At 39.5% G+C, this 144,179-nt stretch overlaps 1 long non-coding RNA gene across 1 annotated transcript; it reads right to left on the bottom strand.

The window, feature by feature from the left end:
- Positions 1 to 57,591: 57,591 nt before the first annotated feature.
- Positions 57,592 to 128,922, bottom strand: LOC116449277. The gene is made up of 3 exons (XR_004242331.1): positions 128,755 to 128,922; positions 128,345 to 128,409; positions 57,592 to 57,663 (listed from the first exon to the last, which is right to left on the bottom strand). It is a non-coding gene; the product is annotated as an uncharacterized LOC116449277 (long non-coding RNA).
- Between the last annotated feature and the right edge of the window lie 15,257 nt (positions 128,923 to 144,179).

Below are 144,179 nucleotides of genomic sequence, written 5' to 3'. Positions count from 1 at the left end.
AAATATCAGTGCATAAAGTGCATTGTATTTACAGTGCCAGTGTGCTTAATTTGCTTACTAATTTAGGAGAATTTAGACTTCAGCAATAGAATTGGCATGGAACTACCCAGTTTAGGAAACTGTTTTATCTGAATAAAGTGGGGAGTTTGAGTCTTTTCTTTTCCTTTTTTCTTTTTTTCTTTTAAGTGAGGAGGAATGGGAGCAGCTGCCTAAAGCAGAAATTCTACAAAACTCATTAGCCATAGTAAAATTAAATTAGTGTTCTCCAGATAATCCCAAGTTATTATCCATGAATCTTTGTACAACAGTGCCCTGCATCTCTTTTCCTCTCACACATATCTGCCTTTGGATTGCTGTTTGGTGCCTTTTAGAAAGTCCATGGTTTAGCCATTGGATGAGTACGATCCCTGCAATAAAAAATTGGGGTGATTTTTATTCCATATCTCATCACAGCTGCATGAAATGCTTCTTCTGTAGCCCTCTGCTAAAACAGGAGACCAAATTCTCCAATATCTCCTATTCCATTTAGTTGTTTAGATCTGCATGAAAAGTCTCTAGTCCCTGCCTACAGTCAGGGAATTCAGAGCACAGCTAAAGAAAGCCCTAAGGCACCTTTTTGAGCAATGCAGTTATATTGGATGTTAATTATAGGGGTCCAAATGTCCCACAGAGCGGAAATCAAAACTACAGCTCAACAGAGCACTGGCACATCTTGTTCCTGCTCCCTTTTCCCAGCATCAGAAACTGGGTGAAATTCAAGGGTGTTTTTAGGAGGCCAGACCAATGAGATAATTCTCCTCATGCTCTCCAGTTCTCTGAGAAGTCTGGCATCTCCACTGCTCTCCATGCTGCAGAACTGAAGCTTCAAGGACTTTCCCCAGCAAATTACAGGAGGATCCTTGCATTCTCCTTGATACATGGGAGAACTGTGAGAAGGTTTTGGAGGATTTCAATAATTTCATGGTTTGACTTCATTCTTTCCTGCAACACGGGTTGACTACAACACCACATGAAGACAACATCTGAGCCCTAGCTTATAGCCAACATTGAGGCAGCTTGCTCAGTTAGAAGCTCTGCTACACTTCCAAGCTAGACACTTTGTAGGTGATTGGGAGACAATTGGAAACAACACTTGAGTTAGAGCTTGCAATTAACTCTGCGGTACAGATGCACTCCCAAATTCTTTGACTCACTTTCACTTGCAAAGGCAGCCAATAGATATTTTCTCAATCAAAGTGGTTTATTTTAATCTGAAAAGGCTTTTTGTAAAAAAAGTCCTTTGGATTCCTTTTCTACTGCTTGAATAAAAAGTTAAAGGAAAAATTTGGTTTTCAAGAAGCTGAGTTAGGAAATCCAATCCTGTTCCAGACTAGCAACAGTTGAGTGCCTAAAGGCAGTCTCACAACACACCATCTGATTAACTTAGAGCAAATCTGGACAGCTTTCAGAGAATACACAACTCACTATTCTCAGCTATGGGAACAGAAAAGTAAAAGGAGAGGATGCTTTCAAGGAAGATAATAAGTGAAAAAATTAATTGAAGAATCACCTACCAAAAAAAATTTCCCTTTGTAAAATGATGATTAATCAAAGCAAGAAACAGTCTGTGAAGGGGAGAAATGTTAATTTTGACAAATCTCAGCAATTATCACATTAAAATATGATAAAAATTTATTTATTTATTTTTATTTTAGCTGGAATCAGGTCAGGAAAAACTTCCAAAAATCTTACTTTTCATTTCCAGATCAGGGCTGTATGACACTGAGAAAAATGCAGCAAGAATAACGACATAAATATGTAAGTTTCTCTGAAAGCCAATTTTTACATCTCTTTCACTGATCTTCTCTGTGTCATTGTGAGGAGTAAAATACCCTCCTGATATCAAACATCTACATTAAATGATGGGTAGAGAACACCTGCATCCCCAAAATTGTATGAAATTAAGTAATCACCACACAAGGTTCTAGGCACCTTCTGCTCAACCATGTACCACTCACCACTGTTCCCAACCATATCACAGGTTAGACGAATGCCTCCAAGAAGCAGAGACATCAGCACAAATATCTGAGAGAAGTTTTTCCTGAAGGTATCCTTGTGGTAGCTCTTGCAGAGATGTTTTTTGAAGGCTTTCTGCAAAAATGAAGGAAGACATTGGCCCATCTCTGTTTCTTGTTGAGAACCATTACTTCCAAAGCAGTGCTAAACCATCCTGTGCTAGGTACCATCTGGAATTTACCATCATAATGCTAAAGCACATATTTTAGTCCAGACTGCACCAAACCAAGATGGCAGATTGTTTTTTTCATTACCCAGTGAAATAGCCTCTGTTTCTTTCCCACTTTCAGTCTGCAAAAGCTATGTCATAATATCAATAAAATTGGTACATCACTAGAAAGGCACAGTTCCCAATCCTTGCTTCATGTGCAGCATGTTGCCCACAAGACTTTCTGATATTGCCTCTTGATACAGTAAATTAAAAACTTAAAACCAAGGCCAACAGAGAGTAAACCTGTCCACAAAATGCAAGTTGCTCAGTATTGCTCCTCCTGGGATCACTGTTCTAGAGTAATGTGCAAATATTCTCAACAAATCACAGCTTAAATATCAGTTTGTTTGCCAAGTGATTCTCCCAACTCCCTGCTTACAGCCATGAGAAAACATTTTATTTATTAATTATTATTTGTAATTTGGGAAAACAAATGGCTGTATTCCCAGTCAGTCAACTCTCCTATCCACATATGCACATTCCAGGAGCACAAGCTTTACCTCTGGCTTAGAGAGGTATTTGTTTCCCTGGGATCCTTCATTAAAACATTAGCAGCACATTACTGCTTAGCAGGTGCACAGACCCCATAGCCAAATGTTACTTGTTAACTGTGGTGCAACATTATATGGCCATAAATGTCTAGGTATTAATCACATGTTTTGATTTGTATCCAAAATTTGATTTATGCACCGGATTTCTAAGACTGTATGCTAAACTAACATGGTAGAGTGAAGGAAATCAATTCAGTCAGGCAGCAGAATCACTCTCTGCCATGAAGTGGATGTACATGTGAGCAGGCAGGTCAGTTCTGGAAGAGCAACTGAAATCAACCACATCAGCAATGGGGGAGGGAAGGGAAACTGAAGCCATCTTTGACAAATTCAACTAACGTCTTTTCTCTGCTAAGGAAAAGAAAATAAGAACAGTTCACACCAGGGTTCAGAGGATAAGGAAAAATACAAGCAAACAACCTTCCCAAATCCAATTTCCTTTCAAATAAAAGAACAGAGCTGTTCCCACTAGAAGTGGAGGTCTCCCACTATTCAAAGCAGGATTTTACAACAATATAGTAGTCTGTTGGTACTTATATGCTAATTTATATATGATTCCGAGAGGGAACAAAGCCTTGACTGGCAGAAGGTCTGCAGACCAGTTTCACTAAGTCTCTCTGCAGTGCTATTTATTCCACTAAAAACACACTGTGCTGCCATGAGGGTCAACAGTAGAAATTCTGTTGTCACTGCTTATACCATCTGATAAAGTGGTGACCCCTTGACACTCCTGCGTTGCTTTGTTGTGTCAATGAAAACACAGTACAGATCATGCTTCAGGCACAGCACCTCACATGGGACATGGATGCATCAAGAAGAGCGCTAAGCAAAGCTGCAGTAAAGTTGAAGACAAAAGCCTATAGAAGGATGCTTCTTTCCAAGCAACTGTGGCTTGATGGTTTTCTCTAATTTTAGGAGAAAGTCCCATATGATTTGGCCTGTACCAAAGCTTAGGAATAGATGAGGATACTCAGATGGATTTTTGCAAAATCCTCCTCTCATTCTTCTTTTGAATTTCCTAATTCCTACTTTGGCCTAAGGACTGTATTGAAAAGGTCATTCATGAAAACAGGTGAAAGCAGTACTTGCATCCCACCTGCACATGCAACACGGTAAGTAACTGGCAACTGAACTCCAAATCAAGAGAGGAAAAAAGCATAAGATTCCACCCCAAAAGCAATATCTGAAACAATGTACTTCAAAACACCTGAAACAGGATAACTGTACCCAGTTTCTCACAGAGATCCAAGGACTGACTGAACTGCATCTCACTACGTAAAGACCCTTAACTTTCCAAAGGATTCACTGTCACACTGTACTCGTCATCTTTCATTCAGAATCCTATTTCCCAGCACTGATTTTACCTTCACCCACATTTTCAGTGATTTGCTGTGCTTTCTGTTATAAGGGAGGAACCCTGTTGCTGTCCTGAGACACTACCCAGGATAAGGCATAACGTACACAAGACATGGTATATCCTTCAGCCTTGACTTCCACCTTCCCCACGCTGACGTTCATTTTCTTCCATAATTTCGAAGTCCCGTTAAGCAAATCACAATAATCAATTACGTTCAATGAAAATTTTTATCTATGACCTCCCTTTTGTGTGTGTGTTGCTTCCTATTAGCTAATGCCACACAATTAATTTCTTCTTGATATTCTTTTTGTACTCAACAAGTAGTCATAGTTTTGGCCAACCCATCTTTTCAATGTAAACCTTGCTCTAACATGGGAATGAAATCACTAGAGATCTATTATTTCTCGGAACAGGATATTTCATTTGCATAAAATATTCTGCACTTGACACAGTGCCAGGAAGAAACACCTAATGTCCATTCTTCATTGTACTCTTGCTGTGGCCTTAGGAACAGAAAGAATCACCATGTTAGACTTGTGCCTATTACTCCTGAGTTCCCCACTTCTTAGTCCCATCTCTGATTTATACTCCCATGACTCTCTGAGAGCCCTGTCAAGTCAGTGACCAAGATAATGGACAAAAAGGAATTTCTTACATGATGTAATTTCACATTAAACAGGATGGTTCACAGGTTGTAATAGAAGGTCAATAGCAGATATTATAACCCCTAAATTGGCTGGAAAAAAATGGTTATTTGAATCAAAACCTAAATAAAGTTCTGTACAAGTCAAGATAGCTGAAGGGAAGTGTCTCCATGCATGTCAGTGATACGCCTGGTCTAATAACCTCAAAGGAAGGCAGTTCCCTACCTTGCTCATTTGCATAGCAGCAGGACTTACTGGCAGGGAATGGCATTAGCACTGTCTTCATATGTACAATGTCTCTTTTAACTTTTAAGTTGGATGGCTATATTCCAAAGTAAAAAAATTATCTAAATGTCATTAGTCCAATGGGAATGCAGAAAATGTACATTTTGGAGACAGATCAACTCGTTAAGCAAGAAAAGGAGACCAAGAAGAAATTAATTAATTGAATGGATTCATGAGTCCCTCATTTGTTATTAATAAAGCACTGAGGAATAAAATGTTGATGAGACACAGTCATTCACCTTGGATCAGTGTGCAAAAGGAAAATTCAGTGCACTGTAGATAGTTATCAAGGCCATATGCACAGCTTTTTGTACTGAGTTATGGATGCTATAATAAATGGTAGACTCAACATTGCATACGTATACTTTGCCTAGGGATGAATTTCACCCTAAAAAAAACCCGATGAGGCAAATTTTAGAGAAGAAGAGAGCTGATTTAATACAATGTATAGCATGTAGTCACTAATGGACTTTTAGTTATTCCCAAAGATAACTCACCCCATAAAGGGTTTTAAGTAATTCTTAACATTATTTTCATACACTTCAAAGACAATCAGTCTCTTAAAACTATTTCTATATTTCTCCATATTACAGAGCTATATGCATCTTAGAATATTACACAACTACCTATACAAACTACTTTTCTGCTTTCATGGCCAAAAGTGTCCTGTGGTAATGACAACCACAGTATTGAACTTTCCTATTTCAGAAGTCTAATGTATTTTGCCTCAGCTCTTAGGTCTTCTTTTTTGGTTACTTATGTTTTTATATATATATATCCTGTTATTTATAGCAGTCTGGCTGCTGGTTTTTGTCTCTTATCAAATACTACCAAAATGAATATGATTTTAGCCATTGTATGGTGTAGTCAAGGCCTGCTCTTACACAATGGTGTCCATCTCCAAGATCTGCTGCAGCCCATTCTCTGAAGAAAGCAGAATTTATAATTTATTGATATGCTAGAACTTACTTAAGTTACTTGAAACAGCCAAGGAGTGAAATCCACCCTTTAATACGAGGCCAGGGACAAGGCCTAAGAAGTGTTTAAGCTCATTTTGAGGATATAAAAGTGATTGGAGTGGTTATACAGGACTGGTGCAAGTGCTTCACACAGGTGAGGAGCTGACCATGTGTGAGCACTTCAGGAAATCACACCAGGTTCTGATTTTCCCCCAAATTTCAGCAACTACACTAATAATTCTACCAGGCCCTCACAGCCATGCTACAACTCAGGACTGTTTCATTTTGTCTAAGTAATCATGGAGAGATAAAACCACTCTAGGTCATGGTAGAAGCTCAAGTCATTAGAAATACCTCCTCACATCTTTAGTGCTATGATTGTTCCAAAGGAAAAAAAAGCCTCAAGGCAATTTTAGAAAGAGGAAAGAAGGGATAGATTAATCTAATCCACTTCTACTACAGATTTAAAGAGTACTCTGCTTTTTGCCTTTACTTGAAACCAGATCTCCCACATATCCCTGAAAGTATGCCATGTACTGTACCTGGTTAGGACCAAGCCTGCTAGTCTAGAAAAGTACTGGTTTTGTTCACTAAGTAAGCCCAGACAGTATTGAGTTACAAATGATAGAAGAAGAAAGGGGGAAGAGGTTTTTTTACAGCACAGAAAAAACTCAAGCTTCATTGCATCTGTTTACTGCTTTATTTCTGAATTTCTAAATCATTGGCAAATTTAAAGAAGGGCCAGCTAGTATTGGAAGAGATCCTGAATAGTCAGCAGTAGTTTAGTGAGATCAGTCAGGCCACAAAGCCTTGCCAGAGTTGCTCCTCCCTCAGAAATGTTTGAGTCTATATTTAAACATCCTTGATCTGGCCACAAGAGATGTGATAGGGCTGACAGCAAGGGAAAAGGGGCAAAGAGGAAATTAGGGTTTCCAACAGAAGGGGGGGTGGGACAGCACTTCTAGAAAATCTGGGCTCTTTGGACATAATTGTCTGGCAATATGTAGGTATTACTAAAACCCAGGACTATTTCCAGCACTACATCATCATATCCACTACTACTGTCTGCCAGTGTATTAGTAGTAAATCTGAAGAGCCAGGAAAATAACTGAAGCCTGTCTGCCTGCAATGAGGGTCTGGCCTCTGTGCTGCAGCAGTCAATGCCTTTCTCAGACTATTAAATAATCTGCTAAATATCTAAAATATTCCTGAGACAATAAATGTGCTTTGCTAAATTTCTGGGGGTGGAAGGAGGGAGAAGTCTGGGATTTGAAGACAAGAACAGCTACATGTATCAATGGAAAGTAGAGCACTCCTGGAAGTGAAAGGCCTCGTTGGCATCACTACACCAGCTTCACCAGCAGCCAGGCCCAACCTCGCAAAGGTGCACACTTTATGCTTTCCTTTGTCCTCTGGCATAATAAAACTGCTGTAAGATTTGGGAGAAACTCTCAATACTTGATTCTCTCTAAGGTTGTCACACATCAAGTCAAGACCTTAAGGGTGTGAAAACCAGTGCATCTCAGCCAACCCTAAAAAGAATTGCCTGTAGGAAGGATGCTTAAGAAGAGGATGAAGTGACAGACATCAAATCTGGTGGATTTTGGGTAAAAGAAGGAAAGCAAAGCTCAGACTAAAGGCAATCCCATAGGCTTGTGAGTTCAAACAACAGATACACCAGTTTCTGAAGTGTAGTTGTGAAGCAAAAAATTTTTTAAGTTTTAACAAGGAGCATTTTGCTATCCAATCAGACCTTTCTTGTGTAGTAGCAGCATCACTGGAAGAGAGATTGGAGCAAACCTAACCCAAAGTTAGCCTACTCTTGTCTCTGTTTAGCCTGTTCTTGTCGCAGTTTCAGAGACAGATAAGCGACAAGACACACTGGGTTCATGCACAACAGCCAACTTTTATGGAGTCCTCCTTTACTTATATAGATCTGAAGGTCCGCGCGGTCGATCCCTATGGGCTGAACCAGTTTTCACCCAGCCAACCAGCCAACAGCTGCTCGCGTCCCCACGGGCCTGGGCCTGCTCTCCAACAGTCCACACTGGTTGGATTACATAACCCACCAGTCAGGGTACTTATGTAATTTCAGTTATGTCTTCATTATTTCAGTTATAAAACAAGGAGTTCTAAAATGTGACTAATTGTTATTGTGAGGCCTTCAGGCCAGCTGCTGACCACCACAATAATTCCCCCTTTTTGTTTTCAAATAGAAAAGCAGCAGCTGTCACCCTGTCTCCAGGGCCCTTGGCTCAACAGGCCCAACAGGCCCAACATGCTGAGGCCCTTTCAGCCAGAGATGTATCCCGTTGTATCATTGGCAATGTAACAATCATATCCAAATGCTGTAAAATGGAATTACCAGTGATACAAACTCTCAAAGTGGCATGCGGCAGGCTTATTAGCTTAAAAGTTCCAACTTAACAACTTAGCTCTATGAACAGGAAACTTTAGAACCATGGGAAACTTAGAGCTCGAACACCTTTATGGAAGAAGGCGTGCGAGGCTTTTGCCTGCGCAGGTGTGTCTGCTTGTGGTGCTGTCCAGGCAGGGCTACCAGCAGTGTAGCAATGGTGATGATATCGCGGTGCTCCGAAGGGGGACGATGGCTCTGGGTCTCTCTTCTGGTCTCTCTTGCATCCTTTGTTGGTATAATCCTGGAGACAGCTCCAGCTCCAGTAATAGTGGCTTCTGCTGCTGTGGCAGCGGCGACATTAGGACTTCCTGGCCCACCGCTATTTCCAGGCATGACGCTTAAGCAGAGATTGGGTGCCTCTGATAGCATGTCTGTCTCGGGTAAATGGGGCCTTACTGTGTCATCAGTTTTAATCACAACTTTCCATCGATCTCAGTGGGAAGTTTTGGTTTAAAATAAATGTAATTCCATTGCCTTTGCACAGTGCAGTTGAAAGTGTTACAGTACTGAACTGGACACCAGCTGTCATGGCAGGAACCACCTGAAACTCTATAACATACCAGTACTAGGTGCTGGTAACTGCAGGTATCATTTCAAGTTCAATCAGGTATCATTCCAGTTCAAGTCGTTACCTTCCTGGAACCTAGATAATATGAGAGGCCTGTCTTTTGAAACCATCCATCCATAATGTACTGGTTTTTTCTGGGATAGAGATGATTTTTTTCATACTAGCTGGCATAGTGCTTCTTTTGGACTTACGATGAGAAAAAATTGCTAACACAGTAACACCAACATGCGTTAGCTATGGCTGAGAAGTGCTTACACAGTGTCAAGGCCTTTTCTGCTTTTCATGTCACCTCACCAAACAATAGGCTGCTGGGAGTGCACAAGGAGTTGAGAGCCAGCTCCCCAGCTGACCAAAGGGACACCCCATGTCTTGTGCTCAGCTGTAAAAGCTGGGGGAGAAGTTTTCCAGGCCTGCAATTTCTTGGGAACTGCCTGGGCATCAATCAGCTGGCAGAGAACAATTGTGGGTGGGTTTCCATCCCTTGTTTTTCTTGTTTTTTCAGTTTGCTGCTTCTTTTTTTTTTTCTCCTTTTTTTTTAACTTAAACTGTCAACTCAACTCACACATTTTCACACTTGTACTCTTCTGTTCCCAATCCCCCCCCCACCAGGGATGGTGGTGATGTGAATAAGCAGCTGTGTGGGGCTAAGTTGCCCACCAGGGTTAACCCACAACACGTGTCTAGGTCTGTCACTGGGCTCACTGGAGCATTCCCAAGGGAGCCCCTTAAAGCAAGGACAAGCCCCCTCATTCTAACAGGCTTACTCTAACTGTACAGCACTGTTCCCAGCACTCAGAGTAGAATGGTTTTTCACAAGCCCAGGACTTCTTCCTTTTCATCTGTTTGTACACTGATATCATCCTTCAACTGAAATAGCTTATCTTCCACATTGGTGTTTGTCCTTCTTCACTCAGGAAATAATTTAGTTTCTTGATCTCTCTGTGAATGCCAAGCAAACCAAGCTCTTCTACCTTCCTCTCATTTCACATGCTTTTCATGCTCCCAACCATCCCAGTAGCCATCCTTTGAACTCTATATTCACATTCCTTAAACATGGGACACCACAACTGCATGCAAGACTGTATGAAGTTATCTACCTGAATACTCTTATGAAAGTTAATAAAATTATATGTGCAGGGATTTTTACTGCAGTAAAAATCATAGCCATAAAAAGCAGTTCTTTCACATCTTTTCTTAGTGTGGCTGATATTTAATATGTGAATGATGGCAGACAGATGAAAAAAAAAGTAGGTGACTGAAACCTGGAACTACGAGGAAGGTTTTTAATAAGTATTTTTCTTGGTATAATTGTAGTGGATATTAACTAATAGTTATACTTCCTCACAGAAAAAAAAATTTAAATAAGCCTAAAATAGAACTTTTCACCGAGAATATGTTAGTCACAGAACAGAGCAGGGTTCTTAGTAATTTTGTATGCCATCAGTGAAGAGACTTGCAGGAAAAGTATGAGATAAATGGTTTGTGGAGAACCACAGTTCCACGCCAGTTCCATGCAATTAAAGCCTAATAAAGCCCTTTTGAGAGGCCTCTATCAACACACCGGAAGATAAGTCCCATTTTCAGGGAAAAACACTAACACATCTCATACATGTGTAAACACTTTGTTCAGTCCCTTAACACACTACATTACCACTTACTAGTAAGTAACCATAAGAACTGAATAGGAAAATTTCCACCTCATACAAAAACTCTAAAGTTTTTCTTTAAAAATACAAAAAAACATAAAAAGCAAAAACCAAACCCCACACAAACCACCAAAAAAACCTAACCACAGCACAACAAAATAAAAAAAGACCTCTTACCACCTCCATGCTCCCCAGTTGCAGCATGCAGCCAAGAAGTGGCTGTGCTCACTCCAGCCTGTAGTCTCCCTTGCCAGACAGCAGGCTCAATGCAATGCTGCCTACCTTCTCCAAGGAAGTCTCACAGCATATTCTCAGCAACCACTTCCCGCCGGAGCTGAGCATTGAAGCCTGTCAATGAGGTTTCCTATTGAGGCTATCCTCAGAGTCAGAGAAGGTGATTATACCCTGATTTCATTCTGTGAGATCAGGGGCTTAATCAATGTTTCTCACTTCACTGGTGTAGCCTATGAACAGCAATCATGGGGCTCATGGGGGCGTTGGGCTTCTCTAAAATGAAGTTCTGGAGCCAGGAAACTTTTCCTAACAAAATCTTCTTGAATTGACTATACTTTCTGTCTCCAAAGTGTGTTTTAGTGAAATGACATGTTTCAATGAAAGTATTTTTATTGAAAGGACTTGCTGGTATGCTTTGACGAGCACGTTGAACCATGGATTGTGCACCCATACAGAAGAAGCTAAAGGACCCAACATATTTTGTGCATACAAGCTGAAAGGAAGTTTCCAGCCACATCTTACCCTACTCTCAGGAACTCTCATTCCTTGCTGACATTCTCCAACAGATTTATACAAACATTGGCTTTAGCAGAAGCCAAGGAAATTTTTGGAGTTCTGCGTGAGATTTCATTACCTTAAGCTGACTGACCCTTTGCTCTAGACAAAGTCCTTTTCTTTTTACAGGGTTTTCTCCCTCTGCTACCCCTCTTCATGTAGGACAGCCCTGGATCTCCTCCAGCTGGGCAGTTTTCCTGTCTGGTTTGCGCAAGAGGAGAGACTATGGCCTTGCCTTCTCCTTTACACATCTGAAACTGCTTTCTTCACAAGAACAATTCTGCTTGGCTCCCTCATGAGCTATATAAGGTTGCAGTTGCTCTGAGAAGCCCTGGCCACCACAACTGTATTGATTTTCTGTTTATGGTATTTGTTGCAAATGTTATTCCTAAGTCCTCATTTCTTTCTGTAGCCCAGAAACTTGATGATAGCACAAGCCCTGCCATTCTTTCCAGTTAAATACATTTTCAGCCTGAACAGTTTCTCTGTAGAAAGAGAGACTCTCACAACCTTTTGAGGATGCACTTGATGCCTACTACTAATGCTTAGGGGTTAAGACTTTGTGGCAAACACCTGCCAACTCAGCTCCCAGTGCTACTTACATAAATATGCTTTTGTTCTTAGAATACGTTACACCAGGTTTCATAAAAGCACCCGTGTATGGCTATAAAAGATTTAAAAGATATAAATAATAACCTAGGAGTAATTTAAAGTTAGGATCAGCAAATTTCAAGGAAGGGATCAACCAACTTTGGTAATTTAACAACTGTTTAAAATACATTAGCAATATCTGGTTTAATCTTATGGTAATTTATAAGCTATGAGGTTTTGTAAGAAAAAAGTCACAGCAATATAGGAACATGGTAAATTAAGTACAAACCTACAAGTGAGTTTTTTGAAGAGAAAGTCTATCATTCCAAAGGATTGCTAAAGACACATGAGCATGAATATAAACAAAAAAATGAGCATACAAAAATATGTATATAAGCATTTCAAATAGCTGTTTAGGGCTGGTTTGGAAAGGAGCAGGTATATTTGATTTGTCCCTTCCATTTCTATTGAGAGCCACAGTATTAATGAAGAGCGGGTATGGAGAATTACCGCACAAGCATTTTTCATGCTTGAAAAAGAACACAGTAAGCCCACAGTACCCCCTCTCAAGGAAGACATGTAAGGAACTAGGTATGCATACCTAGTGTCTTGTTGCATATGTACCTCACTATGTTGTGTCTGGGGGTTCAGCACTTTTTTTCAGCTTTTCTTACATGCTTTATTGCCACTAAGGCAAGGAGCCGAAGTGAGAGCTGTTCACCCTCCTATCTGAACTTGGGCAGAACCAGTTGTTAAGTGAGGTCAAAACTGTTAAGCATAGAAAATACAGTATAAGGAATCTTTGAAAGCATAGCAGGGTGGGCATACACCAGGTGCTTCTCACTGAGGTTGTTTTTCAACACCCCTGTTGTTACTTTGAAGCCAAAGACCTCATCAGGAAAGCGAATCAAGACATGTCTGTCTGCACAAGGGGAGCCGATCTGGCCTTCTGCTCTAGCAAGAGCTGGACGCTGGGCTGGTACCTGAGAGGAAGCCTCAGGTAGTTGTAACAGTGCCTGCCATGCTTTCATGTGCTGCCAGGCAGCATAGGGCCAGGTGTGCCCCGCAAGACCTGGGCAAGCCCCTGTGCCCGGGGTCTGCTACACAGCACAGAATTTCTTGGCACCCTGGTGCCAGTGGCAGCCAACATGGCACAGACCAGCGAGCATGGCTTCTGCTTTAAACGGTGGTTTCATACATGGACATGCATTTTCATGGTTGCCCTTCAAAAGTTTCCACTTAAAACCATAAAACAGACACTTTTCACTGGACCCAAACTAGGACTAAGGACAATTGTCATGCTTTGGAGGGGTTTAATTAGTGACTTTGTCTTGCTTCTTCCCCTTTCCCATAAGAATAAAACTTACTGAAATCACACAAAACTTATTGAATCTTACATAAAGGGTCATGGAAGAAATCATGCTCTTCAGTTTTAAATTCTGTCTTAAAAGTCCTTTCCATTTTTGCAGGGCTTTATTTTACAAATAATGCTGAAGCTAAATTTATTCTTTCAGTATAACTGGTGTTAATGATTTAAGTAATCAAACAGGATCCTTAGCATCAGGAGCCATGAAATCTAGACCTACTTTGACCTACTTCTGTTGTGTGACATTGCCTAAACCACCAAAGGGTAAAATAGGGAAGGTTCTCAAAGAGTAAAAAAAATATATTTATTCAAAGTTCTTTGAAGCAGAGAGACTTTCTGCACCCCATTGTCCCAGTCTTGGCTACATTTGCCAAGTCCTTCCACAACACAAGAGGTTAATTTGTATTCTGTGGATAATAAAAACAGCAAGCAAGGTAATACAAAACTGGCATTATACAAACGGACTTGGGGCTGCACAAGAAGAATATCAATATTATTAAAGGAAGGACTTGCCTTGTACTATATGTTTCCCATTAAAAAAATTCCTTCATAGAATTCTGCTGAGCTCAAGTGCTCTGGCAATATAAAATATGTTTTCTTCACTTTCAAAAAAAGTCAGAGGCAACAGCAAGACTATGTTATTAACAAAGTCATATGTCAATAAGAAGACAGTAAAGAAAGTAATAATATAAGTGCAAAACTCATAGTGCACATTTCATTGCTTTTAAACACACAGATTTGCAAGGAAATATAATATTCCTGAAAAGAGGATAGTCATAAGTTTATCTTTTGTGGGACTTAGACTGCTGAGAACATCTCAGGTTTGGACCCCAGAGTTCAGGAAGACATAGAAGAAGTTGCCTGACACAGCTCTGCCAGCCGACTTCCTGACCTAGAAAAACCCCTGCAGGTTTTGTTCTGACTCTCTCTGGAGAAGAGTCTGCCAATTGTACCAGACTGCAAGGTGGTTTAATGATGTGGACAAACGGGCCTTTTATTTCTCCTGTGCTTGTCTGGGAAAATTTGGAAACCATACATTGTAGTACCTTTCAATGTTCCCGCAAACTGAATAGGGAGCTTTCAAAGGTGTACAGTAAGTTGCCAGAGGTTCAGCAACAAGACAAAACCTTGCAGCCTGTTATTGATAGTTTGCCTGCACATAAAAAAAAAAAAAGGTCCTTTATAAACACATTTGAAAATGCAGGAAAATTGTTTTTCTTGCTGATATTTAGAATATGATTATAGAAGTACAATTTTCACCAGATGTATTCATAGCCTAAAAAGACTAAAAAATGCAAGAAAGAACGTAAATTATTTCAAAGATATTAAAGTATCCCAGGCAGAATGCAGAGATGTTTTAAAAAGAGACTGATCTCCATTCTCCCTCTCCCACATCCACTGTTTTCTACATTTGCCCATGTATCACTTGTTCGCCCTTATCATCCCCAGAGACTACAAAATATCCTTTTCCAAATTTATTAGTATAAGTTAGACAAGAAACAGAGAAAGGAAGAACCCAAAGGAACTCCTGTAACTTTTATAAATATTCTTTTACAAAAGATAAAAGTTTATGAACTGAAAAGATGATACTGTCTATTTTTGAGCAGTTTTCTGGTCAATACCATTTTACATGTCATCTTCTCATAATGGATAGTCCTCCAACCACAGAATTGTTCCAAATATTGCTTTTACAGTTTGCAAATTACTTTGTGAAATTTTCTCTCTGTTGTAATGGGAGCTGTGCCTAATCCTCTTTGTAGTCGATAATCACATTTCCCATTAAAGTAATCTTCTCTCATACCCATAGGACAAGCTGGAGAGGAAGATTTCACAAGGGCATGTAGTGGTAGGACAAGGGGTAATGGCTTTAAACTGAAAGAGAGTAGGTTAAGATTAGATTTTAGGAAGAAAATCTTTACTATAAGGGTGGTAAAGCACTGGTACATGTTGCCCAGAGAGGCTGTGGATGCTCCAACTCTGAAAGTGTTCAAGGCCAGGCTGAATTGAGCTTTGAACAACCTGGTCTATTGCAGATGTCCCTGCCCATGGCAGGAGTTTGGAACTTGAGGAACTTTAAGGTCCCTTCCAACCCAAAACATTCTGTGATTCTATGATTCTAAGACAAACAAGCATGAGGTGGTTCAGGTCTATTTTCACAGCCTGTAGGATCCTTGCTGTTCAAAACAGTCAGAATTTTCTCACTGGAAGTCCTCTCATACACTCTTGCCATTCAACAGCCACTTAGACAGGACACAGGAAAGGGAACTCAGCTCATTCAAACTTCAAGTATTCTATTCCTTTAAGCCATAGTTCTTAAAGTTTAATGTTAAGTTAGTGGATTTTTATGAACGGTAACTAGGAATGACATAGCTGTCCTTGTCCTTCTATTCTCTATTCTGTCTCTCCCTCCACATGGAATTGTACTAGGGAATATACTGTCCCAGAAGGAAGATGGATCCAGAGATTCAATAACCTTTTCCAAATCATATCCTGTCCGAGTTCATAGCTCCCTGTACACATGCGCATTCTGGGTCCCTGTTTTTGCTCCATTTTCCCTCCTCTCTATACCATAGTTCCTCATCACTGGAGCACCAAAATTTTTGTTTCATTGAGAATCTTTGATTGGCCTGTACGAAAACACCTGTTTTGCAAATAAAGGGTGCAAAACTGATTTTACCATTGGTTCTGTTGCTTTCTTTGAGGCCATCACTACACAAGATAGGGATTCACATATGATAATGCTGACATTCAAATCTACAACTGAACTGTCTAAAGACAATCTCCAAACACTATTCCAGTGATTAATCAACTGTACATTCACATAGAAATATTTGATGTACTGCTCTATTCACCAGAGTCTTTTACTGTACAGTCAAAGGTTATTTGGAATTTATCCATTGCCACCAGGCTGGAGATCACTACTATTAAGCAAAATTCAACCTGGAGGGCAGTGAAACTGTAAAAGGAATATGGAGTGTTTTGATTCATAAAAAATACTGAAAAGTAGGTTTGGGACCTAGGTTTAGGGAAGATTATATCAGTCTTTTAAATTAGTCCCCCACAGTCACAAGCATCCAGTACATGTGTAGTCCAGAGGGGTCACAAGAATATTTTTTCCTACTGTCTCTATACACCACCTATCCTAATGTCTTATAAAACATCTGAGAAGGCCAGAAGTTACAGCTATAAATTACCATGGAAATGTTGCCATTATGATGGATCCCTATAATAGCACAAAATTTTCCTTTCTACTCATCTTTCTTCAGATGGACAGTTGCTTTAAAACTTGAGCATACATCTTGAGATCATGGAAAGGAAAGAAATGAAAGACAGACAAATACTAGGATTATACTGCGAAGATAGACTCAAAAAAAGCCATAAAATTCACACTAAAACTGAGAATCTCTACTCTCTCTTTTACTGTGGAAGAATCCCAATATCTTTTCCTAGTATTTGTTATATATAACAGGGAAAAAAGTTCACTCTTAATGCCTTGCAGGAAAAAAAATGCACTCAACGAAAAATGTAAATTTCCAAAATAAAATAATTAACTCCTCTTTTTGATGTGTGAAAGGAAGTTATAAATTCATCTGGTCTTATAATTATAAACTACACATCTCAAAAGATTTCTGAATTTCCATGAAGCACAAGGACAGTATACTCACTGAAGAGCAGGAGTATTTCAGAGTCCCAGCCCCCCAGTGCCCAGAGATTACACTGCACTCCAGCTCTTACCATGCTCACACATCTGTGTTTCTTTTCCAAAGTAGCTGGAAACTGCATACCTGGTACCAGAAGTGTGCTCCTGTGTTGAATGTATTGTCCTGCAGATTGCATACAGACAAGAAGTCTTACATGGAAATCAATAAAAATGTTGATTTTTGAAGACCCAGAGAGTGACTGAAGCTACTTGCATATAGCTTTTCACCTCTTTCAGCTTGCACAACTTTTCAAGCTGCAGCTGCACAAGACAAAGCATTTGATGAGACAAGAGAATGTCACTGCCATAAAATTAGAGCCTTTAAGATCACTGGTTTTCATTCTTGCCCTAAAGGAGACTAGAAATTGGTAGGAAAACAATGTTTCCACTGAGACCACCCTGGAGCCACGCTTTGACCTGATGGATCTGCCTATTACTATCAATATTATTCCTTGTTGCTGGAAGAATCAAAAAAATCACTACCTGGGCTCCTGATCCCTCTCCCAATTGTTCCAGGGCCCCAAAGTCTCTTTTGGTTAACCTCAGCCTTCTCTTTGTTATTTCTTCCCTTCCAGTTGGAACAACCAATTGCAGATAGTAATCAGACCTCATTGCAGTCTACAACTTTCTCGTGAGCGGAAGAGGAGAGGCAGACACTGATCTCTTCTCTGTGACAGGACCAGTGACAGGACCTGAGGCAATGGCCTGAAGTTGTGTCATGAGAGGTTTAGGTTGGATATTAGAAAAAGATTCTTCACCCACAGGGTGGTCAGGCACTGACCACAGGCTCCCCAGGGAAGCGGTCACAGCACAAAGCCTGACAGTTCAAGAAGCTTTTGGACAATGCTCAGACACATGGTGTGACTCTTGGGGATGGTCCTTTGCAGGGCCTGGAGCTGGACTTGATGATCCTTGTGGGTCCCTTACAACTCTTCTTAGTCTGTGATTCTGTGTTTCAGTGACTGCATAGATAACTGGTTTCCTAAATGGTGAATCTTACCCTGTCTTGAACAATCCTGCAGTGACCACCAGTCTTCTTTGGTTTCCACAACCTCAATACTGAAATCAAGTCCAAGGCAGATAATTTGGGAACTCCAAGAAATTAATCTTCGAGCCACCAGTTCAAACCATGATGGGCTGAAAAACACTATATGAAATGAGGTACTGGTCTTACTAATTTTCTTATTTGTGAAGTATTTTACATCAGAAAATCATTAGGGAAATATGTATTAAGTTACCATACTTTTATTATACTCTCAGAATAAATGCTTAAGACCTAAGGAATCTTTACTGTCTGCAAAGAACCTCTAGAAAAGGGGGAGAAAAAAATCACAGAATCACAGAATATGCTGAGTTGGAGGGGACCCACAAGGATCATTGCGTCCAACTCCTTGACCTGCACAAGACCATTTCTGTACTGAACATATTTCAAGCTTAAGAGCTAGAAAGAGTTGCTAGTGAAACACACTGTGCCTATCTGTGTCTCCTTCTGCAAAATGTACTTTTCCTGAAATGAAAGAGAAGTTTTGTTTTTACGGAATTTGAATTCATGTGGTCTAGTGATTTGCCATCAGGAAATATGTGCCTCTACCCTAACACTTAATGTGATAATTCTAAGGTGAATAGACTATTATTTTAGCAATAACAATTTTGCAATGTTTTATTTGAGTTTAAAAAATTCACTATGCTCAGTTTTGAAATGCCAGAGTTGTTTGAATAGCTTGCCTCGAAGTTCTTTCAGTCTCTCTTCCATATAGATTGCTCATCCACACATTCCCAAGCCTTAAAAAATAATTCAGAAAATATATATAGGGCTGTAGAACCAAAACAGGTCAACTCTGTTTGGTTAGCAGCCATTTCACTTTCACCACAGGGAGAACTATAGAGAACTATAGTACTAAAAACTAATAACACAGAGGTTATTTACATGGACAACTTGCTGGGACCAGGAAAATTGCACTTACATGAAATTTTATTTTTCCTAAGGTCTAACATTAAAGCTCAGTTCGTCTTTATTTTCTTTTTTTTTCCCCCCATTTCCTCAAACCTTGGTGGAAAACAGGCACTTACTGTGAAAGTAATCCAACCAGATCTTCAAAATCTTAATAGGCAAAGTGGATTGACCTCAGTTCATCTTCATGGAGCTTGGGACAAATTGATCAATTTACTTCCTAAATAATTATCATTTGAATATTGATTTTACCTTCCTAAGATTAGTACATTAAAAAGCCTGTATTCAGGAATGCTAATGTAATGCAGTTCTGCATGCACACACGGACTCACAAAAAACACAATATATTCTTTATATAGACAAGCCTCAACTGATACTGGGTAATGAGGATTTACTTATTCTTTTGTTGAAGAATGAAAAAAACCCAACAGAAATAAAAGAGAAATGGATATAGTTAGAGCTCTGGAGGGAAAGACTTTATTTAGCATTTAGATTTTTGAGGTTAGGCATTAAGATTATATGGATGCAACAACTGCAATCCAAAGTTTATCTTTTTAAAATAAGCCCATGGAAGAAAGGCAAGAAATTATTTATGTTCGAAAGGAGGGATCTAAAATGGGAAAATTAAAACACCATATAATTATTTCATAAATGTTTTAAGTTGCTAGTAAGATTCCAATGGAATACATTGATTGAACAATAGCTTTTGAAGTTTATTTGCAATAAATGGCACTTTTTTTATTCTCCAAAGGAGTCATATATTGATGCAGGGTGTACACTTGGGTGTATATCTGTCCATTTCAGTGAAGGTTGGAGTAACTTAACTGACATGGTTACAATTTCCAGGTGGATGAAGACTCATCCGTCCAGACTCTTAGCCATACCCAGGTAGGCTCCATTCCCATAATCAACCTCCCTGACAGTCATTTTCTTTGTTGAGAAAAGCTTTCTCTGGTGCAGCAGATGCTGACAGATCTCCCTCAGCTTCTTAAAAGAAGAGGAGCAGAAGAATTTACTCTGGTTTGGCATCAGCTAGAGCATCTGACCCTCTGAATGTGCAGCAAATGAAGAAAGTTAAAAAATGTGTATCTCAACGAGGAAATTCTTTTTTTTCTCTTCTGTATCCCTCTCTCAATTTCTCCCACTTCCTTTTGTATCAAAAGTTTTACATTTTTGCTTGCAACATTTTGCATTCTGATTCCTCTCTATGAAGGTTGCTAATATTTCTCCATTTGTCATCTCTTGGCATTTGTCTCTCCTGGAAATTCTCCATGACAGCTTTAGTATAAGTTGCTTTTTCTGCACTGTTTCTCATAAGAAAGTTGAAGCCTTTCTGTGCTTCTTTTTATAAGTTTTTGACTTCTGATTCCAATACCCCAGGAGCCTGTTTTTCCCATCTCTGGAACAAATATAAGCTCTGAGGGGACCCTAAAAATCCATCCAACCTGAAGATTTCTGTTTAGAGCCTGTCTCTGCAAGATGGGGTCTTGTCTTTTATCCTGTCCTTTATGTTGACTTTTTTAGAGTTCCCAGAGATAGATCACAAAGACGATGGCTGGGCTTGTTATAAAACTCATTAATTAGCTTATAACCCTGATAAGGGTCACTGAGGTTACTTACCTTCTCTGGTTTATAAAGAAAAGCTTAAAAAATATTGTTAATAATCATAATTTTTTTGTTGTTGTTAATGAGAAATGGAACTGTCTACCCTCAGGCTCTGGATCAATTCAAGCTCATAGCAGTAGTGTCTAAGTTGCCAGCAGTTTAATGGCATGAATTAAGTCAGTTTTTGGGGTCAGTCTTGGCTTTGGGAGATAAATGTCCATGTTAAAAAAGCCACCAAATACAACATTAATGGATGTTCAATCAGATTAAGGTTTGGACAGATGTGGAGTTTGAACCAGGCTGTAAAGTTATCCTGCCTGGTTAGAAAAATAAGGCCGTGGCGTGAAAAAGCTGTGGTGGTTATCAGCCTTTCTAAAGCTATTGGCTGCATTAGAGGACTTTAAAGCACTTCACACCTTGGTGCTCTTGTTATGACTGTCGCATTCTGTGCAAATGTACATATATGTTGTGTAAGTGGTTTTGGTCTTTTGTTTTCAATAGCATCTTCCTGGTCTGGATTCCCCTCTCCTTTTTATGTTTTCAGTACTGTTAGTATTTTATTATAATGCAATTAACTTTTTATTAGTTGAAAATTACCATAATGCATTAAAAGTAAAGAAATGTACACAGGTTAGTATTAAATAATTACACATACTCTGGACCTATCAGTTAAACAAAATGACTTGTACCTGGAAGAACTCATAGACAATATAGAGAAAAGTGATGAGGCAAAGTTTAAATTTTATTATTTATGTGCTTAATTAAAATATGGAAGAAGTATAATTGTAAGTTGGATTAGTACAATATATGTATTGCAACTGTAATGGCTTAAAAAAATATTTTCTTGTTGTCCATCGTGAAATTTCAAAGTTACTGTCCAAAATAGCTAAGTTTGGCACAAGATTCAGTTCAACTGGCACACTTCAGTCTAACACCTCAGGGAGTGTGATCCGGGGCTCTTAACGCCCCATCACAGAGTTACTCTCATCACCAAGTGAACCATCTACAACGTGATTACAACCTTAATCATTCTTCAACACAGGTTTCTCTGAGGATGACGAGGGAACAGAAACACTGATTCAAGTAACAGACATATTTCCACCAGTTGGTGTTTGGCAATGGTGCTGAGAACACCTCACTTTTTCTGTCTTTGGTCACTGGCATGATTGTACTTGCTAACACAGCATTGCCATTGTATAGCAGTGATACTGCCAGACACAAAATGATGCAACAAGCAGCTGAACACATCAGGTGAGTTCATTTTAATCTTGCTTCCTTTTCACTATCCCAACATCCTATCAGACCTGTTCTCATATAGCCAAACATGCCACGTGTAGAAAATGTGTGAAATTTGGAGCAGACAGGTTGGTCTTAGTCCTAAGAAGTAACACACTGAGTGAAAAATGCTGAGAGCCATTTATTTAGGCAAATAGACTCCAAAGTGACATTTGTATTTTGCTATCATTACTATAAACAGTTTTTCTGTTTTAGGGAAAGCTTTTCCTGGATGTTATTCTGAGAGGATCAGTCACAGTGCTTTTGACTGTACACTACTCCATTAACATCCTGAGGAGAAATTCTCTTTATATATGTAATTGATGCATTTTATGAGACACAAATCAAAATAGATAGTCAAAAAATAGATAGTATGGAGCTCAGGAAGAGCTGCCTGCTTGAGTACTTCGTTGGCATATTGCCTATAGTTGATAGTGTCAACTCAACATATGGCCCTTCAAATGCACTGATGAATCCTCTTATGGGAATAAAGTCAGACTTGTCTGTGAAATGTTTAAAGTTTCAAAGTCCAACAAATAAAGCAAGTTGTAACTCTAGCAAGGAGGAGACCTTACAGGCTTGTATGCAAACAGTAGCTTTCCACCACAAATATTTTTTAATAATTTCCACAGGCCAGTGTGAACAGCCTTGCACGTGACCTGAGCAATTGTTAAAATAGTTGCTACTTGAACACAGCCAAACTGTGCTACAACCTGATTTAGTTGGACGAGTACTGAACTTCAAAAAAGACAGTTGTTAAGCTTGTTCTGAAGCCATAGATGTATCCTCAAATTAGGGAGAACTTGAAACAGTACAGAAAAGAAAGGATGGCAGAATTATGCAATTATAATTCTCATCTAACCTCCTGAACAAGATCCAACAACCACAGAGTGTCTGAAATTATATATTCAGTGTTCATATGTGGCAGTGATAGAGTAAAAGAATTTGTACTAGTTTGGCTTTTCACATCGATGTGCAAAACAAACACAGTCTTCATGCCAAGAAGTACAAGGGTATATGGCAGAGGACTGGGAACAGAAAGGCAGTCCTATTGCCTGCTCATCTGAATGAGGTAAAGTGATGGGCACGTGACCCAAAGGGCATATAAATGACTGAAACAATGACCCTCTTAAATAACAAGTCTTTTTAGTGTTGCTATTGTTAAAATGAAACAAACACTGCTGCCAAAGGATATTCTTTCCAGTATTTTTTGCCACTCCTTCTAGTGGCCCTCTCAGGCAATGAATAAAACTTGAAGAAGGGCAGTCTGGTGCACAAATGCTCTCGTTATCTTAAAGGGGTCAATGGTCAAAGGTGAAAAAAATTCATAGAGTAGTTATGATTAAAGGTAGGTTTTTATCCGCATTTGATAAAGACTTGTAAAACAGCCAAAAGAGATCCTGCAATTTTAATGTTAAGTGGCTTTTGTATTGGAAAAATGCCCAAGGGCCATGTCTAGCACGGTCACTTACAAATGACTGATGGGAGATCAATACAGACAGAGTGGGGATGCAGCTTTGTCACTGGGAGATGTAGTTAGTGTGTGATTAGCCTTAAGTAGCATTGATGTGGATGTAGATGGGCAGTAAAGTGCTTAGTATCCAGTGAGCATGATAGCTGTTTGTACACAAAAGATAATGAAAGAGGAAAACCACATTATCATTAAACACTCAAAGGGGCTTCCCACACCCATTCGGGGATTTTAGGAGCAGATCAGTCTGACAATGAGCTGTTTAGAGCCGCCAGTCCCACAGCATTAACTCTGAATTTGGTTTTCTTCTATGAGGAGCAATCCCTCAGGACTTGGTAAACCACCTAGTTAAGTTCTGTGTGCAACCTGATTATAGGGGAACAAGTAAGCCCCTTTGCCTTTCTGAGGGACAGAAAATCCTGTAAAGTAAGTACAAATTGAAATTTAAGAGTGGAGAGAGGAAGCAAGAAGATACCTTGAGGAAGGTAAGATCGTCTGGCACTGATAATATATTGCACTAAATCTTCTCTGTTCCTTAGTGTGGGGATCATTATGCTTAATCATATCCAGAATTTCTCACTAGGCATTTCACTTTTGTCCCCCTTTTGTTCAGATGCATTACTGGTAAACAGGGATTTTAAAATGCATTGGATTGTATTTTTGATAAAGCATTTTTACCCAGGGATGTGGTAGAGCTCCTATGACTGGAGGTTTTCAAGATGCAATTGGAAAGGGTACTAGATGATCTCCTCAACTCTCTTTCCCATGAGAGTTTGGACCAGACAATCTTATGAGCTTCCCTCCAACCTGAGTTGTTCTATATTTCTGTGATGTTTCTAAGAAAGAAACTTCCTTAACTCACAAGCACACATACACATATTTGCACTCTATTTTCAAAACACAGATTTAGAGGAGGACCCATAGTTTTTAACTCACGCATGTTAGATTTGCCTCAATTTGTCTTTCTGGAGGGTTTCGGGTTTCTTTTTTCCTACAGGAACCTCTGTATTGTACCTCTGTTAAACAGCAAAATAACTTAAATAAGATACGAATCCCACTTGATATCAAATTTCAAACTCCCTCATTTGTTGCACAAAAGAGGAGACAATTACACTACTGAAGAAAGCGACTATGAAACAACAAAAAAGAATTTAGTAATTGCAAGTGTTCTGATTAACATTTACTCTTTTTTTTTTCTTTTTTGCTACACAGAAAAGAATTAATCACACTCTGAAAAAGCATCATCTATGCTATCTTCTCTGACCTCCTACCCCGCTACTCAAGAGTATTAAAAGGTTTGCCTCAATTTTACTCACACGGTGTAAACTGGAATTATTTTATGGCTAACCTGATATTTCCAGGGCCATGGTAAAGCCAGAAATCTGTGGCCTAGGGTCATCACACGCCTTTCTAATGGACCCTCAGTACACAGTTAATTACAGGGACAATTGGGTATCCTGCTGTCAAAAGCCACTGCAGCACAGCACCAGTCAGAAAAGTTCCTCGCTCAGCATCTCTGCTGCATTCAAACCTGGACACCCTTTCAGGATTCCCACTAGAAGTGGAGATGACCCAGAAGAGACCAGAAGGCTTAATGTTGGACAGTGCACATGTAAAATTTGGGGGCTTTATAGCAACATCCATCGAAAATCATTATACCCTTTATTAGCAAAAGATAGTGCACACATCATCAGCTAATTAAAATTGGGCCAAACTACTAATGGAGCCACAACCCAGGTCATTGATTCCCAAAGCATTTCTAAGCTAAAAGAGAAGCTCTGTAGTTCAAATAAGGCAAAATCCCTGCTATACTTAGTCCATCCTTTTTAACTGCCTGAACTCGCTGTTGACTTGAACTCTTCCGACAGCATTGAACTGAGTTAGTAGCTCAGGCTTTCCAGTCATGGTTATTTCTTGCCTGTTTGATTGCTCCTAAGTGAAATGTAAAAAACATTATTTATTAATATTTACAAGAAGGAGACATCGTTTGTTCTGTGAAGAATCTATGTAAGCATACTCAGAAGACTAAACAATCTATTTTTCAAATTACTTTGTTCAATTTATCAAAACTGAATAGTTTGCCCAGGCAAGATTTGGCCAGTTGTCAGAAGAAGCATGGTTGTCCAGTCATTTTCCAATAGAAGCAATAACATATTGGTGTCCTTTGGAGTGTTTTGTTAAATGTGCAGTCAGCTAACACTCAGGAGTAAATATACAGCCCACAGCTGAGGCCTTCAACTCCACATTTCCAGGTTCACAAGTCCCAGACCTGTCACACATTTCCTTTTTGACCCTGGACAAGATATTTAATCTCCCAGTCCTCCATCTGTATAACAGCTAATATATTACTTGCCTTTATTGCTATAGACTGCAGAACAAGAACAGTGTCCAATTACAAATATGTTCAGTGCTGGATATGGTGGAGATGTGTTGATAGTTGAGGCCTCAGAAAGCTGCTCTAACAAAAAGCAATCAGAAATTACAAATTATGATTTTGTCATGTAGTTTCCTGACTGTATTTCTGTAGTCTACTTACCCAGACTCTCCTTACATGTGAAATTTGCTAGCTCCTGCAAGGCCACAAGGGCAGGTGAAGCTCGACCCAAGGTCTGTTTTCTTCTCCAGAGATCTCCGGATGTATTGGAGAACCATGCTGAAAAGGCCGCCCAGAAATTCGTAGTCTTTGGAATAGTCCTGAATCTTTATACCTTTGACACAATGAAGGAGAATTATTAATTTGGTCCTCAACTTGCATGAAAAGTATTCAATTTGTTTGCATGGTCATATATTTACTCCACCGACTTTGTCTCCTAGAAATACAATGCTTGCCAGTGAGTTGTTTCTCATGACCTGAGAAGCTAAGCGATGTCTAATATTGATCAGTGGTTCATACATTAATGGAAATAGCTAAATTGAAAAAGATCCTTTTTATACACTGTGGCAAATTGTATCTGTTTGACTGGAGAGGGCAACCTTTTATTGAACTGCATGGTGGTTTGCTTTTAGTTGAGTTTATTCCTTTCTACAAAGGATTTTCCCCTCTCTGAATAGTTCCACAAAAGAAGAGTTTTTTTATGTTTCTGCTGAACGTATTGTGTCTGTCTTAACAGCAACTCTCAATTTACCTTCAATCATCCCTGTGACGTAGGAAAAGCCAGATTGAGTTTCCTACTGAAGTGCAGTGCAATAGGGGACTAACTTATTACTACCCACAATGGGCAGGACTTTACTACACCTTTTCCTAGCCTTTTTTCAGGAATGAGGAAACAGCAGGTTCATCTACACCTCTTTTTATCAGGTGATACCCACTTCTGAAGTAGTGCTGCCTTCCACAGGCCTGGGAGATGTTGCCTTCTGCTGTGCCATAATTATCCCTCCTCTGGAAGAGTTGTACAAATTTGAAATTTTTGCACCAGAGTCTCAGCTGTTTTTTCCCAAGTCCACATCTATTATCTGTGTCTCACTATTTTACTTCAGCATGCCTATATCACCTATGTCCTCGCTCCACCTCCTTCCACTATACTCTCGTGGTTTAACCCCACCTGTCAGCTCAGCATCACACAATCACTCAGTCACTCCCTGCAGTGTGATGAGAGAAAGAACCAGGAGGGTAAAACTGAGAAAGCTCATGGGTTGAGATAAAGACAGTTTAATAGGTAAAGCAAAAGCTACAGGCACAAGCAAAGCAAACCAAGAAATTCATTCCCATGGGCAGGCAGATGTTCAGCCATCCCCAGGAAAGCTGAGCTCCATCACATGTCCCAGTGACTTGGGAAGGCAAATGCCATCACTTCAAACATCCCCACTTCCTTCTTCTTCCCCCAGCTTCATATACTGAACGTGATGTCATATGGTACGATGTATGCCTTGAGTCAGTTTTGGTCAGCTGTCCTCGCCGTGTCCCTTCCCAATACTTTATGCACCCCCAGCCCACTCACAGGTGGGGTGGCATGAAGAGCAGAAAAGGTCTTAACACTCTGTTAGCTCAGGTCAGCAGCAATGAAAGCACCCCTGTGATTATCAATGCTGTTTCCAGCAGAAATCCAAAATATAACCCATAGTAGCTGTGAATAAAATTAACTCTATCCCAGCCAAAGCTAGCACATACACTAACCAGCATCAGTAAGCTGGTTGACAGGAAGACAAAAAGCAAGCTTCATGGGACAGGGCAAAGGATAGCCCTTTATTCAGGCTGGATGAGAAGGAGCCAGGTGAGCCTGACATTACACAATAGACATAGGAGATTTTTCAGTTTAACAGCTTTGCTTATGAAGAGACAGAACAAATGGAGTTTGTGCAAATCAAGCTTAAGGTGAGCTGATAGAGCAGTTTTGTTTCTCAGGAAATGAGTGCACTCCGCTTGGCATCAGTCATTGCCTCCTGATCCCATCTTTGAAAGATCCCAACATTTTATATTTATTTACCAACACAAATTACATTGGCAGCCAGTCACTTCAAGCAATCTGCCTGGTCTGGTACAGCCAAGCATACAGGGTTTTAACAAAGAAAAATAAAAGATCTGTTCTTCCTATTCTGAGAGAGACAAATATAACCTACCCCAACCTCTTGGTCAGCCAGCTGGCACTGAATTACACCACACTTTAAAAAAACACCCAACTTCTTCTTTAATTAATACTTTCAATGTGACTAACTATTACAGAAGACAATTATTGGCAGTGCAGTGTCTTTACTTCAGCTAGATTGAATCTCTTTCTGTCTCTAACACATTTTTTGACACAGCACTGAAATGTGATGACCTCAAATGAAGATATATCTCAGCTGTGGTCAAGCTGTGTTCTCATTTTGTTTTGATTATAAATAAAAGAAGCAGCAGAGAAAAGGTCCTATGGTGGATCTGAGCAAGAATGAAGCATCACAAGCAAGTAGAAAGATGTTCTTTGCTCTATAGGGCCTCTTATTTCCATAAATTTTTCATTTGCTGTATTTGGTGAATTCCCATCAGCATTCACTTTCTCTGTTCCACACAGAATTACTGCCTAGTCATCCTGCAGAATAAATAAGTAAGAAACAATAATCACAATTCATAACAGAGGGGTATCTAAGAAAAGGATACCCCTTTTCAAGGATTTTCAAGGAGATGTGATTTGTAAAGAAGAAAAAGTGTCCTAGGAGCAGCATGGTGCAAGAGGTGAAGTTAAGGGAAGAACACAGTAATCAAGTTATTTAAAATGTTAGTTTTCAATTTCCCTATCAGTAAAAGTGTTACTGATAAGTGTTACTAAGTGAATGCTGTGAGGGTTAGTCAAGGAGTCAGCTTCTTGCCTTTGCACTTCCTCTGTGGCCCTGTGGACATCAGGTGAATTTTTCTCTGTACCAGAGAGGTTTGACTCAACATACACATAGTGGCTCAAATCCACAGAGCACTAAGCTTCATGCAGATCAAAGTGACAGCCACTTCTTAGCATGAGATGTGAGGTTTGTTGTACGTTGTCAAGCAAGACTCATCTCACAGTCACATCTCATTACTCCCATAGCCTCTTTCTCAAAGCACTTCATCTTCTCCTGCTAGAAGGTACTGGCTCTGTTCAAAAGGTTAAACTGTTGTTTCCAAAGGATCCAGAAGTACAAGTCTTGACAAGGAAGAGAGCTGCAACTCCCTGATAAATCATGCACTGCAGTCAGTCACAGGGCTTGCAAAGTACAAAATTAAATTGTGTTCACATTGGGCTGCGCTGACTCATAGAAATGCAATATGCATTGTTTTAATCAAGTCACATGTGTTAGGTCTTTTTGTAAAATAAAAATTAGAGTGGGTTACACAGACTACGAATAAATACTAAGGAAAAGAGAGAGATCTGTGGAAATCAATCTCTCCTTTATATACTCCCAAATTATACTCATAAAGAAGAGGCCTCCAGCAGCTCTGTCAGTCACGATAAAGCTATCATTCTCAGATTTATTACAGGTTCTCTCCTCGTGTTTTCAATGGAAAACATCCTACAGGTGTGTTTGCATTACTACCAGAGCTGTATGAAGATTAATTATGTGTCTAGGAGATGAAATTCATTGACATATTTTCAAAGATCTAACTTGTAATCAAAGTCATGCCTTAAAAAGAAAAAGGGGGGAACTAGCTGAAAAAGCCAGAATGAGAAAAAAATACCTCCAAGGATCAAAGAGTAATCACCATTTAACCCTTAGACTCAGTAATGTAGTCTGAGCTTTCTCCCTGGTGCATTAAGGAAGCTCTGCTTTGTGTTTGAGCTCTTTTGAAAAAATCCAAATTCTATTTTTTTCACTATGGCTCCCACTAAAAAGACATGTATGTGTACCAAAAGCATCATTTCCTGTTTCCTAAAGTCCTTGAGGTCCTCACCTGGGACAGCTATTTTCATTCTATTCAGTCTAAACAGAGTGGCAAAATCAGGCTTTTAGGCAAAATAAGTTAATCACAGCTGTCAATCTACAGTGTTGATTAGATTATTTTCCTCTGCGAGGAAACAGTGCATGCTGCTTAATTTCCTGGAATGGGAAACATTGTTATTTTGTATGTCCTGCTCTTTCTCTCTCTCTCTGTCTCTCACTGATCCCTCAAGAGCAGGTAGAAACTGGAGTTCGCTACACTGGGCAAAGGCTAGCAGACACAAGATCTCTCTTTTTCTGCACATCTGAGTTGTTTCCAGGAACACAGAGACTGTCCCTGAATTGTGGAGTAAACTTGCTTGGAAAGGGGAAATGTTTAAGTTCCATTCTGCCATGGGGTTAGACACATAAAATAGTAATCAGATTTGCTGTAAAATAGCTGTTATGTGTTTTAAAGCCACCGTCTTGACAAACATCATCTAAATAAGTTGCAGCAGTCCAAATGTATTGGGCCTGTCATGAGAACTGAAGGTAGACCAAGAAAGTATTTTGATTTACTGCTTTTCAAGGTCTTAGATGAACAAATAGAGAGTGGTGCTTTTTATTTATATTCTTGCAATTGATGCTAAAGTAGCACTTAGGCAACGAAGTATATAGGTTGCAATTGAAATCGAAAAAACTTAATCCCTAAACATTGTATATCTTTGTCCAAGTAAGGAAATGAAAAATCTAACCAATAAAATCCAAAGTGTCTGGACCTTATTCAGCAGAAAACCAAACTTTCTGAGAGCTGATTCAGTGGTATGGTGGGGTTGACAATGCCCTGGTGAGAAAAAAAACAAGGCCCACTGCAAAAACAGACATGTACTTGTCTCACCACCTCCCTTCCCCTGCGTCATTAATCCTCCTGAATCTTCTTACCCACTAAGCCCTCTCAAAATTGCACAATTAAACACAGTCTGTCTCAATTCAATTCAAATAATCAGTAAATAATCAGTAAATAATAAGTTAGGAAAGACACAGAGTAAGTCAAGGAGACAAGAATGAAAGACTGCAAGACAAGTGGTTCATTATGAAGGATATTTTAACACTGCCCAAAAGATATAAAATATGTGTGCAACAGGAAATCTTAACAAAGTCGTTCTAGCTGAGAGCTAGCAAGTTTTCAGCTCCAATATTAATTTATTTTTTTAATCTCAATCATCTTCAAAACAGCAAGATTTCAAGATTCATTTCCAAGGATAATTGACCCTTACATGAAAAGCCAATGGTAGGTTTTTCCAGAGTATCAGCAGAAGACATTTTAAAATAGGACTACGTAAGACAGAAAAGATATGAGTGAAACTTACTGCTATTACCTCTACCTCCAGCCTTTACTAGTCTAGGAGTTATCTGTAGGCAATTGTAGTGGCAAAATTTTTATGTGGGAGACTGATGGGTCTCCTTTAATGAAGAAAGTTAGAAGTCTTTAGTAAAACTGACTAAAGGCAGCAGGTAAGCAGAAAGGCGTATTCTGCCACCAGCCAGCCCAACAGTTTTCAAATAATGTTTCCAAAGCCACATCTATTAGGACAAAAATTGAACATGAAAGTTGCTGCTCAAAACTTATTGTCATGGAACTGCTGTCAGTATTGACAAAACTCAAAACCAAAACAGGCACACAACAGCTTTGCAAGGGAAGGTGACAGTCATCTGGCAGCTAATCCATGAAGTCAGCAGGTAAATCCAACAGGCTAAATCTCATCATCCATCTGCGGGCTAAAATGATACAGGAAAAAATGTGACCTCTTACTGAATACAAGGGGTGCATTTTGATCCTTCATAATGGATTATAAAAAAATCCAAATAAATCAGCCCTCTCTGTCAGTAAATCACAAGTGCACATTTTAATATCGAAAGCTAACTTTGCAAGTGGGATACTTTCTCAACTCCAATCAGCAGGTGCAAGCTTTTCCATTAGTATTCTCTGCAATATTCCAAAAGTTACCAAAGGACTACACTGGCCACAGAACACAATGGATTCTTCTATCTCCAGTGTCTAGAGTTGCTTTCCAGCCAACTCTATAAAATTTGCTGTGCTCCTGTACAGACCTTTGGCAGGTACAGCCAACTTAAACAAAAAAGGATGATACATCCATGTCAAACATATTTATCAATTATCCTTATTTAAACAAAACCCCATAATTATATATGTAGTAACTAAAAAATTTAAAGTAAGAGAGAAAAATATTGTTTGATGTAGTGTTGCATGATTTTTGTCAGTATTGCATGCAGCTTCACTGTTTTGCCCATGTAGTGAAATGTTTTGTGGGTGTGGTTCTTTCACACAGCAGAACGGAAGAAAAATGTTTGTCATATTGAAAAATCTGATTTTAAAAACTAAACACTATCAGAGCTGCTCCAGGACAGACTGGGGATTCAGTATGGACAAACATATATGTTTATAAATCAAGACACTGGCTTAAAACCAGATTATTTTAAAAGCAATGTTGTGTTCCTTTTCTTGCTGTGTGGGATTTAAACTTTTATGTGTCATGTCATCAAGCTTTTTCACCATTATGGGATTTAGAAGCATCACATTTTGTAATGAAAACCAAGCTTTTCAGGTAATTTGGTTAAAACAATTAGGCCTTTGAGAAAAAAATAATTTATCACAAAATGGGCAATAATGTCCAAGTATGGAAAAATCTGACACCACATTAAAATAGTTCTTTAATAATTTGTACCTCAAGCTGAAATTGGAAGTTTCTTTAATATACTAAAGAGTACCTGGGTTAATAGTAATTTATTAATTTCTCTACTGGCAAGGTAAGACTACACTATATTTCTACACTTTTAAAATCTCTTTGATCAGGGCAATAAAGCATAATCTAAAAATATACAATAATGTATTACTGTCTACAGAAGATTGTAACTCAGAAAATTTGGGTCTTTTTCTAACTTTTTTTTTTAATTAAAAAATAAGCTCAGTAAAGAGAGAAGCTGGACATGAGGAATGAATTGTGAATTCTGATTAAGATCACAGGAGTTCTACCAGAGAGAGATTTGCAAGTATCCAAGAAGTCACAGCAAACTCAGTGCAACCTACTTGTTCACAAAACGAAATCATATTAACCAAAGAGATGAAAATTACTAAATTTCAAAATCATTTCAAATTTTGCAGGGGAGTCAGTTTTATTGTTGCGTGAAATGTATCTATGACTTACTTTATCTGTAATCAAAATTGTCCCTTTCTCTGAAAGTTTAAAAATATGTGATGGAAAGTTCACCTCTGGACAGTTTGGAGCACTCTCAGTAAGTTCAGAGATGACACCAAGCTGGGCAGGAGTGTTGATCTGCTGGAGGGCAGGAAGGCTCAGCAGAGGGATCTGGACAGGCTGGATCAGTGGGCTGAGGCCAACTGTGTGAGGTTCAACAAGGTCAAGTGCTGGGTCCTGTCCTTGGGTCACAACAACCCCAGGCAGCCCTACAGGCTGGGGGCAGAGTGCCTGGAAAGCTGCCAGTGGAAAAGGACCTGGGGTGCTGACTGGCAGTGGCTGAACATGAGCTGGAGAGTGCCCAGGTGGCCAAGGAGGCCAATGGCATCCTGGCCTGTAGCAGGAATAGTGTGGCCAGCAGGAGCAGGGTAGGGATTGTCCCACTGTACTTGGCACTGTGGAGGCAGCACCTTGAATCCTGTGTTCAGTGTTGGGCCCCCCAGGACAACAAGGACATTGAGGCACTGGAGTGTGTCCAGGGAAGGGCAAGGGAGCCAGTGAAGCATCTGGAGCACAAGTCTTATGGAGTTGTTTAGTCTGGAGGAAAGGATGCTCAAGAGAGACTTTATTGCTCTCTATGAGTACCTGAAAGGACATTGCAGCCAGGCGGGGGTCAGCCTTTTTTCCCAATTAATAAGTGGTAGGACAAGAAAAAATGGCCTCAAGCTTCACTGGGGGAGGTTTAGGTCATATATTAGGGACAATTTCTTTACTGAAAGGGTTGTCAGGCACTGGAACAGGCTGCCCAGGGAAGTGATGGAGTTACCATCCCTGGAGGTATTTACAAGATGTGTAGATGTGGCCCTCAGGGACGTGGTTTAATAATGAATGTGGCAGTGCTGGGTTAATGGTTGGACTTAATAATCTTTAAGGTTTTTTCCAACCTGAACAATCCTATGATTCTATGAAAAATCTCATGTTTTAGTAATTATAAAGGACATTATATCACAAACATGTCTGATAAACTAAGCAAAAAATGAGGTTAAATTCAATTTTGTTGGAAGAAGAGCAGTGGCAATAACAGAAAAAACTCTAACTCTTTGGAGGGTAATCCAAGAATTCCAGATGCACCTAACACACCATATCAAAAGACATAAAAATACTTCTGGTCAAGAGTCAAAACTTGACATTTTCTGATAACAGAATCTTACTCCCTGGCAAGGTAAAGACAGTTGTCTTTGCTTCCTAGTGATATTCAAATTAAAAACTGACTTGATCTCCCACACCTTCATCAGACAATGCTTCCTCTAAATTTTTCATTTCAGTGGAAGTTTTGCTGAATAAAAATTGCAGCATCAAACCAATAGATAGAAAACACTCATCCTGTCTATTTCTTGTAGCAAACAGTTGGCATCTTGTCTGTTACATGTTTATAAACTGCCTCCCATAGTATAATTCAGACCGTATGATGCTACCACAATAGTGACATCATTTTTAAAATATATGTATATTTTCTGTTCCAATCCAGGGAAGTGCAAACTGCAAATAAAAATCCATATCAAATTCACATTCATTTGAATTCAAAGTGGACTTTACATTCCATTTAGCCCATTTTGCATAAACGAAACACAGAAGTAAAAAAGGTAAGGGATATGTAAAGCAAATCTGAGATAATTTCTTTCCCCTAAAATTCCACTTCTTCACTTGGGAGTCGATATTGCTTGGAAGAAAAGAAACACAAACAATTGATCATCCTAATAGTTGAATTGCAATCTAGAGGTCAGGATAATATTTGGAGATATTCATTGAACAAGCATGGTCTCTTCTTAATCTCAGTTATTTCTTGACTGTATATATCAAGCACAAAGCACAAAAGCCCTAGTAGTATAGATGTTCTAGAATTATTTTGTATACATAGGGGTCTGCCTTCCTTTGTTAAAGGATTTTAGTGTAATCACAAATTACACTATGATTTTTTGGTCTTTTATATACACTGTTATTTTTTTGTTTTCCTTTCAAAAAGATTAGTATCAATTTCATAATATTTCTTCCTCTCTTGAGTCTGAGATAGTAGAAAAAATCTCCAGGGTCCATGATGTCATTTAATTAAACATATAGAAACTTTTTGCAAGGAGGCAATTGTGAAAACTTGTACACAGCAGGACATACCATGGCCGGGCTATATTATTGAGTCATTGACAATTGTTTCTTTCAAGCACTTGGAAACTGTTGTTGCATATAGCAGTATCACTGGCTTTAACATCACAGAAAGATGAAATATCAAAATAAATTTTAAATTTCTCTCCCTGAAGATATTGTATTACTAAGGCTGCATTGGTAGCTGCTGAATCAAGCATGGTGGATGATAGTTGCAGGTAGCAAAGGGTTCCTATGCCTATACTGGTGAACTGTTAGAACAATTCTTGATCACAGTGTTGCTTCTCCCAAGTAGCCAGAATCTCCCTTAGCCTTTTCCAAGTATTGTTTTCTCTCCAAGGACCTTGTGCCCTAATTCATTGCAAGTTCACTAACAGGCAGTTCACTAACAGTCACTGAGGTTGTGAGACCCCGCCTCTGTGCCAAAGTGTATTCCTAAATGTGTCAAATTTTCCAGACTAGATCTAACTAATTATTTCTAGACCAGAAGGTAATTTTGTTTCAGTAATATTTCTAATGCCAGCCTGAACCTAGCAGTTTTGGATGCGATGGGCACAAGCCCAGCCCATAATTTTTGCACACACCCATGGGCAAATCCATGTCCATGAGGACAAGGTGCAGTAGCCTCTTTGTAGAAAACTGAAAGAAAAAGTGCCATGACAGTTGTTCCTCTCTCACACTTTCTTGGTCTAGTTATTTCTGGCCATTGCAAGTATTTGGGACAGCTCAAATGTCCAATTACACAGGACCAAAGCAGATCAAAGACTGGAACATTTCACAGCATTTAGCATGTTTTGTACCTGGTTGCAGAATTACTGTAGTAACTGTGGATCAATTCCAACCTCAGAGAGACTTTCAGTTTCCAAGTCATGAATTCTGCATCAAGGTAATCTATCAAAAAAAAAAAAAAAAAAAAAAAAAAGAAAGAAGTAATAACAATAATTAAAAATTGATTGACATGAAAATGATAGTACTTCTGTGTATCTTCACACAACAGGGTTGGCACTAGTACAGCATGACTAAAACTTTGACATATATACCAACACTCTTCAAATCAGGGATGCAGGACAAACTCATGTTATCTGAGCATTTTAATATTTTCATTCAGATCTCATATGTTTTCACGTTAAGCACTGACAGTCATTTAGCTGCAAATCTAGACTTGCCCATGGAGGTCTGAAGGAGGAGGGTTTCTGAACCTTGTGTTAGTCAAGACTTCAATGGGGTGACATCACTTATATCAGGTGAGGATCTTGACTAAGAGTTTAAAAGGATGGTATAAAATAAGAAAGAGGAGAAAGCAAAATGATAGTCAAGGTTATGTGAACTCTTGCTACTATTCTTCTGTTAATGAATGTAAAGAATTCTTTTCTTAGTGATGAGGTAACTTATGACTAGCCTGGATCTTGCAGATGAAATCAGTATTACTCCTGGTAAGCAATAAAAAAACTTGCTGATAGTAGTAGTATTAAAGGAGAAGCAGCAGGAAAGCAAAAGAAATTGCGTAATTTGTGGGGATTCAAAACATACATCAGGGTTTAATATCTGAAACTGCAGAACAGATGCAGATGCAGCATTTAAAATTTAAACAAATACTTCAGAGGCTTCTAGATATGTTACAGTCTGTAGTTATTCTGCACACATTCCTACATACCTTCAAAGAGTAAAAAAAAGTTATTAAAAAAAATCAAAACTTCACATAAACAGAACCCAACTGCTTCATCACTCATCTCTGCAGCAGTGGTATATTTCCCTTGAGTGTTTCAAAGCCGTATGAACAAGCTAACTCCACAAGGCAGTATATTTTATTGGTCAGCTTTGAGGAGTTCATATCTACACATTCTGCTTCACAGAGATGCTGGCAGTGACCAGCCTCTAGCTCTGTCACAAGGAAGGAGAGAGACACTCATTTTATGCCCTCTTCTGATGCAAGGTACAAAATGGCCATGCTGTTCAACGTGATAACTATGATTAAATTTTTTTTTTTTTAAATTATTGTAACCGAGTCAGGGAATCAGAAATTGCTGTGATGGGAGTATTTAGAAGACTGATAAACCAACTTTAAAATAAAATTTTAGTAGACTGACATTCATTAATGACAGATCTGCCAATGGTTAGCTGTTACAAATTATCACCACATAGCTTTACACACACAAATCCACTAGTCCACTATATCCTGAATTAGAGGTGGGTATGTAATACTAAGGAGATGATGCACCAATGGATGCAGTGCTGGTGGTTGATAATTGAGGAGGTCAAGGTGATCAGGCTTGAGACACCTTTTATAGGTAAAGCTCCTCTGGAGGCCTGATACTTCATGCAGCTTGCCTCTCTCCTGAAAAGGGATCCCCTCTGCTCCCAATGCTGCTTATCTTTGTTTTGGCTTTGCCAGTTACCCTGATCCTTGTGCATTCAGTAGGATGCCCCGCCTGTTTGCTGTTGCTTGTGCTTATCTTGTTCTTTTGTTCTTTGTCTTGCAAATTCCATTACTTCAGTTGTTGATTATATATTTTCCCACATTTCCCACCTGCCTGCAACTACACAAGGTTCTGTTTACTCTTGGGTGGACACATTGTTCATATACTTAAATGCAATACTTGCTGCACATTGTTTTGCTGTGCAAACATGTTGAACACACACACACATATATATATATCTGTGTTGTTGGCTACACTATTTTAGTATGCTTCTAGTTGGGTTCAAGGCAAGCAAATAGGAATTCTATTCTAACTAATCCTATACTATAATGTGCATCCTGACTCTTAAGTACGGCAATAATTCATAGATGTCATAGCCTCTGGTTTGGCTGTAATGCCTAGAGTTGGCACTTGAAGTGACCTCAGGTAAAACCATTCTCTCTGGCAAAAATAAGGAAGTAAAAAGCTGTCTATTAGACAGCCAGAAGAATAGAATAATGAGCACACTTCAGTAGTGTGCTTTAAAATAGAATTACTGTACTTGTAACACCACTTTCTTTAGTCAGTACAGTGTCACTGTAGTGGTGGTCTGCACATTTACTGAAATAAAATCTATTTCAGAGCAGCAAAACAGACATTATGTGAAGACGACATCACACAAGGATTCACTATTCATAAAATGAATCTATTCTCTCTTGTGCTGCAGAAGCTGTTAAATTAAAGAACACAGTAGTTAGTATCTTTGATGTAGAAAAGAAGGCAAGCGAGAAGAGAAGGATAAGTGTTATCATCAGGCTGTCGAAGGGAGAAGCAGAAATAACGGATTCAGGAATAGACTAATTTTGACTTAAATAAACCACTTTTTTCAGCCTTAATGAAATGATTTTTTAGCCCTAATGTGCAGTGGAGCTAGCAGCAGAGGCTCTCTGCTTTGATACAGATGAACAAGTGAGAAATGACATGCAAGTATGTTTAGGAAACCTGACATGACAGCTGGTTACCTAGTCTCTCTACTCCACAGATGTACTATTGCACTGGGGAAGAAAAGGCATCAGTCATACTCTTCAGCCAGAAGGCAGAGGAGGATCATTTCAGGAGAAGTTTTCACAGCTTCTCTGAAAAAAAAATGGAAGCCGTGCCAAGAAAAACTGTATTCTGGGAAAAGCCTTTTCTGCGAACAAAGTTCACAGCCAGGGTTTGCTATGGTGCCTGGGCAGGAGCCGTGCCGGGGAGCCAGGGCTACCCCAGCCCCTGGGCTGAGTGAGCCAGGTCACCCAGAGCGCCCTTCAGCGAGGGCAGGCAATCAGCGGTGCTCAGTAATCTCATTATCATTCCTCTCTCCTCCGGTTAAACAAACTCTCCGCAATCAGCGGCACAGACCGAAGACGTATCAGTAGCAGGAAGCCAGGTGGGGTGAGGGGGTGTGCAGAGCACAGCAGGGCAGCTGGAGCCTCCCACCTGCCTCATGCACGGCCGTGGCAGCGAGTCTCTAACACCTCTGTGCCCCAAACCCTTGCTGCTGCAGGGCTTGCAGTGCCCACCACCCCATGAAGGTCCAGGGTTCCTATTACGCACAAGCAGGAAAAGGAGCAAAGGAGAATTTGTCCCCGGTACCGGCACCGGTCAAAGGATGAATGAGCACGGCATGTGTCATTGGGCTGCCTTAAAAGGCTGCCACTGACAGTGGTAGGAATTACTGACCTACCTCCAGTATAAACTTGGAGGGAGGGATGTGTAATGCATGCCTTCTGACTGCTCTTTTGGTGATCTCAGTCCTGACCCAATGGGTCTAGTCTGAAATTAGTGGGCTTCTAATTGCTTTTTAATTTAAAGCAATTACAAAAGGGGACACTACCAAACGTCATTTGTACTTGTGGGATCACACATGGCACTTAACTGGGAAAATATCATGTTAGGCAATTTTTTTCATTAGAAATCTTATTCTAACCACAGTAAATGCTGTAATACCTGAAATTCAGAATTTATATGGCAAGTTGTACAGGCATTTTTATCAACAGACATTTATATTGTTCAGAATATTGAAAGGAAAACCAGATTCAACTACTTAGACTGGCCTGAAACTTATGATTCATACTCTCAGCTTTGAGACATTGCTTTTTATTGTTTTAGCCACTTAAGAAAAGACCACTGTTAAAGGTTAACTGAGCCAAAGAGGCATCTAGGAAGAAAATAAATTCCTGGTAGTCCTTTATCTTCCTTCAGAATCTACAGCAGTGTGGAACATGACCTTGAGAAGCCACACTAACTGACACAATGATGACCACGAGCTTGCTGTCATTGCAGAAAGAGATAAGTTGTGTCCTGCAACAACTTCTGAGTCAGTTCTCACTAGAGTAAGGTATTTCTGTGATTGAGAAAACACTTTGCTCCTGCCTAGGCACAGTGTAGTCACGGTCATCATTGCATTCGTTAACATGAGTTCTCAAGGACATGTTTTAACTTGTCATGCTGTTACAGTGATGTCAAGCCCACTGAGATGGGCATCAAGAGGGTATTTGTGAAGTATGAGGCCAGCTCCATCAAAAAGGACAGATTCTTCTGCAGCAGTTCATAACAGAGAAGTGACATCTCTGGATTGCCACTTCAAGCCCACAGTGCTATCTAAAGTGACATCTTCATGTTGCAGCGTGAAGCCTGTCGCGTTATGTGGAGTGACATCTCCACAGAACTTACTGAAGCCCATGCTAATTGCAGCTCAATCTTGAGAAAAGAGTTTTGCAAAAACATTACTGGAAACCCTCTGAGGAGAGCACCAGCTAGCAGTGCTGAGCTCCAAGTACCAGAAAGCAGTTACTCCTATTAAACAAAAAATAATGTGGCATCTTCCCCCCGAATTAAAAGAACAGATTACCTTTGATCATAAGAATTCATTGTACTATTTATCTGAAAGGAGAAAAGTCACTTCATTTTTCCTCTTGCAAATATGTCAGGGAGAAAGTAAATCTCTTCCCTACACTTACAACTGCTCAGCTTTATCCAAGCAAAAGCAAACACATGGCTTTCTTCCCTGAAGAAAATGTGGAGTCTTACCTGATTTCTACCAGTTTGAGGCTGTGCCTCTATGACTGTGCATTTAAGCAAGTGACCTTAAGCTCTTGCTGGTCCCGGAATCAAGGCTCACAGATTCATGTCTATCCTTTACAGCTGAGTAGTTCTTTTTCTTTGAAGGTCTCACCAGGGCTGCCTCTCTAATTCTGGCTTTGATGTCATTATCCCAACATGCCTACCTCCTTCCCAACAAAAGAGCCCAGCAGCCTGCAAACAGCCAGAATCCAAAAAAGTGCTGGAACAGAGGTTAAGGCTTACGAGAGACATGAACCAGTGTGTGTGTGTATGTGCGTGTTTGGGGGTGGAGTAGGTGATAATGTAACAGTATGCTTCCTTCACCCTGGCTTCCAGCCTTCGGAAGAGAAAGGGTGAAGAGGAGATACTCCTTCTCAGAACTTGAATGCTGTTACTTTATATATTCATAGATCATTACGAGATGCTCAGGAATCTGGTTTTGAGCACTGGCCAGTATTCTCAGATGGCCACATTTTAAATGCTTGACTCAAATTTTACTTTAGTTAATGACCCTTATACTGAAGTCACCATTTTTTGCTGGTTTAAGGCACTTCAGAAGTAAAGAATGAATTACCTATGTAGACATTGACCAAATCAGATCTCAGCCCCTAATAATTTGTTTTCAGACACATTTTCAATCTTGAAGTGATTTGATTTTTATCACACATTGGTCCAACTAAGCCCTTTACTCACAGGTTTTGTTTTTCAGGTGTGTACTTTTAATAATTCCAAGTACAGGGAAAGGAAAGGTTTTCTCCTCTCCAAAATTCTCTTTTTGAGGATATTTTACAGACCCTTACATGCTTTCTTTGCTATACTAGTGGAAACTTTCTCTCCAACTGGGGATATTAAAAGTTGTTATATTTACCATGAACCCACGGTTTGTTTTTCATATATGGGTCTGGTTTAAATTGGCAGTGACAGAAAAGTTACCTAATATGAAGTACAGGGGAATTCAAACTTGCTGCACCAGTTACTCTCAGCATTGACCTGATGCAATTTAAGGTGCAAGGTGAATACCCATCAGTAGGAAAATGTCATTACTCACCACAAATAAACAGAATTGCCTGTTCTTAAACAGTAAGGTCATCTGTTTCACATTCTATCCACCTTGGGCTGATTGAAGCAAATTAGGTCCTGTGCTAATCAGCTCAAGACCTGTGCTGAAAATGTAGAAATCCGCTATCTGATTTTCTTCCAGTAATTATCAGAGAGTTTGTATGCCCAGTGAAGAATGCAGAAGTATTTAACCTTGGTAGGGCCTGATCCCACAAGGTTTTGGGACTTAGGCTGAGTGGTCTCAACAGGTTAAACAGGACCCCTCACACAAGTGAACACTGCATAATGGGCATGGTGGGAAGGTGGTTTTACAGCCTGCCAACAGCATCTTTTTAGCTCCTTCTACCAGTACCTTACTTACTTCTTAACAGTGCTTACTGTAACTTATCTACCCTAATTTTGCAGAATCTAAAAATTAGTAGGTTTAGCTGCATCTTTCCACTCCCATCAGGAATGAAGTGACAAGACCAACACTGGACAATTATCACTTCATATTAGAATGAGACTTCATTTAGACATGAAAGGTCAGGGGACAGTTAAGTCACTCCTTTTTTAATTTAAATTTCATTAGTTTTGCACATTACATTTGTCATGACTATACTAAAATAAGTCCTAATTCAGGTCATCAATGAAGAATATAGGAATGAGAGTCTAAGTAGATTGTTTCTATTCTTTGCTTTACTGTTTCTTCCCATATGAGCTTGGGCAAATCATATAAACTTCTTCTTTTCCAGCTGCTAAATGAAAAAAAAGGTAAAATGTCCTCTGTGAGTTTTACTTTACTCATAGAATTAAAATGCATTCAGAGTCTCACATATACTCAATGAATATATATATACCCCAAATAAATGTATTTATTAACAGTATTTTTTCATTTGTTATATCATCATTTCAATATATTTCTATGTTGCACTACCTCAGGACTTTAATGATTAATCCTCCAAGAGATGTACATCTCTGCTTCATAGGTGACTGCCTTAAAATCAATTCACATTCTAAAAAATCATATTCCTACAATCTGCTTTTTATCCAAAGTTTGTGGATATTGTAATAAGGTCCATTCAGGCCTGAAAGGCAAAGTGACAAAGCAGAGATTGAACAAGTTTGGAGGTCAGAAGTAAAAATTCTTCGTGGACACAGACATTTTAGTTTGTGTCTAGCACCATATTGGTAACATTGTCCTTATTTAAAATTTCAAATTAGCAATGTCATTCTATTACCTCTGCTTCATCTGAGGTGTGGGGAGTTCCCCCCATTACATTTATTTGCACAGTTCTGAATACAACATCTGTTGGCTGATTTGTGCAACGGTGTCTGGTCGATAGCCTGGAAATAGTAAGAGACTTTTTAGTTTAAGGTAAAGATGCTGTAGGTTTGTGCAACTGAGGATTTCCTTCATTACAGGTGAATTCAGGGCCACACTGAGGGTCAGCGCCAGGAGACCAGACACTACGTAAATTCCCAAAATGGGAATGAAAAAGAATTAGTGGCTCTATGACTTGTTACTGGATGAATTTCCCTGTAAACGGGAACTGCTTCATTAGCACATACCCTCTCCTTATCGCAGGACTAAAACCAAATAAATCAAACCCTGGCTAGACTTAACCAATATTTTTTGTCATCATAATGTCTCCTTTTCAAAAGAGTTACATGATTCAAGTTCATTTTAATAGCAAGCAATGAAGAAATTACAGTTGTTTCCATTCACACATAGCTCTAATGGGAAAAGCTTGACAGTAACTGCCGTTTCAAGAAATTCTTAACTTTTTCAGGAAAGGCACTAGTGTTCCTACATAGGTAATTACATCATGATTCTGAGGTTTTCCAGAAAAAAAATGAGACAATACCTTTTGTCCCCTAAATTGGAGAGGACTAACTGGGGAAAAAAATATCTCTTCAGGTTAAAACGTAAGTGATTGTGATGGAAAGACTCAATTGCATCATTCATTTCCATAGAAACAAAACTTGTAAAAGAAAAATTATGTTAGCAGAAGTTATTTGAAACAGCTTGCTTGTGAGTTGATACAAAACTCCAGTGAAAAGATGAGATAGATAAACAGAAAGATTTGCTCCTTCTGTTGAGGGCCAATCTGCTATTTGTACTCCTTCTAGATCTTTTCCTTTTAATATTTTGAACTTCTTTGGAACAAAGAGATACTCCTTTGACTCTTAGATAGCATAAAAGCAATTTTCTATTTTTAATTCATTCTTCCTTGGCCTCTCTACTTCCCCCCTGCTCTTCTGCTTTCCTATTTTGTTTGTTTTCAGCTACCTTAATCATTTTCCCTATCCAAAAATTATTCTTAACAGACTCAACAAAAAAAATATGTAACATTGGAATGAAAACAAGAGGGTAAATCCCAGAATAAAAATCACAAAACACCAAAATTCTGATGGCTGAGGAAATGTCACTGACAACCTGTATCAGCAAGGATTCCTTCACTTTTGCTTTTCCTCTGAAATATTACCATATTCTTCTCTAACAAAAGCTCAGTTTAAATGTTTAGGAAGACTGAGAGGAAAATGCTTATCTATTGAAATCAGAGGTTTCTTGAATCTTCTGCTGTGCCAAAGCCTCTCTTTACCCACGATAAATAGAAATATGTTCTGTAAGTAAATTCTGTAGGTTTTGCTGTGACTGCTTTCAAAGTAAATTGCTAGGCAATAGTAAAAAGGCTACTAGGTTAAAACTAGTTGGGAAGTGCTGCACTGAAATAACTCCTAGAAATGTTAAGAACTTTCCTTTACAGCCAATGACTTTTTTTGCAAGAAATGTGGAAAACATTAGCTAAAATTGTGTTGGTCTGTACAATTTTATTCTGTTAAAGACAGGTTTTATGATACATTTAGCCTTTTAAATGACACTAATAGTCTCTGGAGACACACGGTCTTTCCTGCAGTTCAACAATTAAGTCTATTTCAATGTTATTTGGATAAGTTGAAACAATTCAGTTACTGTATGTCTGCTCAGTGGCATGTACGGTAAGGCTAATGGAAACCACCTAGAGTTAACTTAATAATAAGGCTTTAGCCAGCCTTAGACATCCACCTAACTTTTGGAGGGAAAGCTGAAAAGTGAGAGGGTGGAAGGGTCATTTTATTGGCAGAGAAACTAGTGTATTTTTCATCTCTCATTCCACACATATGCACCCCTCCTCCCATCCACCACCACACACACACTTCAAAAAAAGTGCCCTAAAATTCACACAGGTCATAAGTCTGAGTTGATAATGAGCATGATTAATCACAATTGTGTTTCTGTTTCTCCTCTCTCTCCTTTTGAAATGTGTTACTTGCTAAATTGTACTAGCAAGGTTTCTAGATGTGTATGTAAATATACACACATCATGCACTCCTTGCACATATATATATTTACACACACACACACTCTCATATATATATATATATATATATATATATGGCATGTTCTGAATTGCTCACACTTTTGTGTAGTAAGTGTATGTTTATATAAATTGTCTTACGTTGCTATGGCTAAACTGCTTCCGCTACCAAACTAGCTCTTTTAGACCTATCTTAAATATCTCTACAGTGAGTTACCAAGTAGAAATTTATATAATCAGATTTTTACCACATTATTAAAAAAAAAAAAAAAAGTGAGGGGAAGTAATTAAGAGGGCTCCAGATATAAAATCCTGGCTTTATTTCAAATCTCAAGCCTTGAACTAATCAGACATAAGAAGGATAAAATGTACAGAGGGAGCTAAATTAATCACTGGTTGGTTAAACTGGCTAATAGGTCTCTATCAACCTGTACTGGGACTGGGAAGAAGTGGAAAGGTGCTGATAGAAGGCAACTTCCTACAAACCTCAATTTTCCCAAAATTTTGGGTCTTCAGAATCAAACTGAAAATCTTCTGTTAGGGTTGATTTAATGTCCGGTATGTCTTTGGGCTCAGTTACATCTGTGTTAAAACTGTGAGGCTGCTGAAGCACATAATGAACATTGGTGTGACACAGGATAAACCACAGGCCTGACCTGTACATGAACTATGTGAGGAGGCTTTTTCTGATCATGACATACCACTGGAGATACAGATGAGAGAATAATAGCAATCCCATGGATGAAAATTACACACAACATATGGCCATTCAGGACTAGAAAACCTAAGAAAAGTTTAAAAAAAAAAAAACAACGTAGGAAACAAATGTGTTTTTCAAAATTTTCTGTGCTGCCAAAAGCTTGACTTTACACACATATGCAAAACCAAGATGCTGGTGAAGACTATTCCAATATTACTGAAATTACTCAGTCAAAATACTCAACAGCTATGGGTGCAAGGTGAGGCAATCTACCCTCCAAAACTGAAGTTTGCCTAGGAAACCATCTTATTCATCAGGAACAAAGGTGGAGAATTTTTGGGGTAGCAATTTTGTCAAAGGACAGCTCCAGCAGATTCTTCAATATTAATTGTCAAGGATGGACTTAAAAGTCATTTTCTTCCAAACAAGAATCCATGCAGGTGTTTGAGTGGCTGTACTTACTGATGTCCCCACATTAATGTCAGATCCATGGCGACGTCCAGATCCACCAACAGAAACAATTGCAAATGCACCAGGCTCCAGAAGTGATGTGTCTCATACATCCAGAAAGCCAGTAGAGCCTGCCCAAAGCAGCGAAGTAGTAGCACACAGATAAAAGGGATGATTGTCATAGGTTAGCAAGCATAGTCTCGGAAGGGATGTCCTCGCTAAGGGGTGCTTACAGCTTCCTCTGGGTAGAACCTATCAACTGGCCAGTTTGAATATGGACAATTCTCTAAGCCACTTAAAGTTGTGACCGCCTCTGTGATCCACATTTAAGAATAGGCAAACTCCCCCCCCAAGCTCTCTCTCGTTTCCGGCGCTGGCACAGGTGGCTGCAGGCCCCGTGTGGGGTCAGCGGGCCCGGCCAGTCCCTGCTTGGGCCAGGCCGGGCTGGGCCACGGCCATCCTGGAGTCGATGGATCTGTTCCAGCTGTGGAACCCCCCCCACTGCCTTGCTGTGGGCAGCCGGAGCGGCTCGGCTCTCCCCCCTCTCCACTGCGATAAGAAACATTCCAGCCGCAAGGCGGAGGTGAGATTAACCCTTTTATTGCTGTGAAGAGCTGAAAACCTGAGGGAAGAGAGAGAGAGGAGATGCTTAAAGCTGAAAGTCTGTTGTGAAGCTATGATAGATATATCAGAGTATCCCGTTGTAATTTCATGAAGATATGGGGGGTGGAGTGTTCAACTCGTAAGCAAAAGCACCTGCGCTGAGATAGGCAGATGCTGACGCGGCTGTAATTTCATGAGAAGTTTGGACAGGGAGAGATGGACCAGATGAGGACTTTGGCTCCACACGAGAAAGGAGAAAACCTCAGTTCCTAGAGATGCTCCCAGAGATAGTCCTAGAGATGAAGATGAGGAGGACCCTTTGCTCCCAGGGAAGGCGGAGGGCCTCTGTTCTTAGACATGAAATGCTCCCAGAGATGGGTGAAGAGAACTCTTGCTTCTGAACAGCTCAACCTTAAAGGAAACAGCACAAACTTCAAGAGTGGACCCTCGAAAGCAGTTGCGGGAAAAGCTGCAAGTCGGGGGAAGGGACTCACACGCAGGCAGAGAGACTCCTCTTCCTAAATGGACTGAACAATATTTGGAAGTGGGCGGCTGTCTCGTTGTGATACTGTCTTCATAGCATGAGCAAGAAGAGACTTCTCTTTCTAAATGGACTGAACAAGGTTATTATGGAAGTGGTAAACAGACTGAACATCTTAAGGGTTGTCTTTTTACATTGTCAGTGGGAGAAGGGAGGAAGGTGGGGGGAGGAGGAGAGTTCTGAAGGTTGTATAATTTTTTTTCTTCTTTTAGGTCTGTTAATAAACTTCTTTATATTCATTCAAGTTTGGTGCCTGTTTTGTGTTTCTCCTAATTCTTATCTCACAGAAGATAAACAGTAATGAGTATTTTGGGCCAAATCACTACAATGATCTAACTCCAAATCCAGTAGGACCAGAAGGTCTACAGTGCCCTTCTCAAGGGGTTTCCTTTTCTGTAGTGATGACCCTCCGGTGAATTGTTGCAGCAGGAACGTTTCCTCAGAAATCTTCTGACAAAGTATTTACAGGCAAAGCCATTAACTGTACTCACTGCTGAATTTTGGTGGTATTCAACACTGAATTTGACCTGGAAATTATTAGAATACAGCATTGCAAACAATTAGCTCCTTTGTCCGAAAGGTGTCTTTTTGCTAAAGCATGGTAGGTTTTGAAGGCTGGGCTCATCCTTCTGCATTTATTTAAGAATTTTCAAGGGACAACAGGAATACAAAATAAGGTCTGTGGAAGAGCTTTTCTTTGATCTATTACAAACAGACTACTATTCTGCAAGCTGCAAAAGTACATTTTAATTACCACAGTGAAAGCAGATGTAAAATCAATAAGGTGTTTTATTTCTCTCATTGATGTGTATAAATACCTACTTTACAGCAAGGTTAAGCTGAGTTTTCTGTCATTAAATGTAAGGATTGATGCAGACCATTCAAACCAGGTTAGAGCACCAGAGAACAGAGTACCCCCCTATGTCACACCATAATCTGAAAATATTCATCCAGTGCTTTAAAAACTATTTTCTGGGATATTCAGAAATTTCTCACTTCACCCATTTGGGATTGAAGGCTATAATGGACAAAACTTTATTCCAAATAACTGGGTCAGTGATTCCAGTGTTTATACAACTGTGCTTGCTTGTCTTAATTTATGAAGTAGTTCAATTACTATAGAATTTCTTGGGGATGTCTCATTTAATCGAATCATTAATTCTATGCTCAGAGGATGTATAGAAATTGATGGTCAGTTCCTGTTCTTCATTTTAAGCAGAGATGGATCCAATTCAGAGCCTCCCACTGAAACTGTCTTAAACTTTGAGGAAAATTCAGGCTGTATTCACAGGTACCAAAGGCCTAGCTTTTTTTTTCTTTTTCTCTTTTTTTTTCTTTTGTTTATTTATTAGGTGAAAGAATCAAAGTCTCCTACTACCCTTGACTGACTTCAAGCACACTGTCTCTCACCTCATGGCTCTCATTTATCTAGGAGAAATCGGAGGACCACTTTAATCCCTAAAGTCTCTCTGTCAAAAATACCAATGATCATTGCTACAAACCATCTTTTACTTCACTTTGAATGGAACTAAGCTTTGAAAAACTCCATGGAGGAAAGGCTGGCCCAGCCAGAGCAGGACCAAAATGGTCTATGCCTCTACTACAAATGCATCTGAGACACTAGACAGAACAACAAACTCAAAATATCAGAAGGCTTAAAATATTTAAGCATGGACTACCAAAGCACTGAAATTGAATGCAAAGTTTTGCATTTTAAATCTTCATAGATTTTATACCTCAGTTTTCTTTTTTAGAAGTCATTTCCCTTCCTGACAGTGGTGCTGGGAATATGCCTTCAATTCAAGAAGCACACAAGTATATTGCTAGTAGGTACTATAGAAGCACTACTGATTCAAAGCCAATTCCACATTATTCATATAATTTTAGGTCTTCATTTAGAAGTTGGTTTAAATGAATATACCACTATTTACAAGGCTTTTCAACCACACCATTATGCACATAGTGCCCAGATGACAGTCCAATCTGCTCTACCAAAATCTGTAATTTTTCATCTGCTTTTAAAGAAGTACTTCCTGTATTTTTAAATTTCATTTTAGCTTAGTTTATGACTTGTTTTCACACATTCCTCATGTATTCCATTGTGAGGCTTCTTGGAGAAATCTACAGGAAAGAGGTACTTGCAGTGTCTGTTCAATGATGTGCAGAGGGACCCAAACTACAAAACATCTGGTTATACTGTACAGACAGGGGAACCATGGAGGCAAGTTTGCCAGTAGCAGAATTTTAGTCTTGAATAAATTAGAAGGAAGAGATCATTCACAGGCTCTTTTCTAGCAACATTATATGAATATCAGATTAACATGGGACAAGAGCCCAGTGAGAATAGAGCCCTTATGATACAAAATGCAGAAATATCAGAGGAAATATGTCACAGAAATAAGAAACAGCAAGCATAAGGATGTTATGGATCTGGGTTTTTCCCCTTTTTTACTGCAGTCACATAAGACAAAATGCCTTATCAAGGCATGTGCTTTAAGGGGCCAATTTTCCATCTAATGAAGTAAATGGAAAAAAACATTGAGTTGAATGATGCAACTTAATGTCCTTAATGAAAAAAGTAATCTCATGTTAAGATCCACTTTTGAACCCATTTAGCTTGATGGAAATCTTTCTTTTGATTTCAAAAGCATCAGATTTAAATACCAACTATTCAAGAAGGAAGACATCTAAAAGCTCTCTTTACATGGAGTGCACCTCATCTATTCAAAGTTTGAATTAAGTCATGGAGAGACCAGTTCATGATCCTACAGATATGGTCAACTACCCATGTGTTTAAAATGACCCTGGGCTCATACACTTCAGGACAATAATACCTGAATATCTTTATGTTTAACTCTTTCTGCCAATAAAATTCTCTCTGACATTTATGGACCCTGCCATTTTGACTTACTGTGTGCTTATGCTAAAATTCCAAGGAAAAGGCATAATTTTTTTTCTCTCCCCATATAGTCTACCTTAATAAGGAACAATTCATTTTACTTAGACTTTTTTAATATCACTGTAGCCCTGAGACCAGGCAGAGAAAATATCAACTGGAATGTTTTAGGCAGGAGATGCTGGTGGTGGGGGGAGGACACAGAGGGAAGAATATTATGAAAGGAAACTGCTGTGGCTGGTCCATTTTTAAGAAAGAGCAATGGCCTGGAACATGACTCTCCTCAGTCTGAATTCGGAAAGCCCAAATTTGGGGAATAAAGGGATCAGTACTTCAGCTGCTGGGGTAAAGTTTACCTCAGAACAAAAAAAAAATTAAAACCCCGGAAGTTCTGGTGGATCCAAGAGTTAGGCAAAGCTTGTTTTGCTCCTGAGCTAAACAAACCTTTAAATTATAAAAGGCAAAATCTCACTGTCAGGCATGAATTTTTTCCAAAGCAATAGGAATAACACAGCACAGGAGAGAAAGCAAATAAACTCAACTTTTTTTTCTGTATTGGTCTGGCATAGCCTGGTTTTAGGTAGCAGGGGGCCACAGAGATGGCTCCTGTGAAGAAGCTGCTGGAAGCTTCCCACCATGTCCAGCAGAGCCAATGGCTGATGGCTCTGAAGATGGACATGCTGCTGGCCAAAACTGGCCAATGAGAGAGGTTGGTAATGCCTCTGTGATGACATATTTAAGAAGAAAATCAAAACAAAGTAACAAGATTTTGGGATTCTGGTCAGAGAAGAGGAGGAGGTGAGAACATGTGAGGGAAAACAACATGGTGACACCGAGGTCAGTGAAGGAGGGGGAGGAGGTGCTCCAGGGGCCGGAGCCGAGGTTCCTCTGCAGGCCGTGGTACAGACCATGGTGAAGCAGCTGTGCCCCTGCAGCCCATGGGGATCCACGGGGGATGCAGAGATCCACCCACAGCCCGTGGGGGACGTGCCCGTGCTGGAGCGGGTGGATGCCTGGAGGGGGCTGTGATCCAGTGGAAGACCTGGTGCAGAAAGAGGGCCTTGCTTCCAGGCTGGAGCAGCCTGTCCTTGGAGGTCTGCACCCTGTGGAGAGAGAGACCCACGGTGCAGCAGTTTTGGGAGGGCTGTGTGCCCGTGGCAGGGGCTCACGCTGCAGCAGGGGCGGTGGGGCTGCTGCTTGTGGGAGTGGACCCACGCCGGGGAAGTTCTGTCTCCCCGGGGGGAGGGACCCCATGGGAGGGACCCCATGGTCTCACAGGGGAAGACTCCTCTCCCAGAACAGCAGAAGGAAATCTCGGTGATGAACTGACCAAACCCCCATGCCCTGTCCCCTGCACTGTTGGTGGAAAGGAAGGAGGGGCTGGGGGGTGGAAGGCGTTCTAAGGGCTTATTTTACTTCTCATTATCCTCCTCTGATTCTGTTAGCAAAAAATTCACTTCACAACTTAAGTTGAGCCTGTTTCACCCTTGAAGTGTTTCTCCCAGTCCTTATCTCAGTCATGAAGCCTTCGTTAATTTTTTTTCCCTTTTCCCTCCTCTGCCCAGCTGTGGCAGGGGAGGGTGAGTGAGAGGCTCTCGTGGGTGCCTGGCATTGGGCCAGTGTCAAACCATGACATTTTCATATTGATAAGACCTTCTACTCAGTGTGCAATAGGAAGGTCATCTCTGCAGGGCCACCAAGGCTGGACCTCCACAATGATACGGTACTGGTGCACATTCATCCCAACATCGGTAGGGAACATGATGGCATTGGCATTTATTAGGGCAAACCTGTAACTTAGAGTGGTTTCAGTACTTCCCCCTCCCTGGTACTAACCATAACGTAATTCTCTTTTAATCATCTAACTACTAAGAAGACTCAGATTATTTAATAACACGCCCAAAGCTTAGAAGAAATGAGGTTTCTTTCATCGCTAGAAAGGAGAGCAACAGAAATTCTGTTGAAGAAGACAGCAGAAAGAGGAAGAGAAGCACTACTTCCATACAGCCCAAGCTGCTGACACTGAAATCAGAACAAGGAACCTGAATTTTAATTGCAAGACTTGGTTTCCTAGATTAATGAGGAGCAGAGACCTCCTAGTGGCAATCAGGTCCTTCAGCAGGAAAAGCACAGCATCCATGGGTATGACTTAACCTGGCCTGCTCCACTTAAAGCCTTGAGCTACCTGAAACACATGTACAGTCATCTGTGCTTTTCATTTTAAATAGGAAATTTGGGGGCAGGGACTATCTCCTTCCATGTATTTGTACAGCTAGACAGCACTAAAGAGACCTATTTAACATTAGGGCAGAGTATTCATCCTTTGATGCATATTTAATGTCAGTTATACATCACTGTTAGATCAGTGTATAAACACACATATGCTCTTGGACAAAAGCATCCATGCATCAAAACTCTGCATCCATACTTTAATGTATTTAATTGAGTAAGCCATTATCACTAATTATGGTTTATATTTTCATAATACTGTTTTATGGTTATTACCTATTCCTTTCTATCTATCCATCTATAAGCCTTACATGCTATGTAAGAGCTATCTGACGAGCTCTTTGTTTCACACAAAGACAGAAATCATCACCCAGGCTGATCTCAAAGCTTTGACACCACCCATTCTGTGATATCTAGGCTGCACACTGACTTATTCAATTTCACATACAAATTTCACAGTTTGTGGAATGTTCACACGTGCATGAGCACACTCCCCAGGGAGCTTTCCCAGTGCTATGGTGCCCTCCAAAACAGCAAACACTACAGGGAGAGGAAAGGTGGTGCAAAGATGGAACCAACATTTCAAGCATTTTATTAATTCCTTCTAAGAACATGAAAACAATGCACCAATATAGGCAGAACAGCTCAAAAGAGAGAAGTCATACAAACTGGATACTTACAGAGAAAAATATCAAAAAAAGGACGTTTTGAAATGAAAGCTAAATTTTGAAGAACATTGATTTGAGAACTTTTTGTATCCTCTGAAATCTTTTCGTTCTAAGGACTGTCACTGGGTCTTTTTAAATGGAGCAAAAAGACTTCGCCTCCAGTGGTGTCATCATGCTACTGACTGGCACAGCCTTCCTTCTTCTGAGGGGTTACTCCAAAGGCGCAGCTCATTTGGCAGTGTGAGGATACAACAGCTCATGGTTTCCCATCACAGAGCAGTAACAGGACACACCACAGGCAGTGGTAAGAGAGCTACCAGTGTGCAAGCATGTAATAGGAGAAGTAAGTACCATGTCAGCCCAGCAATTAAGAGTTTCTTTGAGAGAGTACTTTATTTAATTGTAAATATTTGTATTAATTTAAAGGTCTGATTCTTCTGAGCACTGCTGGTGATGCAGAGGCTACAGCCATGGCTTGGAGCAGCACAGGTTCCTTGGGCGTGTAAGAAGCGAAGCTGCCTCCACGAAGATCTGTGAGGTCTCCTGGATTTTTGACATATGATACACAACTTTACCTGGGGTGGTCACTCCACAAAATACATTGTTTTTCCCAGTCCATACCGCTGCCTTTCGTTTTTCACTGCTTGCATCTGACATCAGGCACAGAAGAAACAGGGTAGTGTGTCTCAGTTGTCAGTACAGTGCTGCAAAAACATCACAGCAAAAAAAAACCAGAAAGTAAGACTATAAAATTGTTTTTGGTTTACTAGGATTTGAAGCCCCGACTTTTGATAAAAAATTCTCAGCAGGAATCACTGGAAGTTTTTTAAGCACTCCAACCAATCTATGCAGACTACAGCAACAATGGGAAAAATAATTTAGAAATATTAAAACAGGTCAAATAAAACTCAGTTCTCAGAAATAATAATGGCAATTTTTGAGCCACAAATAAAGTAATGCATGTTAACATATGTAAGAAAGTAGGCAGCAAAAGATCCACATGTAATTCAAGTCATCCTATTCTAACGTTGTAATGAGCACAGAGGTAAATTCAACTTGTTACACTGCAGCTCAGTCTGACCCATGCTCAGCCTGACCCACTCATCTTATCGCTGATTAAATAAATATTATATGAAAAAATTCAAGGGAATAAAAAAGAAAATTAAGGGGAAAAAAAGAGAAAAGGGTAGACAAAGAGACTAAAAGAAAAGAAGAACTATTGAAAGCCTGTGCAGACAAGTATGAATCAACTATTCTAAAAAGCAGATGCAAAATGAAGCTGCTTAAACATATAAGGCACTTCTACATTGTATTCAAATAATGCTGAAATTATAGAGCTGTCATTTGCAGACCTGTCGAGGGTGCCTTTCTTACCACATTATGATTTAGCATTTCTCTTAGCAGGTTGTAGCAATTTTGACATTAGAGTCATTGGACAGAAAAACCACAAAATGTACGCAGAGCATCACCTCTCTTTTTTGTAGTCTTAAAAAGAGCTCTGAGATTTTTGCTAGTAAAAAAAATTTTAGAAAACCCTGAAATTATTTTTAAAAGTGTAGAAATGCTAATCTCAAGAGAGAGAGTACACACATCTGTAGAACAAATGTAACTGTGAAGATTTAAATCATTTGATGGCATGTAACCTAATCTGACATGGCAGGAGGTTATTTTACAAACTGTGAAGGGCTCTGCCCACTGGTGTCATTAAAGCTTCCTTGAGAGGCAACTCAAAGATATGGATTTTTCTGGAGGCAAACACCCAGGTGGTAAAAATGGAGGTTGAGGGAGCAAAGTAACTGAACTGGCTCTGGACATGAACAAATATATGGATATATACATACCACCAAAAGATATGAACTGCAAATGCTGATGAACTGTGCAATATATTTAAGGGGTATTTTTAATCACTTTCTCAGATTGTTATAATTTGATGAGATAATCCTGACCATTTAGCTCTAATAAACTCACAGATCATGAACAATGGCTGCATTAAATCTATTGTCACTAGCAGTAACATGAGGAGCAAAGGCTCAATGGCTCTTCTCACAGCATTTGATTTTATTCACTCAGTCTCTGATTCCACATCAGCTGCCATCTGGACAAAATTCAGAAACCATGACACCTGCTTGAAGAATAAGATGCTGATCAGATGGAATGGGCTGGGACTTTATCTTGAGAACAGAAATGTGAATTGTTGGTAACACAATCGCTTAAAAGGTTTGTAAATTATGTGCCTTCAGCTCAACATATGGCTCATGTGAAATATGCACTTGTGAACTTTTCTCAAAACTTGAGCTTGGATGATATAGTGTGGTTGTTTCATAAACACAAGGTATAAATAAGTAAAATTTTACATGTAGACAAACAAGAGTGAGTCAAAGGAAACCTGCAGCCTTCTGGTTATCCTGTCCTGGTGTGGAAACCAGCCCCTGCTGCCATTCTGCCCAGGCAAGGAGTAGACGTGTACGTCCTCCTTCGGCTGGGTGGAGTATGGCCCTTCAACATCTCCACCCCAGCAGAACTGTAATTTCTGCAAGGAGAGGTAAGACCAGCACAAAGAATAATCTACCTGGGAGAGGTGATTCTGTCTCTGGAGGCTCTGGAGTCACCAGAGAAACCCACACGAGCAACCCCAACTTCTGCAGACAAGTGACCAGAGAAACTCCTGATATCTACTCACTAATGAGTTTGTAGAAGCATAAATATCAGTTTGCACACACAAGTGTGGTAAATGCAAGTGTTTCAAGGCCTGTTTTGTTGATTTCCTGGGATATATATCTGTGTGGGTTTTTCACATGTCGTGAGGGGATTTCTGGGTACTGATAGTCAAGAAGGGAATCTGAAGAAACATGGCTTCTTATTACCCTTAGTGGCATCAGCCAGTGCTGCTGAGACATTAACGAATTTCTTTCCATTTCTTTCTCAATTTTGCAGAAAAAAAACCCCCTAACTGTTCAGAACTTTTTCAGGAGGATGATACAGATTTTAAAAAATTAGTCCCCCACTCTAATGCCAAGTTATGGTGCTTTATAGCAGCCAGCTTTGCAGCGCTAAATGGTCTTCTGTAGCCTCATCTTTCTGCCTGCCTACAAGAAATAGTGACAAATTATGGTGGGGGGGGGGAGACTGAAGAAAGAAATATTCCATTTTTAATTGCCTTTTCATTTTCTTTTTATAGCCATGCTTAAACTGTGAGTTATCAGAAGCTGTTCGAAGTCTTTCTTTTACCATTTTAAAATATATTCCTCCTAAAGCCAGATGAAAAATACGGTTAATGGGGTTTTGTGACTCCCACAAAGTCCTCTACAAATTAAGGGACTTTGAAAAAATGTCAGCTGCCCAGTTCCCAAGAAAGAAAAATTAAACAATAAAGGCTTATCGACTTGTTCCTGAGAAGATAAAGCACTTATGAATGAGACCCTCTCATACTCTCTGGTTTGTGATCAGAGCAATTTCCAAGATTCACAGAAAATATTCTGATTAGCCAAGAAAATGCTCTGATGAAATGAGGTTTAAGATTTTATAACTGAATCTCATCCTCTCTTCAACCTGTTTTCATACAATGTGCTATCTCGTTCAGTCATGCTGCTATCACTACCAATTATAACCAGTGCCATAAAAACATCACATTCATGCAGATCAGCTGATTGTGCCAAGTTCAAGAAAGGACAGCAGGATAGAGATGACAGCAGCTTCTGCTGGCTCTGCCCCAAAGTCCCTTCAGGCCTGTTGTTTTTCTCTTTTGTAGACCCCCAGGATTTCACTGTCTCGGAAAAATTAATGCCAGGCCTCTCTCTAAGAGGACCTGACTCCCAGTCTACTGACACCATTGAGGGTATTTCTATTGACTTCCACTTGTCATCTACAGAGCTCTTCATCTTTCATGTCTTCCTCTTTCACACTATTTTTGATCTCCCTACCACGTGTCAGCCTGAGCAAAAGCCTTAAACTGCAAACTCCAGTCCCTCATCACATACTCAATACATACACACCACATACAGATAAAAGTAGGATTACGGCTGCCACCTTTGCTCTTCATATGGCTTCTAGATGGTCTAAAAGACCTTAGAGCAGAGAGGGGGGGGAAAAACAACCTGTGGAAGGCTTCCAATTTTAAATGTTCTCCCTTGTGGAGTCCTGTCCTATGCCAACTAGTGAAAGGGCAATAACACAAAAGGAAAAGGAGTGCTCATAATATGTTTTTATTGTCCAAGCACAGCAAACCAGGCATCCTTCTAGTATTTTGCTAGACTACTATTGAAAGCGCACATGGATTTCGAAATTAATTTCTGTGGAAAGTGAAAACTGCTTCACCTGGAAAACTATAACCGTAGCTAGCTAGCTATATTAGTGAGAATTGAAAATTGGTCTAAAATGTTATACTTTAGCTAATGCCATTAGCAAGAGAAAGCTAAAGAAGCCACGTCTTCTTACAATGCAAAAAGGAAAATGAGATTTTAAAAACATCTTTCTTACTCTCTTTTTCTCTGTTACTTCATTTTCCTGACATCAGAAATGTGAGGGCAGTTTCATCAGCAACAAGACAGTGGTCACCTGCAAAAAGGAAGATCATTCACATAAGCAGCAGCAAAACCTGGCCTATAATGTTCACTGCAGATTTTTTTTTTTAAATCCCACATAATAATTAAAGATAAATAAGTCATTTCTATCTTATTCTAATCTTTAAAAATAAAAAAATCTATCAAGACAGTTGAGCACAATGATGAACTATGCTTTGGGCTCCCAACCTGCCCAGAGTTGCATATTTTTAGCATTCAGCTGATTTGACTAACTAAGCAGGGACAGCATTAATTGCTGCAGGAGGCTGATGTGGAAGAAGAGTCACATTCTTCCCTTAACAAGGCATAGTCTGCCATGACTCTGCAGAGTGACACAGTGAACTCAGAATAGCAACTGAACCAAGTGAGTTTTCCTAATGCCAGACAGGAATAATAGAAAATGATGGAGTGTCTCTGAATTAAAAACAAGAAGCAGAAACTATGCAGAGTCTGTAAAAGTAGCTCATGCCAAAGGCATATTTGCTTTGATTTAATTGATGATAAAAGAAAACCACGGAGAAAGGTGAGTTTGGATGACATTCAAGTGTGTGTCCTGTGTTAGGAGGAGGGTAGAGATACCATCTGCTTACATTATCCTTCATTGCTAGAACCACAATGGTACATTGTACATATGTACAACTATGAAAAGAGCCTTTGCTACATAAGAAGAGGCCATGGCCAACAAAGTCAAAGATTTGCTGTTTAATCAACTGCTGGCCTCTGCTAAGGCATCTCCTCTGAAACGGCTGGTGGAAGGCAGAACTAACAGCTGTGAGGTGCAGCAGGAAGGAGCTACCTGGTCCTTTTGGAGTGAATTTTCCCTGTACTCATTCTCTTCCACATAAGAGAGAAATACTGAAGCGAGGCAGTTATGTTTCACTTGCTCCAACTAAAGTGACTCTGGACTCTTTGCTCTGTTAGTTATATGTTGAAATTGACGCATCCAAATTCCAAAAATGAAGGCATGTGTTTGACAAAGGTGATAGAAATAAATGAGGAAGCAGAGAAGACATTTTCTAACCTCCAGGAACAGAAAATCCTTTGTCTCTTCAAACAAAACCAGATTCAAAAAAGAGTCAGGCTTTCTGTATCTTGTAAGCCACCTGATGACCACATCTCTTTCTCACCAGTAAGAGATGCAGGAGGTATAAAATCACTTTTCTGGTCAAATGCTGAAGAGGCATTGTATATAAAATGCACAGACAAGCAGAATAGGTTTACATAATGTTAATACAGACAAATGACATGTACAACATATCTAGCTGCAATTTAATTAGATTAATTAGATCAATATAATTAGCAGTGGTATATTATGCTATCAAGACTTAGCCTTGCAAAGAACGCCTCTAAAAATGGTTTACAGTCTTAAAGCATTGTAACAGCGTATGCAGTATCCATGCTATCACGCATCAGTATCACCACTAACACACTATTAATACTGGGAGTTTATAGGACACTCAGGAGACACATAAAACACTACCCTTGCAAGAGGAAAATTCTGATAATGGAGCCTGTAAAATTATTTCAACAGTTGAAAAGAGCTCATGGAACTTAATTCCAAACAACAGCGTGGTCGTGATTATATAGCAAGTTAATTTAACCCATCGAGGCAGGAAAAGACATAATGAACAAAACAGATTGAGGTAGTATGACTTACCAATGAACACTTTGCTGAGAGTTCTCCCAAAGTTTTGTACACATAATAAATCACAAGTGGCTGCTTAACTATTGTATCATCTACTTGGACGTAGACTAGATATCACACTTGGTGAAATCTTATACAATTCTTACTGTTATCAATAGTGATTTTGCACTAAACAGGTCTGTGGGATTGGGCTTGGACATCTAAACCTCCATAGTGGTAAAAAAATGTTAATTTACATCTGCTAGCACTGTCAGTACACTTGGGCTCAAAACTTACCAGAAAAACTATGTATGTGTAGTGTCTCAAACCAACTACTGTGACTTTCTATATGCAAAAATCACAGCCCTTGCAAGGAGGAAAGAACAAAAACCCAGCACTTCCAGCTTGTTGAAAATAGCAATAGCCAATAAAATTCAGCTACACAAAGTGATAAATTCATAAATTTATGTTTATTGTTTCTCCAACTAAGAAAAGAAGTTCATCATAACAAGGCAATCTGCATTTTTAATCTGAAGTTTGTGCAAAAGTCTGCTAAGAAATAAAATCTGGCACACAGGCTACTCAGCTAGAAAATGTTTTTTTTCTCTCTGCATTTGGACACATGTAAGAATACACCTGTTCATGGAAGAGATAAAGTAAGTGCCTTGAAGCTGCATTGCAGAAGATACACAGACAAGGTAAAAATATCCAAATGCATATTTCCATTTTTTTTGCCTTTACCAGTGATAAATGGCTCAAACTGTATTTCCATTTGACCATGGAGTACTGAGGAAATAAAATCAACCCATTTCATGAAGACCACCTCACAGTTCAGCTGCTACCACATTCACCTCCCTAAAAGACTGAAGAATCTAAGGCAAAATGGCCATATTTCAGTGCATGTATCTTGACTGCCCACAAGAATTAGGTTCCAGCCATCCTCAAGTATATTAAAAGCACAAAGACAGAAAGTTTAGATGTGGTTCAGATTTTCTTTAGAACAGATATGATTAACATGTTTATATCTCCCTACAACTGTCAAAGGAACTCATCCCCTTCTCCACAGTTTTTCAGGGTTATACTGCTCATTATTATTGACACATTAAGGTTTATACTAGTGCTACTCCAGGTCATCCATCCTTGGTCATACATTTTATGGATTTTACTTTTTATTACTTTCAAGAAAAAGTTATATGCACAGCGAATAGTTCCCCTGCCTGTTTGTTGGGAATATACATTAATGCTTTACTGAAAAAAACCATCATCATTTTGGCCTTATCTGTCCTCAGTATTGTGTTGCATATGCACTACCTAACTCTGACTTTGGTTAGTTCTGCATCCTTATTACCTAAAATCTACAATCTGGTCTTCACTAGATTTACACTACCAGATAAATAGAATAAAACACAAAGGACTGAAATAGAGTGCCTTGTGTCTGGAAATAATCACCTATATTATGGAATTTGTGAAAGCTGAAAACAAACACTATAGCTTTGCAGGTTTTTTTGATGTGCTGATTATCTTAGTTTCTCTGATAGAAAACTTTGCTGGCTAACTTTCTGTGTGATATATTCAGAAGAAGGTAGTACTATTTTCATGTGTGTGTGCAATTAGTAAAAAAGGGGTAGGTAGTCCAGCTGATATTAAATTAAAACTTGGGAGCAGAAGCCATTTGTGTCAATTTTCCATTTTGTCACTCTCCTTTCAAATAGCTAATTTAGGGTACTCTGTCACACACTAGTGTTTTAAGGTATGTATATTTTATGACAGCTAAATGACAAATTTGTCTGAAACAAAGCTATTCTTTGATGAGTTAATTATAACCTGTGTAATATATCAAAGAAAATCAATATATATTTGGAATGAGTCACTATTGAGCCTTATTCCAAACAGAGCAAACCTATTCTAAAAATTAAAGCTCCATTTTTAACTCAGGTTTTGCTAAAATAATCTAATTTCAGAGTTAAGTAGTAGAAAAGAAATAATTTGGCAATGTATCTGTGCAACAATCCCTTTCTAATATAACATTATGTAGTCTGCTTGTATGATATACAGCTGAAAATTTCACATTTAATGTTGTTTGACAGCAAAACAATGGGCCAGACTGATCTAATTGCTGAACACCTTGACATATGTGGTATTTGGACTTTGGAAAGCATCACCAAATTTTGGGTATCTGTTCCAATCTTTCAAGCTCTTTTAGACAGAGATCTAAGAATTCACTCTGAGAGTTTCTCAAGGAGTAAATTTAAAAAAAAAAAACACACTACAATTTTTCAGTCATCTTCACAACTAGGGTTTTTGTTCTCAGGTAACTACCAGTAATTTCAGCATATAGGTTTTTTCATTACAATTTCTTTCTCTGTGTAACACTTCCTACAGCAATAATACCTCAGTTCTGCAGCTACAGCCATCCAAAGCATAATGAACCAAAATTTTAATATGAAAAACCTCAAAATGTTTTGAAGTTGACTCATCTTTTTCTAACAGTCATTACCACACTTAAGAAACTGCCTTCAAATATATTTGTACAAACTATAAGTACAGTAGTAACAGAGAAAGATCCTGAAACAGAAACAAAAACCCAAGATTTATCATATTAATTGGTTTTATAGTTCCAAAGGAGGTTGAAGAAAATGAAGAGCATATGTAGAGCCGTTCCCACTCCTCTCAGGGAAGAGAGGTCATTAGTTATATGTTGATGGTAGCTTCACATATAATTATCTCTAGGTATCTAGCATTATCCTGTCTCACCTGGTCAGACTTTGGTCAGGTAGATTCTGCAACTGCACATTCGTTTTAAGGAAGCAGTTTTTATCACTGCAGCTGCAAAGAAGGCAGTGGTAATGGAAAACCAATCCACTGTTTGCAAGATTATGGGCAGATTATGACCAGGATTACAGGAGCAAATCAATATGCCATCTGCATACAATGAACCAAAATTTATGGAGTTTCCAATTTTCATTCCTTGAAGCAATTCCTCGTTGCTGAAAAATCAGGCTAAATGTTCCATTACAATTGCAAAAAGAAAAGAGGATAATGGACAGCCTTGTCTAGCTCCCTGGTGTCATTTTAAAAAGGGCGAGTTTAAATTGCTAGTATGTACAGACCTGGTCAGGATATTACAGAATATTTTTAATCCAATTTTTATGAAGGTCTTTCTACAGTGAGGAGTGTGAGGGTTTGGAGGGTTTTTTTGTTTCATTTTCGTGTATTATTTTTAAGAACAGCTACCAAGTATTTTCATTTTAATGAGTCCAAAGACTTACCCAGTCAGTCGAGTGGACAAATCTATATTATCCAAGCTCTTGTTTGGTATGCAAACACAAAACACCCGAATCAGCTCCAGTGAAGAACAATGGAAATAAACCAGACTGACCTATGTGGAAATCATTTGCAATGAGCTGAAGAAGTATCTCAAATATTTGAGTACCTGTATGTGCCCTTTGCATGCAGGTGTGTATTTCAGGAATCATAAACAAATTTTGTCCAGCATTTAAGACCAATATTCAGTGATGCAGCTAGGTAGGCAAACCAGTTCACTGGGATTGTCTAGTTGTGTAATAACAGCCTTTTTGATTCAAATGTTCAGTTAAACACTTCCAGTAACAGTTGTGTATCTACGATTTCTCACGGTGTGTTTACTGGCAGTTCATCTAAGCATGCATCTTTCCCCACTGTTAGACTTTAACAGCATTTATTATTTCTTATTAAGTCTAAGGTTACACTTTGATCTGTTGAAAGTTTCAGTGAAGTGCTTTTGTTTACAAACTTTATCTCCTGTTTAAAGCAACTTGGAAGATTAGAGTGTCTGACATTGCTCTTTGAAAGTGCTATTTATGATTTCTAGATCATATGTCAAAGTTTGAGCCTTTAGTTTTAATAATTGACACGGTTTGGGATACTTCATCTTATGCTTTACACAAAACATGTGCCAGCAGTTTCTCATTTGTATTCTTGCTGGTTTACTTTATACAAAAGCTTTTCTGCAGCCATGGCGTGATGCCGTTTGTTCACTTTTTGTCAGCTAATTCAGTTGAGGTTTTTTTACTACACATATTAGTATTCATTGATTTTTGTCATTTTAAAACTATTATTCAAAATTACTATTGTTGTATCTCTCCTTTTTGAGGTCTGCATCATTGTTAATTGTGGTTTTTAATGATTCACATCTTGGATTTTATAGCATATTATTACCATCACAGAATCAAGTTTCAAATTAATATTTTGGTCTGAAGAAAAGAACTCCTTTTTTCAATAAATGCTTGATGCTGTTCATGCCATTTTTTGCTTGTGACAATTCTAAATTTATTTTTTTTCTGCTACTTCTAGAGTGGAAAATTACCCCAAATATATTACTTTAGTCTTAAAGTCTGTGAGACAGGGATGAAACAGATTTCCTCAGTCTTTGGGAATGAAAATTTTCTGTGGAAAAGAATCCAAGTCCATCTCCAAGATACATACTCTTAAGGTCAATCATCCACAGAATCCTCAGCACAGTGGGCACAGGACTATCTTTCAAATGCTGCAAATGCCAGATTGGTTTGGAAGAATGAAGTCCCATATGAAAAGCCAAAAATGTGTGTGCAACACTTTTGTGATATTTTTACCTGGGCCTCCTTTTTCTACAAGATAGATCACAACATATTAATTGATTTTGCATGTGCTGTTCATACATGGCACAAGACAAAATGAACAGAACTGCTGTAAGATGAAGACAGTTTACAAGCAGATCACAGAAATTAGTCATCCACTGAAGGCAAATGAGCATACCCTTCTTGCTAACCCCAAAAGAAGACCTTCCTCAACATTGCCACCTATGTACTCATGACTGATGGCACTCCCAGCCGAAACTTGGGTCTGTGCATCACACTGAAAGTCCATGGGGAAGAGCCCTCAACAGAAGTTGAAGTCTTGAAGTATTGCCTTTCCCTGCCAACCTCACATGGTCTTACTGACAAAAAGCTGGATCCTGATTCTTTTCAACCATGTAATTATTTCTCACAGGCACTGGGACATCTGGGCAATAATGCTGACTTGCCTCTGCAAAAGCAGACAGATAGCTGTGCATGTGTGCTCCCGATGACAGATCCCACAATGTTGCAAAATATAGAGGTTTGCAAACTCCATAGCCCACAAGGGAGGGTCTTTGTCATTTGTTTAAGAGTAGCAGGCAGAGCCATCTCAGAGCTGCACATCCAGCCCAGCCAGGTCCTGTGAGTGAATCAGCTGTACCCAGGAGACTGGTGGTGTCAAAGGCTGTTGATCAATCAAGCAACAGTAACATACACACCTTCCCATATGGAGTTCACCCATCAGGACCACTGAGCTGTGCTCCAGACTGATTCCTGATTGTAAAGAGCACTGGATTTTGGCAGCTGGCGTTCTAGACACTCTTTTCCCAGTATTTTTGCTTAGACATAAGAGTTAAGAAATCTTAGGTACTCACATTTCATAAACTTGTTAAGGTGAAGATACATGGCAGACAGAGGTCTAAGAAGCTTTAAGCACCCTAACTTTCAATCATTTCTCAGCTTAGCTTTAATATAAAAATCTATTATTTCTAACTCTAAATCTTCTGTTAGAATTTTAACTTTAAAATTAAAGGCTCCTTTCTCCTAAGAGATTTCATTTCTTTATGGATTTTTGGATTCAAATACAATCTTCTGGTTGGACTTCTCCTTTTTTTTATGATCCTTACTTAAATACAAGGTTCTTGGTCCTGTACAAGAAACAAAGAGGGAGAAAAAAGAACAAACTGTACTTGTTTGATGGTCTCACATAGAAAATATTTTCCAGTAATACAGAAAAGAAAGGAAAACAAGACAGCAGCTATATTATGCATAATAGTTACTGCTAATTGAGAGAAATGGTGATGAATTTTTTGCTACAGTGGTGACACATACACCACAGTACCATTGGAGTGATCCAAAACCCTTGTACTAAATTTCAACATATCTCATGTATTAACTGCCCACAAAACTTATATTACAACTACGCACCGAGAATGGGCAAGTAAATTTACAAACTTGAGATAGCTCAGTCTGCCTGTAAAATATGAGAGAAATTGGTAGGATCATGAGCACCCTTAAGCTGGTCATCATATATTGATGTCCTAAATTCACATTTTAAATCAACAGAAGTTCCCCAAAAATCTCTAATTAAATGCAAAGAAATGCTGGAGGACTGTAATTTATTTAATCCGTGCCAAGACACCACATACAGCTGATACAGCTGCAGATGCAGTGCTAAGAAAAGTACTGATATGTTGGTTACAAGTATTAGCAGGCAACCACAAGAGCACTAGGAGGAAGGTAGATATTCAATTTGCATAGGACAGAGTCTATACCCTACTTTTATTCACGTTAATATAACAAATTAAACCAGAGAGATCTTGCTAACAAATAGCTCCTGTTTGGGCAGGATATTAACTGAAGGGAAAATTATATGAAGGCTTAGGGTTAGGTTTTGATTGAAGATTTTAGGCTACTGAATCTATTTAGTAATTAGATGAGGACTAAAGGGAACATTTTATCTCAGAATGAATACGAGTTATTTGTTGGGTCAAAGAGCCAAAGTCCCAGGTGCCATGCTTTCATCTACTTACGGCAAATGGAGGAAACTTGGCTTCTCAGCAGTGGTCAGTAATCAAATGTGAAAATTCAGTCAACTTAGTATTCTCTCAATTACAAAGCTTTTTAGTGTATTGTTTTAAAATAATTGAAAATAAGCATCAGTGGGAATAAAATTCTCATTTAAAAAATGTTTCTGCAGCAAGAATGTCTAAAGAAAATACAGCAAATAGGTCCATTCTTAACAGTTTCACTCTGCCTATTGTAAGTGCTAATGCAAATTACACCAGGGTTCAGAGCTACATCATTTTCTCTACTGTATTCTTCTGTTTTCAGTCCAAGGGCAATTTCACATAGGAAGGGCGAAAAGAACCACCAGGAGGGGCCAGGATTGCACATTAATTTTCACATTACTTTTTTCTCAGATATATCCTTAGAAACTGTTTTAAAATTTTCTATGTAAGGAGATGATTTCTCAAGGTGTAATTCTTCTAGATCAATTATAAATGTATAATTACAAAAATGTGGACATGGAAACTTTGCAGTCAGTTCTTCTTTGGTCAGTATTATTATGTTCACTATTGCAATACAACAAAAAAATAAAAAGAATGGCAGGAAGTGACACCACAAACACTATCTAAAAATGACACAGAAGCAAAAGACAATTCAGCTTTACATCTTCAGAACATGTGCATGATGGCAAAATTACAGAAAAGGAGATGCTCTGTTCAACTGAGGGATAGCTGTGCTTTCTTAAATAACCGTAGTCTCCATTAAATTTTTTTCCAGGGTTCATGTGCTTTGATAATTTTTTTTTTTCCTTTGCATTTCACTCCAAGAGAATACAGAATCTATGCAAAATTTAATTATGAATTTGAGTTCAGAATTCAAGATGTATCGATTTGCATTTTTTTATAGTAGAGCCAAATTCTGAAGGATCAAAAAGAACTGGATTTGGGGACTGTTCATAAACAAACAATGTAATTCATTTATCTTCTGTCTCTAGTTTCTTGGGATCAGTCTTTCTAGTGAAATATTGAAGAATATGATCCTTTACATTCCTTCATCTTCTGTTGATAAAAGAGGAGATATGAAGTGACATGATTTGCATATTTGCTACTAAAGCATCCATTCTACTCTTGAGGTGTGCAAGCACCAGTGCCATGGTAAAGCACAGCTTTGCCTAGGAACGTTTGGACAAAGAAGACGTCCAAGATCCTTCACAGACAAGCCTCATGGGGTATAGATTAGGGATACTAAGAAGAGATTGTTCGTAATATTTCCATCTGAAATCTGGGAAGCATCAAATGGTGCTATGCAAACTCAGCCAAAATTCCTGAGACAATCATGAAAGTAAGATCAGTTCTGTCATCTGATTTTTGTCTCAAGAACCCATAATTTGAACTGAAAGTTTCCAGAACCTAGCTATGCTGAAAAATTTGGAACAAGTGGACTGCAGTTGGGCATTTAAAATGCATGCACTCAAGAAGGGGATAAGTTTTTTAAACTCTTAGGAAGGAAAAAAAAATTCCAGCCATGATATTTCTGTTGGGCCAAAAAAAGAAACAAGAAAATCAAAGACAAAATTACTTCTCTCTGCATAGGAAAGAACTTTTCAGAAGGGCATGCAGAGCTTTCAGATTTTATTTTAAACATTTTAGAAATCTGTTTATTAAGAAAGTAAGATATATGTCCATGATGCACATATGCACCAAAACAGAATTATAAAATTATTTTCTACTCTTCTCTGTTTTGGATACTGAGGGATGTGACCATTAAAAACCTTCAACAAACATACAGCTAAATCAATGAATTAAAACTGTGATTAGAGAAAAACAAGCTGTTGGTGAAGTAGACAGAACAGCTAATATCAGGCAGCTGAGACAGAGAGTAGCATAAAAGATTGATCAATTTAATGACTGGCTAAAACTCAGTTCTAAAATTAGATGCAGGACAAATAGGGGTAAAAATCCTTCCTGACTACACAGTGGTTCCTTTATGATCAATTCCTTCATCTGCATTGCATAGTGTTGCACAAACTGGTTGAGATTAAAATCTCGAGGCTTGTTTTTTGGATTTGTCTCAACTGGCAGCTTATTCAAGGTTGTTAGTCAGATCTGATTTATAATTCTCAAAATGTCATGAAGAGGGCTCACATTAAAAAAACCCCCATGTATATCATGCAAACATCGTTCTGGAGATGACTCAGTCAGCTGTAGGTTGTGCCACTGCTCTGTTCCAATGTGTAGTGCTGTTTGAGTCATTGATTCTAACCAGACTTCTTCAAACCTGATTGTTCCTGGAAATCCTACAGATTCTTTTTTTCCTTTCTTCCCCTACTCAGAAGACCAAGAAGACACAAATTAATAGATTTCCCGTACTTTACTGTGACCCTGCCATAGCTTCAACACACCCCAGAAATGGAAAGGAGTAATTAATATGGGGGGAAAAAGTCAGTGTGGAGATGCCATCTACGCTGAAGGCTTTTCCGTAATCCTGTGGGTTTGCTTCCGTACATTAAACTCGGTTCTCAGACTAAATAGGGAAGGTAGGCATGTTATGTTGAATCACTTCACTTGGAACCTCAGGACATTAAGAAACTGAGCTGTAAACTCTAGAGATTGACCTGGATAGCTGAAATATTCTACAAAGTAGAACATTATTTAAAGACCTTTTCTTGAGTTAACTACAAAAGGCTTAAATCCTGAATACAACTCATTAAAAAGTGTTTCTCCAATTAGCATTTTCCAGGAAAATTTGTTACCCTTTAGTAGTAATTCAAACAATAAAAATTTTCTTCCAAAATTCAAAACATGCTGTTATGGAAATACTCTTACATTGCCAAAAGAAAAAGGAAAAATATATATATATTTATATGTATAATTCAGACATTGTCTGCTCTCATTCTCTTCTGTTGGTCCATTTTGCAGGCAGCTTTCACCCCCAGAAAGTCATTTCAGCCCTTCCTCTAGGACAATGCAAAGGCAATGTGCTGGAAAGCATCACACAGTGTATGTCTTTGGCTTCAGCGCCCGGGTGATAAACACTGTGTATCTGGAAAGCCTGTCCCTGAAAGAGAACGGAGACAAGAAACAATATCCCCAGAACTCTCACAAAGTCTGATCTGCAAATCAAAATACTTTGTTCTTTGCCAAAACTGTTTATAAATTCCCATAGGCTTTAAAGAAAATGCTTGGTTTTTTTAATCTCCCTTGATGAAATCTGAAATCTAAAAAATAATAATCTTTCAATAAACTAACAATGCCTGATTAAAATAATTTAACTATATAGTCACCAATGTGCTTTATATTTCTACTTTAAATAACGACAGTTTTGGCTACAATAAAAATGGTTCTTACAAGCATAGGTATTTGTAGAAAAATTACTAGAGGTTCAACTAAGACTGATAAAAAAATGTTCATATGCTTCTTAAGAAAAAAATACGGAAATCACAAATGATGTTTCAGAGTTGCCTTAGATGAAAACGTCGAGACATAGTTTTATATTGTTTCATATTTCAGATGAAATTAAACTCCATAAAATATAAAATCCATCTTTTACCTGTCTATTATATAGTGTCGTGAAAGGAAGGAAATAAATGTTTTATCACTGTCAACTTGAATATGCAGCTTAGGCCCTTCTTGCTCCATTTTAAGAATAGTCAAGAAGGAAAAACAATATCAAAAGTTGATTAACATGTTCCATGCTGAAAAGGTTAAAAGGCATGTTTTGGTATCTTCTGCATGAACACACCCTGGAGTTTTGCTACATAATTCTATTTTTTTTTCATGCTTAAGCTTGTAAGTAAACCAACTCCTGCTCATTTCAAAATGCCAATACAATCTTCTTGTAAGTATTTTCTAAATAGATGCAAAATGTAAAGGCTTTTAGTTCTAATTAGAAGTACTTCTCTTTTTTTTTCAATTTCACAATTCTACTTAGGTTGCTTAAAAAATAACTTTGTGCCTCTCCAATTTGGGTGTATCTAACACACAGTCCACAAATTATATTGGCTTTTTTAACTAAGACATTAAATCACTTTAATGAGATATGTTGCATCTACCCAAGGTCTTGCATGTCACCTAAGATCACCAGATTCAAAACTATTTTTCTCCACTTTGCCCGTGACTCCATACTGTTGTTATCAAAGACTACCAGAATTATTTTCTATCATGGAAACACAGACACAGTAGAGAACACAACACAAGAATGTGGAAGAAGGCTGTCACACGCTGAAGTGGGCTGCGTTGCTCTTAGGAGAGTCACTTGAGACTTTTATTCTGTTTTATTCAGCTTAACAATAGAAAGAATACACTTATATTACTACATCTTTACCACAACAAATTCTGTACACCCCCCTAAATATATTATGTTCATTTATGCTACTATTATAGTCAATATTATTAGTACTAACACTAATGATTTTTTTTTTTTTTTTTTTTTTAAAGTGTACCTATTTTCCTGGACATGAATATGGAGACTAAGCACTCAAAAAAATGAAGAGTACTGCCAGTACAACTGGCTGGAAATAGTTATGATGGAATAATTTTTCAAAGGAAAATTCAGAAATGTCGTAAGTAAGATGCTTTGAAAACTTACGTGGGGTTTTGCCAAAATTTTGTTTCAGAGAAGAATGAAGACAAAAGTTCCATGAATGAAGAAAAATGTACTGTTTGGATCTCTTCCAAATGAATCAGTTCAGGTTTTTTTTTTAATGCATTACAAATTTGTGTTTTTCAATGTAAAAGCAGCAAGAGGCAAAATGGTAGTAAAAGGATGGGATTTTGCAAAGTGACATACCTTTATTGATCAGCAATATTTTGATATGAGCAGAAGATGGGAACTGAAATTGTTCACTGCACAGAAATTTAAATCTTGCATCTCTTACATTTTCTTTCCTTCACCTGCATTGCTTCAGGTAGGCAGCAGAACATTAAAATTCAGGTTAAATATGTGCCACAGGAAGTCTATTTCATAAGGTGTTTTTCCTTTGTCTGCTAGCTTCAGCACCAAAACTTTCTACAAAACAAGTTGAAGCAGTCCTTATAATGTTCAATAAACGGCCAAACAGGTACATGTGTAGTTTACCCTACAAAACTCTAAGTAGGTGTTATTTCCCAGGGATCCAATTGCAGACCATGACACATTCTGGAAAAGGTCCTGCATAGGTAATATATCTCCACCAGGTACATAAAGCCTTTCATCCAGTAGCATTGCCAATGGCACAGAGATTTTCTCAAATGATTTTTGGTATAGTTGCAAATTGGAAAAACATTTATATACTCCAGCAAAGGAGCATTCTGGGTACAAATTCAAAAGCTTCATTTCCTCCCGTGTATAAAAAGAAACTTGCAAGTCTACATGCAAATCACTAGGAAAAAAAATAACATTAGGAATAACTCCTGCACAGATTTTTGGCTGGCATCAGTAGTTTTGTCTAAGGATATTTTCTGTCTAATGCTGGCTGCTTGCTGCTTCATAACACTTGACAAATTCTTGGTTCCTAAAATCAACTGTAAATGTTTTGAGAATTGCTTCATTTAGCAGGGAGTTTTCGGGACCTCACCGTAGTATTCAGTGTAGTTCTGTCTCCCCTCTTTAGTTTATCTCATTTTTATACATTTTCAACTCTGAAAACTTTCTTTGTCTCCCCCCTCTCTTGAACCACAGGTGAGATTTACAATCTGTAAACTGGAAGTTCCCCAGTCATGAGAATTTCTCATGGATGGTGCTCTATTTTGGGAAGGCTAGGGCATACAGAAGCAGCACTTCTAAATCTAGTGTTTAGGGGGGGAAAAAAAGAAGACAGTAGAGCAACTAGGGATTTTTTGCAAGTGCACAACAGTTGTGAATTCCTATCGAAGTAGTATAAAGGGATTACCAAAATAGCTATTATATAATCTCTCTCCAGAACTACGATAACAGATGTTTTGAATAACAACCATTCAAGAGACAAGAAATTATATACATTATAAAAAAAAAGGGAGAAGGATAGTGAAAAAAGGAATTTAGGTAGGTAACCTAGCAAAAATCACATACTGGGAATCCAGCTGAAGAAGAAAGCTAAATTGACAGACCTCTTCCAAAAACTAGCTTTCAGAAAGCAAGATATCAGCACCTTTTTTGGAATATTTTGCTGGATAAATTCTATTCGAAATGAGACAACGTACTGTAAATATAAGGTAATCTGCTCAGTGGTTGTGTCAGCACTCAGGGCTTCTGGTTCATTCCCCAAAGTACAGTGTACCAGATATTATACCAAGGCTGTACAGTACAGGTTTCCATCACTCAGAAATGCTACATTTTAAACCAGAGCTTGTAAATGAAATATTTTACTCTGTAAAACCCACCTTAGGACTAGTGTAACATAACCTTGATTCACTGCTGGCTGCAGTATTACTGAAGGTAGAAAACTTGCATTAATGAAAAAAATTATGCCTGGTTTTACTAAGAACGTAGACAGACACTTTAATAATACTTCCATGTTTCTAGCAAGATTAGCAAAGCAACTCCCAATTCAGAATGAAAAAAATAAAATCAAAGAGCTGAAGGTGCTTTTAATATTTGCTTATGAGTAGCTCTGAGTTTTCTTAGATTGTGTGCTTGAAGTCCACTTTCTGAGAATTCTACAGTAATTGCCTGTATAATATTTGTTTTGCATGCAACTAGAGATTAAGGCAAACAAGCTATTTTCTCTACTATCTTTAGTTGGTAGCCATGGTAATACCCAAAACATATTATTTTTGTAGGCTTCCCGAATTTTTGAGTTCAAAAACTGTATCAGAGGACAGCAATTCCTAAGCAGCACAAGCAGAGCAGCACAATTCAGCCACATAGGCAATATATTTGCCAGGAAATACCATGTGAATCCTTGGAGATGCTCCTAGGATCTCTTACTCATTCCTGGGACAGCCCTGGCTAGTGTTTCCTTCCTATGAAAACAAAGACAGAGATTAAGGAGAAAGAGAAACCTCTTAGAGTATCCCTTTGACTGTGATATAATCTATCCTCTCACAAAGCAAGAAACTGGCCTTGAAGAACAATTGCTTTATTTACATCAAGGGAACAAAGAGTTTCTTGAAATTTGGGATTTCCAGGGCACTGAAAGACAAAAACACTGATTAGGAAAAGGAACTGAATGCCATGCAATTCATGCAATTCAAGCTACTTTAATATAGCAGGATTTTGGAAGGTTGCTTGGAGGTAATGATGGCCCTTTCTTATTCTTTTGCTACACTTAATTTACCAACCATGCAGTCAATATATGGTTATCTGCTCCCAAGTCACTATTGTGCATGAAACACCATGTTGGACTGGACAATATAAAAAAAATAACAAAAATCGCAAAAAGAAAGTGTTTCCCAGGCAGCAAAATTGTGTCTGTTATTTCACCTGTGTCTCTTATATTCACTTTTCCCACATTTTGTGAATAGGTTTGGTAGAGCCAAGCCTGCCTTTTTTGGCAAATAAACTATTATCTCTCCAAATTTTATTTTCTTCCAATCATAACAAAAGAGTGCCAGCACTGAACAACCTCCAGAAGTTCTCTGAGTTTGAGTGCAATGCTTACAGAGAAAGAAAACCTCCCTGAACACTGCTGTTTTCTTTGCAGATGAAAGAAGGGTTCACACCATTTGAACTTTGATCACCCACAGACCTGTACCATTTTGTCCCATATGTTTCATTGAAATAGACTATAATATATTCCACCTTATAGCTAGCTATCTAAATGGAAGTTAACATCTTGTACATCTCTCTGTAAAAGTATTTTCTTCATTCATTGCTGCATTTTGGAAAAGCTGCTACTTTGCATTTAATTTTTTATTGATTCCAAGGTTTATTAGGAGTCTGTCCAGGAAAGGAAAAAAATCAGTAGGAAAAAATCACTAGGAAAAAATTGCAAGTACCCCTGCAGATGACCTCCCATGTAGACTTGTTCAAGATTTGACTGCTCAAGGACATCTGCTTTACCAGTCAGTGAAAACACTCTGTTACCTACAAATAAGTTAAAATAGCAAAGGAGCTTTGAGAATCAAAAACACAGCACCACAAGCATTGGCTAATGCTGGAATGCGAAGCACGGTCCTTGGAAACAGATGGTTTAATACATCACAATAAATCTCTTACCAGCCTTTGAAACATAGTACTTCAGATAAAAGTAAGTTTAAGTTACAATCTGTGGACAAAATGTTGTCCTCAGAGGCAGAAAGGAAATGCTTTTGACTTTACTGAGAGTTGCAGCTCAGAAAGAACGTAATAAATGTTTCTAAAGAAACTGATCAAAAGTTCCTTCTCAACTGATTTCGTAATTATGACATTCAACCTAAAAGACTACATAGTAACTTAACACTAAAAACCCCTTCAGCTAAATAATTTGCCATTCAGCGTTTATCCTCCTCACCCAGGGCACCTGAAAGAGCAGCTCATGATACACCTGCGTCACAGACACTAGCAACGGCAGGACAATGATCACAGCAAAGTAAGGTAGTCATTTGAGCTAAAAAGCGTTCACGTTACATACAGCTGATACGTCAGAATACCTGACTGGATTTGCATAAATGAAAGAGCTACAGACCATGACTGTCACAAAGATGTCACCTCAATTGGACCGTGCTTCCTTCCCCGTTAGGTATTTATGGGGGTCAGCCCTGGGAAGGAGGAAGAACTAAGAGAAGAAAGAAGGGTTAGGTATTTTGGATGACATAGTACAGCTGCAGTCTCAGTTTTTGAGAATGTAAAGATTGTATTTTTAGAATTAAGAACTTAAAGGATGTTGGGTACAAGCTGGTAATTTCTTGATCTAAGGAACATTAACATTCATTTCTAATTCATATAAGTTGGCATGCATCTTCAATTGCATCTGCAATGTTTATTCCATCATTTGCTTCATTTCACATGAGTTCTTTCATTTAAACAATATTCTTGTATGGTAGGGGTGATGGGTCCTCAGCTCTCTCCAGTGGCATCAGCAGCTTCTTATGTCTCCCTTGGTGAAGTTAACAGCAGGCAGAGTTTGTACCGCATAATTTATCTTACTCATGAATGCAGTTCATGAACAAACTGCAGTTTTTACAAGTTCATTTTCTCTTTGAAGCTGTCCAATAAACGTTTTGGGCAAACCAATTTCAGTTTGCAAATTGCTCATAAGCTGCTCACTGTGAGTAGTACTTGCAGTACTTGCTACTTGTAATTCAGCAGTCAGCCTTTCAGATTGGTCAAGCTGATCATAAGGCTTGCTTTCCTTCTTTGAGCGTTGAACAAATTCTACCAAACCCCAAGCAGATGAGAAAATGGGAGGTTGACTAGGTAATAAACCAGGACCCGTGCCCAAGGGGACTTGCAAAGATATGAAGGTCAGTAAGGATAGACTACTAATTGTTAAAAACCAGTGTCGGCTTAGATATTAGCAGTACAAGAAAGTGCACAGCAGTTCCCAGTGAAGGGATGCAAGTAAGTTTATTCTTCTCTTTATTTAGGAGGATGGTCCACAACAAGAAGAAATTCAGGTTTGATATGAACAAAATTGCCAAGTTTCCCATGGTGAATAAAAGTATTTAATTTCATCAACATCATAAAAAGTTGCATTTTTCACTACTTGACATATAGCAAGTCTGTGCCTTTCCTAGATTATTTATTTCAACCATCAGTTCACAGCAACTACGTAGGAAAGTAGGAAGGTTTGTGAAAGAACATAAACACTGAGTTTTCAAAAGTTTTCAAGAAAAAAAATGAGGTAATCTAAAAATATTCTTTGATCTGTGTGCAGATACTGTCCCCTACTTCAGGCTCCATTTTCTAGAAAATACAGAAATACCAAGCATGCAATATCCCCTCCCACTCCTCAAATAGTTGCCTTAGAATTGAGAGAGAAAATAAAAATGTTATTTCTCCATACTACACGTAAGTTTAATCACAGTGCATTTTTCATTCCATTTATCTCAAGGCAAAACAGAAATTTTAGAGAGGATTGAACAGTTACCAATAGATCATAGAGGTAGGTAGAAAGGCAAGAAAAGGACATAAAGGTATTATTGGCAAAGCAGAATAAGCCAAAAGTGGATTCAGTAGAAGAAATGTAGGTCAGATCTAAGGTCTTCATGTCCCTGGAGGCTTGCAAAGAAAGTCTGAAGCCACAGCAAAGTCACACAAAGTATTTTCCAAGGTGTGATTGTGCACATGACCATTGGTGCTGAAGAGGCTTCAAAGAAATTATTATCATAATAACTAATTTCTGTAGTGGGTATTGCAGTTAAATTCTAAAACACTCTAACATGTCTAGTTCCACACAGAAAACGGTACTAAACAAGGTCCAGAAGTACTTTTCTTCCAGCCCTGTAATCAATATTGGAAGAAGAAATAAACTTGAGGCAAGTGACAGGAAGTCCAAAGATCAGGCATTTGCTTCATTTCAGATGAGTGGGGGTTTATGAGATTGTGTGTGCTCACATCTTGCCAAGGCTTCAACAGCTGGCCATGTTGTTGGCTGCTTCAAACACAGCAGTGGCCCAGAGCTTCCCAAGGTAGGGAGTGCCCTTATTCACAATGCAGACCTCTAACCCAGACTCTGCCCCAGACTCAGACCTTTTAACGTGTGGTACCCTGCCAATCAGGGTCACTTAGTTACCTGCAAATGTTAGAGAGAGGAAATAATGTGCTGAGGAGTAAAAATAACCCATGAAAATATTTTTATCTGATGGGGTGAGATTTGGAGGTATACATCATAGCTTTTCAATCACCAATGACAGAGAAAAATTCTGCTCCAGCAGAAAACTATCACAAAAAACTTGTTAGTCTGAAAAGTCAAAGCTCAGAAGTGAAGTAAATATGAAGTAGAGATAGCACTAGTCAGTGTTCCTCCATCAGTTAGTGGCAATAGCATTGAGAAGCCAAATACTCATCACATTCCATTATACAGGTGAACTGTAATTTTAAAGACTGGAAAAATGGCGTCCTTCAATTATACTTTGCTTTTGAATAGGTAGCAAAATACTGTCATCGTGTGTAAACACATACCATAACTCTTTTGGTTCTTATTTTTCACGGAAGATTTCTATCTCTAGCATCTAGATAATTAAATCAGGTCATATGTAAAGTACTGTTACATGAAAACCAGCAACACCTAGATCACATCAACACAAGTAAAGATAGCATCATGCTAACAATAACAAAACCATTTGTCCAATATTGCTGGCTACACACATTTTCAGCTCCTGTGGATGGTAGTTATTGCTCAGAGACTTCTAGAATAATAACGCATTGTGCGTGTAACTCTGTTAGGAGACATAAAATAGGGACGAGACAGATGATCTTTCCAACTTTCACTCACTGGATTCTTCTCAGCACTTGGTTTCCCTAGTCCATCCATTTCATCTGGTCACTTGGGATGTCAGCAAGCAGTGATGATACAAGTACACAGTCAGGTGCAGCTATTTACCAAGCACCATGCTACACCTATTGCTTGAATAAATCTGAACAGCATCTTAAAGCAAAGGAGACACTGCTGCAGTAACATTGACAGAAGACCTAGCTATTAAGCTGTCTACAGAGTCTAGTATCAGTGAAATGTTTGACAGCCGCAGGGACAAATATGTATTAGCAACATTGCTTAATCCATGTTTCAAGGGCAGAATTGAAACCATGCCTTCACCCTATGCAGGAACAGATTGCTGGAAGGATACTGTCATAAATAACAGTGCTGGAGGCCATACCATTATGCACCTCCTCTTCTCCCTCATCCTTCCACTTAGCTCCCCTAGGCCAAGTATATCTCATAAAGCAGAAGATGCACAAGCTCCTGGAACATCACAGAGTGCAAAAGAAGTAATCACAGCATACCTGTGGTTCCTGGGTCTTCCTTTATCAGCTCAGAGTGGGGCAGTTCCTCCCAGGAAAAACTCAATTTGTCCGTATCATGGGAAGAATCTGTCCATTATGAAAGGTCTATAGGTGTCATGGGAGACCTTTTCATATGCTGGGAAGTGAGAAGTTGACTTTCGAAAAGATATGCTCTAGTTCAGACAGGAATTAATTCAGTGCAGCCTATGGCCTGTGTTAAACAGGAGGTCAGATTTGATGACTGTAGTGGTCCCTTCTGGCTTTATAATCTATAAAGACTAACTACTTTAGGGGGTGGGGGAGGGAAAAAGACAAAGACAGAAACCAATACTGGTACTTTTAAACCACCAAATTCCCCACTATCCAATATGTGCTCAGATTTATTTTTCAGGAATGCATCTGGCACTGAGACATACTGAAGAATATATGTTTAATAAACCACATATAGAGCACCTCTTTCTTAAGGGAGTAATTTGAAAAGCTTAGCAAGTTATACTTGCAACATGCAGGTGACTCTTTAAATTAGCCTAATGGAGGAGACTGCAGAGGAATCTATCAGTCAAAATTCTGACAGAAGGTGAGGAAACATTTTACCAAGTGTGGTGCTTACACTCCTATTCCCTTTTTCCTCACTTCCCAAATATTATATAAAAGATTTTGTCTGCTCTCTGCTTGAATAATTTGGCAGAAGATAAGAACTGTGCAAATCTCTGTTCTGTGAGAGCTTTTCTTGAAGATTTGATTCACCTGGGTTCATAAATCTCTGGGTTTTGCTTCGAGGTTTAAGGTCATGTGAGCTGCAAAACTGCAAACTGATCTCACATTAATAGTGTGCAAAATTACAAAGCCATAAATGGATTTACATTTGCAACTTAGGAACAATGGGCTGACTTTATTGTTTGTAACAAAAATCTATAGCCAGATACATTTCACCATATATCCCCAGCACACGTGCCCACAGATACACATGCAGACGATTTACTTGCTGGAAATTTGTGAGTGAATCCAAAGAGTGAAAGCTCATAGAAAGTAAACAATTTGTAGACTATTCTTTCTCAAAGTATCCCTTATTATAGGCTTCTGGATTATTTCACTTTTATTTTCTCCTGTAGTACTGAATGCTAAATCAAATAAAAACCATACCATGTAAAACAAGCAATCAGTCAAACTACTGAGACTATAAGGCTTGTGTTTACACTAGAATATTTAACAGAAAGTACAAATCCCAGATTTGAATGCACACCTTCAGGTAAATTCAGCAGGTATGGCAAAATGGAATAACCTCTATTTTCACTGGACTAATTTCATAACACAGGAAGTTCCTTTCCAGAATAAACCAGGAAAGAACAGTTGTACCAATACCAAAGTATATTTACATATTTTCACTAAAAGCAAACTGTAATACAAAAATGGTAAAATTATCTTCATTTGAAAAGGAATACTTTTGTAAGGATAGTTACAGTGGCCAAAAGGTTCTGTTTTGCTTTGATAAAAACAATTTTTCAGGGGATAGAGAGAATAAGGTACTTGCTTCCCATTTTCCATTCAAATTTCACCTATGAAACAAAAATGGAGGGGTCTATCTCACTTTTGACAAATTTTTGGCATGTGAGAAATTACCCGACCCAATTTCCATCATTATTCCACATTGCAGAGATGAATATGCGTTTCTCCTGCTGTTATCATTAATGCTACTGTTTTTATCTGTGTGACAAAGAGGGAAGCTTGGCTTAAGCTTCATTGTCTTAAGTGTTGATCTTTCTCCTGCTGTAGGATCCCCATAAGTGTTATCAATATGCCTCAAATGGGTAACATTCACGTTAGATGCAACTCTAAGAAACTACTAAATGGCAACAGCTAGTTATGCAAAGTTGAGGAAAGATGCATAAACAGAGACAAACTATTTTCAAAGATATTTAGAAGCATAAGAATGCAGACAATTTTGAAAATCCCACCATTAAAGACATCTCTTTCTATGAAGTACATGTAAGTTAGGCACAAATAGCAAGATACATGATAATGCTATATATTTTTCGGGTTCCTGAGCCATGCAAAAAGTTCAGCTGAACTGCCCAGGGGCTCCTTCACCTCGTAGCATCCCATAAAGAAAGCTCTGACTATACAGATAGGTAGATGCTCCTCTCCTGAGCAGAGGTGCCAAAACAGCTAATCTTTCCCTTTAGACATTGCAGCTTGGAGGTGTGTAGTCTGTTACATTAAATCCATTACTTCCATGACTCCCCGTGTCACACACTTCACATGGATCACATTATATCTGTCATGTGGGATTGCAACGACTTACGCTTCCTGGTGCTACGTGTAGGGGAAAACGACAGTGTAGGTGGAGATGGGGCTGCCTGATCAGAAAGCAGCAAATCCTCTTGACCAGCTCTCTGCAGAGGGTAAGAGGAAGAGTAAACTCTTCTTGCCTGCAAGTACAGCCCCATTTCCCACCTCCCAGCTGTGTGCATGCTCCCAGCACTTTAATCTCAAAGATACATGCACACAAACTCAAAACTACTAGGTCTCATAGAGCAGGTCAGGGCTATGTCTTCTCTGTCACTCTCAAGGCAATTTAATGAAAAAAGAAACTTTTTTGAGACTTCTGCTGCAGCCAGATAGCTTTATGAACACGTACCAGGTAGTTTTACAAATGCCCATCAGGAAAAACTTAGGTCCTTCAGGGCAAAGAGCGTGTGTGTCAGAAACACGTGTGACTGGGAAACTTTACTACCTCCAAGTTCTGGCAACAAAGCTGCTGCAGTTCTGGGGAGGTCAGTGAGGTTTCATCAGATAGCCATGGGTATGGAAAGGTTTCTAAGGGCCAAGGCCTAGAGCCTTGGCTTCACTAGCAACACTGAGAATCCTAATGCAAAGGTAATGATCTTTCCTGTTGTCATTGTATACACTACATTATTTATTCCCACTTGGAACAGACCTAGTAAACACAGTATTTAAAAAATACTTTGTCTTCCTATATGAGAGCTCTCAGTGTTTTTGGACCTGTGAAGCAACAGAGAGAAATATCTGCCAAAAAATCTCGTCAAAGCAGGAAGCATTAGGAAAAAGTCTCAGGAAAGCCTAATCCCTCAGTATTTTCAATTCAAAAAAGTTTGGCTGAGTCTCCAAGCCCCTGGATGCTTATGTGAATTGGAATCACTGATCTTTTTAAAAATTCAGTTCTCCCTCAGAAGCATTTGAAACTCTCTCTTCTTGCAGTTCGTTTGATCTTAGGTAAAGTCAAACAAGCTTTATTTCCCCACTGCCACTGAAGGCGTGCCTACAGCAGAGATAGGCTCAGGCTGGCATTGGGTGATGGCAGAGCTCTTGGCAAGGACTTTAGATCAGGGTGTGGGATCCCACCAGGACTTTCAGGTATGTGCTCAGCTACTGAAGCCTGTACCAGTGTGCCTTCATGCCTCTTGCTAAAACTCAGCAAATTCCACAGTTTCCTGTCCAAGTAACTCAGTAAATGTGGATCACTAGCAGCAAACCTCTTTTTTTATGAGAGGCAAGGGGAACTAGGTCTTGGCAATCCATGCTCTGTTATCACCAGCCAACTTTGCTTTCCAAGGGTGGCAAAGTTCTGGCAAAAATAAATATATAAATAACTAACTGCAGCAATCAGCACAAGGGAAACAAACAGAGCAGAAAGCTTTGCCCAGCAGCAGGCTGAGAGGGGCTGATAATGAATGACTGATGATGATTACATGTAATTTTTTACTTCCTGCAAAATGATAGATGCAGGCCAAGTCAGGCCCACAGCATCAGAGTGTCATAGAGCCGAGCTGGAAAGCCAGCTCGACAGCAGACCTCTGCTTCCATGACATGTGGAGCATCCAGGAGGTAAGCTGCCCTGGGCACCCACAGGGCACCTTGCACACAGCAGCTCCTGGGCCACCACCGTGGGCAGCATGGCCCCTTGGCTGGAGCAGTCAAGGGAAAAGAATGGCAGGTGGATGCATTCAGAAGGGAAAGGAGAGGAGGAGAAACCCACATAACAAAAGTGCTCATGATTAATGAATTGGAGATGAGAGAAGAGTTTACATATGCACTTGGAGATGAGGAAAGGATGTTCACAAGCTTCCTCCATGACAAATGCAGGCCAGAAACAGGGAGGAAAGAGCTATTAATCAGTGGTACAAAGAGATTTTTTTTCTCTCCCAGGAGAAGCCAGTCCAGGTAAACTGCTTGAAACTGCTGCTTCCAGCTTGCCCTTTACAGAGGTCTGTAAAGCCAGCCCCACCACTCTCTGCAATGAGCCGGTGCCCTTTAAGTCCAGCACCTCCTTTATCTCCTCACACAAAGTGGAAAAGAGTCCTAAAGACAGCATATGAGTAAAATCCTTCATGTTTAAGCCACTGTTGTTATTCACAGCACACCTTACAAGCATGGCCACCTGCCAGTCAAACAAATACCACTCTGCCGAGTCCCCTAAACAGCCATCTGATCCTTTTCTAACTGTTGTTTAGAGTTGTTTAGGGGTGCCCATGGAGTGATGATTAACAGCCCCAGGCGCTGTGCAAGCACTTGGAATATGCATTTCTTTCTAGTAGGGACATTTTTTCTTTCATATTTTTATTGGTTGTGTTTTATTAGTCACATTGCTCTTCAGCCTCCCTGCAGCATTGGCAGCAATGCCATTAGCTCGAGATGAAGGTGCGTGTCCTCCCTTCATGGCTGAGGTGAGGTACCACAATAAAGGCAATATCAATAAACAGTACATTGCAGGAAATTAATAAGCAGTGTGTACAGTTGTCAGCCAATAGTGACTACAGAATAGGTAACACGTTTAATATCAAGTCATTTCTTGTTTCGGTTGCTAAGAAAGTATTTAGGAGTCTCTATAGAATGTAGTAAAACTGACTGGAGAAGGTACACAAATATTAAGGGAAGTCCACGAACATTAATTACTTAGTAAGAGCTCGCAATTATCTGACAACTGGAGCACCTTGCTTGATCTGACATATGTAGTGTTACTCCCTTGCACCAGCTGCAAGAAACATTGTGGAAATGTTGTTGTGTGATAAAATATCCTGGTCTCTTACCCCAGTATCTGAGAGATTCCCACAGCAGGGCAAAGCCTCTCAGCATCCCAGCAGTTAGCTAAGCCTTTCCATACCATTTTACAAATGGGCAAGGACAGGTAGGGACTCTTGGAAAGTCTTCAACTATACGCTGAGGTAAAAAAGAAAAACATCATCATGCACCAAGGTTCTCATACAGAAATAAGGATATCTGTTTTTTAATTCTTGGCTTTGTCTGGAGCCTCATTTTTCCCTACTTAAAATAAGGATGACACTACATCTCATCATGTCCACATAGGTCCCACATGATGACGATTAACATGTCATCCACCTAAAAGGTGCTTCCATGTCACCGTTATCACAGTTTAATACTAAGCCATGAACATCACTGCCTACAGGAGTGCAGACTCAGGTGCAAATTCTTCAGGGGTGAGGACATGCTTTCCCTCCACGCAGGTGCAGAACAGAGCACAGAAGGAGGCTGATTTTGCCTGATATTTTTAGGTGCTGCTGTAATCCAGCCAACAAAGAGCATGAGCACACACAGAGAATTCTCCACGTACAATGGCTGGGGCACACACATGGAGAGGACTTTATACACCACCTGCAGATTTGCAAGGACAAATAAGAGATTCTCCTACAGCTAACTCCTTTTTCTTTTTTTTTTTTCAATTTCCGGAAATTTCTGGAATGCTTTATGGCTTGCTCCTTTTATTAACTTATTTAAAGGCATGAAGGAAGAAATTATGTGAAGGAAAGAACAGAAGATTAACATATTTCCAAACATGCTATAAAAAAAAATTTAAATCACCTGATCCCTACCAGAACTTCACTGACTAAATTGTTAAAGGAGGGGGGGGGGAACCCTGTACAACATCCCATCCAGATGGTAGTTCCAGTGCTCTGTGGTCAGTCTGTTTATTAATGAACATCTGTTTTCCTTATAAAACAGGGTGGACTTTCTACTATAAATTCTCCTTTCATATATTTCTTGGAAAATGACATTAGGAGTTATTCGCTGTCACAGAGATAAGCCAAATTTATTTTTAATTTTGGAAACTGCATATTAATTATAATATTTCTGTCACTCACTAGATTATTGATGAATGTATCACTAAAACATACAGCTAGTTGAATACTGAAAAAACAAAAATATTACTTTCTCTTTGAAGATATTTGGCTCCAGTCCCTTTAGTTGTCCTTTCCTTTTAGCTTTCTGCATAACTGGATGAATGCTGCTGGTAAAGATGATAATGGACATCAGACTTCAAAGCACTATACACATAGTGTTAGAGGTCCCTAAAATAATCACCATATTTCAGCCAGTCACTGTCTGGTCATGGGTAGTTTTTGAATAGAAAAATGGCTTTATTGTAATTCAAGGTAAGTTTCTCCTTAGTTGTAACCATGTCTTATAATTTACTGAATGTTATATATTGAATTACATAAACTATTGAGATTTGGTAACCTAAAGGGCAATTAAAAATTGAAGACAGACTAGAATTATGATTACAGAACCATATGTAGGGCAATATTTTTATTACAAATGAGAAGGTGGTGGATTATTTCAGTCCTGTCTCACAATTTTGAAATGTGACATCAAAAGAAGTTGAAAGGGAATGTTTGGATGCAACCACTTGAAAAATAAGGTTTAGATTTAAATCCAAAAATATTTAATTGTCTATTAATGATATTCACCTTCTAAGGATGTGAAAATTCATCTAGAACATTTTTTTTTTCTCAATACGATGTCTCTTTTAAAACTGTGGTGATGAACAATAGTAATATTACGATATCTTTCTTTTTGTGCTCTGACATTACCTTAGGAAAGAAGCAAGCATGGAGCTGGTATATCTGCTTATGAAAAATGTTTCAAAGACAAATTTTTTTTTTTTAGTTGTTGTTGTGGGTTTTTTTTAAACAGGAAAATTTCGTGGCTTTGAAGTTATAAGGAATACATGTGTATGCATGGGGCGGGGTGTACAAGCATGTCTTTGTTTCTATGTTCAGCCTGGTATTCAAAGTAGATGACTTATCTGCAGTTCGATGGCTATTACTATGACACATAACAGATCAAAACACTGTGAATAAATGTCATATTACTTGTGTCTTGAAAGCCACAATACTGAGGGCAGTGAAACTGTGCTACTTAGAAACCATGGCTCCTTGCTAGTTTCAAACTATGTAGCACAGTTACCATCAAACTTGGCTTTTCAGCTCTATCAGTGGTAAGCATTTCAGCCAAAAAATATGAAAAATTAGCAAAAATACCCCAAGCAATCAAATGCATCAGACAAAACCCAGACAAGAACACGTGATTAAGTCATTACATATTCTGTGTTGTCCATCCTGCAATCTGCTCTTTCAGAAAAATTTTGGACATTACCACAGGGCAAAGGAGGACAGTACTGAACTCTAGAGAGGAGCTCTTGGGAAGACATTTGGCTTTTATGAATTGAGGAGCTCCTTTTTTCTGACTGCTTCCTGTCCCAGGTAATCAGGATTGCCACAGCAGGACCTAACTAACCTCGTGCAGGCAGAGAGGGACTGGCTCATGTGTGGCTGTAGCTGGAGGGTCCAGCCAGCTCAGACGCTGAGCAAGCCCCAGACACCCCACAGCAGCAACCAGGCAGCTTCCAGCTTCCCCTTGTGTTTGCCATCCCGTCCTGCCCACTCCTCTCACTTGGGAGGACTGCACCATCCAACAACAAGCTGCTCAGCAATGGACAAGAGCTCTGCCTCTGGTGTGCAGTTGTTGCTAGAACAGTTTTGGCATCCAACCCGAAGCTTTAAATAAGCACCTAGATACCTGAATGCCCCAATCCATACCCACATGGACTTCAGGGAGCAGTTAAGCCTGGGATTGTTTTTATCTACAGACCATGAGCAAAAAAAAGAAGTTTTAAATATCTAGCCTTACATGCCACTGAAACTGCAAGTGGAAAAGCACTTAGAAAGGTCTTCCTTAAGGAAGGCTTGCAGCCGAATCATGGAGCAGAAACTGCTCTCGAGTCTGTTCCAAGTCCATTACAGATGACACAAGTCATATCATTTTTCTGTGCCTCACTGCCACCTTTGGACTACTCTGTTCAGGCAGCAAACAGTTTCCAGAAGGAATCATCTCTGGCTGTATCTGTGTTGCTCTGAGTTCAATGGAGCTCAGCTGAAGCAGTATTGTAACTATCTGTTTCTCTGCTGCAGCAGCAAATCTCTAATTATAAGCTTAATTGAATGGCCTCAAAAACAGGGCAGAGCAGCATCTCCTATGCATATACATTTAATAAAAATGGGACTGTGAGACAGAGCTTTTACAGCTTGCATCTTTTGAAGAAAAATTAAACACAATAGGATATTTCAGGATTTTCAGGGTCAGCTCATGACACCCCTGCACTGCTGTGTGTGGGAGACATGTATTTTAAGCCCCAAGGTTCTTTCAAAAATCCTAGCCTCAATAGTTAACACTGTTTTATCACCAATCAAGGGATCCTTTCTAACCCTAGGGGAAGTCAGTGTGATCTGCTGGATAACAGAGTGGCCTGGAACTGTACGGATTTGCTTCTAATCCCAGCTATGCTATTAGTTAACTGAGATGACCTTGAGTACATCATCTCACCCCGCAAAGCTTTAATTCCCCATATGAAAATGGAGAGTCTGACAGTTGCTTCATTTTTAAAGAACTTGAAGATCTACTAGTAAAGATGTCTTAGGTAACAGGCTAATATTATCATTAATAGCTCACAGTCCTTATGCAATATTCTCTGTGCCAAAGATTGAAGTAATTCAATTTGCAGAACTGCCATTAATTGCTCTCTTGCTGTTAAAAAAGTAGAATAAGACTTGAAAAACTCTTGCAATAGAAGTAGTGGGACTAAAATCAAGATTGGCTTTCATGTGAGACTGGTGGAATTTATTTTTGCTGCAATTGCTTACAACAGAAAGAAGGTAGGTCCACTGACCTGAGGAACTTCTTCCCCATACTCTTTCAGGAGTGTCCTAAATGATCTTAAAAAATGCTCTTTTCAGGTCCTCAATCACCAAGTCTCTAATTAAGCTGAAAAATATTCTGACCCTTTGCTCAATTTCAAAATACTCAAAAATTACTCAAAATAGTATAACGCATTTTAATTAAATATAGTCTTTAAGGTGCGCAGGTTTTTTCTTTCCTCACCGGTACCTTCAAGGTACCAGGAAGCTGCAAAAGAAAGTAGCCTGTTTGCAGGGGATTTTAAATGAAAAAAGATTTTAAAAATGGAAACTCTTATGTGCGCAAAGAAAATGTTTGGTAGGTAAGTTGCAAGCTCTTCTCCTTATTCCGTAATTAGAAGTGAAATGTTCTTTAATGTTCAGTAATAACATTCAAGCTATGCTATTTTGCAACTAATAATCATATACAACAGCATGGGGCATGATAGCTAGCAAAGTTTTTCCAGCTAAATGTATTGGCCACATCTATCTGCCTTATTTTCCAGTGCCTTGGCTTTTCAATCCAGCCTTTATGCTGGAAATTTGTGACTGACTGGAGCAGGAGTTACTTACCTTTTTAAGGAAAGAGTTATAAAGAAAGACTGCTGAGTAGTTCAAATCATTCCCACACAGAGCAGTGTATAATAGATTTCTTTTTCTTGTTTGTTCGTGTCAAATAGAAAAGCTGGAGATGTGACTGCTTGATTCCTTTAGTCCTGAAATGCCCGAAGTTCTTTCCAAACTCTCACAATGTTATGCAAACAGGCGGAAACTGACAGAGAAAAAAAAAAAAAGCAGAGGTCATCAAGACCTAGCAATGTGCATCAATTTTGCTTGCAAATGAAGGACTAAATTTATCATTGCAAAGGCTGCATTAGTTACCATAGACTTGCACCATTTCCAAGATTTCTCCGGGGGTGAGAATACTGCTTTCCAGAGCCAGCTTCTCCATTAGGTTTTAACCGCAATGCTTCCTTGTTTTCCCGATGAGGAGTTAGATTTAGAAGCACAGGGAGGAGAAGCAAACACACAGAAGAAACACCAACCCACTAGCTAAATTAAACTAAAACCTAGGCGAAGCCTCAGTGGGAAGCCTGCTGCACAAATTGGATCTCCAAATGCAGAAAAAATTAATTATGTGATGCACAGAAATGAAGTAAGCAACACCTTGAAGTTAACCTGGACAGAGTTATTGATTCAGCAAAAAAATAATCACTTTGCTTCACCCTCTCTGTTGTTCTAATGCTAGCTTGGACTGTTGCCTGACCATTTCCAGCTAGCATTTAGTTCATTTGCAGCTGTTCTAAATGTGCACTCTTCCCCAACAGGTCTCACAAAAAACTGATCCCATCTGAGTTGATGTGTTGATTTGGGAGAAAATACAACGCGTGTAAAAAAGAATTTGTTGTAAACATAGCAGAACAGACCTTGCCACCAGCCTGGACCTCGGAAGTGGACAGATCTTAAAATCTCTCAGAAAGCAGATAGAACTGCTCAAGGAATTTTGCCTACCACTGCTCCAACAGCACCAGTAAATCGCTAGAAAATGATGAGCCCTCTCCTACCCCGAGAAGTCACATTTTGCCCTGTCCTACACAGCTTTCTGCCGTCTCCATTTTTACATGCAGTATAAAGGGGAATCCTGTCTAAGAAAGATGATTTGGGCTGTGCATGTGAGTGATGCAGGGAGCACATAGCCGACCCAACACAGTTCATCTTTATACAGCTCTTATGCACTCTGTTATGCAGCCTGAGAAGCCTCCTGAACAGCAGTGTCTGTCTCACTGCTCAGAAACCCTTGGAGAGCCACAGCTTTGCTGACCAAAAGCATTGTGTTTCCAATCCACTGTGCTGATCACAGCCAGCATTAACTCCTGGGGCAGCTCTGCACTAAGGAGCGGTGCTGCCAGGGCCCACTGCGACACTGCGCCTGTGGTCACTCTGCCTCTCTGCTCAGCCACAGTCATGCCTCCTGCCTTCCTTTCACGGCCACCTTCCATTTAGTGGCACTGGTGTAAGTATTGACTTTGAGCTCTGAATCCCTAAATAATTTGGATCCACTTCTTCCTAGAGACCCATCCAGTGGTATTGTCTTGACCGACAGAGCCCTGAATTACCTGGGAGCAAGCTCGGCCACAAGACACTTCATGTGAGGGGTTCTTGGTTCCAGATTTTTTATTTCCCTCCTTGATTTAGCAGAGCCAAGATTTATTGACCTTCAAGCCATGCCACAAAACCTTGCTGGTTTTCTTGGCTTCTTTCAAGGAGGCTATGGAGGCAGACCAAGGCACTACGGAACTTTTTGTTGGAGTACTTTTTCAAATGTTGAGCTATTAAAGTCTCTGTACTTTATAATGATTGCTGTTGTGTCTGAAGTTTCAGTCAAGTGCCTTTATACAAACCAAAAATAATCAATCAATGTACTGTCCTTTATGGACAATGATAAAATTCCATTATTTATTTGTGACTCATCTTTTTTCCTTCAGCTTCCACTGTTTTACAGGAACATGAAGGAAATTAAGACACATTTAAAAGAAAAAAATTACCCTTTGCTTCTTACTTGGCAGATTAGTCAGGGCCAAAACACTGCACATAGGAGGTTCTAATCAAGTTTCTCTTTTCCTATCCTCTACTTTGCAACAACGAAGACAAAGTAAAATTTTCCACTGTCTTAATTAAGAAGAAAACAACTTTGTCGCAGAATGAAAATAAGTCTCTCCTCACCAGCACTGCAGAGTCCTTTCAGCTGACTCACAAACCGGCCTGAAAGAGCATGATCTCACTTTGCAGAAAATCCTAACAGCTGACATCTTGTGGATTGAAGTGTGTCAACACTAAGGCATTATTCTTTACAGTAGGAAAACATTAGAGTCATGAGGATGGAATGAGGGTACAGAACTCTAAGTATGGTGATGCATTATTTCACTTTAAGAAGAAGTGAAAATGTAGATTGATTCCCTGAAAACTTTTCCTAGGAGTAAAGTCTGTTAGACTGTGAAATTTTTTAGAACAGAGAGAGTCTGTAGTAGAACAGGGGAAAAGTAGTCAAAAAATCTATGAAGCCCATTGAAGATTTCTATTGTATTTATGAATTCCTGGCAAAACCCCACATGAGCTAGATTCACAAAAGGGTTAGACTTGGCACTGTAAACTTCGTCTTTGCTATTTTTGCCATTAACCTTGGCATCTATTGGAAATGCCAACTGTGGGTCAGGTGCCAGCAGACAACTACAGGTGGAATTCAAAGAAAATGGCATGGTCCACAAAAAAAAGCTTAAGACAGCTCAGGTGAATTGTGCTCATAAGCAAACGAAGTGGCATAAGACCTGCTCCTCAGACAAATTTAGGGGCTTGACTCTATAAACTGAAACTTAGCATTTCTCTCCCCTGGAGTTTTGGGGCCATGTAACATTCCCTGGATTTCAAAGAAGCAAGTAAGAAACCTAGCCTCAAATACTTTCTTCACCAAAGCAGAGTTTGATTCTCCCACATCCTAGTTTGCCACTCTAAATAGCTTATATTAATTAAGCTAAGAGAATATTCACCTCCATATTATAATTTCTGAGCAGTATGATCTATTAAAAGAATCCCTAGCATATGAAATCCTAGTTACAGATACAGCATGTAAGTCCTACTAAGTCTTAAGTACAGGCTAAGCTCAAAGTGCTTTCACATTATCAAAACAGCTGATTTTGCATACAATATAAAAATAATAGCCAAGAATCTATATAATTAGTCTGAAGGCCTCTCTAGCATCAAGGAAGAGCTCTGAGGTTTAACAATTAACATATGAGAATCTACAAAGACAGATAGTCACACAGATTCTCCCCCTCCCCAAGTTAGGATGGTAGCAAAATGAAAGTATAAAATCCTGAAACAGAATTACTTTCTGGTTTGTACTTTAAACTTCCAACATTTGACCTTGGATTATCACTACTAGGAAATTTTCCATTGCTAAAAAGCTCTCTACACCCATGGGTCACCCATGACACTGTCCCTCTGAACACCAAACTATCTGACTATGTCAAACATCATGACCCTGAGCATAGTTTGAACTTCAATTTCTCCAGTTCAGCACTTTCATTTCCAAAGGGGAAGGAAACTACCATTTTCAATAAACAGCAAAGAAACCAGTTTCCCTATGCCTGAATCACTGACCAACACAGGAAACAATGGATTCTCAGAATTTTATTTGAGACCTGGAGTAAAAGAACAACACAGGGCATTAGATATTAAGTGGACTAAGAGAGTAAGAAGCATAGGACCAATGAAAACCTTGATGGTCTTAATATATGATACTACATCATTATGATTTCAGCTAGCCAGTTCAGTTAAATACAGTTAAGTGCTTAAGTGACCAAAAACCAGAAAAGTTAGTCAAAGTTGTCATTGACTTTGATGTCTATTTTTAACACACTCAGTCCCTTGATGCCATTAAGTTGTTGCAGGTTAATTAATGACTGAGTAAATGCAAAGAGCTCTACATTTCTTTTCATTTAAGGAAAGCAGACTATGTTTCAAGGAAAACAGAAAGCTCACCAATCTCAGTTATCCAAAATGATTCAGAGCAAAATATAGACATGAAGTCCATCATGAATCCAGTAGGGCAAGGGCATTGAGTATGACTTTGTTCAGAAAAGGGGGCATAACATTCCCAGGGAATAAAGTTAATCAGTTCTCTAGGCCTTATTTTTTTTTCTCCATGAGTTACCTGTTAAGTCCCAGTCACTTCAAGTTTGCTTAATGTAGCCTTTGGATTCCTCATAAACATATGGCACAAATATTAATGAGTCACTGTTGCCCCAATGTAATTGGTCATCTAACCAAATGGCTCTGTTTGCATTCCTTGATTGGATTACCTCATTTTCTTTACAGAAGTGTCTAAAAATTGATTGTAGCTTGGTTTTTCCAGAAGGTTTTTTCATTACCAACCCTATCTTCACCCAAACTACCTATCCTGACTCGCCATCCTTAAAATTATTTCTTAACCCTTATGTTCCTATGCAACAAGATCATTCTTTTTCTCCAGTTTTAATTATCTGCCTATGACAATGAGCACTGCTATGGTAGCTTTAGCTAAAATGACTCTCATGGATGTTATTTGCACACTTGTGATTAGCACTTTTTCCTTCCTTGACTTCAGTTGCTCAGCTACATATTCACAAATAAGAGCCTACAAGAGGGTGTATATTCCAGTAAAACAAGTATATGTATTTTCTTTTCTTTTCTTTTTTTTTTTTTTTTGTATATTCATCTTGCTGGAGGCAAAAGAAACCCCTAACATCTATAAAGATCTGAACCACACATGACAACAACCATTCCTCCTAGAGTTACATGCTAATACTTTTAGATAAACAGAACTTATTTATAATAACACCATCTGTGGGATTCTGATAATGTTGGGGGAGGAGATTAATCTATCTTGCATTTTAAATAGAGATGGCCGCTGGCATAAAAATCCAGATCTAGCTTTTAGCCACCCAGTTATCAGGGAATTTCACATTCAGGGTACTGCATCCCTCACCAGAATGTCCCCATAATACGAATGGACAAGTGCTAGGAGGTAAGATAATGGTAGCCCAGGTCAGTTCATCCTTCTCCCCAAAAGCATACACCACGCCCAGACAGAGCACAATGCAGAATTCCCCCAGTAATAAAAAGATCTAAGAGTTAGGACTGGATCTTATTTCTAGGTTTTTAAGTAGCATATCATAGGACATAGGGGTCTCACCATTTTTTGTAATCAGTTGAGATTACTACTGTACTTAATTGTCTCAGGAAAACAGTATGGATCTTCACTTCTAGACTTTCAGACCCAGCAAATCCTGACTAAAAGACTACATGATACATACATCATATATTCTACTCCAAATCTGTTGCCATCCCTTTCTGTTTCCTCACTTTGTTCAGTGTCACTCATACAGCACAAATAAAGGAGGTGCGCCTAGGACAGGAAACCACATGAGCCACTGTACTCTGTTATGACTTGCTCAGTATTTCACTTGATAAATCGATAACCTTTATTATCCAAAGTACTGGCTCTTATAAACTCAATAGCTACCACAACCACAGTCAGTGAAACAAAAGTGAATGGTATGGATGAGTAGTAAAGGAAGTCCTCTGTCTTCCAACAAGTTAAGGTGACCTGGGAATTAAGTGTCCCACATAACACTGCAGAGACACCGGTTCTATGACACCCTACAGTCTTCACAGCCACAGCCTATGGGGAAAGGAAAAGGATGCTGTGACTTTAGAACCTAAGTCCTGCATTCTTTGGAATACATACTTCTTTACCCACCTGAACAGTGACAGTAGATGGTGTATTTAATTAAAGAAAAGAAATCTGAAATGCCACAAAAATGCATGAAGCAGGTAAAACCAACACTAAATTCCATCTACAACAATTTTAAACTCAGAATCACAGAACATTCTGAGTTGGAAGGGACCCACAAGGATCATCAAGTCCAACTTTTACCTCTACACAGGACCATCCCCAAGAGTCACACCATGTTCCTGAGAGCATTGTCCAAATGCTTCTTGAACTCTGTCAGACTTGGTGCTGTGACCACTGCCCTGGGGAGTCTGTTCCAGTGCCCAACCACCTTCTGGGTGAAAAACCTTTTCCTGATATCCAACCTAAACCTACCCCGACACAACTCCAAGCCATTCCCTTGGGTCCTGTCACTGGTCACAGGAGAAAAGAGATCAGTGCCTGCCCTTCCACTTCCCCTAATGAGGAAGTTTTTCAATATCTTCCAGAATATTCTTCCCCATAACTTTACCAGGCACATTTATGAGGAGAGGAGAGGAGATTCTCAAAAATCAAAATTAGTCTTCTTAAAATAAGTCAAAACAAAAGTCAGTTTATCATATACCAGCCTTTCCTTCCTATGACCTTTTAACTTACTGACTACATCCCTACCACAGCCCTTTTGATTAGAGAACTTCGATTCAGTCTATAAAGGCAGGGGGAAATGGCACATTTCAGTAATGAGTGACTGCATATGCACAAAGACATCACATGAACAGAGGTACCTACAACCACAATCCTTGAATTTTGTTAACATTTGAGTATTTAAGTAAAGTTGAAAACCAATATTCTTTTCATGTTTTTTTCACTTTGTGCCTAGGGTTTGCAGGTGTGGAAAAAAAATGATCTATAAATAAGCCGCATAAAATTCTTTACATTCATCCCTGAGTTGGACAAGAGGGTTGCATAGGAAAAATGGCTGCTGTTCCTGCCAGACAGCACACTGTACACTAGTACATACAATGCATGCCTTGAAAACATAGCCAAGCTAATTTGTGTACTGGGAGCAACAGAAGAGTGTTAGTGCCACCAGCACCATCAAGGTGAATTTGCTCCCAGGTGTCTGAACCTTGCTCAGGTACCTCCCTGCAGCTCTCCATGGAGATGCACTGCACAGACACACACACACCCCTTCTGTGACATGCTGCGAGGTGCCTAAGAAGCAAAGCTGGTAAGTAGATGCAATGCTGGGAGAGATTGAAAGACAGTTGAGAAAGGCTCTGATATCTCTGAAGCAATCTCACGTACGTGTGAGCGCTATGTGTGAACCTGATACATGTCAGGCAGCATCATGTAAGTAGAAGTGGGTATGCGTGCCTAAGGATTTTTCAATAAATAGCCAAATATATCCACGTCTCCTGGCCATCTCACTCCAGATTTCAGAAACAATAGCAGTTCGGGAGGGCAGGACCTCCAATGCTGCTGCACAATAGGAGGAATGGATCTGAGAGAGCTGCAACAATCATGAGGGAAATGAGGATCGGAAGCAAGGGAAGGCACTGTATTTGTGCTTGGTTTCTAAGAGCTGTGTATGTTTGTGGCATTATGTCCCTTGAAAGCGTGGATTGGAAAGGAGTGACAGCCATTGGCTGATCCGTGCAAGAGAGGGGAGCAGGGTGCTGCAAAAGGTGGACCCACTGGAGCTCTGCACTCCCTTAGCACAGGCAGAAATCCATGAGAGGCTACAGGGAAGTGAGAAATCACCCCGACAACACATTTCACCTGGCAGTCCGACATTGTTTATCAGCATAATAAAAAGTGCCAATACTTACCACCTGTCTAAAATACGCAGTAATAATAAACAGAGTTACAGGGCATATTATGGTCAATGATGAGATATTAATTTATAGCCCTGGAAGGAGGGAAGAAAGGCAGAAGCTACAGTGCCTTATGGGGGCAAAGCTTGCTGGGGATGAGGCCAAGGCCTTTTCTTCTCTGATGAGGATGAATGGAAGATTGCATTGAGATTTTTTTTTGGTGGCTTTTTTTGGTAGTCTTAAAATAATATCCCTGCTCAGATGATCAAGCTACAGAAATAAACAGCCAGGATATTACCTTTCCATTCCTATTGCTGCTGGTAATATCTGCATGAGAGCATGTGTTGATTTTGTACAGAATTAAAGACAAATTAATCCAGGTGTGTGTATAGAGGGGGGTCAGGTCTCCCTGGGGCCAGGACAGTGGGGGATCCCCATGGGGGTCTGTCAGAGTGGGTCCTGGCAGTCAGGACTGGCAGTCACCCTACCCCACATATAGGAGGAACTGGGAAGCCAGGGACACCTGGGCAGTCCCATCCCTGTGCGCCAGGCACCTCCCTCAAGACTAGGAAAAGGCGGGTCCAGGCCATGGGCCCATGGGTGATCCTGGCTCAGGGTCCATGGCCAGGCAGAATCAGGCTGTGGGGAAGTTGAGACCCTGGTGCAGCACACTGGGACAGGGACTGACAGCCCTGGGGGTTGAGATGGGATTCTGGGCCATGGCAGGTGAGGGGGGCCCCTGGGCCCCTGGGGTTGGGCAGGGAGCGGCAGGGCTGTGGACGCTTTCGGGACCCTGGCGACCAAAACATGCAGTGCTCTCTCACCAGCCTCTGCCCCAATGACTTAGCTTTTCACTACTACCTGCTATTCCAGCTCTGAACTAGAGCTTTTCTAGGGCGTTTTTTCTTCTCACTTTGGGCTGTTTCTCCCATGGAGAGTGAGAAGCCATCCATGAGCTGCCATTACCACCAGCACCATATGCCCAGCAAAGGAAGGAAGGTCTCAGGATGCGCAGGGTTCTCCCAGTGCTGCCTAAAGCCTGAATCAAACCTCATTATTTCTGGTGCAAATTTGGATGTGTGGACTCTCTGCCAAGCAAAAATGTATAAATTCTCTGTGCACAGAAGCATTTTTACCTAAAAAGTCCAGAGTCACCTTCTACCCATGAATGAGAGCTTTGTGAGTATCCCAGCATGACAGAAACTGCAGGTGGTTGTTATAAGTGATGCATTTAAATAGATTTATTCTATTTCTTAATTTGGAAAATCAACAACTATCTTCCAGGGCAGGGTTTCACTTTTTTATCCCTGGAGTTTATACAGAAACTTGCTGTGGTCAATCAGGCCACCCATGTAGAACATAATCTCACAAACATCACAGATTATCTGCTTAATACAAAGAACTTATGTTGTGCTTTGCCTTTCGGTTAACACCACCTATAAAAACACTATCATTTGAAAAGACCAGACTATGTTTTTCTGTATTATGGTACTGCTTAAGAACATAGATAGCTGGGAAATTTTGGGGAAAAAAAAAAGCTTGGCCACAAAATTTCGATTAGCTCAAGTTTAAATTAAGGTCATGGCCATCAAAGGGGTTCACTGTTTTCAAGAAAATTATATGACTTGAGCACATCTTAGGAAATAACTGTAAGTTTAACTTAAAAGAGGTGAATATCTTCCTACCATATCAACAGCTTCCTGCAGGTAGACCTTGACCTATAACTTCAGACCTGCAGTGAAACGGGGAGGTAGCCCTATACGTAGAAACATGGTTACGTACAGCAGCAACTAACTGAGTGCTCCCTTGCTTGTGTGTGGGGCCATCTAGGATCAGACTGGGGTTTCGTTTCACTGGGATTTCACCTGACTGTCTTGCAGCACAGCTGTGAGGGGACGGCAGATGCAGGAGCACACCTTCCTCTGACTTGTGCCCTCCTGTTGGAAGCTGAAGATGGACTCCAAGTGCTCATATACAGGAAGGAAAAAGAAAAAGGGAAGGCCAAGTGAAAAGCAGACCTCCTTGGGCCACATGCAGGGTGAGCAGAGATGAAAGTTATAGCATTTAAAGAAGTGGGGGGCGCCTTAAAGCCTGGCTCAAGCTCTTTGCCACATAGTCCCAGGGTTAAGTGGATTATTCATCAGGTTTCCAGCCATGTTTTGGCTAACTCCAACTCATTCATGCATAGATTTTAGCAGAACAAACAACTAGCAGTCATCTTAAATACAACTTATATTCAAATACCTGTGGCCTGATAAAAATCCTCCTGCGGTGAACAGTAATTAGGACATTATAATACAACTGCAAGTCCCAGAAGAGAGAAACATTGGGATGGTGCTATTTAAATGTAAATACAAATTTTGCTAATGGTCTTGCAGAAAGATTGGAAGCTTCATTCAGCTTTTGGGTCAGAAGTGTTTTACTACGAAGAACACAAAGGAGCAAAGATGCATGAAAACAATTTTCCTGTCTGATTATTTGGGGCAGGGATCAGACCCATTCACTGCTTCCCTGTACATTTGTTCCATCTTTCTGTAGTATAATATGTGGTGTCACTCTTGGAAATGAAATAAAGTCTCACATATTGGTGAATTTGAGAGCAAACGAGTTCTAGAAATCCCACTTGGAAATTTTCTTGGCATGCCATGTGAAGTCAAATGCAAGATTTCCACATCACTCCCCCATGCCCTTTAGTTCTCTCAAAATGATTTAGAACCAGCCTCACTGCCTAGCAAACATCTATGCTCTCTCTCTGTCTCCCTCTCACACATGCACACCCCCTCACAATGCCACACTGGTGTGTGCATACATCTCTCCAGCTGTGTCCTGGAGGTTCCTGAGAGCCTGAAGGGAATGCTCATGAAACATGACTTTCACAGATTCTCCGTCCATCTGGAACGCTAGGGCAGCATATGGCGGGCAGCACAGTAACTGTTTGTGGACATGTCAGACTTTTTTGCCTTGTTTATTACCTGATTAAGGTAAGACAAGACATGCTGATATAAGCCTCTTTCTCCCACATTAACCCTCTCCAATTTTATTTTTCAATTTAAAAAGAAAGTATGTTTCGGCCAGCCCTGCAGGGATAGTATCCCCTGAAAGCTACAAGAATGTTCACATAAACACATTGCTGATACAATTATACCAGCTTTGCATAGACAGAGATAAAAAAAGAAAGGTGTGCAAGGGAAGAATGTTTTTTAATATAAATGGTAGGGTTATCCCTGGGGCTGGAGAAAAAAGTACAGTTAAAAAAAAAAGATTAGGAAATAATAACTAAAGCTGCATGCTTTATTACTTCAGGTAAAAATATCTTATGAATAATATAATCATTGTCTCTGGTTATTGGGTATGAAAAAGATAAGTGTAATCAGTGTACTGTGATACAGGAACATTAACACTTTCACATTGACTGGATACAGACTTAGAAATGAGTTAAGAATCACTGGGTCATCTAAGTGGAGGATTATTCTACACACAGGCCCCTAGGTCAATTTAAATTATTTAATTCATCTTGGTGACCGCAGGGGCCTAACCATCCCTGTGCCTGCATTTTTATCTTGCAGTCCTCTTAGCATCAGCTTAATTCTGGGGGACCAGAAAGGCTAGACTAACAAGACAGTGTGAGTCTATGCAGGCACTGGCTCTTGTAGGGTTAATGATAGAACCACAAAGAGAAATGACTCAAAGTATACCAAGGACGTTTTATTACCCAGCAGCCTTAATCAGTATATATATATTTTTTTACACATTATTTTACCAAGGGTCCTTTCAGTGCTCATTGGCTTGTTACAAGCATTAAAAGAAGGGACGATGCTTTGCAATTAATTCCGTGTCTTACCCTGAGTCTCGCTATTTTCTTTGAGAAGAGTTGGGAGGAATCAGACAGATGCAGCTGAAAGCTGTCCAAAAAATACTGGACAAGAAGGTGAGTAAGTTCACTGGCATGCCACATTTTCACTCATTTGTTTCACAGACAATTAAGATCAGTAGTCACTTACCCTCAGACCATATTTAGTGCCAGGGCACGCAGGGTTTTTGTAACCCAACCTCACCACTTGTGAACACCAGGCTGGTTTCACCAGGCTGGGTCAGTATGTGGAACACTCACACTGATGTGTTTTGGAGCTGTGAAAATCTAGCACTGGCTCTTTCTCATCAGGTGAAAGATATTTTAAGATAACTAGTAGTTAGTAGAATTTCTCTGAAAGTTTCAGCTCTAGTGGTTTTGTAGAAGAGAGAAAGAAAAGAGTGCAGTAGGGTCAAAAGAAAGACACCAAAGCACTGATGGTACAAATCGGGAAAGAGTTAGTGGCTACAGTCTGTACTGAATTATTAACAAATGCTTCAATTTGATTTTAAATGTCGGCTACACAATCAACTGTAAGATCATGTTGATCCCAGAGAAAAAAAAAAGATGAAAAGCCTGCTCTCAAGTAAGATGCAACTCTGTTGAAGAAAACAAATCAATGATTCTATGGGCCGATACAATATGCAGCCAAGCTGTGAAATTTCCAAAGGCCTTGTGCTTATTTTCTGTGAAGCTAGAAAATGTGTGTTATCCATTTAGTCATACTTTACAATGGATCAATAGGTTTAAGCTTTGCACTGGTTTCACTTGTGATGTGAAGCTGATATTCTCATAGATATTAAAGTATTTTCTTTTGCATGGTGCTCTTTGAGCAAGAAGATGGTAGGAAGCTACCAGGTCTCTGCTGTCCCCTCAACTGTGAAAAGCTTTCTGAAGTAATCACAGTTTAGTGAACAAAACCCAATTTTTAGAAAAGGAGAAATTACCTGCACTGAATATCTTCCTGGTATGAAATTTAAGGATGAAACAAGTAATGAAGTATTGACAGCTACCTGAGCTCCTTATGTGAAGGTTATACTGCAAGTTTGGACTGCAGCAGCAGCTAAGCAAGCACCATCCAAGGCAGTGTTACACATGCTGTTGAACATTGCCTATCAGGTAGGATTCAAAACTTGATACACATTGCTTTGTAGCTCCAAAAAGGAAACTATGCCCAAGAAAGGAAAATATGCAAGGAAAGTTGGCTCTCTTAATATTGCGCTTTTTCTTAATCCAATTTACATTATTCAGTTCACTTTAAATTCTAAGTATAATAACATCCCAAACCTGATGGATAATTTACCAGAAACAATGAACTTTTTCTTCTGTTTGTTGCCTGCAGATCTGTACTAGCTCAAGGTTGTGTGTTGAGTGACTCAGCCTTGGTTTGCTTGAAGCAGATTCACAGGTTTCCTCTTGGGAACTTTGTTTTAAGCCAAAACTGATTCATATAAAGAGTTAAATCTGGTAGTTTGTTTGGTTTGGGGTTTTTTTCTCCAAAAGTAGAACAAATCTTGGGCAATTCTGCAGTACCAAAGAAATTCAGATCTGGATAAAGCCTGCACAATTTTAAATCACAGTAAGGTTTCAGAACTCGTTACAAATATCTGCTGCAGAAAAAAGCAACAAAACCACTTGGTTCTAGAATAAGAACAGAAAGGGTTGTTTTGTTTTTCTGGGGGTTTGGGGGCCTTTTTTATAATTAACTGCTGAGAAATCAGCCTTGACACTATTCCCAGAGCTAGTGTTCCCCCCTCTCACAGATTAGCCTGAGTTGCTCTTGGTGGTTGCATACAGCTTGCTCTTTTTAGCAAGCCAACCTTTTCCACCAGTGTCAGAAGAGGACCATTCTAGTCTCCCTGCAAAAACCTGTTTATATGTAGATTTATGCAGTCTATAGGTAATGTTTCAAGGGAAACTCAAGGTGGAAATTGTTGACTCTATATACACTGTTCAATGTGCACCTGAAATGATGGTTGATCAATGCTATTCAATGCAAGTTGATAAGAGCTATTTATTTAGTACTTATTCTTTCCTTTTAGTCGTAGAGTCACAGCAGTAATGATATTTTAAAATAAAACCAGTTTCATTTCAAAAGATTACTTTTCCAGAATTTATTCAAATTTACATGCTATAAGAACAAACTGCTACATTTTAGTCAATCCACTAGAAGAAAACGTTTCCTGAAATTAAATCACACTGCTAGACACCATGAAAAAGAAACAAACAAAAAACTAGAGAATCTGGAGAAGACAGTAGTTTAAGTAGAGAATTGTGGAAGTCTTGAAACAAAATGCTATAGGCCAGCTGCAGAGCATGTTGGCTGGAAAACTTTAGAGCACCTATTGAAATTATTTTGAAAGCATTGGTAGGTCAAATATTCATCTACTGCTTCTCTATGACGCTCAAAAGAATCAAATTTTTTTTATTTGCTATCTTCTTTGAATTGGCCAACAGGCCTAGATGCCCATAAGTGTAAAACTGCCTCTTCCAAAACATTACAGAGGAAGCGTTGGTTATTACCCAAATGCCACAAAGCTCCTTGTTGCAATCAGTATTTTCCTTTTATTGAAAAAATTCTTTGTTTTCCATTGCTGAATAAGTAGAATGCCTCTCCAGTGAAGCTTCAACTTTAGTCCTCTTATCCCTCAAATTAAAGGAGGAAAGTGAAGTTTATTAATACACTGGAGCTTGTAACATTAGAAACACTTGCCTGTGTTTGCAGCTCCCCAAATGCACAGCCTCATTTGCTGTCCAATCAAACTCAGTAGTTGTAACAGTTACCTATGCAGGTCTTACTCTAGAGTTTAAAATTCCCCACCTACAATATATATAGTTAGTCTTAATAAATAAATGACTTGGACCATGCATTATATATCATTCAAATCCATGAGGACACAAATTATGTATAATACATTGGCTGTGTAATTTATTTATTAAGCAAAACGTGAATTTTCCATGGTTGTGTTTTGAGGCACAGTTTGTCACATACAGCTAAATGATGTATTCTTATTAGTCCCACTCAATTACCAAGTCATCCCTCTGTGCACTGTATATTTGTTAATGATAGTGCCACAACGCTGCATCTACAATACCTGTGATTTTAGTGATTCATAACCACTCACTAAAACTGTGAAAATGATAAATTGACTGCTGTTGATTAAATGCCGCCAACAGTGTGTTTCGTATGTGTTTGTTGCAGTTAGGAGTTAAAGAAACAGCATTGCTCCAATCATTTAAATATCTAATTAAGCAGAACCCTGTCTAGATAGAAAGAGCTTGTTGGAATGAAATATCATTAAAAGAAAAAAGAAAAAATAGTATTGCGCTGATTTTTTTCATGTATGTACATAAAGACTTTTCATCTCAATCCCACTGGTCATAAATATGTCATGAACAAAACAAGACCGAAAGATAAAAATTAAAAAGGCTGAAGAACTTGGAGTGGAGTCCGCTAGACTCACTGCACAGCTGCACATGGTTGATTTGATGGCTTTAGCTGATACCCAAGATTAGCTTGAAACAACAGTGGACTCCAGTAACATTAAGGCAGCCCTTAATGACAGCCCTTAAGACTGGGGCAAACAGAGAGTGGAGAGGAGAGGATGGCAAAAAACTATATTCCAGTAAAGCAAATAGCACCTCTCCACCTCCCACTGTAGGGAAAAATGTTTGCACATTTGTAGCAAAGGAATGGCAGAAGGGGGGGAAAATATCTCTTTCAAACTTAGATTAATTATTTTTATTGCTTTGCTTAATGCTTTTTTTTCCTGCCTTTAGATTAGTCCTGTATAGAGTCCTCAAGCTGGAAGAAGAGTGGAACAAGACCAAGAAAAGTGGATGTTTCTGTGCCAACAATTTGACTTCTAGCTGAGGATGTTGGAGTAGACAGAGTAATAAAAATAAAGACTTGCCAACTTGTGTCATCTTATTAAGATGAATTGGAAGGGGCTTTTTTCCCCTCCCTCATTTTGAATTTGGAGGCAAGTAGATAGAGACCACAGTAGATTAGAGATTCGTCTTTATTCCTAACCATTCTCCACACAAGCAATGCTTCCATATTTCTGTACCTAAATAGTGAATTTCAAGTTCAAATCACTTTGCACACTCTGTGGCCAGAAAACTGCCTTCTAATAGGAAAAGCAGGGTTGGGGGAAATATCTGGTGCAAAGTCTTCCTCTTCCTTTGTCCATCGTATATTTTCTCTTAAAAAGAAGAATCATGCCATGTCCAAAAATGCTTCACATTTTAAATCTGCAAAGAACACATATATCTATTTTATTACAATTCAGGAGTGAAGGTCTAAGCCAATCCTGCCTAAACTTTGTGTCCTCAAGGATAGTAAATATTTTAGACATGATGCTTACGCCACAAAATCTAGTCTTGCAGCAGTGTCTTACTGTTATGGCAAGTACTGGTTTTTTCATTTTGTTTTCAATAGGTATTCTCTTTCTACAGAAAATGTGTCCATCCACATGGCTTCCTGCTCCTATACCACTGGACTCCCAGTCAGAGTTTTGTAGAAGTCAGTATATTAGGAGCAAAGCAAAGGTATTTGTCTTTCCTAGCAACTGATTTCCACAAGGTGAACAAATATTGTGATAAAGAAATCAGCTCCAGGCAATGCAGAGCTGACAGGGAGAAAACAGTTGTTGAGGTGGTTAACACTATGGTTAAAGTGACATGCCTAAATTAACAAAGAAAATAGGAGTAAAAACTGTAAAATGCATCGAGTAGAGTACCTCTGAAATTTAGACTAACTCCCTATGTTCAGATCAACAAACCATCCAATCCTCTTGTTAATCAAAGGGACTGTTAAAAATACTTTGCCCTTAAAACATTTTTTTTTAGCTGTAGAATTGAAAGTCTGTATTCCTCTCTAGCCTGTACACTTATATGCCACAAAGACTAGAATAGTAAATACTGTTCTCTTACAGAAATCTCAAGCTTTCCCCTCCAGTCCACTAAAGAGTGATATTGGATAAATCACTTACCTGAACCAGAGAAGTCAGAAATGAGACTTATCTATGCAGACTCCACCCTTACACTTCCATGGGGTAGCAGTGGTTTTATCCCAACATAGAAGAGTGGAATTTGTTGTTCCATGCTAAATTTCACATAGCAGCAAAGAACTTAAACAGTATAAACTAGCTACAAAGTGCAGCAAAGCAGCAAGGCCCTCATTCCTTGGGATCCGTGCAACTCACCTGCCTAAAAAAGTAGTCCTAAAGCTGACAGTGGTTTAGAAGAGCCAAAGGACCAGTCTGGTTTTTAAGTTTATGGTTTGACTACATGCGGGAATGCAGGCAGAGAGCACTGACCTTAGCACAGATTAATTTACTCTCTCAAGGAAAAAGAAGCCTCTGACAGAATCCCTTGGTTTTTTAAGAAGAGGCTCTGTTTGTGAGTAAACATCAAAAAAAAAAACACACTAGAATAAAAAATAGCTAAAAGACTTGAAAATTGTTGAAGGAAAGAAGGAAAACCCTTTTAGTCCATGCTAAGTGTAGTCAGAGGCTTTTCTCAGCACATTTCCACTACAACCTCCACCTGACATTCTGATCAGTTTGCAAAATCTTTATTAATAATTTCTTGGGCAGCACTGAATTCCTCCAGTACTCCAGAGGAGAAGTCATCCCTGAGGACAGGCATGGAAAGTACCAATGAGGAGCTGGCTACTCACTGCAGACTTTCAGAAGCCTTTGGAAAAGACCATGTCATATCAAAAGGGCAACCAACAAAACCAAGAACTCAAGGACTTAACTCACAACTGCCAAAGAACCCCACTGCTAACTTATTCAGTGACCTGCTACAAACAGAGAGGAACTGGACAGAAAGCACAGCACTAGAAAGAAAAAAAAAAAAAGCAAATAAATATCCAAGAAAACCCCAGACATTTCCGGGCTAGGACAAGCTAGGGAGAATGTGCTTGTGGGGACAGGTGGGTGGCAGTTCAAGTACACTGGTAGGTACATGCACATCAGCCAATTGCCCACGGAGAGGTAGGGAGAAGAGAAAGCTCAAGGGTGCTGGAAAAGCTCCTGCTAGGTGCTAGGGTTAATTTATTCTTCCAAGTGTGTTTTGCACAAGGAAGTATCCAAAGCACATCCCCCAACTTTACTGCAGCAGTAACTATCAAGGAGATATAGGAAGAAAAGGCAAAATTTTCCCCAGGCCAGAGACTGGAAAGATAGGGAATTAATGTCTTTTCACTGCTTTTCCCCCATGTTTACCCTAACCAGACCCTAAATGCAAACCCTGAGTCTTGCCACAATAAAAATAATAAATCTATTATGCAACAATGGAAAGGAGAGCTGGAAGCATGGTTGCAAGTCTAAACTGGCAAGAAAGCAGTGCATAATATAAGTCTCCTGATTTTTCATGACAGATTCACCATCCCAGCAATTAAATACTTTAAAAAGGCCAAATCTCATGTTATTTTGCATCTGAAAGCCTGCAGGAAAAGAATAAATAAAAAGCATTGCATAGAAGTGCCACACATTAATACTTCAAACACAAAATTCTACACTATAACAGGATCCTATTGAAACTTACCTTTCAGACAAAGTGCCTAAACAGATCCTAACTATAAGTAATTGGGGGAGAAGGGAGTAAAACAACAATTTTGACTAAATAAAAACCCAAAGTATTAGGTGTCATAGAAAATGCACATGTCATTCTTCCATAAATAAAGTTGCTAAGCAGATTTACTATGAAAAAATTTTCGCTGTGTTATGTAAATGGCAAAATTCTTAAGCCTGCTTGGTTGTAAAGAACAAACCTGTGAAAAGAACCCATTTTTACCATCAGTCACACCATACATTTAGCAGGTGTCTATTTTACCCACAAGCCTTGCAAATATGCAAATAAATACATAAATTGCCAAATGTTTTAGCTATTGTAATAAAGTTTTTCTGCTCATTATTTTCTAAACGAAATTAACAATTGCTTTATTAGACCTGGATGAATGTCCCTTTCCGATTTCTTTGTAATCAAACAGAAACTTGGCAGTGAACCAAAGCATTTACTCTTCAGAGAATGCAATGTTTCAGCTACTATGTAGCTACTTCTTCTGTAAAACACTCTTGTCAAGGACTCTATCATATCATGAAGTGTACTCATTATAGAGAATAAACTTCTCAGCTGGCCTTTTGCTTATCCACTGCACAAGCAACACTGAAAGGCATGTCAGAGAAGCACAGATATTGCTGGTTAGAACCCTGCTTTTGTTTGTGGGTATGAAAGCAGTAAGAAGTGTTAAATGAACAGGGTGCCTACAAGTTTACTCCTTGCATGGCATGTCTGTGAGTCACAATATAGCTTTCAATATCTATGATTAGCCATTACTGCTAAATATGTGCTTCCCTACATTTTCCAATATTAGCTCTTCTTCCTTCATCAAAAGGGAAAATCTGAAAATTTTCCATCCCCCCAAGTTTCAAATAGTTATAACACAAAGATCAATCCACCTTTCAGTTCATTCCTGCTTCAGGCCCAGTATTTATTTTCTGTGCACATCCACAGGAACAGAAACATCAAGTGTTCAAATGCCTCTGAAAAGGGTGACTGCAGTCATAACTCCACTGGTTTGAAGCCAATGCAAGCATAAGAAATTATTCTTCCATACTTGCTTCATCTATATGGTGGTGCCCAAAAAAAAGGATGGATTGAAGGTAGGCAGAAGATGCATGGCTGACACAATGAGAAATAAAAGGCCAACAGTTCAACTGGTCATGCACACATGTCACACATCTTTGATATTATTATTTGAATTCAAACCCAGCACATATTCTTCTACCTACCCAGACCATGCAAATGAAGAAACAAGGCAGCACAGAGACACAGACATAAGATGTTCCTCTGATTCCCCATCAACATCTGACTGGGACACACCCACAGAGGCACCGGGTTTGCACCTGCAAATCAATGTACCTGCTAAGCAAAGACAAATAGCATCCAAACAGTAAAAGCAATCTACTCTGGTTTTGCTTTGAAGTTTCAAGACTAAAAAAGCCAGAAGAGATTTCTTTCCACTGAGTGTGTTTGTCTTCCATTCTCATGGCTGTCCTCTATCATTCTCTAATGCTGCTCAGCCTCTGTGATCTGACCTCTGAATGAAGTTTCCCCTCACAAAACTGTAGCAAATGATTACACAAGGTACTGTTATAAATTCAGTCTTTCAATCAAGACATTGCACGGCTGCTAGAGCTAGATCGTTTATTTAAGAGCGTTAGGTTTTTTAAGTTAAGCAGTTCCTGAAACTTTTATGGACGTTACATTTCTAATCCTTTTCATTATTTTTCACTGATCACTAGGAGTGATTGGCTGGCAGACTGTCTCAATCAGACTGAGCAAGGATTTGCACAGTACTGTATTTCCAAAAAAAGTGCAGTGAATATTTAAGGCTCTATCCTCACTGGATGCCCTAATTAGTCTGTCTGATTGGATCTTGTCTTCCATTTTCAAGCTGTTCACTAGCAGCAAAGGTGTCACTCAGTTTCAGACTGCCTTCAAGTAAAAGAAAAACTTCAACATGTATGAGAAAGAACAGTACCAACAGAAAGTGGGACATAAAAATTAATAAAGATGTCAATTATTAATAAATAAATATCAGTTTCCTGTTTTGTTTCTGACTTATGTTTGCCCCTATTTACTGTCTACATGGAAGTAAAATTACTGTCTCAATTTTTCCAACAATAATTCATTTGTGTTTTTGGAGATGTTGTGTCAACTCAGCCCAACACAGCTGATGACCCACTTCGCCCTGGTGGGATGGGAGAGAGCATTGGAAGTGTAAAAGTGAGAAAACTAGGTAAAGCAAATGCCACGCATGCAAGCAAACCAACACAAGGAATTCATTCACCCACTTCCCATGGGCAGGCAGGTGTTCAGCCATGTCCAGAAAAGCAGGACTCCATCACCCATAATGGTGACTTGGGAAGACAAATGCCAGCACTCCGAACATCCCTCCCTTCCTCCTTCTTCCCCTCAATCTATGCTGAGCACCACGCCATTGGTATGGAATGTCCCTTTGGTCAGTTGGGGTCAGCTGTCCCAGCTGTGTCCCCTCTCAACTCCTTGTGCACTCCCGGTTTCCTCTTTGGTGGGGTGGGGTGAGGAGCAGAAAAGGCCGTGACTCTTTGTAAGTTCTGCTCAATAATAATGAACACATCCCTTAGTCATCAACACCATTTTCAGCTCAAATCCAAACCACAGCCCCATCCCAGCTACTGTGACAAAAATTTACTCTACCCCAAACCAGTGCAGGAGCCAAAAGGCTCCATTATCAAATTCTAAACTACAACACAAACTAAAACTTACTGTCATTATTGCAAAAGAGGTATGAACAAATGTTATAAAGGAAGAGAGCTGTGAAGTGGAAACCATTTGAGAAGAATCAATACATCTTAGAAACTGATTTACCCCTCAAAATTTTGTCGAGCTGCTTGGGTGCTGGATGGGTGGTATCACTTTCATCTTTACAATTAAAATGTATTTAAGGGTATCTCCAGTTAACATGGCATGCCTACTTAAACAATGTGTTCACTTATTGTATTGCAAAGTATTTGTTGTAGTTTCTCTATATTTATATAAAATGTTGTTTGCATTCAGTGCTTGAACCTACATAAATTTCTAATGGAAACAAAGAAGAACCTTCTATTGATGTTAATGCCTTTAAGGAATTCCTGGTAACAGAGATACTAACTTTCCTATTTACTGATACCTTCAGGTTTCATTAGAATTTTTTTCAGAAAAAAAGCTTGAAATCATTACATAGGTATTTAGCTTTCCAATTTTCTCAGTCTAAAGTACAGGTAATACCTCATTAAAAACAAAAACATAAACCTAAACAAACAAAATCCCATACATTTCTGGTGCAGCTGCTTCCAACACATGCAAAGTTATAAAAGGAGTCTGTCATTTATAAAAAGGAGTAGGCTTCACTTCTAATGCAAGAAGTAAACTTCGATTTCAGGGGAAATTTACCCTGAGACAACTGTATTAGTCAATACATAAAATAATGACAGTTCCTAGGGAGTAAGGGAATTAGAGATTAGTGATGTATCACAGGCTGCCAGAATTAGAAACACAGGGGCTAGGAGAAATTTTATTCTAAGCAATAAGTTCAACTAACCTGGAAATTCTCTTTCTCTCCCTCAAAGACAAAAAAAAAATGTTGACTGGAGCCATATGGAGCAGACTTAGCCAAATAAGGACACAAAAGAACTAGAGAAACCTCAGGACTATTCACTGCAAGCCTCCATTAAATTAAAAAAGCGTAAAGAATAACTAGTACTTTGTTTCCTTTTCACAGTAGTTTTAGAGAGATTATGCTTTTTTCCTGGTTTCCAAGCCCTTACAATTCACTTTTTGATCATTCCTTCTCAGTGCAAGAGCTAAAATGCTTTTCTTCAAAATCCAAAACTGAGAGGGTCACCCATAATCTGATTCCAGAAGTTGTAGATTTAAGGGTCACAGAAAGGTCGCTACTTTTCAGAAGACCACAAAACCCCAAATACTGAGGACTCCATAAGTCCCATGACGTGGTCATTCCACACTCAAACAGATGCAGGAGTTAAACAGTACAGCAGCTGTTATACATTCACATAACTTTCTGGAATCCCAAACGAACAAAAAGTACTGGGACACAAAAACTCCATCATTCTCCAATATACGTTGAACCTGAGTAATAACAAGGCTCTCTGAGAATCTCAAATCACAGTTACATTTCAGTACTTTTGTTCTTATTTTTCCACACTTCTAAGTATGTAAGTTCTTACCATGCTGCCAGAATAGACCTATGACTTAACGTACTATAAAGCTATGCTTTGAATCTATTTTTGGCACTCTTCCATGCACTTCTTGTTCTGTTTCTTTAATAAGAAGCACATTAATTACTAGGATGCATTCCAAGCAAACACACTATTTTGAGTACTGCTGCCTTCTTGATAGCAGATTTCAGTCTACATTTCAGTTGCAATCTACAGAAATCCACCACAAATGTGAAATTTCGGAAAATCCAAAGTCTACCAAATCCAATTTCAGGTACATGGGACATGAAAACAAAGTATTTCCACTATGCAAGCTATTACAGATTTCTGTCCTTGTAGGTGAAATCAGGATCTGGACCACTGAATTTATTTTCCCCATTTGTCTCTTGTGAAAACCAGTTCTGTGTAGGTGTCCACAGCAGAGACTAATCTGTTCAGATTCAGTTGTTTGAGCTACTTTGCATCAGTTTAGGTAAATAGGAGCATGCCTTCCATTTTTATTTTGTCAGATATTTTCTTTCTTCTTAGAGAAAGCTTTAAAAAAAAAAAAGTGCTTTCTTCGTGAATCTTCGGCCTTACGTAGTGGCCTGTCCTCCCAGTGTCCTTCCCCAGGCCCCGAGTCATGCATCACTCATCTTGTCACATTGAACTCCAGATGCTCCTACCCTAGAGAATGCTCTGACTCTGGCAATTTTTCTTCATTCTCACTAACAATTTGGTAATGAAATATTGATTTTTAGTTAGATTCATATTGATGCTATTAGGTTTGCATTGATAAATCATGCTGGCCTCCTGTCTGAGAGGCTAGAAAGTGCTACACTGAACCCTGGAGATTACAATCAACTCATTGATGTGTTAATTTGATGGATTTTTTCGTTCTCTTAGAAGAAGTAGGAGGGGTAGGGGAAGATTTTTCAGTACTGCTGTTGTAAAGTTTTCACAGCGAAATCAGGGACAGTAATTGTGGGTTTTTCTATGTGTATTTGCTTTAAAAGTATCTTTCTCCCTATTTGTCCAGAACATAAAAAGAAAGGGGGGGGAGAAGGACTCTGGGGTTGAGAGGATATGACACACCTTGTAAACAGAGCTCCAGACTCCCACATGGAGTGGAAAAAATAGGAACAGTTAAATCCCAATTAAACCCTTCAGAGGTCATGCTCAAAAAACATTTCCTTCTGCTAAACAGGTCTTCATGTAGAGCTAAATCCCAGGTGAAGTGAAAATATTGTGGACATGGGAACCCCCTCTGCTGGCCCTGTTCTACCATGAGCTGCAGCGGTGGGATAGTTTCCCCCTCCCCTCTCCAGTGAAGTGCCACTTAGCAAACGTCCACATGCATCTGCAGCCTATTTAAAACAGCCCCTAGCTTTGATTTATGGTACTGTGCAAATGTAATGCCTGTCATTAAGGGACAATACGTGCCAAACCAAAGGATTACATTGTGATTTCCTTCAAAGGCGCAGGGTTTCAAGGGGGTGCAGCAGCCACTAGAGCACAGGAGGAAAGGCTTTTAGAGAACACTTAAGTCCAATTTAGCTGTATCATTCCTTTGTAAAACAAAACCATTTCTCTTTCAGTGATTCTTTACTTATTTTCCCCAAAAGGTTATCATCCCCTCTTATCTGTGTCCCCCACCATGACCCACATCACCACGGGACAGTAGAAAAGCCTGTTCAACAAGGGACAAATCCTGTAAGCTTCATTAATGAAAACATCTCCCCCAAAAAAATAACTTCTCAAGTCCTTAAGCCAGATGCATTTTATTTTATTTTTTTAAAGCATTCTCACCCTGTCTTTTCATGTCCTTTTAAGAACACCAGTGATCAGCATGCCAGGTCAATGACATCTTAACCGAGTTTGAACCTTGTACAGCCTATGGTTGACCAAGAGAGTTACCAAAAGAGCCTCAGTGAAAGACATTGCAGCTATCTTTGTTTAATAATTATTGTATGGAGCTGGGAGGAGCAGAGAGTGTGTGAAAGAATCTCCATTATCTACTCTTCCTGCCCTTCCAAGAGGCTTCTCTGCTCCATTCAAGGTTGAACTACAGAAAATAATAATGCCACTTCATGTAGGACAGTTTATTATTACCGTAGCTGCTCTGTTTTGGTGCCAGTTGAAAGAAAGAAGGGAAAAATTGACAAAAATAAAAAATAAAGCTTTTTATGCCATATGGAAATGGGAACCTTTTTGCTGGAACTTGCTTAAATATGTACTAAGACATTTTCTAATTAGCTCCATTTCAAGGCTCTCTCCCCACCTCCCTCTCCTTCTTCGCCATCCCAGATGAAAGCATACAAAGAGTCCTGTCCTAAAGAAGTATGTCCTAGTACATAAGGAGGCAATCATCTGTACCTTCAAAAGATGATGTCAATGATGAAACTGTTAGTTAAATTCTGTTGTACTATTGACATCTTAATGCCACAAACCCAGCTGGTATGAGATCAGTAACATAAACAGTCGAGTTCAAATTAATCTCTTTGAACCTCACTGCTGAGCTGAAACCTCTGTTTGACAGTCTAAACTGCCAACTTCATCTTCTTCTCCCAGTTATACAGTAGGCTAAACATGAAAAAAGCGCCCTGTTAATGCGAAAAGGTTTTGCATGTAGCAAGGAAATTTAAGCTCTGGCAACCGTTTCAAGTACAGCTCTTACTCTTTGCACACATGTAGTATTTTGCATTACCACATATGCTGTTAAACAATTTACTCATTTATTTAGATTTTTACAGCACTTATCCCATGCTCCAAGTGCTTTTAGAATTATTGAAACATTCAGTGCAACACTTAACATTTAAATTTACAATTCAGTTAAGAATACTTAGGTTATGGTAGAACAACCAAATTTAAAACTAATTTACTCTACCGGAGCACCCTCACAGAAAACCCACAGGGAGTTAAAGCTATCATCCCAGCTCCATCCCACATGTCTGCCTGAAAAAAAAACTGAGGAAGAAAGGAATGGCAAGCAAGCCTCTGTGCTGCTGTAGCTCAAACCAATACAGACTCTGAAAGGGGAAAGGAACTATATTCCAGAATCAGAAACCCATTAAGAAAGTGCCCTGCCAGCTACTCTGTTCCTTTAAAAGCCAATTCCAGCTATTCCATCAATGACTTACCACATCCCAAACTACTTCATTGTGAGTTATAAATCTGTGTCTGCTGAAGTTCACGTCAGCTCTCTCCTGTGAGCACAAGGCCGCTCAGGGTTTATGCCCACAGTCCAGCTACCATGGCTAAGCAAGTTACCAGAGACCAGTTGAACCCAGATAACTCTCTCTGAGTGCCCTTATAGCCCATCATAAATATGAGGTAATTCAATTTAGCCTGCAATGAAAATAGATTAAGCTAAGTCAAATCACCTTACATTTGTCAAAGGCAAGGAGGACACAGGCGACTGTTTCTGCAGCTTAGCTGATGCATGGTAACCCGTTAAACTGCAGTAACTCAATTGCAGGCCTGAGCCCTAACCTGCAGTCACTCAGAGGGGCTGAACTGCTTGACATGAAGCATGTCACTTTTCAGTAGGTTTTTTTCACTAACCTTAGCAATTCCAAGTGCCCATAGCATGAGCACAAGTCCTGCCCCGTGGTTTCACGGAAGTCTGAATTAACCAGGCATGGAAATGCCTGCACCAGATTGCATATTTGAATTAAACTTGAAGTTTTTAAGTCTTCTCCCCTTATGACTGAAATGCTCCCACTGCCAATTTAAGAAACTTCCATGGTCTGCAGGATTCAAAGAACTAAATGCAAAACTTTTGAGAGAGTACGGAATTTATTTGAAGTTGAGCTGCAATTGCACTATTACAAGGACAAGAATTACAGAAATAGTGGGAAGAAAGGGGGGAATAAGATTAAGGGCTAAGATCTAGAAATTGCATTTTTCTGACTGATTATGTACTATTTGTTGATATTTTCATTGACTGGATGACTAGGAAGAGCATAAGTATCTTGAGATCTGTATGTTCTACATGATAAAGAGCAGCAGGTATATAAATATACACACATACCTACATCCTTACAAGGAGTAAATGATTTTCTGATTATTATTTGTTTTTGTTATACTTCCATATCAGATTTCCTCAAAATTTCTTAAATACTCTTGATCCAATTTACGGAGTTTTTTTATGTCAGCCCTAATGCTCTAATAGGGGATATCTTCCATACAGTTTGGAGATAAAATAGATAAAATCCATCATAAAACAGCCCATAGAAATCTTGGGACATTTCACACTTGATCTTCACAATTTCCATACTTTGGACCCTCTGCACAGATGTCTTCCTCTTTGATCATCTGTTATTTTCACCTTGCAAAGTTTCAGCTAAGCTTGCTTTCCATTTTTGCTTTTAGGTGAGGTCATTACATCCCACACACAAGACCCTGGCCACCAGAAGAGCTCCAGACTTCTTGTACAGATGTCAGCCATGTCCATGGTGGCTTTTCAGTACATGCAGAAGTTCACTTTGCTCAGGAATGGAAATCTCACAAACTGTGGCAAATCTTGGCAGTACTGTAGGACACGGTGATAGGACAAGCAAGAAGGGCTTTAAACTGAAAAAAGTGTAGGTTTAGATTAGATACTAGGAATGAATTCTTTACTGTGAGGGTGGTGAGGCACTGGAACAGGTTTCCCAGAGAAGTTGTGGATGGCCCATCCCTGCCAGTTTTCAAGGCTAAGTTGGATGGGGCTCTGAGGAACCTGGTCCAGTGGCAGGTATCCCTATATATGGCAGAGGTGTTGGAACAGGATGGTCTTTAAGGTTCTTGTAGCCCAAACCATTCTATGATTCTGTGTGTGTTTAGTTAACAAAGTCTGAGGGACCCTTTCGGGAGATAAAGGAAATTAAACCATCTGTACCAGTAAGCTTTTAGCGAGTTTAGCCTGAACAGAGGATAAGATCCAAGGCCCCCTTCCAGAGACTGCAGCAGGGAGCAATGTTTTTCCACCAGCTCAGCTCCCACCTCCTTCCACGAGGCCATCCTGTCTCCAAGGGGAGAGCAGGCACCAAAGGTGCCCAATGCAGCCACTAGGATCAGCTCTTTCCAGAAGATGTCTTGCTGCAGAGGCTCATGTGGCTGGCCTTCCCCTGACCCTTCCCCTCCCCGACCATGCTCCACAATTAGATTTCATTAAAAGACAAAACCTCTCTTCCTCCTTCTCACCATAGGGGTCCTGAAGGGGGGGAAGGGATAGAAACATCATCTACATGGAAAATAATTTCCTGCTTGCCAGCATATCTGAAATTGATGCAGCCAACAGCATTCCTTGTGAATGTTAAATTAATTTGGAAAGTCTTCATGTATTGTTCGTTACCATGAAAAGCACTCATCACTTCTCACTGGCTCTCTGCCCTGCCTAGGAACAGGGAGGGAAGTTTAACAGGCCACAGCAAAAAATGTTCATGAGGCTGCAGCATGTGGCTTGGTATGAGAGCTGGGAAATTCCTATCCCCCAAAATATTGGGCAGCAATGTCAGCTTGTCTCAAATGCAGAGAATTCAGAATTTATTAATGCTGCTTCACCAGCTGTGAAAGGGAGACGCAATTGTCCTTAAAGGAAAATAAAGGTAAATAATTACGTTCTTTTGGCTTCACACTTACTTAAAGCCTGATTAGAGGTTCGGTACCTAAAAGCCCTCTGGACTAAAAACTGTATAGGTATGGAAAACAATATTATCAAAATGTCAAGAGAATCTAGAAATATTTAAAATACCTAATAAATCTTCTGATTAGTTTGAACTGTGCATGGGAAATTGTACCGGGTTTGCTTAAATGCTGTAAGGAAGCAAGAAGGATTCAAATTAAATTCTGGAGAGCAGGTTTGTTTCTTTGTTCTTTTAAAAACCACTATATAGTCAAAATTTGATTCTATATTATATTTAATTTTCCATTGCTGCTTTACTTCACTCTAGATGCCTCCAAGTGTAGCCAGTTTCTCTTTCAGTGCCTCTCAACTATTAGCTCTATTTATATTTTTTGTTATTGAACTTGCCGCTTTCCACCTGCCTTATATTTCAGAGGATGAGGTTCCATATTAAACCATTCTGTCTTTTACCTGTCTAGTAATTTTGACTTTTTTTTTCTTTCCTCTCAGAATGGATTTTCTTGTTATTAAATCCACGTTCTGCATCAGCCTGCTAAGTTGAAGATTGACCTTTAATTTCATTTTGCTTTTAGGCTTCCATTTCCTTCCCTAAAAACTATTTATGGTATTTCATTTCTAATTAGAAGTAAGTCTTAGTAGCAAAAAATCTCTAACCTTTCTAACCTCCTGAGCATTTGAATCCAGAGGTTTGGGCAGCCACAGCCAGGCTGACCAGCTGTGGAAGCTGGATCTGGACACAGGCTGTGATTTCGGTTGCCTGAAGGTCACTACTTTAGGAACCAGCATTTCCATGAAAGTCATTATTTAGAGAGGGCTCAGCTATTTTATTTCAAAGAGCTTATAGTATACTAACAGGAGGAGCACAAGTCTGGTTTTCCCAGCAATTACTCAATTCCCATGCAAGAGAGAAAGGTCTCCTAGTTCACCCACTTAGGAACTAGAGTATTGCCTCATAAAACAGACCAGAACTCCCCTGTTATTGCTCAACTCATTCGCTGAAGTTTAGTTATGAGATATCATGAAAAAAAGCTTTTTAAAAGCCCATTTTTTAACACTGCCCTCAATAGGACCCATAAGAGACCAGATTAGAGACAAAACAAAATGGCTGAAACAGAGTTATCTCCTTTATTCCACAGAATGTGGAATTCTCCTTCTAGGTGAGGGACTGTGTTAGAAAGCTAGAGGACTGGCAGAGCTGCACTAACCTTCACCTCCAGACAATGCGTGCTCCCTAATCAATTCTAAAGCACTAGAACAGTTAGAGTAGGAGGTGGCTTCTCCTTTCTGACCTCAAAATTTCCTCCACATCTGCTGAAATGCTACAGCACATATTAAAAGGTACATGTTTAATATGTTCAACATCCTAAATAATCATTCTCACTCTTCCCTCCCCCACTTTTTACCCCCATATGCATGTGCCTGCTCCAGAGGCACTAGTGGACTTGATGACTTTTCCAACCTGTGTTTCAGATGTGGGTAGCTGTTTTTCTGAACAGGGGGTTTTCAATTCCTGCTTTGCAAACAGAGCTTGTGCCCATCGCAGACCAAGGAACAAAGCCAGAGCGATTGCTCTTCAGTCATTCCATTTGAGACTTTTTAAGACTAATTTTGCCTCACAGCTCTACCTGAATATCAACTCCTCTTTTGCCAGAGACAGTGAAAAGTAACTCATACTCCAAATGGTTCCCTGGCAGGCTGGGTAGACGAAAGTAAAGTCTGGAGTAAAGTAGTATCTCCATTTGATAGTGAGAAGAAAGACACAGAACGATTAAATGGCTTGCCTAGGGGAGGACCAAGAAATAAACCACTTCCTCAAAGGTCCCGCTTTTAAGGTGAAGCTTTATTATCTGTATTTGCCAACAAAAGCACGGCAGAACTGGCATTTAAGTGGGGAGGTAGGGGGAGGGGAAGGCCTAACCTGAATAATCCAGTCCTAAAGACAAATTAGTAATGGTAGATAAAAAGGAAGCATGCTCCCCTGCTTTTCTTTCCCAGCTCCACAATAAGAATGTCCAAACTGGCTTTACTCATTCCAGGTGACCAGGAAAGCCAGAAAACAGGGATTTTAATAGCACACACTATCAGGTATATAGATCAATCACAGGGACATAGAGAGACATATTGATGGCTCTGTAGATTAATAAACTGAAGGTTACTTGCCATTAGAGATGAGGGAAAGGCTACTTAGGCGGCCTTCCTAAGCAAAGACACTTTAGCAGCCATATTGATTTCCTGCAAACACCTCAGCGGCAGCAACAATTTTTGCTTCACCAGGGAGGGCCTGACCTTCAGCCCGAGGTTTGCCTTCCCAGAGAATCCTGTATAACCCCAAATGATGATACATGAGAACAGAAAGAAACAAGAAAGCTCTTAACAGGCCCCAAGTGCCCAGAGGGTTTCAGAAAAGGGCTTCTCACACGTACGTTACCAGCTTCTGCTTAAAACCAACAATTCAATGTACTGCATTGGCCTCAACATGCAAACGCCCAGGTAAAACCCAGAGAAGCTAACCATTCTCAGGGCTCTGGAATGTCACTCAAATCTCTGGAAAAATCAGTACAGCAAGCACTGAATGTCTCTATCCTTCTTTTCATTGTTAAATTACAAGAAAAATATGGGAAGGGTTTGCACAAAATCATTAGTTAAAGGGGAAAAGCATTTTCCATTTTCTGCATCAATAGAGAACTAATCCTGGTGGTGGTTGTTGTTGTTGTTGTTGTTGTTTTTGTTGTTGTTATTAATGCGCCATCTTTTTTCAGCTTACCCTTTGTTGTTTGACTGTCCCAGAAATTTTATTCCTTACCAACTTCTGGAATAAACTTTAGCTAATGAGCTTTTTTTGGGGTGTATCACACGTTAGATGAAAGACTAGAGAGATGAATGTATCAGGTATGTCTGATCAAGTTAAAGACTACAGCAAGGGGGTACCTGTGACTATCACATGCAAAATCCACATCCAATCACTCCTTCCCATTGGTATCCCTGGTCATGGACAAACCATGCTCACAGATAAACAGAGAAGATATTTGACATCATAGCTAGCAGCTGAATGAAAAAAAGTGCAAACTAACCAGAAATCCGTAAAATTCTGTCTAGCAGGTCTATTCCACAAAGGTGAGGTGGATATTTTTAAAGGATTATAGTTTAAGCATTTTCAAAGAGAAAAATCGACCACTGTCATTTATATTTTCCATCCATGTTGGCCTTGTATTGGATCATCTGTCCCAGGTAGATTTTTTAAGCAGAGTTTGCTGCAGAGGTAAGGTAGAGATTGAGAGGTTTCTTTGTACCAAGTCACAGCCCTTTAAATGAGATTTCAGCATGGCCTCCTGGACATGTAATGCCTATGTGTTTCCTTTGTGTGGGAATCAGGTAGAGGTCCATAAGCCATATCAACTGGATTGCAATTTTCTAGTAATTACCTATAGGCAGCCTGTTCCTTTGTGCATACCTGCTGGGAAAAACAGTATTTATCACTATAACCTCTATTCCACATTTTAAAATCTTGCTACTTATTCAGATTAGATCTTACTGTCATTGTTTCTAGAAGCTATCAGGCCTTGTTGGGAAGAAGTTATCTTGATTTTCCAGTCTCTTCTCTGTGCTACAGATAGGGCTTTGTGGAGTTGCAAATGAGAATTTAAAAAAAAAAAATTCATCAGTCCATCAGAATATTATGAAACCAGCTAATAGGTGACACAAATAAGATGTATTGCTTTAGCAAATGAATAGAAAACAAACAAAGGAAATGCTTATCTTCCTGTTTTAATATGTTAGTTCACTTTTTTCTAATATTTAAAATCTGACCACCTGCAAAAGATTATGAAGAGCCTCTGTGGATTTTCAGGAATGCTTGCAGTACTTGGAACAAATTAGATACTCTCACTAGCACACACTACTCCCTGTCATTCAGCATGCTAACAGCGAGAGACAGGGCCATCAGCAAAGCAATTGTTATTATTTGGTAAAGGCTGGTGGTGACTTATGAGTTTCAGAATGCAGCTTCCTCATTTGTTTAATGTCGAGAGATTACAGTCTCCATTTACTATGGTTTTATAACATGCAGGTGGGAAAAATCTCTTTTCCGAAAGCCTGTCAGTAACTGGTGCCAATGCTGAAATATTCCTGCTTGATTCTTGCAAATGAATCTGTGTCGTGTTTGGGTAGAGCACAAGATCCAGATCCCGTAACCAGTGCCTGCTGCCAGCTGCTGCCATAGGCTCAGAGGCGTTGCCCATGGACAGGGCGCACTGGCCACAGACAGTGGGACAGGAGCCAGGCTGAGATCAGCCTCTGGGGGCTGCTGGGGTGCAGCCGGAGCTGGGTGGAGGTGCCTGGGTGAGCAGTAGGACTGCTGCACTCTCACAGCCCTCCAGCATGACTCCTGGCTCTGGTATCTTCCTGTCTTGGCTTCCCCACCACTGAGCAGGATAAATAGAGTATTTCCGGATATTAGAGGGGTCTTGCACTGAGGAACTCCCATGTCCTGGAGAAGAGATCCGTCTGTACACTTTTAAAAGGCTGGGGAGGATTTTATGGACATCGAAACGGTGGGTCTGAATTGCAAGGTACTCAAGGCATCTTTCCCCTGGATAACCCCAGACTGATGACAGCATGGATGGCTTCACATGAGTGTCTCTGTTCCACTCACTCGTGTGGTGCCAGCCTCATCCTCCAGGCTGCCAAAACCACGGCTTTGTTTTGGGGGTTCAGGCTGAGCTGTGTCTTCATGCTTCAGCTCTACATTGCTTCAGAACAAACCCAGGGTGTTGAGCAGGTTGGCAATGCTCCTTGCCTACCTCCACTCCTTTTACTATCTCAAGAAGCGGAGCTGGCAGCACAGTAGTGTCTGTGCTGCAGCATGGAAGTGGGAAACAGGATGGGCCACTAACAGGATTTCTATTAACGGACAGTAAACATGGAAAGTTAGTAGGGCAGGACAAATTTCAGGCACAAAAAAGCCCACAGTTCTTCACTGAGGGAGCTCCTTTCCTTCTCCTGGGAAGAGAGAAATAGGACACTCCCACCAACAGTAAAAACTCAGCACAGGCATGGTTCATTCCCATGCTGAATGGGTCCCCACAAACATTTGCAGAGTGTAGGTAGACACAGCTAAAGACACTTAACACAGGTGCTGGCAAGTCATGTGACAAGGACAAGTAGGGGACTTGCTGTCTAACCCTGCCCTGCAGATTGATGTGTGAAAATGGACTTAGTGCTGAACAGGCCCTAGCCAAGGGATCACTGGTTGTGTTTGAATTGTTACCATGAACCAACAACAGGATATAGAAAGGGTGAGTTTGGGGTTAAATTCAAAAATTTTCAAAATAATGGTTCAAGTTGAATTCTCACTCAGGAAAAAGAAAACTGAGGTGGGTGAGTTGATAGCAGGGTTGTATGCTTGGTGCCCCCATCCTTTTCCTCATTCCTGTTTGCTGTTAATAATAATGGTACCAATGTGAAATATAGGCTCTTAGCACTGCTTTGAGATAGTGACTGCTGTGAGTTCCTGATTTACCAGGAATGTAAGTATGTAGGCATAAGCATGTCTTGTTTAGGGAACTTTCTTCTTTTGAGATGTGTTTGTGTCGTCCAGCTTTGCATCATTACATCTGCCACAGCATGAAATCAGAGTGACAGAGGGGCCAGCCTGAAAGACTCTGGGTCAGCTTAGCAAAAAAGTCTCCCTGCTAGAGTAGGGGTCCCAAGTCAAAGCAGTCCCCTAAGCCCTGAACTCCAGTGAAACTGTGATCCAGGTGTTGCAGCTGTAGATGATCCCAATTTAAAACATCAGTTGAGGTTAATCTTAATCACATTAGCATTAAGATCCTAAATATAGGCTTTCATTTGTCCCTCCTCATCAGAGTCCAAAGGTGCAGTGTATTTAGTGTGGTTTTCCTCAGTTCTGTAGACAAGGGAAATGCTATTTCATCCCTTTCTTCCAAGCAGGGAGTTGGTGCATGCTTCCATAGAGAATTTATCTAGTGTAACACAGGTAGTTTGTAATAGGACAAGGAGCTCTCCTGATTTTTATATTTATTTACTAGACCATTTCTCCCCCTGTAGGTATGAGAAGGGTCAAAAGTCATATTCAGATTTTGCACCCTTGGCTCAGTCCCAAACAAGCCTGCAGAACACAGTAGGTTCACCCAACAATAACTTCCATTTTTGCCTTTACTTTTAATAATCAATCGTCTTTCCCACTGCTGTTTGTAAAGGCTGCAGTGCTGATCTAACCGGCAGGTGAAAGATGAAAGCAAAGTTAAGAGGGTGGTGAGGAATTTAGTGCTCTACCTCCCCGACCTTGTCAGCAGGTGTCAGTCTGGGCTTTTGGACACAGGTGATGACCTTCATTTAGTCATGAATTACATGTTTGGGGAAAGTGGAATCTATCATTGTTCGCCCTGAGATAGGAAGGAAAACAAAACCATTTTATTTGCAATCCAGATCAGGAGATCTCCCTATTAATTTTAAGATCTGCTGAGGTGGGGATAGTTTACTTGTCCCTTAGAAAAATAGTGGGGTTTGTTTGAAAAAACACAAAGGAAGAAAGAAAGCATGGCTTAACATACTTCCTTTATAAGTTAGGTTGAAACAGACAGGTTATCTGTCCCTTCCACCATAAACAGAATTCTGCACTGTGTGTTTAATTATATCTCACATTTACTTCAGTCTTTGTGCCCAATGGTATCCTAAGTTAAAGCAGAAAAATTACTTCACCCATCACTGAAATTCAGTCACCTCTGGGATGAAGAATGGCAGTCAAGGGGACAGCTAGAACACAGTGACCTTGGCCAAAAACTCATGTGCAGAAATCTGCTACCACTGAAAGTGCCATGGGACATAGCTTTGAAAGATTTTCCCACAGTAAATTAAATGAAAGTGTGTTTATCTGCTTCAGCAAAATGAAATGTTGAGTTGACTCAGCCAAGCCTCAATCTCTCATTTTAGAGGCTCTGAACATTTTAAGCATAATGCAGAAAAGACCGTGCTCTTGCACTTACAGCTTATAGCAATAATATTAAAAAGTTGCAACAAAACAGTGACTAAGTAGGACTTTGAATTTCTCAAGAACTTAAGCTCTCCAAAACCACAAGGTAATTGCAAATTCAGACCTTAGATTCTCCCTATTAATTTTGTTCATCCACACCCTATCAACAGCTAAAAAAAAAAAAAAAGATTACTTTCATCATCACTGGGACAGAGATTCACATTTATCTGGGGCAAGATACCAATACACATAGCAAACATGCTAATTCAATGCTATTGCAGTGCAGTGTTATTCACCACACCAAATGATCCATTTGCAAAGTTACTTAAGCACTTATATGCATGTAAGATTCTTCTCAACAAAAGGTTCTCTTGTTTCAATAAGTTTGTGATGGAGAAGAAACATGACACTGTTCTTTCGAGCATATTTAGCAGAAGTACAGATAATGGGCCGTGTGACATTACTGGGTTTTGTTACAAACACCAGATTTTTTTCCTTCCATTTTTTAGGCCTTGGAAAGACAAAGTTTCATTGGAAAAGCAGATTTAATAAGTGATTAGAGGGTAATCACTATTCCCTCATAATATGCAAAGGGCAATTTTGGGTTGTGAGGTAGTCTGTGGGTCATATGAATTTAATTGTCATATATCCAGAGACTTATGTCACATAAAGTGTATCCCTAGTGAAACAGCAGAGTTGTAAATCTGTGAGATATATACATATATATATATGCACACTATTTTTTAACAGAGCTATGGGAATAGTCCATTACCTATAAAATAAAGAAACAACGTTAAATATGCCAAATCAATTTCCTTATGAAATCAGCAACAAATACTTAGCTAGTTACTACAAGAGGCTCCAATGTCCAGGTCAGGTTCCACACACAGTCTCCATTTACACCATTCTAGCTTGTGCTTGCAATGCCTATATAGAAAGTGTCAGGTTAAACAAATCATCCTGGAAGACGTGAGGATAAAATTGTCTGTTAAGCTTTTTCCTGTATTTCTTTGAATAAAAATCTTTTCCATAAGAGAAGTTAAACAAGCTGAGAGGGACCACAAGACTGCTTGTACACAAAATCCACATTGACCATTTTGTTTGGGAACTTCTGGATCTGAAGCTGAAATTTTTACCCACATAAAGTCAACAGCGATTCTGCTCTAGGTCTAAATGGAACCCAAGATTATTCTGAATCCTCTGCAGCCTGCATCTTGCCGCTTCTGCTCTACACCCAGTATTGACTTTCCACTCCCACTACTGAAATCAAACAAGTTCCCTATTTACCAGCAACCCACAGCTCAGCTATCTCCCTGAAAACTTCTTTTTTTTCTCTGCTGCCTTCTGTAACTCTTAGATGATCTCTTTCCTTTTTGAATTATGGATTAAGTAGAAGGAGTAAAACTAGATAACATAAAGAAGCATTTTACAGATACAACGGCACACCAGTTTGTCACTTCAGATACCATGGCACACCAGTTTGTCAACACATATCCCAAGATAGGAATCTTAAAGGTCTTTTAGTGGGCATCGTTGAAAAGATATTTGCCATTTCATGGTGATTACATTACTGTGATATCACCTCTTCCACCTACAGAAAGGTATTGGTTACCACAGGTATCTGAAGCAATGTTTGAGAAATGTTTGCTGTAATGAAAAAGAGTAAAAAAAGTGATTGAAGAGAAGGGTGCAGTAAAGAAAAAAGGCCATAGTGGAATCTGAAATCTAGTATTCCACTTCAGGCTTAATGCAAATTTTTTTGCATTATTGTTATCATTTTGGCATATGGCCTTGTGCTGAGACCAGAGCTGCAGCCAGGATTTTCAGTCTTAACACTGAGTTTCCTGGCTTTTCTGAGTCTAATGTCAACTTTTAATGTTGGCTCAAACAGAGCCCTGCGTAGCTGAATAGATTTAACAGTGTGCTATAGCTAAATGGAGAATCTCCACAGCAGTAACTTCAAGAGGCTCAGAAGCTCACCTCCCCTCACAGAACTCCAAGGCACCCTTTCAAATGTGCCTCCTAATAATGTGCTTATTCCTGGACTTTGGGGGCAGCCACTTTCATAGAAGGCCTATGCTGAGTATTATTCTTATAATAGCAAAATTACTGCCCTGGTTGTTGTTTTACACAAACTGAAAGTTATTTGGGACCCACTGTTTTGCACAAGAGGACAGCAACCTCTGCTTCACATTTTTCATCCATTTGGTTGTTAATGAGCAGACCCAATGTTTCCAAGCTGAAGCTACTTCAAAAGTAACACCAGATTACCAAAACTGCATGTCTGGACATGGGGTGATCTCACAGCACTGAATGAAGAACCAGGTTCTATACATTGCACAGGATGTGGTGAGTACTTTACAGACATGCAGCTTTAGGTAAAGGGGATATTTCTATTTGGAATCTTCCATGCTCAAAACCCCTTAATTATTGTAGAGGTTGACCTACATCAAGGTTTTCTTTCTTGTTTTAAGGTACATTCTGCAGGCAGAGATAACTGTTCAAAAAAGGCTCCACAGTACAGAAGTGGATTGAACTATGGGGTTACATATATTAAGTACTAAAAATTAACAGCTGGCTACGTTTTTCTTTTGACAAACCTCTTGTTTCTTTTTCTACTGGATTTTTGTTCTAGCCTCTAGTTATGTATTTTGTGAGTGTAAAGTAATCTTGCATGCTGTAAGGCCAAGTGTGTTTAAAACACAAATCATGATTCAGTGTGGAGATTTGAAGATGTTTTTGAAGCTGATAATTATTGGCTTTGGCTGCTCACCGCTTATACCTGAAAGCATAAGCCTCACTTAAAAAGGGAAGGTTGGCCCTTTTTAGGGAAACAAAACAACTAATTCAGAAGTGGCCTAATGCTTTAACTGAACTGAAGGTACTCTACATGGCATGGACACATGAACAGAGCACATGTGATCAAATGGGAGCACTTCTAGGACTGTTCACCTGGTTAGCTGCATTCCGTAGGAGAGTCCTGCTCTGCTGTGGAGTCCCAGGATAGAAAGGCTTGGTTGCTTTTGTAAGTAATGAAAAAGGAGGAGGCAGGGGACTCTCCAGGAAGATGGAAGGAATAGCACGCATTCTTGCAAAATGTTACAGATGTTGCATTTAAATAGAAAAGTCTCAAATTGCGGAGCTGGTCCATGTAATAGAAGGATCAGTAATTTTAAAAGAGTGCCAGAAATGAGCCAATTTCACAAGCTATTTGAAGGATATTTTCATGTAACTTTTAGCCAAAGCAATGTTCCAAAAAGTCTGAAAATTGAATCCTAATTAGTTGCAAGTATCCCTCTGGCTCAAGTTGACTATTATATTTTGCTCCATGCTCCCGAAGGAGATGAGAGCCATCACACCTTGCCAACATATGACAAGGAGAAAGGTAAACTCACCATGCCATTGCTTTCAGAAGAGTTTAAATCAAGAAAAGAGAGAAAATTACACAAATCTTGAAGGAGAATTGCCATTCTTTCCACATAATAACAGTCATCTGGGATAATACGCCTGTATTTCACTTGTCAAAGCATGCTGTTTACTATTTGGTCTTTTAATAGTGAATTTAGTGAACATTAACAGACATTAAGGCAAAGCAGGAATTTTGATGTTATATCAGCTCATTCCCCTGCCCCTCAATACACAGGTCTCTACATTTCTTTGCGTTTTCTGAAGAGATCTTGTACATACTTTCATTTAGGTTTAGCTGACACTGCAGAAATGAACCTGACTATTTTAAATCTTTATTAAAAATATAAATGTATCAAATACTAAAACTGCCTATTTATAAAGCAAGGACTTCTGTTCTTGCACATGATGAATAAGTTTGGGGGTTGCTCTGTGGATAAGAACATTCTTTGAGTTTTTGGTTAGTGTTCCCCCTGCACCCACCGCCTCCTTGTGAATTTTCTCTTGTTGTTCTACAAGAAGTGAAATGCTAATCTCAGCTCCACCTCTATTGGGTCACCTCCAGGTCAGCATATTAGAGAAATCAGCAAAAGAATGAAGACAGTCTACTCCAACTGCAGGGCAGGATGACCCAGTTATTAATCAATCTGATGGCAGCATTTGAACAATGACAGTCATCTGTCAGAAAGCAGGAGGTGGCTCCTCATTAACACACTACTCACCTGCCCTGAGCTACAACTCTTTTATAATAATATCTATCATTCACCTCCAAGGTGTTGCTTCTTTCTCTGGCTACATGAAATATCAGGCACGATTTTCTGCCCCCTTGCCGGTACTTCATTTTCTTGGAGATACTCAACCAACATTGCCTTACAAAAAAAGAAAAAAAAAAAAGGGAAAGAAAAAAGAAAAGAAAAGAAACAAAAAAATCCTGAACTAGCACAGAGAGACCAAATGACTTTAACTAATTTTCTAAGACCTTCAAATGTTCAGATAAAAATAAAAGTAAATTGAGTTATTTAACACAGTAACATACCACAGTTATAAATTGGCCTCTTTCTTCCAAGTAACAGGTCAGCCCTTATTTTTGCCAATCTGATTTCACCACGACTGTCCCAGCAGGTTACCTCACACCATCTTTATATTGTCATATACCTTTTAAAATTACTCTGGTTTGCTCTGACAGTTTCCAATCCACATGCAGATATTAAGCCAGAATAATATATTAAGCAAATTATTCTTTCATAAAATGCTGCTTATCAACACACATTTTTGTTATTAGATGCACACATGCATGGAGGTCAGATACAGGGCTGATGACTAAGAACAGGCAGACCTGGTTATGCCATTATCTATGCCCAGGAAGGGGCTCACACCAATTTTCCTCATGCTCCCCAAAAATCTGACCACAAGACGTATCATTAAAGAGACATTAATATACAGTTGTACAGTTGCATTCAATAATATAGACTGGACCAAAAAGCTGCAAGGCACCTACGGATGTATTTCTTGCTCCCCTGCCTTTGATTCCAGTGCTTCAGTTACTGCACACTCTTTAAAATCTCCTCAAACGAAAAAATGGGAACCTATGTGGCCTTTCATTAAAGAAAATCCCCATGGCATTTGATAAAAACACAGTGGGTGCTATTATTTTACCCAAAGGTCCTATCCTGCTTTCAGCTCCCCATATCTGCTGCTGCTTTTCAGCAGCTCCCCCTGGCCCCTCAACCCATGATCTTCTCCCCCTTATTCCCATACCCACCCTGTTGTTGATTTTGTGCAGTTTATATGACAAGTTTACACAGGGCAGGAGTCCAAAGGGTATTATCTGCGGTGGATGCTGTAGCACCCCTTTCAAACCTAGAACTGGTGTGAAGCAGCTCCTGAAGTGACACCAAGCCCCACAGCGGTCAAGGGTGGGGTTTCAAGTTTCTGAGGCTTATTAAACTATTACTGATCATATAAAGTACAGCAGTGCCTGAGCACCAGCCAAAATGAGAAGCCTCGGTGCTGGGAATAAGCTGGCTGGGGCGGACTCTGCCTCCTGAAAATTTTGAAAAGAAAACGGACACGAGAAACAAAATGATGGAGGGAACTTCCAAGCACAGCAAGCAACGCATTTGCTGCCAACATTACATGAGAGCCACAGTGTCCTTTTGCAGGATGTGCTCATAAAAGAGAGATCTATCCCCAGCTATTTGGGGTGTCCTATACCAAACCCAGGTGTGGACAAGACACCTTCCTCACATGAGCCAGCCCTTGGTGAACAGACCAAGAAGTAAAAGGCAGCAGCTGCTTAGCAGCCATTAGTAACAGGTAGTACTTCCTGCACGTGTTTCTGGAGGAGCTCTGCAATGTGGCAGCTGGAGAGGAGGGGGTAATCACTGACTTCGAGTGCCCCAAAAACACTGAGCCAAACCCCATTACAACGATGTCTGTCTGCTCAAATGGACTGGAAATTTAGCAGAGATACAGAAGGCTTTCCACTCCAGCAGAAAGAACAACATCTCTCAGGCAGTCTGAGCCACTTCCAGTTCCAGCTGGGCATTACTAGCACATGCTAAAATGGGGGGAAAGACACCACCATAAATGCTTTCAATACCCAAAATAAGAGATTCATTTCAAATTTGGGAGTCCAGATCATTTTTGTTTCTCACTTTCTTGTTAGCAGGCATGCACTGTAATTTTACTAAATTTTACTAAAATTAAAATATTGTAATTTTAGCAATAAATCAAGGAAGCATTTTCTGCATTATGCTATTTATTAGCATTAGACACAGCAAAAAACCACAGAAAAACCCAACCCAAAACTTACAAAAAAATATGCAACGAAACAGAGAAAAAACCAACAACCAACCAACCAATAAAACCCCCAAACACAACCACGTGTTAGGAACACTAGAATCACAGCTTTTCTGTCTAAACTCTGTTTGTTTAGGCAATTACAGTGCCTGCTACTTACCCATAATGTTCTCCTTTTAGTTAGAGTGCTCTGCAGATGATTTGATGCTGATAATGTCTGGTTTTCTGGGGGCAGAGATGAGAAAGGAAACGTTACTCCCGAACTCTGACCTCCGTGGATGGCTTTCTGGGGAATGCACTCCACTAATTGTCTTCTTTTGGAGCTGCAGTGGATGTAATTGCATATATAAGGCCTGTGTTTTGCTTGCGTTACTCTTTTATGGTACAGGACTGTGTCCACAATGGTGCATTAAAGTAATAATAATGAAAATAGTATCCATCAAGTAATTTCAATGCTGTTACCACCCTGGGATGGAACTATCCTGCAAATCCTGCGTGGTCACACCCAGGCTCCGTCCACCCCCATGCCATTAGCCCTCTGTTCTGGATGGCAGGGCAGGCAGTACCCACCTTGCAATTCTCAAGCTTGCAGCTTTCTTTCCATCTAAAAGAGTATTTGGCAGTGTAGTTAGCCCTCCCTCCTCGGCTGTAAGCACATGTGCATTTTGGTGTGTGCACATCTTCAGCACAGTTGGAGAAGGAGCTGTCAGGGAGAAGCTCATAAGCCCTCAGCTTCACCCTCCTATGAGGGAGAAAATATTATCATGTTACAGGTGAACAAACAGACACATTTAAGCAATACACCAAGCACTAGCATGTGAATTAGTTTAAAATTAATGAAGGTGGCCACACTGTTGTTGAATCTTCCTCTCACTCTGCAGATGTGCCTGCAAACCCTCCGAGGCTGGCTGTTTGTGCAGAAGGGCCCCGGGGCACACACTGGGGCGGAATTCTCCCCTCAGAGCTTTTTCCTTCAAATAATGCCTTTTCCCCAGAGGAAAAAAACAAAACCAAAACCAAACAAACAAAAAAAATCCCCACCCCATATACCATCAACAACAACAAAAAACCCAGCTTCATTTTATTCTTCCTTTTACTCTCATTTCCTCCTTCTCTTGAACAGGGCTACTGTTAACACTACTTCCAGGCTAAAGTGACGTGTCTCATATTTCGTTGGGATTTTTTTCCCTCAGTGGAAAACCCTAGAAATAAAATATTCATAGGAGACCATCCACGTATTTTTCCAATATTGTATTCTTCACTAAAGTTTTGTCTGTACTTGAGCAAGAAATTTGTATTAAAACTCCTGTTTTCCCTTATTAATTTTGTCGAAGTTCATATGTTAATTTCAGTACAAGTGTGCATATAGTTTTGTACCGAGCATCCCTTTTATATTGCATATGTAAAGGTCTAGTCTCCCTCTACATACAAATAGTATACCAGTACATCTCCCTCTCATGTTCTTTGTGTTTACAGGCATATATATACACATGTATGCGTGTTTATATACATACCTTTATGTGTGTGTGTGTTCCCCTGTGTGTATATATGTGTATATATATATGGATAATACATACATAATTGCCCTGGCTTTACAAACGGATGCCAGCAAGCGAATACCTGTCTATTGCTCTGTCAAATGTGACTCGCTGGGAAAGCTATTGGGTTTATAGAAGAGACAAACATTTCAGGCACGCCATTCTGGGGTAATGAAGCATGGCAACAAAATATACCTGTGCAACATTTGATAAAGATGAGCTGACACACCAGTCCAAATAGGTTCTTTTGTGTGTCTGCACGTGTCTACCATCATTGCTTTCATCTTAAAACAGGAAGGTAGCAATAGCAGCAGCGGCTGGCAGGAACCACAAGAGGAAGAGCAGCTCACACAATTAAACGTCGTTTACCTCTGGCCTTTATTTCACTCCTCTCTCCCCCTAATTTATTATGTGTTTTCTCCATCTCTATGCAAAAAACACGGGCTCAATTTTTCTTTCTTTCTCCTGCTATCTAGCTCTTTTTACAGAGGGACTAAACAAGACAATAGGCAAAATCCCATGGTATTTAGCTTTGGATCTTAACTTGAAATGCTTCTTAGTGGGGTTTTTATGGCCTTTATTGTTCTTTGATTAATGTAAAGTAAAATTAAACCCTACAGTTACACATTAGAACATCAACTAGAGAGAAGGCAAAACTGCACTGTGTACCTCGCTTTACAGAAAACATCTTTTGTTGTGTCTAATCTTCAGAGCAATGGAAGGGAAAAGCCTCACCCGCTGTGGGGACTGGGAAGGGAAGGGAAGGGAAGGGAAGGGAAGGGAAGGGAAGGGAAGGGAAGGGAAGGGAAGGGAAGGGAAGGGAAGGGAAGGGAAGGGAAGGGAAGGGAAGGGAAGGGAAGGGAAGGGAAGGGAAGGGAAGGGAAGGGAAGGGGAGTCACAGACCTCAGCTGTGGTGCCAAGCACTGCAAGTGACCCAAGTTACAGCACTCTCCTCATTAGGGGCTGAGCAATAGCCCTAATTTAGGCACAGCTTCCATTAAAGTCAACAGGAATTGTCCTGGTATATGGAGCCAAATAGAGAGGTGTCTCAGGCTCTGCCTGGCTGCCAAAGATCTTGCTTTCAAGAGGGGTGGTATCTAGACATAATCAAACATTATGATGATTTTTATGTGGTTCTACACCAGTTTTTACCAACGAGAGATGCCTGCATAAATCTTTCTTCCAGGGTAAATTTAAAACTAGATTTTCATTGCCTAGGGATATATATGTGTATGCTTGCAAATATTTGTATTCAACTCAAATGAAAACTTAATTACTTATAGTATTCTGGTTAACATCTTCCACTGAACAGGCTGAGGTCTTTCTTCTATATATACTGTATATGGCACACTATTCTTCTATGTATATTGTATGTGGTTTCATTCCTTTTTCTCTTCTTTTTGTTTAAATAAATATGCCCTGCTCTCATCTCTTCTCCTTGCACAAAATCTCCTTGGTATGTGTGATTTTCACTTTGCCAGCTTCTAAATTCATTTCTACTCCATGTTTCCAGTGGTTCTTTTCTTCTTCTTTTTCCACAGATGTTTCTAGGTAGAATGCATAACAGTCCAGCTGAAGTAAAATATTCAGCATTATGGTTTTTGAATGGGGTTGGAATAGGGGAGCGAGACAGAACGAGTTTGGCCCCTCATAATATCTATACTGAAGCAACACAGAACTGAAATGGATCTTTTTTTTTTCCCCAGCTAGTAAAACTCCTGCTAAATCTTAAATAGGGTTCACAGGTTTGGCATTGCATATTCCTCAAAGCAGCAATATTTTCATTATTTACTACTAGTCAATGTGTCTGGTTATAAATGCCTCTTAACATGCTTATTCTTTTCAATTTTCATCAGTAGTCAGAGTATGGGAACTTCAATTTCAACCTCTGGTTGTCCCCCACCTTGCACCCATTTAATGAAATCTATTGTATCTGTAGCCAAGTTCACAAGTTAAATGACACATATGTTGCCTTTCTGTTAATTTTATCTGACTCTAAGACAATTCAATTGATGCTCAGCATAAAAAAAATTCCCCAAAATTACAGAGCATCTCTGCCAAAGGTAAGAATAGGTCAAGAGCCAAAGGAATTTAAGCAAACTGTCTTTTATACACAGGAAGCAGTTAACATATGGAATAAAAGAACAGGGATAGCAATTGATGAAACATTTGGGAGAAACTTAGATAAACAATCATAAAAAAGATTTAGACAAGTGCTTGGAGTAGCCAAAAAAATAAATAAAACTGGTATAGAGTGTGCAAGTCACTTCATCGTCCTTCCAGTCTGAAATAGCTGAAATAAAATAGCAATGAGCAGATAAACTGCAAAATATCATTATGATTTAGTAGCCATTTCTTTCCATCAGAGCTACTGTTTTAATTTTCATTCTTCCAAATTACAAAGTAACAATAAAATATCCTTTTCGATTTATGGCAACGAGATCCTTTTAATTGAATTTCAGAAATGAGTTGATTTGACTGATGGGTAGGTAATGGGAATATACTATTTACAGTTGGAAATGCATTTCCAGTGGAAGGATTTGAAAAAGCACAACAAAATAGATATTTATAAGCAGGATTTTGGATGGCTTACATACACACAAAAATATATATGTTGACCTTGAGGCACAACAAACAATATTTCTGTTTAATCCTAAAAGCCTCTACCTATGAAAAAAAAGTTCATGAGCACTTTGACTATTTATTTTAGTAACAGGCAAAATGTACGAGCACTGTGACCTCATTATAACTCGTACTTTTTCTCTCTGTATAGAGACATGGGATTGACGGTGTTTTTTCCTGAATGTTAAGCCAAATCTGGAAATACTGGCGACTTACAGGCCGTCTCACTCTGCCCAAGAGCTAATGTGGAGTAGCCTACATCAGCCATCACTTTTTGCATTGCAATGGCAAAGTTCCAGCTGACTTTAATGGAGCCAGAATTTCACCCCAGGTGCATTATTACAATTGACTAGGGTCTGATAGATTGATTCCTGAGATGCTCTGGATTCCAGATGTGGATCTCATAAAATTGTAGAGCGTGGTGTGTGCAAAGCTTTTTTTTTTTTTTTTTTTTTTTTGCCTTTTTCCCCCCATTAAATAAATAATAATAAAACACAGTCCTTGTAAGCAGTGCAGTGGAGAATATATGTTTTTTTCTCCTCTGTCTTCCAAGAAATACCTCCATCTTTTTTCTCTACTACTTATGATCTCACATTTATATAGTAAGGAGAAAGAAACAAAACTGTGACCAAAAAAACCAGCCAGTGAGCTGCATCTGGTTTAATGTATATGTGGAGCTGAGTCTGTGTGCCTGCTGAAATTTTATCAGCAACACCTACAATAGAAAGCCTAATCAGAAGCCAACTGTGTTAACAGAGACTGAAAAATAAACTAAAAAGCCAGGCATTGTAAGAGGAATAGAGCAAAAGAAGCCTTTTGCAGGAGGACTTGGTGTGATAAATAAAGGGAAAGGAAAGGAAGAGAGTACTCCCACTCTAAAATAAAACCCCTCAGAGACCTGGAAACCACATAATGCCATCAGCAGGGCAGGTGTTTCCTGTTCTTGGGCTGCCTTGCCTTGGGAAAGGGAGGATGGCTGCCCTTCTGTAACTAGGTATTTGTGCTGGCTCTTCCAATTCACCTTTCTGTTCTCTTTTGCCCTTATAAATATTTGAGTTAAGTCCATCTACATCCATCTCTGTGTCTACCAGAAATCTAGGGATTTCCAGGGAGAGGAAAAAAAAATCTCTATTCCCAGGAGCCAAGTAACAGGGAGACAGTTTCCACCCAGTAGGGACACAATAAGAAAATCTGAGCATTTTTTCTCACTACACTTAGTAGTAGCAGAGAGAAAGAGTCCTCATGCCTCACAAGACAGAGAGGGAGACAGGGACCACAGAAAAGCATGGAAGAGGAAGATGTGCAGTTAGTAGAGTTATCCTTCTGCTCCCTTCACCTTCCCAGGGGTTGGTAAACTGAGGCAGAACACAAGTGACAGAGGCCAGGTAGGGAAATGATATTCAGTGCTGCAGTGAGGGCTGGTCTTGTGTTTTCTCACAACTTGGTGGAGCACATATGTGCTGCACATAAGTTAAAAAAAAAGAGATGGGAGGAATGTGGTCTATGTGTGTGAGCAGTGGGAAACTTGCTATGTAGAACAACTTTCAAATATTTCCTAGCAAGGATGTGTCGCCAGATGCAGAGGACTGCAAAGAAAAACAAGCAGGGCCACCAAAAAGAAGAAACATACAAAAGGGAGATGCCTGACCTTGGGGTAACGCTACTAAGAGCTGTAGAACCTGCCCCTGCTCAAGTCACTGAGTGCAAAGCAGCAAAAGCAGATTGCACAGCACCAGGTCAAATCCCAGAAATTGTTAGATCGTGTGTTAAATGTGACTGAAAGACAGAATGATAAAGAAGGAAGAGGTTTCATGAAGTTACATGGAGCAGAGATTAAAATCACTGTACTGTATTAAAAAACCCAAACATACACTATCAAGGAATACCAAAAATAACTATCCCTGTTTGTGAGCAATACAGTGGTGTTTTAAAACACTCTAGCCGCTGTATTAAAAGACATGTCTGGTCTTGTGCTTCTCAACAAATGTCCCTGTTTACAATTCCTACTGTGGACACAAAAATATTTTGTGTGAATTTGTGTTTGTGTGGAATTATCAGATGCATCCACCCATGGAAGGACAAACATGGACAAGGTCAAAGGAAAATATTCTTTAGAATAGCCTTTAAGCAGGCAGAGGAATTAGGCCTGATTTATGAATGTATTTCCACAATTCACTTGAAAATTTGTAATGTCCGTGCAGCCTGGCAAGAAAAAAAGGTGAGGGTAATGTGAAGGAATGCTTCTATTCCACTTTATTGTAAAATTATCCCATGTTACCTGCTCTAATCCCCTGAAAACAAATTAAATCCTCACTAAGCTGACTTTAAATCAATAGTTTCATTTAAGAATAGTGTGACTTAATAAAAATAAAAAACTAACTGGTCCAGCCAATTTAAGAGGGAAATAAATCATTGCCCAAGGAAAAAAGCAGATTTGACTTGTATATGGGCCACAGTTTTGTTGAGGGGCTAACCTGCTGTCTAAATTAACTTGGGGTATTTTACAAATCTCATCAGCCTCATTCAGAAATCTTCTCCACTGTACTAGGGAAGAAGATTGCCAAAAAGAAAAAAAAAAAAAAAAAAACCAACCAAAAAAAACAACCCAACTGGAGATGTTATGAAATGAAACAATATTTCTGAGAACACTTAGTAAATCATATAAGAAAATGTGCCTTTGAATTGCCCTGAAACATCACCTCACACTTCAGCATCTCCCTTGTCTAACTTGTTTGGAGAGGATGTTTGTGAAATAAAGAGGATGCCATATTTGCAGCCAGGGCAAGAGCAAAACATTAGCAATGGGAGAGAAAGGAGCAGAGCAATGAACAGACAGGCAAGCTGCCAGCTGCTTAATTCATTCATACAGCAAAACTAGTTAAAATAAAAACTGAATAAATTATTTGTAAATCTATAGATTGAATTATCCCTGCAATCTTTGCAGCTTGGTGAAGGTATTACTTCAACGTTATTAAGTGTGGACATATTTATCACTAATTTACCTTTTAAATGTTATGAAACTTGCATAATAAAAGTCTTAAAGGTTCAGAAGACCAGAATATAAACAGAGGCCACAATGAACCGGCTTACTCAAATCAGTGCAAGTTATGCAGTGCAAGCCACTGACAGCAGGAGAATTTAATAATTCTGACTCCAGTTGACTTATTCTAAGCATTCCCGGATGAATACCTTTCTCTGTCACCATGTTTCCAGGCAAGCCTTTGAAAAGTATCTTTTAAATAACCTATGTAAGGGCACCCCACAAGTTGGCAACAAAGGACAAGACTGGCTTGTCCAGAATCTCAGGAAATGCTTTAACTATGCACCTGCCTTGTAGCCTACTGTGATAATCTTTAGGAGCTGACAAGGTTTCTGGATTTGCCTTAAATACTTTGGAGTTGACGAAGGGATTGCAATGAATCTGTGAGCTTACAGACATGGCTTCGAAGAAAGGACTTCTCATGCAGCATTCCTTTACATTTACCTGATTGCCTCAACACGATCCAAAAAGATGTTAATATCTTCATCTCATTTTTTTTTTACAGCATTCGTGAAGCAGTAGGAATAAACACTAATGATTCTCGTGATGAGAATGCTAAGAAGTCATGGGATGAATGGGGAAGAAAACTTAGAGGCACGTGAAGGAACAGTGACAGAGCGTAAACTTTAACCTCTGTATTCTCCCTGCTGCACCAACAGCACAGACTTGCCAGAATTGGCAGGTCCAACATAAAACTACCTCGCAGAAATGTTTCAGTGCAGAAGGAAATGAACAGTAAAATTTCCAAGTTTATAAAAGCGGGGAAGCTGTTCTTCTTTGCTTAGTTTTATTCCTAACGCAAACACTACCACAAAGAGCAATTATATTTTAAAAAGAATAAAGATGCTTAAGAGTGCCTAGGTTTTCAAGGAACTGGAAGACATGGACTTGGAAGGCTCCAGAGGAAATTGGAGAGTATATTGCAGAGCAAAACACTCCAAACTGCCCTGAACCTGCCTGACAGAATACTATATGACTGTGTTTAACAGGTAGTTTGGAGTTGCAGTTATCCATATTTGTATTCCCCAGTAAGTGCTCCTAGGCTCTGCTATCCCACTGTGATTTTGAGATATGAGGTCTTAAGGGGAGTTGGATCAAATAGTGTCTCACGAGATCATCTGCACTGGGTCTTTTTTTCTCTTGGTTATAATTTTTCTTATCCTTTCTTGATTCTGAGCCTTCCTATTTATTTGTTATAAGGATAACCATCTGTGTTAGAGCTAGAATGAAGGATCATTGTACATGTTACATTTGTATTTGATGGACTCCTTGCCAGATAAAAATACAGTATGTGGTCGTACACAGTATCAGGCTAAAAATACAGAAGTTGGTTTTCTTTCTGGCTTGGAATTATATAATGAGCTTTAAGATGAGCTTCATATTCCTGAATATTTATGGCTGCACTCTCCTGAGTGAGAAGGCCTTCACTATCCTCTAAACTTCTAATTACTTTTATTTCCAAATTCCTTAGAAATCAATGTTTTCTTTCATGCTAGCCAGAATTCTCCAGGAATCTGTGAAGGGAACATCCAAAGCTGCCCAAATCATTGGGCCATTCAGTTCCCGCAAATTAGTATTTTCAAAGCATATTCTCCTTTTGGACTTCTCAACATACTTTTTTTAATTTAGTATCTCCCAACCACAGCTAGGACTCTCAAAATCTGACAGTATCAGAAATTAGTGGTATTTTTTTGAAAGTTTTTCCCCAAGCCATAGGTCATGACATTTCTGTTTTCAAAGCCTTTCTGTCTTATTGGTCCTCCTCTAGTTTCAAAGCTGAACGTTCAGCAAAAGGTGTCTATTTTGCATTTGCAAGGTATCTTCAAATCAACTGTTGCCTGTAGTAACTTGCAACTTAAATGTGCAAACTCAAGCCTGTTAAAGAGAGAAATGTGAAGAATGCAAATCAGGTCAGAATTGTACTGACAAAATGATAACACTCAGAAAGCACTTGTAAGGTTGTGCAAAAGGTCCACACCTTGAAGCTGAATTTTGAATACTTGCCCTTTAAATTCTATTAGAAGTTTAAGGCAAACCTCTGGGTTTCTTAACATTCAGTTTTGACAAGTGAATAAATTACTAAGAGAATATAATTCATTGGTTTAACGGAAAGGAAGAATAAGTTAGCATGTAAAGACACTAGTAAATGATACATTACAGACATCATCATTGTCGCGCTACACGTGATGTTGTCCTGGGGCATAAGATTATATATATATTTTTACCCAGTACAGAGACAAGTACACAACTCCATTGGTTAAAAAGAAATAAATGAGTAATAATAATGAACTAATGTGGTGAACATAACACATGCCCATATGGCATATACTCTGCATAGGGAAAAGAAGCAAATAATTGCATTTTAAAACCCAAGTGTTGCTAGAATCTCTACTTTGCCTAAAGGGCTCCTTGTTACTTGTGCTTAAAGGTCTTTTTGTTGTTGTTTTGGAATTCTAGGGTCCCATTATTAGCAAAAAGGATTTGCAACCCTGTTGCAGTGGCCCAGCCCATCAATGGGCTGTGGCAATCAAATGCCCACGAGACTCTAGCCCTCCAATGGCAGGATGAGGGCAGACCTTAGGAGGGATCTGAGGGTGGATCCATGGGTGGATCTGAGGTCTGAGGCCACCACCCCCTTTCTAGAAGGTTCTGTAAGTTTGAGACCCCCCCCCCCCCCATTGGCTCCTTGACCTAACTCCCTCGTCCATGTTATCCCCATTGGTTGTTGTTCAAAAAGTTCCACCCCTCTTGTTGTACCCCATTGGTTAACTCCCTTTTCCCCCGTGCACTATCTCCCTTAGTATAAGAACCCTGGACCCTTTGATTTTTGAGGGTCTTTGTCCCTGGATTCTTCAGAAGAGTAAAGCTCTTGGAACCCACACAAGGACATCTCTCTCCTTCTTTGCCCCCGGTGATGCCAGCTCATCCACTTAGCAGGTTGGGATGTGCTCCCTCCTACGAGGAGCCAGCATTGAAACTTTTTTACCAGCAGCCGCATGGCAGCACCGTCTGCAGAAGGACGCTGTGTCTCCTGAGGCCGAGGGCACACTCCAACGGCGTCACAACCCAATGTAGAGTCGTGTGCTTTGCTGTTTAACAAGGTACATGTATCTGGGGTCATTCCATCCTCCTGGATTCACTCTACTGGTCAGACTTTCAGGATATACTTGGGTATAACAACCAGTTGATAGCACTACCTATTAATCTCACAGTGCTTCATAAATTAGATTTTGTAATCTGTTTGCTTTTACATTTTAATGTCCTTGGCATCTAATGCACCATGATACTAGTTTTTAATCTGGATAACATAAACTACAAATGCTTGGATGTTCCTGATCACCTGGGTGATGAGAAAATAGAAAACGCTCACTCAAACTTATGGAGATGAAATTGCAAGAGTTGCAAATTTCTGAGAAGCTCTGTGGATGTGTTTAGCTAGTGCAGTCCACTGTGCATCCCCACATGCAGGATGTTCCCTCTGCAGGTGGTCAGCTGAAAGGTTGTGTAGTGATTACAGAAACCCAGACACCCATTCCCATGACAGAGAGTTTCTTGTGTTACTTGTACATGCCTAATGCAATTGGAGCTAAATTTACAGCCTGCAAATATCTTCTCCTGAGAGAGCTAGATTTGGGGGGCTGTGCAAAATTTTTCCTTAGTAAGAGTGCTGGTTGTTAATCAAAATAAACAAATGCTCTAAATCCTTAAATAGATCCTTCCTTTCATGTTTGTTTGTGGAATCGCAATAAATATTTGGGGTTCTGGATAGCTTTTGCCCACCATTTTCCACTATCACTGCCCATCATATAGCTGACTATACATGAAAACTTACCAAGAGACCAAACAAAGAACTATAAATCTTTCTAGCTCATGGTAATCTCAGCATTCCTGGCTCCCAGCTGATCTATCAAGAGGTCATTTGGTTGAAAGCCAACTTACCAGACCTCCTTCTCTCGTCACTGTTTTAATTTCCTCTTTTGCTTGCTTTATTCTCAGTCCTGGTTCATTTTTAAAGAAAAAGCATTTGCATCTTTAGAAGGAATGCCATTTTAAATAAGACATTCTTGGGCAACAACAAAAAGGACCCTCTGTCTCTGAGGATGTGTCTTGACAACTTGGTTTTAGTGTTTGGGAACACATACCACTTGTTTAGTTCTGTACAAGCAGATAGTTTCATTCTACTATTTAATACTACCCCAAGGAAAACAAAAAAAAAACCTGAAAAAAAAAGAAAAAAGGGAACACAAATCATTAGCTACTTACCCCAAGCCTGGATACTTACTGTAGACAGCCGTCTTCTCCCTGTCTGATGGCAGAAGTATTTTAAACACACATGCAATATCTTCTCTTGCAGATTTGTGTATAGTCTGACACACAGAGAATCAGACACAGGATGGGGGGGCAGCAGTCTTCCAACATTGCAAAGGACAAACTTGTTGCCTGGCTGGTTTTCTTTCAGCTTTTATAAGTGAGAAGCACATCTTGGCCATGATTGATCTAACAGTCTGGTTTTGGCTTTCTAGTCCTTGGTCTCTTTCCCAAGCTGGCTGTTGACAGACTATGGAGTATTACACATGGGTTTTAATCTTCAGGAAACATAAAGCATATGTAGCTGGCTCCAAATCACCAGCTCTCCCATACCACAGAAGAGGAAAGATGGGGTTTAGGGGAAGGGCTAGAGTACAGAGGGGTGGGAGTAGTGGAAGCTTACAGAGTATTCCATATAATCCCAGCCACTGCCATGATCCCACTGAGACTGAGACAATTAAAACTACTTGACCAATATTTCAGCTATTTGAAGCTAGGCCAGGAGCTGCTTGGTCTCTACAAATATCAGAAAGATATCAAAAATGCAGCATAGTGTTGTCTCTTCCTCTCCTCAACTGCACGTATTTCCATTTACACTCAGCTGGTGCATTCAATCCAATATCATGTTTCATTCTTACCTGAGATGCAGTTGGAAATCAAAACAGTCCTTCAGGCAGAAAAAAAGGGAAAACTTTTCTGCAGATGATGTCACTTCTTTCTCTCCTCTCCCAGCATTTGTTGCTGTTGTTGTTCTTTGTGGTGAAGGAAAAAAGCCCAAAGAACTCATTTGATTTGCTGCCAGTCAGAGGATGGCAATGCTCTAATTTGCTCACATTCAACCCCAAATTCGGGTGATGTGAGTTGAATCCTGTCCCAGATTCTGCAGCTCAGGCCTTTTCTAGATTACAACTCCCTCCAGCCAACAGTGCCACAGCCCAGGGTCGGTGGCACCACCAGCCCAGCAAAGACCACTGTCGCCTCCTTTGACAGGCTCACAAAACAGGGACTCTTTAGCAAGTTACTTAGGAATTTCCCTGTATCTGGGCCAGCCTTTGACAGAAGAACTGCCTGTGGATATTTGCATCGGTCACAACACATTCCACAATATAATCCAGCAACTGGCCCAGACTTTCTGTAATTAAACCAGAGTAATTCTGGCTCCCACAAAATCTATGTCCTTTCTCCTTCAGCAATTCAACAGGTGAGGAACAACCTAACTGATCAAGTTATGCTTTTGTCCTACTGTTATTTGATAGCTTTGGGGAGGGGGAGGGGGGAATGTCAATAGTTTATAAGGGCATTCCCGGAAGAAGAAGAGGTTTGTGGGAATGTCAAAGCACTGTCAGATCAACTACAGGAAGGGCAGGATTTCGTACCTCCAGCCAGCAAACGCATCTTAAAGACTTTTTCACCTTCATATCTTTATATTATAGTATTATTGTTTTTTATAGTTTAATAAGTTTCCCCACTGTTGTGACATATGACAGCAGCACCTGTGTTGGTGGGTGAAGCAAAGCGGGAACAATGCCTTGTTTTCTGTAACAAATACCTGTCAATTCCAGATTGACAAGTTCTACTTAAGAAAATTTACAAAAGGAAAGGTAAAACACCCTCTCCTGAGGTATTACTAAAAAAAACCCCAAACATTTGATATATGCTTTTACAAATGGAACAAAACCTAAAGCTTTATATTAACAGCATAAAAGAAAATAATAGAACGAAAAAAATCTTCAATCATGTGACCTGATTGACAGTTGTTATCAAAAAAAAAGGTTTATATCTGTGCATATATCCTTATCTGTAAAACAAATGTATTCATCTGGAATCTGGGTGAAGATCTTTCTTTTCTGGACTGACCTAGAGGAGCCACAAACCACTCCAAAAGCCATGATCTGTAGGTGATGAAAGTGGCTTTGGCCTCCTGGACTAAGCTGTTACTGATTCACTCACTCATTGAACACAAGGCCATACATGTGGTTTCTATCCGTGCAGCCGTACGTTATAGCATTACCAGAGCAGAGCAAAAGCTCTCATAGAAAGGGCTGGATATGCTTCGGAAAGGGACTGCTTTAGCAGTGCCCTCCTTTTTGCTGCTTTTGGGGATTTGGTGATGGAGTTTGGCTTTCTCAGGGTTCTGACCACCCTCCGCTGGACCCAAACAGGGAAAATACTTAACGTGCCTTCCTCCAAACACCCTGTAGTGTCTTGGGCAGTAGCACGCAGAGGGTGCTCTGAAGGAGACAATGAGCCCCCTTTCCCTGCTGCCATATGCGCTCCAGCACCACGTGAAGCGCGGCAGCCCCAGAGCCCGCAGGAGCGCGCTGTGGCTAATGGACACATTAACGGGAGGCCGTGTTTGCTGGAATATGGGCAGACAGACGCGTGCTTCAACAACGTGTTCTCTTAAACACAGTCGCTTCCCCTATTTCCTACCTTCGGCAACTTAGAAAATGGGACTTCATTAATGTTATTCTAGACAAAGAGCGGCAGAGAAATGTAACGTTAAAAAAAAGCCTATATTTTTAAATTGAGAGAGACCAATTACAAAAGCTATAAACACTTTAATCATTTCTCTGAACATGTGGAAATACATACATTGGGAACCTTTTTCATAGGAAATGCTGAAATCCTTTTCTTAATGGCACATTTTCTTAATGGCTTTACAGTTTCTCAGTTCATTTCAAAGGGCTGTTATTTGTTATGTGGACATAAGTTTAGATTATGGTTTAGAATGCTGAGAGATGTTTGAAAGAATTATCTTGTGCATGGTGGCAGCTACTTTTGCGTTGCCTTCTGTTCTTGCTTTGAAATATATGAGGGTGGAGATACAAGGGGTGGAATGCTGTGTGCTAAATATTCCTCATAAAAATGTGGGGTGAAATCCTGTCCCGAGTCAAATCAAGAACATATCTGGTATTTCTTCAACTTCCAGATTTTATCCGGTATTTTACTTTATTAAGTACTAAAATAAAGTTTATTAAAAAGGATGTGTCTATTATTTGCAAGTAGTTATTTTTACCTTATGCTATGAATCTTTGATCTTTGGGGGCATAACGATGGTATGTGCAAGACTGAAAGAAAAAATAAAGAACAAAAATGTGTTGTATAGAAAGAAGTCATGACAGGGGCATTGCAGATGGTGAAGTCAGAAAATTAGAAAACACTGATAATTTCTGGAAACAGAATACTCTTTTGAAAAGATTAAATGTGGGCTACATGAATGTCTTAGAATGATGTGGAGGTCTTGGATGAAATCCCAGTCCTGTTGAACACAATGGGAATTTTTCTTTTTGCTGTAAAAAAATCAACTTTTCACTTGCCCCTCACTTTAAAAGCATGTGGAGGCACACTGGAATTTCTTCTTTGGAAACAAATCTTGTCTGGTTTAGACATTCACACTCCTTTCCTGTCCTTCATTCTGCTCCACGTCTTCAGAGCTCCAAGCCCTAGTTCCTTCACTATTCAAGTATATCACAGAAGGGAACTCTCCCTCTAAGTCAGAGACTGTACTCATTCCCCAAACACCTAATTTATACAAATTGCATTGAATAACTATCGACACCTCTCTACCTTTGGTAACAAGCCCATTCCAGTGATGCTGAGCACTTATACATACTTGGGAAAGCCTGAATGAAAATTTTGAGAGGTCCAGAAATAAACCCACGTTAAAATTCTCTTGTCCATATTTAAGTCTTGCTGGAAACACTAGAGTATTTAGGGGTCTTTGGGAAGGAAAAAAGTAAAAACTGAAACAACAATGGCACATTTGATGACTAAATCAGCCTTAGTGTCTGGATTTGCCCTTACTTCAAAGCAAGTAGGGATTGCTAACACAATGCCACACAGTGCTCATATGAAGTGAGAACTGCAGCATCCTCAGAAGCCTCTGAGCTCAAGTGGGTGCCAGCCTTCACCATCCTCTGTTCTGGTTTCCATTTCAGTGGAAGGAGAAGGCATGTGATTGCCTGAGAATCCTATGTTTGTAGTTCTCAGCACTTTAAACATAACCTCTAAGACATTACTCCACCGTTACGGATATTTTGCTTCTCTTTGTTGATGTAAGGAATACTCTGGGTCATTGATCTAATCTCTTCTAGCACAAATTCAGGTATTACACTAATACCTCTTCAAAATGACAAGGCAGGTTTGACGTGACCTGTGGGATACATCATGTGAGGCGTCACCACTTGGTCGAAACCACAGACAGTAGAGTTCAGCTGATGTGGACACAAAGCAGTTGAAAGCTTGGGGTTCTTTTCCCCTTAATACTGTGTCTGATTTCACAAAGAACGAAAAGCTTTTTTTGCTGAAAACACTAAAATCTGTAACTTTAATATTTTCCCCCACCACCACACACACACTGGAAGTCCACCTGGCATTTGGAAGACAGCTGCAGACCCCTCCATGTTCCATAATATATTGTGGAAGGCTATATCCCAACTGCTTTTTTTGTTTTGATCAAAGTCTCACATTACCTATTCTACTTG

This window comes from Corvus moneduloides, chromosome 1 (assembly GCF_009650955.1).
Source record: "Corvus moneduloides isolate bCorMon1 chromosome 1, bCorMon1.pri, whole genome shotgun sequence".
NCBI classification, from domain to species: domain Eukaryota; kingdom Metazoa; phylum Chordata; class Aves; order Passeriformes; family Corvidae; genus Corvus; species Corvus moneduloides.
This window is presented reverse-complemented; position numbering and strand designations above follow the sequence as displayed.